We start from the raw sequence: 144179 nt of genomic DNA on the forward strand, positions 1-144179 counted from the left end.
ATTTTTGTGGATTTTGGCCATGTTTTGAGAAGATTTAGGGAATTTTGTGGGATTTTTCCTGGAATTTTATTGGATTCCGGGGAGATTTTGTGGGATGTTTGTGGAACTTTGAGGGACTTTTTAGGAATTTGGTGAGATTCTGTAGAGAACTGACGAATTATCAGGGATTTGTCATGTATTCTGTGGGAATTTGTGGGGATTCTGTGGGATTTTTCTGGAATTTGGTAGAGTTTTGAGAAGATTTAGGGAATTTTGTGGGACTTTTCTGGGATTTTGTTGGATATTGAGGACATTTTGTGGGATGTTTCTGGAATTTGGTGGGGCTTTTCAAGAATTTTGTGGTATTTTGAAAAGATTTAGGGAATTTTGTGGTGTTTTTTCTTGAATTTTGTGGGAAACTGTGCTGATTTTATGGGGCGTTTCTGGAATTTGGTCGAGTTTTCAGAAGATATAGGGATTTTTGTGAGATTTTTGTGGGATGTTCTGGGAATTGGTAGAGATTTTGTGGGACATTCCTGTGAATTGGTAGGGTTTTGAAATGATTTAGGGAGTTTTGTGGGACTTCTCTGGAATTTTGTGGGGTTTTTCTGGAATTGTGTGGGATTCTGAGGAGACTTGAAGAATTTTGAGGAATTTTTCTTAGATTTTGTGGAAACTTGTGGAGGTTTTGTGGGATTTTTGTGTGACTTTGTGGGATATTGAGGCGATTTCGGGATCTTGAGGGATTTCTCATGTATTTTGTGGGAATTTGTGGAGATTTGGTGGGATATTTTTCTAGAATTTGGTTGTGTTTTGAGAAGATTTAGGGAATTTTGTGGTGTTTTTTCTTGAATTTTGTGGGAAACTGTGCTGATTTTATGGGGCGTTTCTGGAATTTGGTCGAGTTTTCAGAAGATTTAGGGATTTTTGTGGGATTTTTGTGGGATGTTCTGGGAATTGGTGGAGATTTTGTGGGACATTCCTGTGAATTGGTAGGGTTTTGAAATGATTTAGGGAGTTTTGTGGGACTTCTCTGGAATTTTGTGTGTTTTTTCTGGAATTGTGTGGGATTCTGAGGAGACTTGAAGAATTTTGAGGAATTTGTTTTAGATTTTGTGGGAATTTGTGGAGAATCTGTGGGATTTTTCTGGAATTTGGTGGGCCTTTTCAAGGACTTTGTGTGGTTTTGAGGAGACTTGAAGAATTTTGAGGAATTTTTCTTAGATTTTGTGGAAACTTGTGGAGGTTTTGTGGGATTTTTGTGGGATTTTGTGGGATATTGAGGCGATTTCGGGATCTTGAGGGATTTTTCATGTATTTTGTGGGATTTTGTGGAGATTTGGTGGGATATTTTTCTAGAATTTAGTCGTGTTTTGAGAAGATTTAGGGAATTTTGTGTGATTTTTCTGGGATTTTGTTGTATATTGAGGAGATTTTGTGGGATGTTTGTGGAACTTTGAGGGACTTTTCTGGAATTTGGTGAGATTCTGTAGAGAACTGACGAATTATCAGGGGTATTTTCATGTATTCTGTGGGAATTTGTGGAGATTCGGTGGGATTTTTGTGGATTTTGGCCATGTTTTGAGAAGATTTAGGGAATTTTGTGGGATTTTTCCTGGAATTTTATTGGATTCCGGGGAGATTTTGTGGGATGTTTGTGGAACTTTGAGGGACTTTTTAGGAATTTGGTGAGATTCTGTAGAGAACTGACGAATTATCAGGGATTTGTCATGTATTCTGTGGGAATTTGTGGAGATTCTGTGGGATTTTTCTGGAATTTGGTAGAGTTTTGAGAAGATTTAGGGAATTTTGTGGGACTTTTCTGGGATTTTGTTGGATATTGAGGACATTTTGTGGGATGTTTCTGGAATTTGGTGGGCCTTTTCAAGGACTTTGTGTGGTTTTGAGGAGACTTGAAGACTTTTGAGGAATTTTTCTTAGATTTTGTGGAAACTTGTGGAGGTTTTGTGGGATTTTTGTGGAATTTTGTGGGATATTGAGGCGATTTCGGGATCTTGAGGGATTTTTCATGTATTTTGTGGGAATTTGTGGAGATTTGGTGGGATATTTTTCTAGAATTTGGTTGTGTTTTGAGAAGATTTAGGGAATTTTGTGTGATTTTTCTTGAATTTTGTGGGATATTGAGGAGATTTTGTGGGATGTTTGTGGAACTTTGAGGGACTTTTTAGGAATTTGGTGAGATTCTGTAGAGAACTGACAAATTATCAGGGATTTTTCATGTATTCTGTGGGAATTTGTGGAGATTTGGTGGGATTTTTGTGGATTTTGGCCGTGTTTTGAGAAGATTTAGTGAATTTTGTGTGAATTTTCTGGGATTTTGTTGGGTATTGAGGAAATTTTGTGGGATGTTTCTGGAATTTGGTGGGGCTTTTCAAGAATTTTGTGGTATTTTGAAAAGATTTAGGGAATTTTGTGGTGTTTTTTCTTGAATTTTGTGGGAAACTGTGCAGATTTTATGGGGCGTTTCTGGAATTTGGTCGAGTTTTCAGAAGATTTAGGGATTTTTGTGGGATTTTTGTGGGATGTTCTGGGAATTGGTGGAGATTTTGTGGGACATTCCTGTGAATTGGTAGGGTTTTGAAATGATTTAGGGAGTTTTGTGGGACTTCTCTGGAATTTTGTGTGTTTTTTCTGGAATTGTGTGGGATTCTGAGGAGACTTGAAGAATTTTGAGGAATTTTTCTTAGATTTTGTGGAAACTTGTGGAGGTTTTGTGGGATTTTTGTGCGATTTTGTGGGATATTGAGGCGATTTCGGGATCTTGAGGGATTTCTCATGTATTTTGTGGGAATTTGTGGAGATTTGGTGGGATATTTTTCTAGAATTTGGTCGTGTTTTGAGAAGATTTAGGGAATTTTGTGGTGTTTTTTCTTGAATTTTGTGGGAAACTGTGCTGATTTTATGGGGCGTTTCTGGAATTTGGTCGAGTTTTCAGAAGATTTAGGGATTTTTGTGGGATTTTTGTGGGATGTTCTGGGAATTGGTGGAGATTTTGTGGGACATTCCTGTGAATTGGTAGGGTTTTGAAATGATTTAGGGAGTTTTGTGGGACTTCTCTGGAATTTTGTGGGGTTTTTCTGGAATTGTGTGGGATTCTGAGGAGACTTGAAGAATTTTGAGGAATTTTTCTTAGATTTTGTGGAAACTTGTGGAGGTTTTGTGGGATTTTTGTGGGATTTTGTGGGATATTGAGGCGATTTAGGGATCTTGAGGGATTTCTCATGTATTTTGTGGGAATTTGTGGAGATTTGGTGGGATATTTTTCTAGAATTTGGTCGTGTTTTGAGAAGATTCAGGGAATTTTGTGGGATTTTTCCTGGAATTTTGTTGGATATTAGGGAGAATGTGTGGGATGTTTGTGGAACTTTGAGGGACTTTTCTGGAATTTGGTGAGATTCTGTAGAGAACTGACGAATTATCAGGGATTTTTCATGTATTCTGTGGGAATTTGTGGAGATTCGGTGGGATTTTTGAGGATTTTGGCCGTGTTTTGAGAAGATTTAGAGAATTTTGTGGGATTTTTCTTGAATTTTGTTGGATATTGAGGAGATTTTGTGGGATGTTTGTGGAACTTTGAGGGACTTTTCTGGAATTTGGTGAGATTCTGTAGAGAACTGACGAATTATCAGGGATTTTTCATGTATTCTGTGGGAATTTGTGGAGATTTGGAGGGATTTTTGTGGATTTTGGCCGTGTTTTGAGAAGATTTAGGGAATTTTGTGTGATTTTTCTGGGATTTTGTTGGGTATTGAGGACATTTTGTGGGATGTTTCGGGAATTTGGTGGGGCTTTTCAAGAATTTTGTGGTATTTTGAAAAGATTTAGGGAATTTTGTGGTGTTTTTTCTTGAATTTTGTGGGAAACTGCTGATTTTATGGGGCGTTTCTGGAATTTGGTCGAGTTTTCAGAAGTGTTAGAGAATTTTGTGAGATTTTTGTGGGATGTTCTGGGAATTGGTGGAGATTTTGTGGGACATTCCTGTGAATTGGTAGGGTTTTGAAATGATTTAGGGAGTTTTGTGGGACTTCTCTGGAATTTTGTGGGGTTTTTCTGGAATTGTGTGGTTTTGAGGAGACTTGAAGTATTTTGAGGAATTTGATTTAGATTTTTGTGGGAATTTGTGGAGATTCTGTGGGATTTTTCTGGAATTTGGTGGGCCTTTTCACAAACTTTGTGTGGTTTAGAGGAGACTTGAAGAATTTTGAGGAATTTTTCTTAGATTTTGTGGAAACTTGTGGAGGTTTTGTGGGATTTTTGTGTGATTTTGTGGGATATTGAGGCGATTTAGGGATCTTGAGGGATTTTTCATGTATTTTGTGGGATTTTGTGGAGATATGGTGGGATATTTTTCTAGAATTTGGTCGTGTTTTGAGAAGATTTAGGAAATTTTGTGGGATTTTTCCTGGAATTTTGTTGGATATTAGGGAGATTTTGTGGGATGTTTGTGGAACTTTGAGGGACTTTTTAGGAATTTGGTGAGATTCTGTAGAGAACTGACGAATTATCAGGGATTTTTCATGTATTCTGTGGGAATTTGTGGAGATTCTGTGGGATTTTTCTGGAATTTGGTAGAGTTTTGAGAAGATTTAGGGAATTTTGTGGGACTTTTCTGGGATTTTGTTGGGTATTGAGGAAATTTTGTGGGATGTTTCGGGAATTTGGTGGGGCTTTTCAAGAATTTTGTGGTATTTTGAAAAGATTTCGGGAATTTTGTGGTGTTTTTTCTTGAATTTTGTGGGAAACTGTGCTGATTTTATGGGGCGTTTCTGGAATTTGGTCGAGTTTTCAGAAGATTTAGGGATTTTTGTGGGATTTCTGTGGGATGTTCTGGGAATTGGTGGAGATTTTGTGGGACATTCCTGTGAATTGGTAGGGTTTTGAAATGATTGAGGGAGTTTTGTGGGACTTCTCTGGAATTTTGTGGGGTTTTTCTGGAATTGTGTGGGATTCTGAGGAGACTTGAAGAATTTTGAGGAATTTTTCTTAGATTTTGTGGAAACTTGTGGAGGTTTTGTGTGATTTTTGTGTGATTTTGTGGGATATTGAGGCGATTTAGGGATCTTGAGGGATTTTTCATGTATTTTGTGGGAATTTGTCGAGATTTGGTGGGATAATTTTCTAGAATTTGGTCGTGTTTTGAGAAGATTTAGGGAATTTTGTGGTGTTTTTTCTTGAATTTTGTGGGAAACTGTGCTGATTTTATTGGGCGTTGCTGGAATTTGGTCAAGTTTTCAGAAGATTTAGGGAATTTTGTGAGATTTTTCCTGGAATTTTGTTGGATATTAGGGAGATTTTGTGGGATGCTTGTGGAACTTTGAGGGACTTTTCTGGAATTTGGAGAGATTCTGTAGAGAACTGACGAATTATCAGGGATTTTTCACGTATTCTGTGGGAATTTGTGGAGATTCGGTGGGATTTTTCTGGAATTTTGGTTATGTTTTGAGAGAATTTAGGGAATTTTGTGGGATTTTTCTGGGATTTTGTTGGGTATTGAGGACATTTTGTGGGATGTTTCTGGAATTTGGTGGGGCTTTTCAAGGATTTTGTGGTATTTTGAAAAGGTTTAGGGAATTTTGTGGTGTTTTTTCTTGAATTTTGTGGGAAACTCTGCTGATTTTATGGGGCGTTTCTGGAATTTGATTGAATTTTCAGAAGTGTTAGGGATTTTTGTGAGATTTTTGTGGGATGTTCTGGGAATTGGTGGAGATTTTGTGGGACATTCCTGTGAATTGGTAGGGTTTTGAAATGATTTAGGGAGTTTTGTGGGACTTCTCTGGAATTTGGTGGGGTTTTTCTGGAATTGTGTGGGATTCTGAGGAGACTTGAAGAATCTCCATCACTCGGTGAAAAAAAGAACATTTATGTTTGCAGCTTTCATATAAGTTTCCTTCTTCAAGTGATTTCTTCAGATCTGGCACAAATCCCCTCAATAGAATAAATAATTCTAATTGGCTTCCTAACAGAGGATTTTGCTGGACCTTTCCTAATAAATCCAAGCAGTTTCAGCACAAGATGTGCATGGTCATTTTTCTTTTCTATCCCTTGCTTCATGACTCAACTCTTCACTTTATTGTACTCAATTTTATAGTTCAGATTTTAAGCTGAAGAAAAATCCTTCTCTCTGAAGAAGATTTTCTCATCAATTGAGCCATATATATTTTTAATAGGGATATCAAACCCAGCCTGATGGAACAAACACCTTGAGACACCTTCTGGACATGAATGTCTCTTTAAAAATATTAAAGCTCTAAGGGTTGAATTCTTTGCAGGTTTAACTGAACTGAAAGAATAAGAGACTTTGCAATGGGATGAAATGATGACTCAGGTCTCTAGGACATAATCAGGTTTATAGGATCTCTCCAGCAGCCCCCGTCCATAGGGCTTTGCACTCCTGTTCTCCCATTTAACAGAGGAAATAGGTACACTTAAAAAGGGTTACCAAAACCCTTTTACCTTTAACCTATTAACAAAAGCTAAACGAGATACTTGGGAAAATCCTAATGCAAAGAAACATTCTGAGTGCGGCATTTTCTTATTGAATAAGCTCTTATTTTCTTAGCCAGATTCCTGTGGTGGAATCTGGCCTTGAACAGAGATTTTTAACACCAATATTGTGGAATGGGACGAGAGGACCTTTGTTTCCAGCTGCCTGTGCTGGTTTCTGTTCACCCTAGACTGACACCAAATAAACACGGTGCTGGGTTTCCATATAAATTATTGTAGTAGAAAGGCACCTGTTATTCCTTCAGAAAGAGCTCCCTACAACAACACAAAATTTCTTCCCAAGCCAAGGGAAGTTTATTTCCCTCTGTAATTTTACTGTGTGTGTGTGTGTGTGCGCTAGGTGGAAATAGAGAACTGTGAAAAGGCTCATTTTAGCAGGGATAACAGCTCACAGAAGTTATTCTGAGGCCTGGGCCGGAATGAATCACATTCCCACGTGTGTGTGCTGCCTGGCAGCAATCAATGCTTCCTCTTAGCAAGGGCACTCCGGGGGATGGAGAAATCAGAGCTGTGAAAAACCCAGCAAATCCTGCCTGACAGCTTCTCCAGGCAAACCGCCCTGACGGGGCACCGGGAGCACGCTGGGATGTCGGGCCCATTCCACAGGGGCTCCTTTGGGATCCCTGCGCATCCCAAAACCCCATAACCCACTGCCCACCCCGGCCCCCAGTGCACTGACCTGGCTGGGAAGCTGTGAAGCAGGGGAGATGCTGATGGCAGAGGGCTGGGAAGCAGGGGAGATGCTGGGATGGCAGAGCTGGGAAGCAGTGAAAATATTGCAGTTCTGTAATTCAGGAAGAAGCACATGTTCCAAAGGAAATCCATCCAAAGCAGATTATACAGCATAGATTTGTTATCCATTTGAAGTTATTAACTGGAAGCCAAAGAAAGATTTCTTTGGTAGCCTCACAGGTTTATCTTCAGCATTTATAATGGAACAGTTACTCTGCTTTAAATATAAGTGGTTTCTTTCCCCCAACAGTCTCATCTACCTCCTCACCAAGCTGATAGAGAATAGAGGAGCACAGATCGTGTGAGGAACAGATTTGGAATTACATAAATGGACTTACCATGTGGCTACAACTGATATTTCCAGCTCTGTGGCCTAAGAGCATCCATCCAATGTCCTGCCAGTCCAGCACTTCCTGATGGTATTTGAAGCCACTGCTTCCACACAAGTTAGAACAATGCACTTCTCCTTTGAGGTCATCTGGCTGCTGCAAGTGCAACAATGGAGCCACCAAGTTCCAGTTGCAAGGTCAGCATTACAAATTTAAAACCTTCCTGTTACAAAAGGTAAAGGCTCTCCAATCCCGCTGGAAACAAGAGCTTTGAAGAAACCTAACTCTTCCAACTTCAGCTTGCTTCCAACTTGACGGTATCAGCTTTTTAAATAATAAAGGATTGTCTGTAGATTACTGTGGATTAAAATTAGAACTGCAGACCTGACTATTAGTCTCAAGTTTGACGGTGTGAGGAAGGTGATGGTCCTTCTTCTCCATCCCTGGAATCACCATCATGCACTGTCTCGACTATCTCCAAGAGGTATTTTTTTTTTCAACGTGGATAAACTATTTTAGGAAGTTTGGAACAGGGAGAATGGCTGCCTTCCATACAAATCAAACAGGTTCCATTTCCAAGTGATTACAATTGTATCAAAGTCTTCAGACCCAAATAGGTGTAGCCGCTGTGAAATACAGAAGCCCTTATGAAAGGCTCACTCAGAAGGTGTGAATAGAATAAAAAAGAAATTCATTATAAAAAAATGAGGAAGGAAAAAGCCTTCATTCCCTAACACTGCAGAATTCCACCTGAGTAAAATCTCACTCACTTTACAATGAAAGGAAAATATTTGAGTGGTGGTGGCAGGGACAAGGCGAGGATATACGGTGCCAGGGAGGATTCTGCACTTAGAGATGCTGAGTATCCAGCCAAGAGACAGAAATTCAATTGCCAAGGCATTTGAATGAAGTCAATTAAGTCACATCACCTTTTCTATTTCAGTGTTTCCATCTGACAAGAAAGCAAAGGCGGGCAGCAGAAAGCAGGTGAGCTGCTGCACTCAGGGGTAGGGATCAAATGAACTATGCTGGTTCCATATGCACTATGGGAAAAGCAGGCAGAAGAGAGGAAGAGCTCTAAAATTAAGATGGAATTTTAACCTCTTCCTTCTCTGTTGACACTGACTGTAGGCATGTCTAACAGCTTTTCAGACAATTGTGTTTGATTTTGTTCCACAAACCTTACCTAGATCCACATTCATTAGCTGACTCTCTGCTGCCATCAAAATTGAGGGAAGGAACACCTTTTAGCACTGCTTAGAAACAGAGGAGATCAAACCAAACTCTGCAGCTCCAATGAGCAAAGGAATTATGTCCTATCCACCTTCATGAAGCCGCAAAGACCAAAATCTCTTGAGAGCGTGCCATTTCCTTTCAGCCTTGTGCACTGAGCCTTCAGCTCATCACGGATCAAAAGATGCTGCACTAAATTACAAGAAAAATGACTGCATTCTGTTTAGTTGCAATCCTGGTAGTCATAACAAATCTTGTGTGCATCAGATGGCCTCCAGAAAAATCACATGCAACAGCAACACCATCCTCAGATGCTCTCCCAGTACCTTACCTAATCATTGCTCCGTCACTGGACAAGACTTGTCCCCACCCTTCACACCTACAGCAACAAACCTACAAATCTTCCAAACATTTCTTCAATTCCACACCCCTCCGGAACATTCCCGCTTAAAACCGCACAGCTGCCCACGGGACAAAGGTCCAGTGTTACAAGCTGTTGCTCTCCCTCCACACAAGCCCCTTGTACATCTTGCACTGCTGCTCTGAAACTGCACAATTTGTCAGCAGCACCATTAGACTCAGAATTGGGAAACAATTCCTTCTGCTGGGTTAAGTTGGAAACAGTTCAGGCTACAGGAGTTCTTTATTATTCACCCTCATGGAATGCCCCTGCCCTTCAGAGCTCAAGCACTCCTGTGCAGAGCATCTCATGGAGCCAAAGAGAAAGGACTGCTGTCCCAAAAGAAGAGTCTGGGAGGAACTCCCAGTGTCCTTCATGCCTTGAGAAACCTAAGGAGCAGTCACTGATGGCCTAAAGGGTACAAATTCAGTTCAGATGACAAATTTTCCAGGGTGCACCCCCTCCTCTTTATCTTCTAACACAACTACAAACAAACCAAATGATAGATTTTACAAGGAATAAGGGATGTTTAAAAGCAAATCTCTAAACTAAGCCTGGCATGCTCACCCAGGAGTTCAACACAGCAAGGCAGGCACTCTGCACTACCTAGTTCATGGCAAGAGATTTCTAAACTCTACCAAATGAAGTGAAGAAATGAAACAGAGAGCAATAGAACCGTATTTTAATTCATTTCAAGGCATGGAATAACACAGAATCTTTTCCATGAAACTAGGGCATTTTTCTCCCTTATCTAGTGCCCAAGTAAGATTAGAAATTGGGAAAAAAACCACTGAAACTGCAAATGCATTTTGCCCCCAGCTAGAAACAAAAGGTAATTATTTGAAAACTAGAAAAAACTCCAAGAGGAAACGTAAAACATTATGGAATATGTATTATTTTTATCACCCAGAATTCCCCATGTTAAAGGCACAGAGAAAACCATCATTCAGAAGTGGGAAAACAGAGGGACTGTACAAGTGAAATGGAGTTCTGACAAATGATGCTGTGTAGAATATGGGTTCCCAAACCAACAGAACAAAGGCACCCCGACAGCAGCAGCCTCAGAGATTGTACATTGCAGCTGAAGCACGGGGGTTTCTGTAGATTCACCTTGTAAACTGGCACACTTACTTGCCAAGGCTGCTGAACTTCTTTCACCTTAAACCACAAAACCTCCCAGTCCTTCCACAGCAATCACTCCATCAAATCAAGGCAGACCAAAACATGTTCTTTGCGCTGTTCACAATAAGATGAAGTTATGTGCCCAAGAGATACCATTTGAAGTCAGAAGGAACAAGCCAGCAGGTGTAGAAAACTGGTATTTGAAGAAGTGACAAAAAGACAGCAAATTGAAGCCCATGCTTAATACAAAAGCCCATGATTAATAGAACACAAATGCAGATGGATATGATAAGCTTGCACTGTCAAAGCTAAAATCATTTCTAACAAAAATCACCACATTTCCAAGAATTCAGTACCACTTGTGGTGGCCACTCCTGATCTCTACATAATATGTCAGCAGTTCAATTGGCAAGAATCTCTTTATCTAGATCCAAGCAGGGAAGAAGTCAAGGTCCCAGTGATATGCAATTCTGTAGCTTCATTAGAAACCTTTCATCCTGCAATAGTTGAAATCCAAGCGAGAAAAGAACCTGTTTGGACACCAACTATCCTTAGTAGCAACGTTTTGCAGCACGCAATTTGAAAAGGTTAACCTGCCAGGCAATAATACAGACAAGAAAAATGAAAAGGAGGGCAAGGAGAATCATCTGCTGCTGAAACTGCTCTTCTACAAAAACAAAGTGATATGAAGATTCAGCCCGTGAAGAACACATTCCTCAACCAGGAGAGAAAAACACAATTCTTAAAAATCTCCTCTGTCGTTCTGATTGGGAACGGTGGGAAAGAACGACACGGACTCTCAAGGGAGTCACAACAGGAGAATCTTCTCTACTTTATTACTCTAGGCTTGTCTAATAGACAGATACGTGGAAAGTACAGAAAGGAAACTCTTATTGCTTAGTAAAGTGCTACATCACCATCATTGGTCAGCGGGGCTCACCACCCCCCTGACTTTCTCCTGCAAGGAAAACAAGAGGACAGACAAACAGCACCTGGCAGTTGTTTTCTGTCTCTGAGGATTGTTTTGAAATCCTCCTATGAATTCCCAGGCTAGCTTCTCGGGCAGGACTGATAGGCCATGGGGCCTGCAGTTTCTGCAGCTCTCTGCAGCCTGCTCCAAAGCTAGCATCCATACTCTCCACTACATAAGAAATAGAAAACTGACTACAAATCACGTGTTCACTACTTGTTGCTTGTTCACTACTCAGACATCAGAATTACTACCACAATACTAGAAGAACAATCCAAGAAACATATTCCAGGGATGCATTTTAATTCATTTGCTGCTGCCAGCCGTGCTGTGCTTTGCTTCTATCCATCCACCCTGCTGCAAAAAGGTTCAATTGTGTTTTCACCATCACTTCAAATCAGCTCTTTGACTCACAGCTCACCGCAGACCTCGAAACAGGAGGCAAAGATCTGCACCACTTGGCCTTTCAGAACTTCTCACCCATCTATGACCTTTCTGGGGCCAGCTTCAGAAAATGGGGGGGAAGCCATTCCAAGGAACACGACCAAGGAAATCACACAGCACTCGGGACTTGTTCCAGGCATCAAATTTTTAATGGATGATGTGAAGTAACACCGAAGCAATTCCTGTCCACAGAAAAAAAGATTTCAAATGGTTTTGTCTCAAGTACAATCACTGGAGGTTGAAAATTTCTGGGGCTGAAAGTTACATGAGGTCCTCAACACTGAGCAGTCAATATCCCCACAGTCTAAACTGTGAAATTACTACCTGGGCAAGGAGAACATTTTCAGGATTTGCAACTCATCTCAAAGCCTCAGTAGAACTCAACCAGCAGAATTCCCCTGAGATGGCACTGTGCTCTGGAAGCCCTCAAATACTCACTAAAACAGACTTGACTTTCACTAGGACAGCTGCTCATGAAAATCTGGGGTAAAACCTATGGGAAGTGGCCATGTGCACGCATATTCCTTCTTCCCACAGCAGGCACAATCAAATCCTCCTTTGAATGGCCTCCAAGTTGAGCAGCACTCATTGGCACAGCCTCTTCTCCCACAGACAGGCCAGCGAGCAACACGGCAGCGCCAGCCAGGTGGGCAAGGACAAGAGAGAGCAGATGCCAACAAGGCTTGGAAGCTGGGCCAAGGGAGGTTTACGCTGGCCATTGGGAAGAACTTGTGCCCAGCGTGGGCCATCAGATACTGCAATGGCCTGACAGGGGCTGCTGGAGTCATCATTGTGGCACGGGTGCAAGGCAAGCCAGGCCGCAGCGCTCGGGCCCCGCTCTGCTGGCCATACTTGCCGCCATGGCTCCCAGCTTGGACTCAACATTCTCTCAGGGCTCTCTGCAGCCAGGGCGTTCTGTGCTTCTGTGACATCACAGCCTCTGGGGACGGCACGCTGGCTGGCAACTGTCCCCAGCTGTTGCTGCGCCCCAGAGCCCAGGCACAGCTGCTCGCAGAGAGACGCCCAGAGCCTCGGTGCTGCTGGCAGAGCACTATGGCTGCTCACGGCTCCTCCGCGCTGCTGCAGCTTTACGTGCTGCTGCTCTTGGCCCATCCCCTCGACCCTGTGAGCAAACCCGAGAGGAGCACGGGTGCCTCTCCTCTGGTTCCGGAGGATTTCGACCTGGAGGAGAAGGACTCTGCGCTCCTCTGGTGGGCGTCCAGGACACTCCTGCTCATTGACGTGCTCCTCATAGGAATGGCCATGGGATGGGCCCTTGGAAGAAGATTTCAGAGACGCTGGGGAGAGGTGAGGCAGGGGGTGGGGGGTCAGGGGCAGGTGGGATGGGGCAGACCTTGAGGGCCTCTTGGGCACCCTTTGGCCAATGCCCTGCGGCAGAAGGGGCCTGAGCACCTGGCTGGGGAATGTGGCCCAGGGGCTGAGCTCCATGGACAGCACCAAGCAGAGGCGGCAGAGCTCTGCCTGCTGCAGCCTCTTCCCCGGGCCAGCCCAGCCCAACTGGGCCCGAGTCTCTGTCTCCCAGGCCAAAGGCAGCCCCACAGGTGCCGGCCCCGCTCTGCCCCTCTGCCTCTTCCATGGGGATCCCTGTGCTTTGCCTTGCAGCGGAATCTCCAGAGCCCTTCGGGCCGTGCGGGGCCCCGCCGCCATCGAAGACTCGGCTGTCCCACCAAGTTGATGCAGCTGCTCAGGCAAAACCGTGACCTGATGCGGCTGCACCTTCGCTACAGCTCTCAGCCGAGGAGGCCAACCACCAAGACGGCGGCAAAAGAGGGCAGTGACAGGAGACTCCGCACCTCCCCACAGCTCTGACCTCCAGCGTCGCGCTCCATCTAAAGAACCTTACGGGGAACGGGTGACCAGTGCCCAGCCCAGGCACTGCGACGTTCCCCACCTTACAAGTTAGCCACACCCCTGTTGTTGTTCGATTCCCCACCACGTTTCCCCCAAGAAGTTGACCTTTCCCTTAGTGTTCAGTTCTAAACAGTTGAAGCATTGAAGTTTCTTAGCCTTAAGATTCTTACCCCATAGTCTTCTAGTAACGTTGGATTGTAGATTTTAGAAGTAGTCAAGTGAATAAAGTTCACGTTTTCTACACGTTGCTGTGTCATTTTCTTGAGGTTGCACCTGAGACCTGGGGACTCCTTGAGAGATGGCTTTGCATGGCAGCTCCAGACTGCCTGCAATGGAGAGCCCCAGTGCCCCAGCAGGCTTTGCAAGAGCACGAAGCAACCTGAAAGCTGCTGTCAGAAGGCTGTGCTTCTTATCCGATCGAAGCAGCAGCACGCGCATTGGAGTTGGGCAAGCACTAAAGAGCTGCAGAAGAGCTTTGCTTAGCAAAATGGGCCAAGAAAAAGCATTTGCTTCATGGGTCTTTGTCGTCGCCTGGAAACAGGTAGCAGCATATGGAAGGGGGTTGTACACGTGGTTTCTTGCCTCGCTTCTCTGCACTTGCAGGGGCTCCCCCCGCCCACCCCGGGCTGAGCTCTGCGGCAGTGCTGCCGCATTGTGGGCACAGAGCGGTACTGCAGCTGTGCTCCGAGCCGGGCGGGGCCTGGCCGAGCGGGGCCGAGCAGGGGCGAGCCGAGCCGAAGCGGGCCAGAAAGAGCCGAGCCGAAGCGGGCCGGAAAGAGTCGAACCGAACTGAGCCGCGTCGGGCCTCCCCCCCGCCCCCCGCCGGAGCCGGCCGGGAGGACCGCGGCAGAGGCGTTAACTCCAATGCCTGCCGCCGCAGGCGCGGCCGCCACCCAGCTACGGAGCCGCTGAGTCTCGCCGCCATCGTCCTCGCCCCGGGAAAGGCGGCGGAAAATCGGGCGGAATGCTCGGAGTCGGTCGGCGTCGGCAGGTTTTTCGTTCAGGCATGTAAGTTAGACAGACGCGCTGAGAGCAGCGGGGGCCTTAATTGTGCCATAACAAAGATGGCCGCTCTGCCGGAAGTGGCTTCAGCCACAGCAAAGATGGCGGCGAGGAAGGGCGGAAGTTACGTCACGCCACGCAGAAGATGGCTGCCAGGTCGTGCCCGGCTTGTCCTTCCAAGGATGGCGGCCAAAAAGGCGGGAAAATGGAAGGACCCCGGGCAGTGGGTGCGTGAATTCGACTGCCTGACAAACACCCCGGCGTCGACGCCGCCCCGTCGCAATTTTCCGGGGCTGCTCCAGCCGTGCGGACACGGGCTGTGCGCTCGGCGGCACCGGGGCCGAGCGCGAGCCGGTCGGGCGCCGACAGGCAGCGGTGACGACGCCGCACTCTGCCGGGGTCCTTGACGCGGCCGCTTTTTCGGGCTTCTGGCACTCGCGACGACCCGTACCATGCTGCCGCTCCTCTCACTCGGTTCCCCTATTTATTTAAAAGCTTGGCATTTAAATGAATAATATAGAAATTAAAATATACAAATCTATAATAAAGAAATGCATATAGGGTGATAGATAGGGAGATATATAGATAGGGAGATAGATAGATAGATAGATAGATAGATAGATAGATAGATAGATAGATAGATAGATAGATAGGGAGATAGATAGATAGATAGATAGATAGATAGATAGATAGATAGATAAATCTTCCCATAAACACGACCAAATTCTAGAAAAATATCTCACCAAATCACCACAAATTCCCACAAAATACATGAAAAATCCTTCAAGATCCCTAAATCGCCTCAATATCCCACAAAATCACACAAAAATCACACAAAACCTCCACAAGTTTCCACAAAATCTAAGAAAAATTCCTCAAAATTCTTCAAGTCTCCTCAAAACCACACAAAGTTGGTGAAAAGGCCCACCAAATTCCAGAAAAATCCCACAGAATCTCCACAAATTCCCACAAAATCTAAAACAAATTCCTCAAAATTCTTCAAGTCTCCTCAGAATCCCACACAATTCCAGAAAAACCCCACCAAATTCCAGAGAAGTCCCACAAAACTCCCTAAATCATTTCAAAACCCTACCAATTCACAGGAATGTCCCACAAAATCTCTACCAATTCCCAGAACATCCCACAGAAATCCCACAAAAATCCCTAAATCGTCTGAAAACTCGACCAAATTCCTGAAACGCCCCATAAAATCAGCACAGTTTCCCACAAAATTCAAGAAAAAACACCACACAATTCCCTAAATTTTTTCAAAATACCACAAAATTCCTGAAAAGCCCCACCAAATTCCGAAGATTTTTCCTGGAATTTTATTGGATACTGGGGAGATGTTGTGGGATGTTTGTGGAACTTTGAGGGACTTTTCTGGAATTTGTTGAGATTCTGTAGAGAACTGATGAATTATCAGGGATTTTTCATGTATTCTGTGGGAATTTGTGGAGATTCGGCGGGATTTTTGTGGATTTTGGCCGTGTTTTGAGAAGATTTAGGGAATTTTGTGGGATTATTTCTGGAATTTTATTGGATATTGGGAGATTTTGTGGGATGTTTGTGGAACTTTGAGGGACTTTTCTGGAATTTGGTGAGATTCTGTAGAGAACTGACGAATTATCAGGGATTTTTCATGTATTCTGTAAGAATTTGTGGAGATTTGGTGGGATATTTTTCTAGAATTTGGTCGTGTTTTGAGAAGATTTAGGGAATTTTGTGGGATTTTTCCTGGAATTTTGTTGGATATTGGGAGATTTTGTGGGATGTTTGTGGAACTTTGAGGGACTCTTCTGGAATTTGGAGAGATTCTGTAGAGAACTGACGAATTATCAGGGATTTGTCATGTATTCAGTGGGAATTTGTGGAGATTCTGTGGGATTTTTGTGGATTTTGGTAGAGTTTTGAGAAGATTTAGGGAATTTTCTGTGATTTTTCCTGGAATTTTGTTGGATATTGAGGACATTTTGTGGGATGTTTCTGGAATTTGGTGGGGGTTTTCAAGAATTTTGTGGCATTTTGAAAAGATTTAGGGAATTGTGTGGTGTTTTTTCTTGAATTTTGTGGGAAACTGTGCTGTTTTTATAGGGCGTTTCTGGAATTTGGTCGAGTTTTCAGAAGATTTAGGGATTTTTGTGAGATTTTTGTGGGATGTTCTGGGAATTGGTGGAGATTTTGTGGGACATTCCTGTGAATTGGTAGGGTTTTGAAATGATTTAGGGAGTTTTGTGGGACTTCTCTGGAATTTTGTGGGGTTTTCTGGAATTGTGTGGGATTCTGAGGAGACTTGAAGAATTTTGAGGAATTTGTTTTAGATTTTGTGGGAATTTGTGGAGAATCTGTGGGATTTTACTGGAATTTGGTGGTTTTTTTCAAGGACGTTGTGTGGTTTTGAGGAGACTTGAAGAATTTTGAGGAATTTTTCTTAGATTTTGTGGAAACTTGTGGAGGTTTTGTGTGATTTTTGTGGGATTTTGTGGGATATTGAGGCGATTTCGGGATCTTGAGGGATTTCTCATGTATTTTGTGGGATTTTGTGGAGATTTGGTGGGACATTTTTCTAGAATTTAGTCGTGTTTTGAGAAGATTTAGGGAATTTTGTGTGATTTTTCTGGGATTTTGTTGGATATTGAGGAGATTTTGTGGGATGTTTGTGGAACTTTGAGGGACTTTTCTGGAATTTGGTGAGATTCTGTAGAGAACTGACGAATTATCAGGGATTTGTCATGTATTCTGTGGGAATTTGTGGAGATTCTGTGGGATTTTTCTGGAATTTGGTAGAGTTTTGAGAAGATTTAGGGAATTTTGTGGGACTTCTCTGGAATTTTGTGTGTTTTTTCTGGAATTGTGTGGGATTCTGAGGAGACTTGAAGAATTTTGAGGAATTTTTCTTAGATTTTGTGGAAACTTGTGGAGGTTTTGTGGGATTTTTGTGTGATTTTGTGGGATATTGAGGAGATTTAGGGATCTTGAGGGATTTCTCATGTATTTTGTGGGAATTTGTGGAGATTTGGTGGGATATTTTTCTAGAATTTGGTCGTGTTTTGAGAAGATTTAGGGAATTTTGTGGGATTTTTCCTGGAATTTTGTTGGATACTGGGGAGATTTTGTGGGTGTTTTGTGGAACTTTGAGGGACTTTTCTGGAATTTGGTGAGATTCTGTAGAGAACTGACAAATTATCAGGGATTTTTCATGTATTCTGTGGGAATTTGTGGAGATTCTGTGGGATTTTTGAGGATTTTGGCCGTGTTTTGAGAAGATTTAGAGAATTTTGTGTGATTTTTCTGGGATTTTGTTGGATATTGAGGACATTTTGTGGGATGCTTGTGGAACTTTGAGGGACTTTTCTGGAATTTGGTGAGATTCTGTAGAGAACTGACGAATTATCAGGGATTTTTCATGTATTCTCTGGGAATTTGTGGAGATTTGGTGGGATTTTTGTGGATTTTGGCCGTGTTTTGAGAAGATTTAGAGAATTTAGTGGGATTTTTCCTGGAATTTTGTTGGATACTGGGGAGATTTTGTGGGATGTTTGTGGAACTTTGAGGGACTTTTTAGGAATTTGGTGAGATTCTGTAGAGAACTGACAAATTATCAGGGATTTTTCATGTATTCAGTGGGAATTTGTGGAGATTTGGTGGGATTTTTGTGGATTTTGGCCGTGTTTTGAGAAGATTTAGGGAATTTTGTGGGACTTTTCTGGGATTTTGTTGGGTATTGAGGAAATTTTGTGGGATGTTTCTGGAATTTGGTGGGGCTTTTCAAGAATTTTGTGGTATTTTGAAAAGATTTAGGGAATTTTGTGGTGTTTTTTCTTGAATTTTGTGGGAAACTGTGCTGATTTTATGGGGCGTTTCTGGAATTTGGTCAAGTTTTCAGAAGATTTAGGGATTTTTCTGGGATTTCTGTGGGATGTTCTGGGAATTGGTGGAGATTTTGTGGGACATTCCTGTGAATTGGTAGGGTTTTGAAATGATTGAGGGAGTTTTGTGGGACTTCTCTGGAATTTTGTGTGTTTTTTCTGGAATTGTGTGGGATTCTGAGGAGACTTGAAGAATTTTGAGGAATTTTTCTTAGATTTTGTGGAAACTTGTGGAGGTTTTGTGTGATTTTTGTGTGATTTTGTGGGATATTGAGGAGATTTAGGGATCTTGAGGGATTTCTCATGTATTTTGTGGGAATTTGTGGAGATTTGGTGGGATATTTTTCTAGAATTTGGTCGTGTTTTGAGAAGATTTAGGGAATTTTGTGGGATTTCTCCTGGAATTTTGTTGGATACTGGGGAGATTTTGTGGGATGTTTGTGGAACTTTGAGGGACTTTTCTGGAATTTGGTGAGATTCTGTAGAGAACTGACAAATTATCAGGGATTTTTCATGTATTCTGTGGGAATTTGTGGAGATTCGGTGGGATTTTTCTGGAATTTTGGTTGTGTTTTGAGAAGATTTAGGGAATTTTGTGGGATTTTTCTGGGATTTTGTTGGGTATTGAGGACATTTTGTGGGATGTTTCTGGAATTTGGTGGGGCATTTCAAGAATTTTGTGGTATTTTCAAAAGGTTTAGGGAATTTTGTGGTGTTTTTTCTTGAATTTTGTGGGAAACTGTGCTGATTTTATGGGGCGTTTCTGGAATTTGGTCGAGTTTTCAGAAGATTTAGGGATTTTTGTGAGATTTTTGTGGGATGTTCTGGGAATTGGTAGAGATTTTGTGGGACATTCCTGTGAATTGGTAGGGTTTTGAAATGATTTAGGGAGTTTTGTGGGACTTCTCTGGAATTTGGTGGGGTTTTTCTGGAATTGTGTGGGATTCTGAGGAGACTTGAAGAATTTTGAGGAATTTGATTTAGATTTTTGTGGGAATTTGTGGAGATTCTGTGGGATTTTTCTGGAATTTGGTGGGCCTTTTCACAAACTTTGTGTGGTTTTGAGGAGACTTGAAGAATTTTGAGGAATTTTTCTTAGATTTTGTGGAAACTTGTGGAGGTTTTGTGGGATTTTTGTGGGATTTTGTGGGATATTGAGGCGATTTAGGGATCTTGAGGGATTTCTCATGTATTTTGTGGGAATTTGTAGAGATTTGGTGGGATATTTTTCTAGAATTTGGTCGTGTTTTGAGAAGATTTAGGAAATTTTGTGGGATTTTTCCTGGAATTTTGTTGGATATTAGGGAGATTTTGTGGGATGTTTGTGGAACTTTGAGGGACTTTTCTGGAATTTGGTGAGATTCTGTAGAGAACTGACGAATTATCAGGGGTATTTTCATGTATTCTGTGGGAATTTGTGGAGATTCGGTGGGATTTTTCTGGAATTTTGGTTGTGTTTTGAGAAGATTTAGGGAATTTTGTGGGATTTTTCTGGGATTTTGTTGGGTATTGAGGACATTTTGTGGGATGTTTCTGGAATTTGGTGGGGCTTTTCAAGAATTTTGTTGTATTTTCAAAAGATTTTGGGAATTTTGTGGTGTTTTTTCTTGAATTTTGTGGGAAACTCTGCTGATTTTATGGGGCGTTTCTGGAATTTGGTCGAGTTTTCAGAAGCGTTAGGGATTTTTGTGAGATTTTTGTGGGATGTTTGTGGAACTTTGAGGGACTTTTCTGGAATTTGGTGAGCTTCTGTGGAGAACTGACGAATTATCAGGGATTTTTCATGTATTCTGTGGGAATTTGTAGAGATTTGGTGGGATTTTTCTGGAATTTGGTAGAGTTTTGAGAAGATTTAGGGAATTTTGTGTTGTTTTTTCTTGAATTTTGTGGGAAACTGTGCTGATTTTATGGGGCATTTCTGGAATTTGGTCAAGTTTTCAGAAGATTTAGGGAATTGTGTGAGATTTTTCCTGGAATTTTTTTGGATATTAGGGAGATTTTGTGGGATGCTTGTGGAACTTTGGGGGAATTTTTCTGGTATTTGGTGAGATTCTGTAGAGAACTGACGAATTATCAGGGATTTTTCATGTATTCTTAGGGAATTTGTGGAGATTCTGTGGGATTTTTGTGGATTTTGGCCGTGTTTTGAGAAGATTTAGGGAATTTTGTGTGATTTTTCTGGGATTTTGTTGGATATTGAGGACATTTTGTGGGATGTTTCTGGAATTTGGTGGGGCTTTTCAAGAATTTTGTGGTATTTTGAAAAGGTTTAGGGAATTTTGTGGTGTTTTTTCTTGAGTTTTGTGGGAAACTGTGCTGATTTTATGGGGCGTTTCTGGAATTTGGTCGAGTTTTCAGAAGATTTAGGGATTTTTGTGAGATTTTTTTGGGATGTTCTGGGAATTGGTGGAGATTTTGTGGGACATTCCTGTGAATTGGTAGGGTTTTGAAATGATTTATGGAGTTTTGTGGGACTTCTCTGGAATTTGGTCGGGTTTTCCTGGAATATTGTGGGATTCTGAGGAGACTTGAAGAATTTTGAGGAATTTGATTTAGATTTTTGTGGGAATTTGTGGAGATTCTGTGGGATTTTTTTGGAATTTGGTGGGCCTTATCACGAACTTTGTGTGGTTTTGAGGAGACTTGAAGAATTTTGAGGAATTTTTCTTAGATTTTGTGGAAACTTGTGGAGGTTTTGTGGGATTTTTGTGTGATTTTGTGGGATATTGAGGCGATTTAGGGATCTTGAGGGATTTTTCATGTATTCTGTGGGAATTTGTGGAGATTTGGTGGGATATTTTTCTAGGATTTGGTCGTGTTTTGAGAAGATTTAGGAAATTTTGTGGGATTTTTCCTGGAATTTTGTTGGATATTAGGGAGATTTTGTGGGATGTTTGTGGAACTTTGAGGGACTTTTTAGGAATTTGGTGAGATTCTGTAGAGAACTGACGAATTATCAGGGATTTTTCATGTATTCTGTGGGAATTTGTGGAGATTCTGTGGGATTTTTCTGGAATTTGGTAGAGTTTTGAGAAGATTTAGGGAATTTTGTGGGACTTTTCTGGGATTTTGTTGGATATTGAGGACATTTTGTGGGATGTTTCGGGAATTTGGTGGGGCTTTTCAGGAATTTTGTGGTATTTTGAAAAGATTTAGGGAATTTTGTGGTGTTTTTTCTTGAATTTTGTGGGAAACTGTGCTGATTTTATGGGGCGTTTCTGGAATTTGGTCGAGTTTTCAGAAGATTTAGGGATTTTTGTGGGATTTCTGTGGGATGTTCTGGGAATTGGTAGAGATTTTGTGGGACATTCCTGTGAATTGGTAGGGTTTTGAAATGATTGAGGGAGTTTTGTGGGACTTCTCTGGAATTTTGTGTGTTTTTTCTGGAATTGTGTGGGATTCTGAGGAGACTTGAAGAATTTTGAGGAATTTTTCTTAGATTTTGTGGAAACTTGTGGAGGTTTTGTGTGATTTTTGTGTGATTTTGTGGGATATTGAGGCGATTTAGGGATCTTGAGGGATTTCTCATGTATTTTGTGGGAATTTGTGGAGATTTGGTGGGATATTTTTCTAGGATTTGGTCGTGTTTTGAGAAGATTTAGGGTATTTTGTGGGATTTTTCCTGGAATTTTGTTGGATATTAGGGATATTTTGTGGGATGTTTGTGGAACTTTGAGGGACTTTTCTGGAATTTGGTGAGATTCTGTAGAGAACTGACGAATTATCAGGGATTTTTCATGTATTCTGTGGGAATTTGTGGAGATTCGGTGGGATTTTTCTGGAATTTTGGTTGTGTTTTGAGAAGATTTAGGGAATTTTGTGGGATTTTTCTGGGATTTTGTTGGGTATTGAGGACATTTTGTGGGATGTTTCTGGAATTTGGTGGGGCTTTTCAAGAATTTTGTGGTATTTTCAAAAGGTTTAGGGAATTTTGTGGTGTTTTTTCTTGAATTTTGTGGGAAACTGTGCTGATTTTATGGGGCGTTTCTGGAATTTGGTCGAGTTTTCAGAAGATTTAGGGATTTTTGTGAGATTTTTGTGGGATGTTCTGGGAATTGGTAGAGATTTTGTGGGACATTCCTGTGAATTGGTAGGGTTTTGAAATGATTTAGGGAGTTTTGTGGGACTTCTCTGGAATTTGGTGGGGTTTTTCTGGAATTGTGTGGGATTCTGAGGAGACTTGAAGAATTTTGAGGAATTTGATTTAGATTTTAGTGGGAATTTGTGGAGATTCTGTGGGATTTTTCTGGAATTTGGTGGGCCTTTTCACAAACTTTGTGTGGTTTTGAGGAGACTTGAAGAATTTTGAGGAATTTTTCTTAGATTTTGTGGAAACTTGTGGAGGTTTTGTGGGATTTTTGTGTGATTTTGTGGGATATTGAGGCGATTTCGGGATCTTGAGGGATTTCTCATGTATTTTGTGGGAATTTGTGGAGATTTGGTGGGATATTTTTCTAGAATTTGGTCGTGTTTTGAGAAGATTTAGGGAATTTTGTGGGATTTTTCCTGGAATTTTGTTGGATATTAGGGAGATTTTGTGGGATGTTTGTGGAACTTTGAGGGACTTTTCTGGAATTTGGTGAGATTCTGTAGAGAACTGACGAATTATCAGGGGTATTTTCATGTATTCTGTGGGAATTTGTGGAGATTCGGTGGGATTTTTCTGGAATTTTGGTTGTGTTTTGAGAAGATTTAGGGAATTTTGTGGGATTTTTCTGGGATTTTGTTGGGTATTGAGGACATTTTGTGGGATGTTTCTGGAATTTGGTGGGGCTTTTCAAGAATTTTGTTGTATTTTCAAAAGATTTTGGGAATTTTGTGGTGTTTTTTCTTGAATTTTGTGGGAAACTGTGCTGATTTTATGGGGCGTTTCTGGAATTTGGTCGAGTTTTCAGAAGCGTTAGGGATTTTTGTGAGATTTTTGTGGGATGTTTGTGGAACTTTGAGGGACTTTTCTGGAATTTGGTGAGATTCTGTAGAGAACTGACGAATTATCAGGGATTTTTCATGTATTCTGTGGGAATTTGTGGAGATTTGGTGGGATTTTTCTGGAATTTGGTAGAGTTTTGAGAAGATTTAGGGAATTTTGTGTTGTTTTTTCTTGAATTTTGTGGGAAACTGTGCTGATTTTATGGGGCGTTTCTGGAATTTGGTCAAGTTTTCAGAAGATTTAGGGAATTGTGTGAGATTTTTCCTGGAATTTTGTTGGATATTAGGGAGATTTTGTGGGATGCTTGTGGAACTTTGGGGGACTTTTCTGGTATTTGGTGAGATTCTGTAGAGAACTGACGAATTATCAGGGATTTTTCATGTATTCTGTGGGAATTTGTGGAGATTTGGTGGGATATTTTTCTAGAATTTGGTCGTGTTTTGAGAAGATTTAGGGAATTTTGTGGGATTTTTCCTGGAATTTTGTTGGATACTGGGGAGATTTTGTGGGATGTTTGTGGAACTTTGAGGGACTTTTCTGGAATTTGGTGAGATTCTGTAGAGAACTGACGAATTATCAGGGATTTGTCATGTATTCTGTGGGAATTTGTGGAGATTCTGTGGGATTTTTTTGGAATTTGGTAGAGTTTTGAGAAGATTTAGGGAATTTTGTGGGATTTTTCTGGGATTTTGTTGGGTATTGAGGACATTTTGTGGGATGTTTCTGGAATTTGGTGGGGCTTTTCAAGAATTTTGTGGTATTTTGAAAAGGTTTAGGGAATTTTGTGGTGTTTTTTCTTGAATTTTGTGGGAAACTGCTGATTTTATGGGGCGTTTCTGGAATTTGGTCGAGTTTTCAGAAGATTTAGGGATTTTTGTGAGATTTTTGTGGGATGTTCTGGGAATTGGTAGAGATTTTGTGGGACATTCCTGTGAATTGGTAGGGTTTTGAAATGATTTAGGGAGTTTTGTGGGACTTCTCTGGAATTTTGTGTGTTTTTTCTGGAATTGTGTGGGATTCTGAGGAGACTTGAAGAATTTTGAGGAATTTGATTTAGATTTTAGTGGGAATTTGTGGAGATTCTGTGGGATTTTTCTGGAATTTGGTGGGCCTTTTCACGAACTTTGTGTGGTTTTGAGGAGACTTGAAGAATTTTGAGGAATTTTTCTTAGATTTTGTGGAAACTTGTGGAGGTTTTGTGTGATTTTTGTGTGATTTTGTGGGATATTGAGGCGATTTAGGGATCTTGAGGGATTTCTCATGTATTTTGTGGGAATTTGTGGAGATTTGGTGGGATATTTTTCTAGAATTTGGTCGTGTTTTGAGAAGATTTAGGGAATTTTTTGGGATTTTTCCTGGAATTTTGTTGGATATTAGGGATATTTTGTGGGATGTTTGTGGAACTTTGAGGGAATTTTCTGGAATTTGGTGAGATTCTGTAGAGAACTGACGAATTATCAGGGGTATTTTCATGTATTCTGTGGGAATTTGTGGAGATTCGGTGGGATTTTTCTGGAATTTTGGTTGTGTTTTGAGAAGATTTAGGGAATTTTGTGGGATTTTTCTGGGATTTTGTTGGGTATTGAGGACATTTTTTGTGGTATGTTTCTGGAATTTGGTGGGGCTTTTCAAGAATTTTGTTGTATTTTCAAAAGATTTTGGGAATTTTGTGGTGTTTTTTCTTGAATTTTGTGGGAAACTGTGCTGATTTTATGGGGCGTTTCTGGAATTTGGTCGAGTTTTCAGAAGCGTTAGGGATTTTTGTGAGATTTTTGTGGGATGTTTGTGGAAATTTGAGGGACTTTTCTGGAATTTGGTGAGATTCTGTAGAGAACTGACGAATTATCAGGGATTTTTCATGTATTCTGTGGGAATTTGTGGAGATTTGGTGGGATTTTTCTGGAATTTGGTAGAGTTTTGAGAAGATTTAGGGAATTTTGTGTTGTTTTTTCTTGAATTTTGTGGGAAACTGTGCTGATTTTATGGGGCGTTTCTGGAATTTGGTCAAGTTTTCAGAAGATTTACGGAATTGTGTGAGATTTTTCCTGGAATTTTGTTGGATATTAGGGAGATTTTGTGGGATGCTTGTGGAACTTTGGGGGACTTTTCTGGTATTTGGTGAGATTCTGTAGAGAACTGACGAATTATCAGGGATTTTTCATGTATTCTGTGGGAATTTGTGGAGATTTGGTGGGATATTTTTCTAGAATTTGGTCGTGTTTTGAGAAGATTTAGGGAATTTTGTGGGATTTTTCCTGGAATTTTGTTGGATACTGGGGAGATTTTGTGGGATGTTTGTGGAACTTTTAGGGACTTTTCTGGAATTTGGTGAGATTCTGTAGAGAACTGACGAATTATCAGGGATTTGTCATGTATTCTGTGGGAATTTGTGGAGATTCTGTGGGATTTTTGTGGATTTTGGCCGTGTTTTGAGAAGATTTAGGGAATTTTGTGGGATTTTTCTGGGATTTTGTTGGATATTGAGGACATTTTGTGGGATGTTTCTGGAATTTGGTGGGGCTTTTCAAGAATTTTGTGGTATTTTGAAAAGGTTTAGGGAATTTTGTGGTGTTTTTTCTTGAATTTTGTGGGAAACTGCTGATTTTATGGGGCGTTTCTGGAATTTGGTCGAGTTTTCAGAAGATTTAGGGATTTTTGTGGGATTTCTGTGGGATGTTCTGGGAATTGGTGGAGATTTTGTGGGACATTCCTGTGAATTGGTAGGGTTTTGAAATGATTTAGGGAGTTTTGTGGGACTTCTCTGGAATTTGGTGTGTTTTTTCAAGAATTGTGTGGGATTCTGAGGAGACTTGAAGAATTTTGAGGAATTTTTCTTAGATTTTGTGGAAACTTGTGGAGGTTTTGTGTGATTTTTGTGTGATTTTGTGGGATATTGAGGCGATTTAGGGATCTTGAGGGATTTCTCATGTATTTTGTGGGAATTTGTGGAGATTTGGTGGGATATTTTTCTAGAATTTGGTCGTGTTTTGAGAAGATTTAGGGAATTTTGTGGGATTTTTCCTGGAATTTTGTTGGATACTGGGGAGATTTTGTGGGATGTTTGTGGAACTTTGAGGGACTTTTCTGGAATTTGGTGAGATTCTGTAGAGAACTGACGAATTATCAGGGATTTTTCATGTATTCTGTGGGAATTTGTGGAGATTCTGTGGGATTTTTTTGGAATTTGGTAGAGTTTTGAGAAGATTTAGGGAATTTTGTGGGACTTTTCTGGGATTTTGTTGGGTATTGAGGACATTTTGTGGGATGTTTCTGGAATTTGGTGGGGCTTTTCAAGAATTTTGTGGTATTTTGAAAAGGTTTAGGGAATTTTGTGGTGTTTTTTCTTGAATTTTGTGGGAAACTGTGCTGATTTTATGGGGCGTTTCTGGAATTTGGTCGAGTTTTCAGAAGATTTAGGGATTTTTGTGAGATTTTTGTGGGATGTTCTGGGAATTGGTAGAGATTTTGTGGGACATTCCTGTGAATTGGTAGGGTTTTGAAATGATTTAGGGAGTTTTGTGGGACTTCTCTGGAATTTTGTGTGTTTTTTCTGGAATCGTGGGATTCTGAGGAGACTTGAAGAATTTTGAGGAATTTGATTTAGATTTTAGTGGGAATTTGTGGAGATTCTGTGGGATTTTTCTGGAATTTGGTGGGCCTTTTCACGAACTTTGTGTGGTTTTGAGGAGACTTGAAGAATTTTGAGGAATTTTTCTTAGATTTTGTGGAAACTTGTGGAGGTTTTGTGGGATTTTTGTGTGATTTTGTGGGATATTGAGGCGATTTAGGGATCTTGAGGGATTTTTCATGTATTCTGTGGGAATTTGTGGAGATTTGGTGGGATTTTTGTGCATTTTGGTCGTGTTTTGAGAAGATTTAGGGAATTTTGTGGGATTTTTCCTGGAATTTTGTTGGATACTGGGGAGATTTTGTGGGATGTTTGTGGAACTTTGAGGGACTTTTTAGGAATTTGGTGAGATTCTGTAGAGAACTGACGAATTATCAGGGATTTTTCATGTATTCTGTGGGAATTTGTGGAGATTCTGTGGGATGTTTCTGGAATTTGGTAGAGTTTTGAGAAGATTTAGGGAATTTTGTGGAACTTTTCTGGGATTTTGTTGGATATTGAGGACATTTTGTGGGATGTTTCTGGAATTTGGTGGGGCTTTTCAAGAATTTTGTGGTATTTTGAAAAGATTTAGAGAATTTTGTGGTGTTTTTTCTTGAATTTTGTGGGAAACTGTGCTGATTTTATGGGGCGTTTCTGGAATTTGGTCGAGTTTTCAGAAGATTTAGGGATTTTTCTGGGATTTCTGTGGGATGTTCTGGGAATTGGTGGAGACTTTGTGGGACATTCCTGTGAATTGGTAGGGTTTTGAAATGATTTAGGGAGTTTTGTGGGACTTCTCTGGAATTTTGTGTGTTTTTTCAAGAATTGTGTGGGATTCTGAGGAGACTTGAAGAATTTTGAGGAATTTTTCTTAGATTTTGTGGAAACTTGTGGAGGTTTTGTGTGATTTTTGTGTGATTTTGTGGGATATTGAGGCGATTTAGGGATCTTGAGGGATTTCTCATGTATTTTGTGGGAATTTGTGGAGATTTGGTGGGATATTTTTCTAGAATTTGGTCGTGTTTTGAGAAGATTTAGGGAATTTTGTGGGATTTTTCCTGGAATTTTGTTGGATATTAGGGATATTTTGTGGGATGTTTGTGGAACTTTGAGGGACTTTTCTGGAATTTGGTGAGATTCTGTAGAGAACTGACGAATTATCAGGGGTATTTTCATGTATTCTGTGGGAATTTGTGGAGATTCGGTGGGATTTTTCTGGAATTTTGGTTGTGTTTTGAGAAGATTTAGGGAATTTTGTGGGATTTTTCTGGGATTTTGTTGGGTATTGAGGACATTTTGTGGGATGTTTCTGGAATTTGGTGGGGCTTTTCAAGAATTTTGTTGTATTTTCAAAAGATTTTGGGAATTTTGTGGTGTTTTTTCTTGAATTTTGTGGGAAACTGTGCTGATTTTATGGGGCGTTTCTGGAATTTGGTCGAGTTTTCAGAAGCGTTAGGGATTTTTGTGAGATTTTTGTGGGATGTTTGTGGAAATTTGAGGGACTTTTCTGGAATTTGGTGAGATTCTGTAGAGAACTGACGAATTATCAGGGATTTTTCATGTATTCTGTGGGAATTTGTGGAGATTTGGTGGGATTTTTCTGGAATTTGGTAGAGTTTTGAGAAGATTTAGGGAATTTTGTTTTGTTTTTTCTTGAATTTTGTGGGAAACTGTGCTGATTTTATGGGGCGTTTCTGGAATTTGGTCAAGTTTTCAGAAGATTTAGGGAATTGTGTGAGATTTTTCCTGGAATTTTGTTGGATATTAGGGAGATTTTGTGGGATGCTTGTGGAACTTTGGGGGACTTTTCTGGTATTTGGTGAGATTCTGTAGAGAACTGACGAATTATCAGGGATTTTTCATGTATTCTGTGGGAATTTGTGGAGATTTGGTGGGATATTTTTCTAGAATTTGGTTGTGTTTTGAGAAGATTTAGGAAATTTTGTGGGATTTTTCCTGGAATTTTGTTGGATATTTGGGATATTTTGAGGGATGTTTGTGGAACTTTGAGGGACTTTTTAGGAATTTGGTGAGTTTCTGTAGAGAACTGACGAATTATCAGGGATTTTTCATGTATTCTGTGGGAATTTGTGGAGATTTGGTGGGATTTTTGTGGATTTTGGCCGTGTTTTGAGAAGATTTAGGGAATTTTGTGGGATTTTTCTGGGATTTTGTTGGATATTGAGGACATTTTGTGGGATGTTTCGGGAATTTGGTGGGGCTTTTCAAGAATTTTGTGGTATTTTGAAAAGGTTTAGGGAATTTTGTGGTGTTTTTTCTTGAATTTTGTGGGAAACTGCTGATTTTATGGGGCGTTTCTGGAATTTGGTCGAGTTTTCAGAAGATTTAGGGATTTTTGTGAGATTTTTGTGGGATGTTCTGGGAATTGGTAGAGATTTTGTGGGACATTCCTGTGAATTGGTAGGGTTTTGAAATGATTGAGGGAGTTTTGTGGGACTTCTCTGGAATTTTGTGTGTTTTTTCTGGAATTGTGTGGGATTCTGAGGAGACTTGAAGAATTTTGAGGAATTTTTCTTAGATTTTGTGGAAACTTGTGGAGGTTTTGTGGGATTTTTGTGTGATTTTGTGGGATATTGAGGCGATTTAGGGATCTTGAGGGATTTTTCATGTATTCTGTGGGAATTTGTGGAGATTTGGTGGGATTTTTGTGCATTTTGGTCGTGTTTTGAGAAGATTTAGGGAATTTTGTGGGATTTTTCCTGGAATTTTGTTGGATACTGGGGAGATTTTGTGGGATGTTTGTGGAACTTTGAGGGACTTTTTAGGAATTTGGTGAGATTCTGTAGAGAACTGACGAATTATCAGGGATTTTTCATGTATTCTGTGGGAATTTGTGGAGATTCTGTGGGATGTTTCTGGAATTTGGTAGAGTTTTGAGAAGATTTAGGGAATTTTGTGGAACTTTTCTGGGATTTTGTTGGATATTGAGGACATTTTGTGGGATGTTTCTGGAATTTGGTGGGGCTTTTCAAGAATTTTGTGGTATTTTGAAAAGATTTAGAGAATTTTGTGGTGTTTTTTCTTGAATTTTGTGGGAAACTGTGCTGATTTTATGGGGCGTTTCTGGAATTTGGTCGAGTTTTCAGAAGATTTAGGGATTTTTGTGGGATTTCTGTGGGATGTTCTGGGAATTGGTGGAGACTTTGTGGGACATTCCTGTGAATTGGTAGGGTTTTGAAATGATTTAGGGAGTTTTGTGGGACTTCTCTGGAATTTTGTGTGTTTTTTCAAGAATTGTGTGGGATTCTGAGGAGACTTGAAGAATTTTGAGGAATTTTTCTTAGATTTTGTGGAAACTTGTGGAGGTTTTGTGTGATTTTTGTGTGATTTTGTGGGATATTGAGGCGATTTAGGGATCTTGAGGGATTTCTCATGTATTTTGTGGGAATTTGTGGAGATTTGGTGGGATATTTTTCTAGAATTTGGTCGTGTTTTGAGAAGATTTAGGGAATTTTGTGGGATTTTTCCTGGAATTTTGTTGGATATTAGGGATATTTTGTGGGATGTTTGTGGAACTTTGAGGGACTTTTCTGGAATTTGGTGAGATTCTGTAGAGAACTGACGAATTATCAGGGGTATTTTCATGTATTCTGTGGGAATTTGTGGAGATTCGGTGGGATTTTTCTGGAATTTTGGTTGTGTTTTGAGAAGATTTAGGGAATTTTGTGGGATTTTTCTGGGATTTTGTTGGGTATTGAGGACATTTTGTGGGATGTTTCTGGAATTTGGTGGGGCTTTTCAAGAATTTTGTTGTATTTTCAAAAGATTTTGGGAATTTTGTGGTGTTTTTTCTTGAATTTTGTGGGAAACTGTGCTGATTTTATGGGGCGTTTCTGGAATTTGGTCGAGTTTTCAGAAGATTTAGGGATTTTTGTGAGATTTTTGTGGGATGTTTGTGGAACTTTGAGGGACTTTTCTGGAATTTGGTGAGATTCTGTAGAGAACTGACGAATTATCAGGGATTTTTCATGTATTCTGTGGGAATTTGTGGAGATTTGGTGGGATTTTTCTGGAATTTGGTAGAGTTTTGAGAAGATTTAGGGAATTTTGTGTTGTTTTTTCTTGAATTTTGTGGGAAACTGTGCTGATTTTATGGGGCGTTTCTGGAATTTGGTCAAGTTTTCAGAAGATTTAGGGAATTGTGTGAGATTTTTCCTGGAATTTTGTTGGATATTAGGGAGATTTTGTGGGATGCTTGTGGAACTTTGGGGGACTTTTCTGGTATTTGGTGAGATTCTGTAGAGAACTGACGAATTATCAGGGATTTTTCATGTATTCTGTGGGAATTTGTGGAGATTTGGTGGGATATTTTTCTAGAATTTGGTCGTGTTTTGAGAAGATTTAGGGAATTTTGTGGGATTTTTCCTGGAATTTTGTTGGATACTGGGGAGATTTTGTGGGATGTTTGTGGAACTTTGAGGGACTTTTCTGGAATTTGGTGAGATTCTGTAGAGAACTGACGAATTATCAGGGATTTTTCATGTATTCTGTGGGAATTTGTGGAGATTCTGTGGGATTTTTTTGGAATTTGGTAGAGTTTTGAGAAGATTTAGGGAATTTTGTGGGATTTTTCTGGGATTTTGTTGGGTATTGAGGACATTTTGTGGGATGTTTCTGGAATTTGGTGGGGCTTTTCAAGAATTTTGTGGTATTTTGAAAAGGTTTAGGGAATTTTGTGGTGTTTTTTCTTGAATTTTGTGGGAAACTGCTGATTTTATGGGGCGTTTCTGGAATTTGGTCGAGTTTTCAGAAGATTTAGGGATTTTTGTGAGATTTTTGTGGGATGTTCTGGGAATTGGTAGAGATTTTGTGGGACATTCCTGTGAATTGGTAGGGTTTTGAAATGATTTAGGGAGTTTTGTGGGACTTCTCTGGAATTTTGTGTGTTTTTTCTGGAATTGTGTGGGATTCTGAGGAGACTTGAAGAATTTTGAGGAATTTGATTTAGATTTTAGTGGGAATTTGTGGAGATTCTGTGGGATTTTTCTGGAATTTGGTGGGCCTTTTCACGAACTTTGTGTGGTTTTGAGGAGACTTGAAGAATTTTGAGGAATTTTTCTTAGATTTTGTGGAAACTTGTGGAGGTTTTGTGTGATTTTTGTGTGATTTTGTGGGATATTGAGGCGATTTAGGGATCTTGAGGGATTTCTCATGTATTTTGTGGGAATTTGTGGAGATTTGGTGGGATATTTTTCTAGAATTTGGTCGTGTTTTGAGAAGATTTAGGGAATTTTGTGGGATTTTTCCTGGAATTTTGTTGGATACTGGGGAGATTTTGTGGGATGTTTGTGGAACTTTGAGGGACTTTTCTGGAATTTGGTGAGATTCTGTAGAGAACTGACGAATTATCAGGGATTTTTCATGTATTCTGTGGGAATTTGTGGAGATTTGGTGGGATTTTTGTGGATTTTGGCCGTGTTTTGAGAAGATTTAGGGAATTTTGTGGGATTTTTCTGGGATTTTGTTGGATATTGAGGACATTTTGTGGGATGTTTCGGGAATTTGGTGGGGCTTTTCAAGAATTTTGTGGTATTTTGAAAAGGTTTAGGGAATTTTGTGGTGTTTTTTCTTGAATTTTGTGGGAAACTGCTGATTTTATGGGGCGTTTCTGGAATTTGGTCGAGTTTTCAGAAGATTTAGGGATTTTTGTGAGATTTTTGTGGGATGTTCTGGGAATTGGTAGAGATTTTGTGGGACATTCCTGTGAATTGGTAGGGTTTTGAAATGATTTAGGGAGTTTTGTGGGACTTCTCTGGAATTTTGTGTGTTTTTTCTGGAATTGTGTGGGATTCTGAGGAGACTTGAAGAATTTTGAGGAATTTGATTTAGATTTTAGTGGGAATTTGTGGAGATTCTGTGGGATTTTTCTGGAATTTGGTGGGCCTTTTCACAAACTTTGTGTGGTTTTGAGGAGACTTGAAGAATTTTGAGGAATTTTTCTTAGATTTTGTGGAAACTTGTGGAGGTTTTGTGGGATTTTTGTGTGATTTTGTGGGATATTGAGGCGATTTAGGGATCTTGAGGGATTTTTCATGTATTCTGTGGGAATTTGTGGAGATTTGGTGGGATTTTTGTGCATTTTGGTCGTGTTTTGAGAAGATTTAGGAAATTTTGTGGGATTTTTCCTGGAATTTTGTTGGATATTGAGGACATTTTGTGGGATGTTTCTGGAATTTGGTGGGGCTTTTCAGGAATTTTGTGGTATTTTGAAAAGGTTTAGGGAATTTTGTGGTGTTTTTTCTTGAATTTTGTGGGAAACTGTGCTGATTTTATGGGGCGTTTCTGTAATTTGGTCGAGTTTTCAGAAGATTTAGGGATTTTTGTGGGATTTCTGTGGGATGTTCTGGGAATTGGTGGAGATTTTCTGGGACATTCCTGTGAATTGGTAGGGTTTTGAAATGATTTAGGGAGTTTTGTGGGACTTCTCTGGAATTTTGTGTGTTTTTTCAAGAATTGTGTGGGATTCTGAGGAGACTTGAAGAATTTTGAGGAATTTTTCTTAGATTTTGTGGAAACTTGTGGAGGTTTTGTGTGATTTTTGTGTGATTTTGTGGGATATTGAGGCGATTTAGGGATCTTGAGGGATTTCTCATGTATTTTGTGGGAATTTGTGGAGATTTGGTGAGATATTTTTCTAGAATTTGGCCGTGTTTTGAGAAGATTTAGGGAATTTTGTGGGATTTTTCCTGGAATTTTGTTGGATATTAGGGATATTTTGTGGGATGTTTGTGGAACTTTGAGGGACTTTTCTGGAATTTGGTGAGATTCTGTAGAGAACTGACGAATTATCAGGGGTATTTTCATGTATTCTGTGGGAATTTGTGGAGATTCGGTGGGATTTTTCTGGAATTTTGGTTGTGTTTTGAGAAGATTTAGGGAATTTTGTGGGATTTTTCTGGGATTTTGTTGGGTATTGAGGACATTTTGTGGGATGTTTCTGGAATTTGGTGGGGCTTTTCAAGAATTTTGTTGTATTTTCAAAAGATTTTGGGAATTTTGTGGTGTTTTTTCTTGAATTTTGTGGGAAACTGTGCTGATTTTATGGGGCGTTTCTGGAATTTGGTCGAGTTTTCAGAAGATTTAGGGATTTTTGTGAGATTTTTGTGGGATGTTTGTGGAACTTTGAGGGACTTTTCTGGAATTTGGTGAGATTCTGTAGAGAACTGACGAATTATCAGGGATTTTTCATGTATTCTGTGGGAATTTGTGGAGATTTGGTGGGATTTTTCTGGAATTTGGTAGAGTTTTGAGAAGATTTAGGGAATTTTGTGTTGTTTTTTCTTGAATTTTGTGGGAAACTGTGCTGATTTTATGGGGCGTTTCTGGAATTTGGTCAAGTTTTCAGAAGATTTAGGGAATTGTGTGAGATTTTTCCTGGAATTTTGTTGGATATTAGGGAGATTTTGTGGGATGCTTGTGGAACTTTGGGGGACTTTTCTGGTATTTGGTGTGATTCTGTAGAGAACTGACGAATTATCAGGGATTTCTCATGTATTTTGTGGGAATTTGTGGAGATTTGGTGGGATATTTTTCTAGAATTTGGTCGTGTTTTGAGAAGATTTAGGGAATTTTGTGGGATTTTTCCTGGAATTTTGTTGGATACTGGGGAGATTTTGTGGGATGTTTGTGGAACTTTGAGGGACTTTTCTGGAATTTGGTGAGATTCTGTAGAGAACTGACGAATTATCAGGGATTTTTCATGTATTCTGTGGGAATTTGTGGAGATTCTGTGGGATTTTTGTTGATTTTGGCCGTGTTTTGAGAAGATTTAGGGAATTTTGTGGGATTTTTCTGGGATTTTGTTGGATATTGAGGACATTTTGTGGGATGTTTCGAGAATTTGGTGGGGCTTTTCAAGAATTTTGTGGTATTTTGAAAAGGTTTAGGGAATTTTGTGGTGTTTTTTCTTGAATTTTGTGGGAAACTGCTGATTTTATGGGGCGTTTCTGGAATTTGGTCGAGTTTTCAGAAGATTTAGGGATTTTTGTGAGATTTTTGTGGGATGTTCTGGGAATTGGTAGAGATTTTGTGGGACATTCCTGTGAATTGGTAGGGTTTTGAAATGATTTAGGGAGTTTTGTGGGACTTCTCTGGAATTTTGTGTGTTTTTTCTGGAATCGTGTGGGATTCTGAGGAGACTTGAAGAATTTTGAGGAATTTGATTTAGATTTTAGTGGGAATTTGTGGAGATTCTGTGGGATTTTTCTGGAATTTGGTGGGCCTTTTCACGAACTTTGTGTGGTTTTGAGGAGACTTGAAGAATTTTGAGGAATTTTTCTTAGATTTTGTGGAAACTTGTGGAGGTTTTGTGGGATTTTTGTGTGATTTTGTGGGATATTGAGGCGATTTAGGGATCTTGAGGGATTTTTCATGTATTCTGTGGGAATTTGTGGAGATTTGGTGGGATTTTTGTGCATTTTGGTCGTGTTTTGAGAAGATTTAGGGAATTTTGTGGGATTTTTCCTGGAATTTTGTTGGATACTGGGGAGATTTTGTGGGATGTTTGTGGAACTTTGAGGGACTTTTTAGGAATTTGGTGAGATTCTGTAGAGAACTGACGAATTATCAGGGATTTTTCATGTATTCTGTGGGAATTTGTGGAGATTCTGTGGGATGTTTCTGGAATTTGGTAGAGTTTTGAGAAGATTTAGGGAATTTTGTGGAACTTTTCTGGGATTTTGTTGGATATTGAGGACATTTTGTGGGATGTTTCTGGAATTTGGTGGGGCTTTTCAAGAATTTTGTGGTATTTTGAAAAGATTTAGAGAATTTTGTGGTGTTTTTTCTTGAATTTTGTGGGAAACTGTGCTGATTTTATGGGGCGTTTCTGGAATTTGGTCGAGTTTTCAGAAGATTTAGGGATTTTTGTGGGATTTCTGTGGGATGTTCTGGGAATTGGTGGAGACTTTGTGGGACATTCCTGTGAATTGGTAGGGTTTTGAAATGATTTAGGGAGTTTTGTGGGACTTCTCTGGAATTTTGTGTGTTTTTTCAAGAATTGTGTGGGATTCTGAGGAGACTTGAAGAATTTTGAGGAATTTTTCTTAGATTTTGTGGAAACTTGTGGAGGTTTTGTGTGATTTTTGTGTGATTTTGTGGGATATTGAGGCGATTTAGGGATCTTGAGGGATTTCTCATGTATTTTGTGGGAATTTGTGGAGATTTGGTGGGATATTTTTCTAGAATTTGGTCGTGTTTTGAGAAGATTTAGGGAATTTTGTGGGATTTTTCCTGGAATTTTGTTGGATACTGGGGAGATTTTGTGGGATGTTTGTGGAACTTTGAGGGACTTTTCTGGAATTTGGTGAGATTCTGTAGAGAACTGACGAATTATCAGGGATTTTTCATGTATTCTGTGGGAATTTGTGGAGATTCGGTGGGATTTTTCTGGAATTTTGGTTGTGTTTTGAGAAGATTTAGGGAATTTTGTGGGATTTTTCTGGGATTTTGTTGGGTATTGAGGACATTTTGTGGGATGTTTCTGGAATTTGGTGGGGCTTTTCAAGAATTTTGTTGTATTTTCAAAAGATTTTGGGAATTTTGTGGTGTTTTTTCTTGAATTTTGTGGGAAACTGTGCTGATTTTATGGGGCGTTTCTGGAATTTGGTCGAGTTTTCAGAAGCGTTAGGGATTTTTGTGAGATTTTTGTGGGATGTTTGTGGAAATTTGAGGGACTTTTCTGGAATTTGGTGAGATTCTGTAGAGAACTGACGAATTATCAGGGATTTTTCATGTATTCTGTGGGAATTTGTGGAGATTTGGTGGGATTTTTCTGGAATTTGGTAGAGTTTTGAGAAGATTTAGGGAATTTTGTGTTGTTTTTTCTTGAATTTTGTGGGAAACTGTGCTGATTTTATGGGGCGTTTCTGGAATTTGGTCAAGTTTTCAGAAGATTTAGGGAATTGTGTGAGATTTTTCCTGGAATTTTGTTGGATATTAGGGAGATTTTGTGGGATGCTTGTGGAACTTTGGGGGACTTTTCTGGTATTTGGTGAGATTCTGTAGAGAACTGACGAATTATCAGGGATTTTTCATGTATTCTGTGGGAATTTGTGGAGATTTGGTGGGATATTTTTCTAGAATTTGGTCGTGTTTTGAGAAGATTTAGGAAATTTTGTGGGATTTTTCCTGGAATTTTGTTGGATATTTGGGATATTTTGAGGGATGTTTGTGGAACTTTGAGGGACTTTTTAGGAATTTGGTGAGTTTCTGTAGAGAACTGACGAATTATCAGGGATTTTTCATGTATTCTGTGGGAATTTGTGGAGATTCTGTGGGATGTTTCTGGAATTTGGTAGAGTTTTGAGAAGATTTAGGGAATTTTGTGGAACTTTTCTGGGATTTTGTTGGATATTGAGGACATTTTGTGGGATGTTTCTGGAATTTGGTGGGGCTTTTCAAGAATTTTGTGGTATTTTGAAAAGATTTAGAGAATTTTGTGGTGTTTTTTCTTGAATTTTGTGGGAAACTGTGCTGATTTTATGGGGCGTTTCTGGAATTTGGTCGAGTTTTCAGAAGATTTAGGGATTTTTGTGGGATTTCTGTGGGATGTTCTGGGAATTGGTGGAGATTTTGTGGGACATTCCTGTGAATTGGTAGGGTTTTGAAATGATTGAGGGAGTTTTGTGGGACTTCTCTGGAATTTTGTGTGTTTTTTCAAGAATTGTGTGGGATTCTGAGGAGACTTGAAGAATTTTGAGGAATTTTTCTTAGATTTTGTGGAAACTTGTGGAGGTTTTGTGTGATTTTTGTGTGATTTTGTGGGATATTGAGGCGATTTAGGGATCTTGAGGGATTTCTCATGTATTTTGTGGGAATTTGTGGAGATTTGGTGGGATATTTTTCTAGAATTTGGTCGTGTTTTGAGAAGATTTAGGGAATTTTGTGGGATTTTTCCTGGAATTTTGTTGGATACTGGGGAGATTTTGTGGGATGTTTGTGGAACTTTGAGGGACTTTTCTGGAATTTGGTGAGATTCTGTAGAGAACTGACGAATTATCAGGGATTTTTCATGTATTCTGTGGGAATTTGTGGAGATTTGGTGGGATTTTTGTGGATTTTGGCCGTGTTTTGAGAAGATTTAGGGAATTTTGTGGGATTTTTCTGGGATTTTGTTGGATATTGAGGACATTTTGTGGGATGTTTCGGGAATTTGGTGGGGCTTTTCAAGAATTTTGTGGTATTTTGAAAAGGTTTAGGGAATTTTGTGGTGTTTTTTCTTGAATTTTGTGGGAAACTGCTGATTTTATGGGGCGTTTCTGGAATTTGGTCGAGTTTTCAGAAGATTTAGGGATTTTTGTGAGATTTTTGTGGGATGTTCTGGGAATTGGTAGAGATTTTGTGGGACATTCCTGTGAATTGGTAGGGTTTTGAAATGATTTAGGGAGTTTTGTGGGACTTCTCTGGAATTTTGTGTGTTTTTTCTGGAATTGTGTGGGATTCTGAGGAGACTTGAAGAATTTTGAGGAATTTGATTTAGATTTTAGTGGGAATTTGTGGAGATTCTGTGGGATTTTTCTGGAATTTGGTGGGCCTTTTCACAAACTTTGTGTGATTTTGTGGGATATTGAGGCGATTTAGGGATCTTGAGGGATTTTTCATGTATTCTGTGGGAATTTGTGGAGATTTGGTGGGATTTTTGTGCATTTTGGTCGTGTTTTGAGAAGATTTAGGGAATTTTGTGGGATTTTTCCTGGAATTTTGTTGGATACTGGGGAGATTTTGTGGGATGTTTGTGGAACTTTGAGGGACTTTTTAGGAATTTGGTGAGATTCTGTAGAGAACTGACGAATTATCAGGGATTTTTCATGTATTCTGTGGGAATTTGTGGAGATTCTGTGGGATGTTTCTGGAATTTGGTAGAGTTTTGAGAAGATTTAGGGAATTTTGTGGAACTTTTCTGGGATTTTGTTGGATATTGAGGACATTTTGTGGGATGTTTCTGGAATTTGGTGGGGCTTTTCAAGAATTTTGTGGTATTTTGAAAAGATTTTGGGAATTTTGTGGTGTTTTTTCTTGAATTTTGTGGGAAACTGTGCTGATTTTATGGGGCGTTTCTGGAATTTGGTCGAGTTTTCAGAAGCGTTAGGGATTTTTGTGAGATTTTTGTGGGATGTTTGTGGAACTTTGAGGGACTTTTCTGGAATTTGGTGAGATTCTGTAGAGAACTGACGAATTATCAGGGATTTTTCATGTATTCTGTGGGAATTTGTGGAGATTTGGTGGGATTTTTCTGGAATTTGGTAGAGTTTTGAGAAGATTTAGGGAATTTTGTGTTGTTTTTTCTTGAATTTTGTGGGAAACTGTGCTGATTTTATGGGGCGTTTCTGGAATTTGGTCAAGTTTTCAGAAGATTTAGGGAATTGTGTGAGATTTTTCCTGGAATTTTGTTGGATATTAGGGAGATTTTGTGGGATGCTTGTGGAACTTTGGGGGACTTTTCTGGTATTTGGTGAGATTCTGTAGAGAACTGACGAATTATCAGGGATTTTTCATGTATTCTGTGGGAATTTGTGGAGATTTGGTGGGATATTTTTCTAGAATTTGGTCGTGTTTTGAGAAGATTTAGGGAATTTTGTGGGATTTTTCCTGGAATTTTGTTGGATACTGGGGAGATTTTGTGGGATGTTTGTGGAACTTTTAGGGACTTTTCTGGAATTTGGTGAGATTCTGTAGAGAACTGACGAATTATCAGGGATTTGTCATGTATTCTGTGGGAATTTGTGGAGATTCTGTGGGATTTTTGTGGATTTTGGCCGTGTTTTGAGAAGATTTAGGGAATTTTGTGGGATTTTTCTGGGATTTTGTTGGATATTGAGGACATTTTGTGGGATGTTTCTGGAATTTGGTGGGGCTTTTCAAGAATTTTGTGGTATTTTGAAAAGGTTTAGGGAATTTTGTGGTGTTTTTTCTTGAATTTTGTAGGAAACTGCTGATTTTATGGGGCGTTTCTGGAATTTGGTCGAGTTTTCAGAAGATTTAGGGATTTTTGTGGGATTTCTGTGGGATGTTCTGGGAATTGGTGGAGATTTTGTGGGACATTCCTGTGAATTGGTAGGGTTTTGAAATGATTTAGGGAGTTTTGTGGGACTTCTCTGGAATTTGGTGTGTTTTTTCAAGAATTGTGTGGGATTCTGAGGAGACTTGAAGAATTTTGAGGAATTTTTCTTAGATTTTGTGGAAACTTGTGGAGGTTTTGTGTGATTTTTGTGTGATTTTGTGGGATATTGAGGCGATTTAGGGATCTTGAGGGATTTCTCATGTATTTTGTGGGAATTTGTGGAGATTTGGTGGGATATTTTTCTAGAATTTGGTCGTGTTTTGAGAAGATTTAGGGAATTTTGTGGGATTTTTCCTGGAATTTTGTTGGATACTGGGGAGATTTTGTGGGATGTTTGTGGAACTTTGAGGGACTTTTCTGGAATTTGGTGAGATTCTGTAGAGAACTGACGAATTATCAGGGATTTTTCATGTATTCTGTGGGAATTTGTGGAGATTCTGTGGGATTTTTTTGGAATTTGGTAGAGTTTTGAGAAGATTTAGGGAATTTTGTGGGATTTTTCTGGGATTTTGTTGGGTATTGAGGACATTTTGTGGGATGTTTCTGGAATTTGGTGGGGCTTTTCAAGAATTTTGTGGTATTTTGAAAAGGTTTAGGGAATTTTGTGGTGTTTTTTCTTGAATTTTGTGGGAAACTGCTGATTTTATGGGGCGTTTCTGGAATTTGGTCGAGTTTTCAGAAGATTTAGGGATTTTTGTGAGATTTTTGTGGGATGTTCTGGGAATTGGTAGAGATTTTGTGGGACATTCCTGTGAATTGGTAGGGTTTTGAAATGATTTAGGGAGTTTTGTGGGACTTCTCTGGAATTTTGTGTGTTTTTTCTGGAATCGTGTGGGATTCTGAGGAGACTTGAAGAATTTTGAGGAATTTGATTTAGATTTTAGTGGGAATTTGTGGAGATTCTGTGGGATTTTTCTGGAATTTGGTGGGCCTTTTCACGAACTTTGTGTGGTTTTGAGGAGACTTGAAGAATTTTGAGGAATTTTTCTTAGATTTTGTGGAAACTTGTGGAGGTTTTGTGGGATTTTTGTGTGATTTTGTGGGATATTGAGGCGATTTAGGGATCTTGAGGGATTTTTCATGTATTCTGTGGGAATTTGTGGAGATTTGGTGGGATTTTTGTGCATTTTGGTCGTGTTTTGAGAAGATTTAGGGAATTTTGTGGGATTTTTCCTGGAATTTTGTTGGATACTGGGGAGATTTTGTGGGATGTTTGTGGAACTTTGAGGGACTTTTTAGGAATTTGGTGAGATTCTGTAGAGAACTGACGAATTATCAGGGATTTTTCATGTATTCTGTGGGAATTTGTGGAGATTCTGTGGGATGTTTCTGGAATTTGGTAGAGTTTTGAGAAGATTTAGGGAATTTTGTGGAACTTTTCTGGGATTTTGTTGGATATTGAGGACATTTTGTGGGATGTTTTGGGAATTTGGTGGGGCTTTTCAAGAATTTTGTGGTATTTTGAAAAGATTTAGAGAATTTTGTGGTGTTTTTTCTTGAATTTTGTGGGAAACTGTGCTGATTTTATGGGGCGTTTCTGGAATTTGGTCGAGTTTTCAGAAGATTTAGGGATTTTTGTGGGATTTCTGTGGGATGTTCTGGGAATTGGTGGAGACTTTGTGGGACATTCCTGTGAATTGGTAGGGTTTTGAAATGATTTAGGGAGTTTTGTGGGACTTCTCTGGAATTTTGTGTGTTTTTTCAAGAATTGTGTGGGATTCTGAGGAGACTTGAAGAATTTTGAGGAATTTTTCTTAGATTTTGTGGAAACTTGTGGAGGTTTTGTGTGATTTTTGTGTGATTTTGTGGGATATTGAGGCGATTTAGGGATCTTGAGGGATTTCTCATGTATTTTGTGGGAATTTGTGGAGATTTGGTGGGATATTTTTCTAGAATTTGGTCGTGTTTTGAGAAGATTTAGGGAATTTTGTGGGATTTTTCCTGGAATTTTGTTGGATATTAGGGATATTTTGTGGGATGTTTGTGGAACTTTGAGGGACTTTTCTGGAATTTGGTGAGATTCTGTAGAGAACTGACGAATTATCAGGGGTATTTTCATGTATTCTGTGGGAATTTGTGGAGATTCGGTGGGATTTTTCTGGAATTTTGGTTGTGTTTTGAGAAGATTTAGGGAATTTTGTGGGATTTTTCTGGGATTTTGTTGGGTATTGAGGACATTTTGTGGGATGTTTCTGGAATTTGGTGGGGCTTTTCAAGAATTTTGTTGTATTTTCAAAAGATTTTGGGAATTTTGTGGTGTTTTTTCTTGAATTTTGTGGGAAACTGTGCTGATTTTATGGGGCGTTTCTGGAATTTGGTCGAGTTTTCAGAAGATTTAGGGATTTTTGTGAGATTTTTGTGGGATGTTTGTGGAACTTTGAGGGACTTTTCTGGAATTTGGTGAGATTCTGTAGAGAACTGACGAATTATCAGGGATTTTTCATGTATTCTGTGGGAATTTGTGGAGATTTGGTGGGATTTTTCTGGAATTTGGTAGAGTTTTGAGAAGATTTAGGGAATTTTGTTTTGTTTTTTCTTGAATTTTGTGGGAAACTGTGCTGATTTTATGGGGCGTTTCTGGAATTTGGTCAAGTTTTCAGAAGATTTAGGGAATTGTGTGAGATTTTTCCTGGAATTTTGTTGGATATTAGGGAGATTTTGTGGGATGCTTGTGGAACTTTGGGGGACTTTTCTGGTATTTGGTGAGATTCTGTAGAGAACTGACGAATTATCAGGGATTTTTCATGTATTCTGTGGGAATTTGTGGAGATTTGGTGGGATATTTTTCTAGAATTTGGTCGTGTTTTGAGAAGATTTAGGAAATTTTGTGGGATTTTTCCTGGAATTTTGTTGGATATTTGGGATATTTTGAGGGATGTTTGTGGAACTTTGAGGGACTTTTTAGGAATTTGGTGAGTTTCTGTAGAGAACTGACGAATTATCAGGGATTTTTCATGTATTCTGTGGGAATTTGTGGAGATTTGGTGGGATTTTTGTGGATTTTGGCCGTGTTTTGAGAAGATTTAGGGAATTTTGTGGGATTTTTCTGGGATTTTGTTGGATATTGAGGACATTTTGTGGGATGTTTCGGGAATTTGGTGGGGCTTTTCAAGAATTTTGTGGTATTTTGAAAAGGTTTAGGGAATTTTGTGGTGTTTTTTCTTGAATTTTGTGGGAAACTGCTGATTTTATGGGGCGTTTCTGGAATTTGGTCGAGTTTTCAGAAGATTTAGGGATTTTTGTGAGATTTTTGTGGGATGTTCTGGGAATTGGTAGAGATTTTGTGGGACATTCCTGTGAATTGGTAGGGTTTTGAAATGATTTAGGGAGTTTTGTGGGACTTCTCTGGAATTTTGTGTGTTTTTTCTGGAATCGTGTGGGATTCTGAGGAGACTTGAAGAATTTTGAGGAATTTGATTTAGATTTTAGTGGGAATTTGTGGAGATTCTGTGGGATTTTTCTGGAATTTGGTGGGCCTTTTCACGAACTTTGTGTGGTTTTGAGGAGACTTGAAGAATTTTGAGGAATTTTTCTTAGATTTTGTGGAAACTTGTGGAGGTTTTGTGGGATTTTTGTGTGATTTTGTGGGATATTGAGGCGATTTAGGGATCTTGAGGGATTTTTCATGTATTCTGTGGGAATTTGTGGAGATTTGGTGGGATTTTTGTGCATTTTGGTCGTGTTTTGAGAAGATTTAGGGAATTTTGTGGGATTTTTCCTGGAATTTTGTTGGATACTGGGGAGATTTTGTGGGATGTTTGTGGAACTTTGAGGGACTTTTCTGGAATTTGGTGAGATTCTGTAGAGAACTGACGAATTATCAGGGATTTTTCATGTATTCTGTGGGAATTTGTGGAGATTTGGTGGGATTTTTGTGGATTTTGGCCGTGTTTTGAGAAGATTTAGGGAATTTTGTGGGATTTTTCTGGGATTTTGTTGGATATTGAGGACATTTTGTGGGATGTTTCGGGAATTTGGTGGGGCTTTTCAAGAATTTTGTGGTATTTTGAAAAGGTTTAGGGAATTTTGTGGTGTTTTTTCTTGAATTTTGTGGGAAACTGCTGATTTTATGGGGCGTTTCTGGAATTTGGTCGAGTTTTCAGAAGATTTAGGGATTTTTGTGAGATTTTTGTGGGATGTTCTGGGAATTGGTAGAGATTTTGTGGGACATTCCTGTGAATTGGTAGGGTTTTGAAATGATTTAGGGAGTTTTGTGGGACTTCTCTGGAATTTTGTGTGTTTTTTCTGGAATCGTGTGGGATTCTGAGGAGACTTGAAGAATTTTGAGGAATTTGATTTAGATTTTAGTGGGAATTTGTGGAGATTCTGTGGGATTTTTCTGGAATTTGGTGGGCCTTTTCACGAACTTTGTGTGGTTTTGAGGAGACTTGAAGAATTTTGAGGAATTTTTCTTAGATTTTGTGGAAACTTGTGGAGGTTTTGTGGGATTTTTGTGTGATTTTGTGGGATATTGAGGCGATTTAGGGATCTTGAGGGATTTTTCATGTATTCTGTGGGAATTTGTGGAGATTTGGTGGGATTTTTGTGCATTTTGGTCGTGTTTTGAGAAGATTTAGGGAATTTTGTGGGATTTTTCCTGGAATTTTGTTGGATACTGGGGAGATTTTGTGGGATGTTTGTGGAACTTTGAGGGACTTTTTAGGAATTTGGTGAGATTCTGTAGAGAACTGACGAATTATCAGGGATTTTTCATGTATTCTGTGGGAATTTGTGGAGATTCTGTGGGATGTTTCTGGAATTTGGTAGAGTTTTGAGAAGATTTAGGGAATTTTGTGGAACTTTTCTGGGATTTTGTTGGATATTGAGGACATTTTGTGGGATGTTTCTGGAATTTGGTGGGGCTTTTCAAGAATTTTGTGGTATTTTGAAAAGATTTTGGGAATTTTGTGGTGTTTTTTCTTGAATTTTGTGGGAAACTGTGCTGATTTTATGGGGCGTTTCTGGAATTTGGTCGAGTTTTCAGAAGCGTTAGGGATTTTTGTGAGATTTTTGTGGGATGTTTGTGGAACTTTGAGGGACTTTTCTGGAATTTGGTGAGATTCTGTAGAGAACTGACGAATTATCAGGGATTTTTCATGTATTCTGTGGGAATTTGTGGAGATTTGGTGGGATTTTTCTGGAATTTGGTAGAGTTTTGAGAAGATTTAGGGAATTTTGTGTTGTTTTTTCTTGAATTTTGTGGGAAACTGTGCTGATTTTATGGGGCGTTTCTGGAATTTGGTCAAGTTTTCAGAAGATTTACGGAATTGTGTGAGATTTTTCCTGGAATTTTGTTGGATATTAGGGAGATTTTGTGGGATGCTTGTGGAACTTTGGGGGACTTTTCTGGTATTTGGTGAGATTCTGTAGAGAACTGACGAATTATCAGGGATTTTTCATGTATTCTGTGGGAATTTGTGGAGATTTGGTGGGATATTTTTCTAGAATTTGGTCGTGTTTTGAGAAGATTTAGGGAATTTTGTGGGATTTTTCCTGGAATTTTGTTGGATACTGGGGAGATTTTGTGGGATGTTTGTGGAACTTTTAGGGACTTTTCTGGAATTTGGTGAGATTCTGTAGAGAACTGACGAATTATCAGGGATTTGTCATGTATTCTGTGGGAATTTGTGGAGATTCTGTGGGATTTTTGTGGATTTTGGCCGTGTTTTGAGAAGATTTAGGGAATTTTGTGGGATTTTTCTGGGATTTTGTTGGATATTGAGGACATTTTGTGGGATGTTTCTGGAATTTGGTGGGGCTTTTCAAGAATTTTGTGGTATTTTGAAAAGGTTTAGGGAATTTTGTGGTGTTTTTTCTTGAATTTTGTAGGAAACTGCTGATTTTATGGGGCGTTTCTGGAATTTGGTTGAGTTTTCAGAAGATTTAGGGATTTTTGTGGGATTTCTGTGGGATGTTCTGGGAATTGGTGGAGATTTTGTGGGACATTCCTGTGAATTGGTAGGGTTTTGAAATGATTTAGGGAGTTTTGTGGGACTTCTCTGGAATTTGGTGTGTTTTTTCAAGAATTGTGTGGGATTCTGAGGAGACTTGAAGAATTTTGAGGAATTTTTCTTAGATTTTGTGGAAACTTGTGGAGGTTTTGTGTGATTTTTGTGTGATTTTGTGGGATATTGAGGCGATTTAGGGATCTTGAGGGATTTCTCATGTATTTTGTGGGAATTTGTGGAGATTTGGTGGGATATTTTTCTAGAATTTGGTCGTGTTTTGAGAAGATTTAGGGAATTTTGTGGGATTTTTCCTGGAATTTTGTTGGATACTGGGGAGATTTTGTGGGATGTTTGTGGAACTTTGAGGGACTTTTCTGGAATTTGGTGAGATTCTGTAGAGAACTGACGAATTATCAGGGATTTTTCATGTATTCTGTGGGAATTTGTGGAGATTCTGTGGGATTTTTTTGGAATTTGGTAGAGTTTTGAGAAGATTTAGGGAATTTTGTGGGATTTTTCTGGGATTTTGTTGGGTATTGAGGACATTTTGTGGGATGTTTCTGGAATTTGGTGGGGCTTTTCAAGAATTTTGTGGTATTTTGAAAAGGTTTAGGGAATTTTGTGGTGTTTTTTCTTGAATTTTGTGGGAAACTGCTGATTTTATGGGGCGTTTCTGGAATTTGGTCGAGTTTTCAGAAGATTTAGGGATTTTTGTGAGATTTTTGTGGGATGTTCTGGGAATTGGTAGAGATTTTGTGGGACATTCCTGTGAATTGGTAGGGTTTTGAAATGATTTAGGGAGTTTTGTGGGACTTCTCTGGAATTTTGTGTGTTTTTTCTGGAATCGTGTGGGATTCTGAGGAGACTTGAAGAATTTTGAGGAATTTGATTTAGATTTTAGTGGGAATTTGTGGAGATTCTGTGGGATTTTTCTGGAATTTGGTGGGCCTTTTCACGAACTTTGTGTGGTTTTGAGGAGACTTGAAGAATTTTGAGGAATTTTTCTTAGATTTTGTGGAAACTTGTGGAGGTTTTGTGGGATTTTTGTGTGATTTTGTGGGATATTGAGGCGATTTAGGGATCTTGAGGGATTTTTCATGTATTCTGTGGGAATTTGTGGAGATTTGGTGGGATTTTTGTGCATTTTGGTCGTGTTTTGAGAAGATTTAGGGAATTTTGTGGGATTTTTCCTGGAATTTTGTTGGATACTGGGGAGATTTTGTGGGATGTTTGTGGAACTTTGAGGGACTTTTTAGGAATTTGGTGAGATTCTGTAGAGAACTGACGAATTATCAGGGATTTTTCATGTATTCTGTGGGAATTTGTGGAGATTCTGTGGGATGTTTCTGGAATTTGGTAGAGTTTTGAGAAGATTTAGGGAATTTTGTGGAACTTTTCTGGGATTTTGTTGGATATTGAGGACATTTTGTGGGATGTTTTGGGAATTTGGTGGGGCTTTTCAAGAATTTTGTGGTATTTTGAAAAGATTTAGAGAATTTTGTGGTGTTTTTTCTTGAATTTTGTGGGAAACTGTGCTGATTTTATGGGGCGTTTCTGGAATTTGGTCGAGTTTTCAGAAGATTTAGGGATTTTTGTGGGATTTCTGTGGGATGTTCTGGGAATTGGTGGAGACTTTGTGGGACATTCCTGTGAATTGGTAGGGTTTTGAAATGATTTAGGGAGTTTTGTGGGACTTCTCTGGAATTTTGTGTGTTTTTTCAAGAATTGTGTGGGATTCTGAGGAGACTTGAAGAATTTTGAGGAATTTCTCTTAGATTTTGTGGAAACTTGTGGAGGTTTTGTGTGATTTTTGTGTGATTTTGTGGGATATTGAGGCGATTTAGGGATCTTGAGGGATTTCTCATGTATTTTGTGGGAATTTGTGGAGATTTGGTGGGATATTTTTCTAGAATTTGGTCGTGTTTTGAGAAGATTTAGGGAATTTTGTGGGATTTTTCCTGGAATTTTGTTGGATATTAGGGATATTTTGTGGGATGTTTGTGGAACTTTGAGGGACTTTTCTGGAATTTGGTGAGATTCTGTAGAGAACTGACGAATTATCAGGGGTATTTTCATGTATTCTGTGGGAATTTGTGGAGATTCGGTGGGATTTTTCTGGAATTTTGGTTGTGTTTTGAGAAGATTTAGGGAATTTTGTGGGATTTTTCTGGGATTTTGTTGGGTATTGAGGACATTTTGTGGGATGTTTCTGGAATTTGGTGGGGCTTTTCAAGAATTTTGTTGTATTTTCAAAAGATTTTGGGAATTTTGTGGTGTTTTTTCTTGAATTTTGTGGGAAACTGTGCTGATTTTATGGGGCGTTTCTGGAATTTGGTCGAGTTTTCAGAAGATTTAGGGATTTTTGTGGGATTTCTGTGGGATGTTCTGGGAATTGGTGGAGACTTTGTGGGACATTCCTGTGAATTGGTAGGGTTTTGAAATGATTTAGGGAGTTTTGTGGGACTTCTCTGGAATTTTGTGTGTTTTTTCAAGAATTGTGTGGGATTCTGAGGAGACTTGAAGAATTTTGAGGAATTTTTCTTAGATTTTGTGGAAACTTGTGGAGGTTTTGTGTGATTTTTGTGTGATTTTGTGGGATATTGAGGCGATTTAGGGATCTTGAGGGATTTCTCATGTATTTTGTGGGAATTTGTGGAGATTTGGTGGGATATTTTTCTAGAATTTGGTCGTGTTTTGAGAAGATTTAGGGAATTTTGTGGGATTTTTCCTGGAATTTTGTTGGATATTAGGGATATTTTGTGGGATGTTTGTGGAACTTTGAGGGACTTTTCTGGAATTTGGTGAGATTCTGTAGAGAACTGACGAATTATCAGGGGTATTTTCATGTATTCTGTGGGAATTTGTGGAGATTCGGTGGGATTTTTCTGGAATTTTGGTTGTGTTTTGAGAAGATTTAGGGAATTTTGTGGGATTTTTCTGGGATTTTGTTGGGTATTGAGGACATTTTGTGGGATGTTTCTGGAATTTGGTGGGGCTTTTCAAGAATTTTGTTGTATTTTCAAAAGATTTTGGGAATTTTGTGGTGTTTTTTCTTGAATTTTGTGGGAAACTGTGCTGATTTTATGGGGCGTTTCTGGAATTTGGTCGAGTTTTCAGAAGCGTTAGGGATTTTTGTGAGATTTTTGTGGGATGTTTGTGGAAATTTGAGGGACTTTTCTGGAATTTGGTGAGATTCTGTAGAGAACTGACGAATTATCAGGGATTTTTCATGTATTCTGTGGGAATTTGTGGAGATTTGGTGGGATTTTTCTGGAATTTGGTAGAGTTTTGAGAAGATTTAGGGAATTTTGTTTTGTTTTTTCTTGAATTTTGTGGGAAACTGTGCTGATTTTATGGGGCGTTTCTGGAATTTGGTCAAGTTTTCAGAAGATTTAGGGAATTGTGTGAGATTTTTCCTGGAATTTTGTTGGATATTAGGGAGATTTTGTGGGATGCTTGTGGAACTTTGGGGGACTTTTCTGGTATTTGGTGAGATTCTGTAGAGAACTGACGAATTATCAGGGATTTTTCATGTATTCTGTGGGAATTTGTGGAGATTTGGTGGGATATTTTTCTAGAATTTGGTTGTGTTTTGAGAAGATTTAGGAAATTTTGTGGGATTTTTCCTGGAATTTTGTTGGATATTTGGGATATTTTGAGGGATGTTTGTGGAACTTTGAGGGACTTTTTAGGAATTTGGTGAGTTTCTGTAGAGAACTGACGAATTATCAGGGATTTTTCATGTATTCTGTGGGAATTTGTGGAGATTTGGTGGGATTTTTGTGGATTTTGGCCGTGTTTTGAGAAGATTTAGGGAATTTTGTGGGATTTTTCTGGGATTTTGTTGGATATTGAGGACATTTTGTGGGATGTTTCGGGAATTTGGTGGGGCTTTTCAAGAATTTTGTGGTATTTTGAAAAGGTTTAGGGAATTTTGTGGTGTTTTTTCTTGAATTTTGTGGGAAACTGCTGATTTTATGGGGCGTTTCTGGAATTTGTTCGAGTTTTCAGAAGATTTAGGGATTTTTGTGAGATTTTTGTGGGATGTTCTGGGAATTGGTAGAGATTTTGTGGGACATTCCTGTGAATTGGTAGGGTTTTGAAATGATTTAGGGAGTTTTGTGGGACTTCTCTGGAATTTTGTGTGTTTTTTCTGGAATCGTGTGGGATTCTGAGGAGACTTGAAGAATTTTGAGGAATTTGATTTAGATTTTAGTGGGAATTTGTGGAGATTCTGTGGGATTTTTCTGGAATTTGGTGGGCCTTTTCACGAACTTTGTGTGGTTTTGAGGAGACTTGAAGAATTTTGAGGAATTTTTCTTAGATTTTGTGGAAACTTGTGGAGGTTTTGTGGGATTTTTGTGTGATTTTGTGGGATATTGAGGCGATTTAGGGATCTTGAGGGATTTTTCATGTATTCTGTGGGAATTTGTGGAGATTTGGTGGGATTTTTGTGCATTTTGGTCGTGTTTTGAGAAGATTTAGGGAATTTTGTGGGATTTTTCCTGGAATTTTGTTGGATACTGGGGAGATTTTGTGGGATGTTTGTGGAACTTTGAGGGACTTTTTAGGAATTTGGTGAGATTCTGTAGAGAACTGACGAATTATCAGGGATTTTTCATGTATTCTGTGGGAATTTGTGGAGATTCTGTGGGATGTTTCTGGAATTTGGTAGAGTTTTGAGAAGATTTAGGGAATTTTGTGGAACTTTTCTGGGATTTTGTTGGATATTGAGGACATTTTGTGGGATGTTTCTGGAATTTGGTGGGGCTTTTCAAGAATTTTGTGGTATTTTGAAAAGATTTAGAGAATTTTGTGGTGTTTTTTCTTGAATTTTGTGGGAAACTGTGCTGATTTTATGGGGCGTTTCTGGAATTTGGTCGAGTTTTCAGAAGATTTAGGGATTTTTGTGGGATTTCTGTGGGATGTTCTGGGAATTGGTGGAGACTTTGTGGGACATTCCTGTGAATTGGTAGGGTTTTGAAATGATTTAGGGAGTTTTGTGGGACTTCTCTGGAATTTTGTGTGTTTTTTCAAAAATTGTGTGGGATTCTGAGGAGACTTGAAGAATTTTGAGGAATTTTTCTTAGATTTTGTGGAAACTTGTGGAGGTTTTGTGTGATTTTTGTGTGATTTTGTGGGATATTGAGGCGATTTAGGGATCTTGAGGGATTTCTCATGTATTTTGTGGGAATTTGTGGAGATTTGGTGGGATATTTTTCTAGAATTTGGTCGTGTTTTGAGAAGATTTAGGGAATTTTGTGGGATTTTTCCTGGAATTTTGTTGGATATTAGGGATATTTTGTGGGATGTTTGTGGAACTTTGAGGGACTTTTCTGGAATTTGGTGAGATTCTGTAGAGAACTGACGAATTATCAGGGATTTTTCATGTATTCTGTGGGAATTTGTGGAGATTCGGTGGGATTTTTCTGGAATTTTGGTTGTGTTTTGAGAAGATTTAGGGAATTTTGTGGGATTTTTCTGGGATTTTGTTGGGTATTGAGGACATTTTGTGGGATGTTTCTGGAATTTGGTGGGGCTTTTCAAGAATTTTGTTGTATTTTCAAAAGATTTTGGGAATTTTGTGGTGTTTTTTCTTGAATTTTGTGGGAAACTGTGCTGATTTTATGGGGCGTTTCTGGAATTTGGTCGAGTTTTCAGAAGATTTAGGGATTTTTGTGAGATTTTTGTGGGATGTTTGTGGAACTTTGAGGGACTTTTCTGGAATTTGGTGAGATTCTGTAGAGAACTGACGAATTATCAGGGATTTTTCATGTATTCTGTGGGAATTTGTGGAGATTTGGTGGGATTTTTCTGGAATTTGGTAGAGTTTTGAGAAGATTTAGGGAATTTTGTGTTGTTTTTTCTTGAATTTTGTGGGAAACTGTGCTGATTTTATGGGGCGTTTCTGGAATTTGGTCAAGTTTTCAGAAGATTTAGGGAATTGTGTGAGATTTTTCCTGGAATTTTGTTGGATATTAGGGAGATTTTGTGGGATGCTTGTGGAACTTTGGGGGACTTTTCTGGTATTTGGTGAGATTCTGTAGAGAACTGACGAATTATCAGGGATTTTTCATGTATTCTGTGGGAATTTGTGGAGATTTGGTGGGATATTTTTCTAGAATTTGGTCGTGTTTTGAGAAGATTTAGGGAATTTTGTGGGATTTTTCCTGGAATTTTGTTGGATACTGGGGAGATTTTGTGGGATGTTTGTGGAACTTTGAGGGACTTTTCTGGAATTTGGTGAGATTCTGTAGAGAACTGACGAATTATCAGGGATTTTTCATGTATTCTGTGGGAATTTGTGGAGATTCTGTGGGATTTTTTTGGAATTTGGTAGAGTTTTGAGAAGATTTAGGGAATTTTGTGGGATTTTTCTGGGATTTTGTTGGGTATTGAGGACATTTTGTGGGATGTTTCTGGAATTTGGTGGGGCTTTTCAAGAATTTTGTGGTATTTTGAAAAGGTTTAGGGAATTTTGTGGTGTTTTTTCTTGAATTTTGTGGGAAACTGCTGATTTTATGGGGCGTTTCTGGAATTTGGTCGAGTTTTCAGAAGATTTAGGGATTTTTGTGAGATTTTTGTGGGATGTTCTGGGAATTGGTAGAGATTTTGTGGGACATTCCTGTGAATTGGTAGGGTTTTGAAATGATTTAGGGAGTTTTGTGGGACTTCTCTGGAATTTTGTGTGTTTTTTCTGGAATTGTGTGGGATTCTGAGGAGACTTGAAGAATTTTGAGGAATTTGATTTAGATTTTAGTGGGAATTTGTGGAGATTCTGTGGGATTTTTCTGGAATTTGGTGGGCCTTTTCACGAACTTTGTGTGGTTTTGAGGAGACTTGAAGAATTTTGAGGAATTTTTCTTAGATTTTGTGGAAACTTGTGGAGGTTTTGTGTGATTTTTGTGTGATTTTGTGGGATATTGAGGCGATTTAGGGATCTTGAGGGATTTCTCATGTATTTTGTGGGAATTTGTGGAGATTTGGTGGGATATTTTTCTAGAATTTGGTCGTGTTTTGAGAAGATTTAGGGAATTTTGTGGGATTTTTCCTGGAATTTTGTTGGATACTGGGGAGATTTTGTGGGATGTTTGTGGAACTTTGAGGGACTTTTCTGGAATTTGGTGAGATTCTGTAGAGAACTGACGAATTATCAGGGATTTTTCATGTATTCTGTGGGAATTTGTGGAGATTTGGTGGGATTTTTGTGGATTTTGGCCGTGTTTTGAGAAGATTTAGGGAATTTTGTGGGATTTTTCTGGGATTTTGTTGGATATTGAGGACATTTTGTGGGATGTTTCGGGAATTTGGTGGGGCTTTTCAAGAATTTTGTGGTATTTTGAAAAGGTTTAGGGAATTTTGTGGTGTTTTTTCTTGAATTTTGTGGGAAACTGCTGATTTTATGGGGCGTTTCTGGAATTTGGTCGAGTTTTCAGAAGATTTAGGGATTTTTGTGAGATTTTTGTGGGATGTTCTGGGAATTGGTAGAGATTTTGTGGGACATTCCTGTGAATTGGTAGGGTTTTGAAATGATTTAGGGAGTTTTGTGGGACTTCTCTGGAATTTTGTGTGTTTTTTCTGGAATTGTGTGGGATTCTGAGGAGACTTGAAGAATTTTGAGGAATTTGATTTAGATTTTAGTGGGAATTTGTGGAGATTCTGTGGGATTTTTCTGGAATTTGGTGGGCCTTTTCACAAACTTTGTGTGGTTTTGAGGAGACTTGAAGAATTTTGAGGAATTTTTCTTAGATTTTGTGGAAACTTGTGGAGGTTTTGTGGGATTTTTGTGTGATTTTGTGGGATATTGAGGCGATTTAGGGATCTTGAGGGATTTTTCATGTATTCTGTGGGAATTTGTGGAGATTTGGTGGGATTTTTGTGCATTTTGGTCGTGTTTTGAGAAGATTTAGGAAATTTTGTGGGATTTTTCCTGGAATTTTGTTGGATATTGAGGACATTTTGTGGGATGTTTCTGGAATTTGGTGGGGCTTTTCAGGAATTTTGTGGTATTTTGAAAAGGTTTAGGGAATTTTGTGGTGTTTTTTCTTGAATTTTGTGGGAAACTGTGCTGATTTTATGGGGCGTTTCTGTAATTTGGTCGAGTTTTCAGAAGATTTAGGGATTTTTGTGGGATTTCTGTGGGATGTTCTGGGAATTGGTGGAGATTTTCTGGGACATTCCTGTGAATTGGTAGGGTTTTGAAATGATTTAGGGAGTTTTGTGGGACTTCTCTGGAATTTTGTGTGTTTTTTCAAGAATTGTGTGGGATTCTGAGGAGACTTGAAGAATTTTGAGGAATTTTTCTTAGATTTTGTGGAAACTTGTGGAGGTTTTGTGTGATTTTTGTGTGATTTTGTGGGATATTGAGGCGATTTAGGGATCTTGAGGGATTTCTCATGTATTTTGTGGGAATTTGTGGAGATTTGGTGGGATATTTTTCTAGAATTTGGCCGTGTTTTGAGAAGATTTAGGGAATTTTGTGGGATTTTTCCTGGAATTTTGTTGGATATTAGGGATATTTTGTGGGATGTTTGTGGAACTTTGAGGGACTTTTCTGGAATTTGGTGAGATTCTGTAGAGAACTGACGAATTATCAGGGATTTTTCATGTATTCTGTGGGAATTTGTGGAGATTTGGTGGGATTTTTGTGGATTTTGGCCGTGTTTTGAGAAGATTTAGGGAATTTTGTGGGATTTTTCTGGGATTTTGTTGGGTATTGAGGACATTTTGTGGGATGTTTCTGGAATTTGGTGGGGCTTTTCAAGAATTTTGTTGTATTTTCAAAAGATTTTGGGAATTTTGTGGTGTTTTTTCTTGAATTTTGTGGGAAACTGTGCTGATTTTATGGGGCGTTTCTGGAATTTGGTCGAGTTTTCAGAAGCGTTAGGGATTTTTGTGAGATTTTTGTGGGATGTTTGTGGAACTTTGAGGGACTTTTCTGGAATTTGGTGAGATTCTGTAGAGAACTGACGAATTATCAGGGATTTTTCATGTATTCTGTGGGAATTTGTGGAGATTTGGTGGGATTTTTCTGGAATTTGGTAGAGTTTTGAGAAGATTTAGGGAATTTTGTGTTGTTTTTTCTTGAATTTTGTGGGAAACTGTGCTGATTTTATGGGGCGTTTCTGGAATTTGGTCAAGTTTTCAGAAGATTTAGGGAATTGTGTGAGATTTTTCCTGGAATTTTGTTGGATATTAGGGAGATTTTGTGGGATGCTTGTGGAACTTTGGGGGACTTTTCTGGTATTTGGTGTGATTCTGTAGAGAACTGACGAATTATCAGGGATTTCTCATGTATTTTGTGGGAATTTGTGGAGATTTGGTGGGATATTTTTCTAGAATTTGGTCGTGTTTTGAGAAGATTTAGGGAATTTTGTGGGATTTTTCCTGGAATTTTGTTGGATACTGGGGAGATTTTGTGGGATGTTTGTGGAACTTTGAGGGACTTTTCTGGAATTTGGTGAGATTCTGTAGAGAACTGACGAATTATCAGGGATTTTTCATGTATTCTGTGGGAATTTGTGGAGATTCTGTGGGATTTTTGTTGATTTTGGCCGTGTTTTGAGAAGATTTAGGGAATTTTGTGGGATTTTTCTGGGATTTTGTTGGATATTGAGGACATTTTGTGGGATGTTTCGGGAATTTGGTGGGGCTTTTCAAGAATTTTGTGGTATTTTGAAAAGGTTTAGGGAATTTTGTGGTGTTTTTTCTTGAATTTTGTGGGAAACTGCTGATTTTATGGGGCGTTTCTGGAATTTGGTCGAGTTTTCAGAAGATTTAGGGATTTTTGTGAGATTTTTGTGGGATGTTCTGGGAATTGGTAGAGATTTTGTGGGACATTCCTGTGAATTGGTAGGGTTTTGAAATGATTTAGGGAGTTTTGTGGGACTTCTCTGGAATTTTGTGTGTTTTTTCTGGAATCGTGTGGGATTCTGAGGAGACTTGAAGAATTTTGAGGAATTTGATTTAGATTTTAGTGGGAATTTGTGGAGATTCTGTGGGATTTTTCTGGAATTTGGTGGGCCTTTTCACGAACTTTGTGTGGTTTTGAGGAGACTTGAAGAATTTTGAGGAATTTTTCTTAGATTTTGTGGAAACTTGTGGAGGTTTTGTGGGATTTTTGTGTGATTTTGTGGGATATTGAGGCGATTTAGGGATCTTGAGGGATTTTTCATGTATTCTGTGGGAATTTGTGGAGATTTGGTGGGATTTTTGTGCATTTTGGTCGTGTTTTGAGAAGATTTAGGGAATTTTGTGGGATTTTTCCTGGAATTTTGTTGGATACTGGGGAGATTTTGTGGGATGTTTGTGGAACTTTGAGGGACTTTTTAGGAATTTGGTGAGATTCTGTAGAGAACTGACGAATTATCAGGGATTTTTCATGTATTCTGTGGGAATTTGTGGAGATTCTGTGGGATGTTTCTGGAATTTGGTAGAGTTTTGAGAAGATTTAGGGAATTTTGTGGAACTTTTCTGGGATTTTGTTGGATATTGAGGACATTTTGTGGGATGTTTCTGGAATTTGGTGGGGCTTTTCAAGAATTTTGTGGTATTTTGAAAAGATTTAGAGAATTTTGTGGTGTTTTTTCTTGAATTTTGTGGGAAACTGTGCTGATTTTATGGGGCGTTTCTGGAATTTGGTCGAGTTTTCAGAAGATTTAGGGATTTTTGTGGGATTTCTGTGGGATGTTCTGGGAATTGGTGGAGACTTTGTGGGACATTCCTGTGAATTGGTAGGGTTTTGAAATGATTTAGGGAGTTTTGTGGGACTTCTCTGGAATTTTGTGTGTTTTTTCAAGAATTGTGTGGGATTCTGAGGAGACTTGAAGAATTTTGAGGAATTTTTCTTAGATTTTGTGGAAACTTGTGGAGGTTTTGTGTGATTTTTGTGTGATTTTGTGGGATATTGAGGCGATTTAGGGATCTTGAGGGATTTCTCATGTATTTTGTGGGAATTTGTGGAGATTTGGTGGGATATTTTTCTAGAATTTGGTCGTGTTTTGAGAAGATTTAGGGAATTTTGTGGGATTTTTCCTGGAATTTTGTTGGATACTGGGGAGATTTTGTGGGATGTTTGTGGAACTTTGAGGGACTTTTCTGGAATTTGGTGAGATTCTGTAGAGAACTGACGAATTATCAGGGATTTTTCATGTATTCTGTGGGAATTTGTGGAGATTCGGTGGGATTTTTCTGGAATTTTGGTTGTGTTTTGAGAAGATTTAGGGAATTTTGTGGGATTTTTCTGGGATTTTGTTGGGTATTGAGGACATTTTGTGGGATGTTTCTGGAATTTGGTGGGGCTTTTCAAGAATTTTGTTGTATTTTCAAAAGATTTTGGGAATTTTGTGGTGTTTTTTCTTGAATTTTGTGGGAAACTGTGCTGATTTTATGGGGCGTTTCTGGAATTTGGTCGAGTTTTCAGAAGCGTTAGGGATTTTTGTGAGATTTTTGTGGGATGTTTGTGGAAATTTGAGGGACTTTTCTGGAATTTGGTGAGATTCTGTAGAGAACTGACGAATTATCAGGGATTTTTCATGTATTCTGTGGGAATTTGTGGAGATTTGGTGGGATTTTTCTGGAATTTGGTAGAGTTTTGAGAAGATTTAGGGAATTTTGTGTTGTTTTTTCTTGAATTTTGTGGGAAACTGTGCTGATTTTATGGGGCGTTTCTGGAATTTGGTCAAGTTTTCAGAAGATTTAGGGAATTGTGTGAGATTTTTCCTGGAATTTTGTTGGATATTAGGGAGATTTTGTGGGATGCTTGTGGAACTTTGGGGGACTTTTCTGGTATTTGGTGAGATTCTGTAGAGAACTGACGAATTATCAGGGATTTTTCATGTATTCTGTGGGAATTTGTGGAGATTTGGTGGGATATTTTTCTAGAATTTGGTCGTGTTTTGAGAAGATTTAGGAAATTTTGTGGGATTTTTCCTGGAATTTTGTTGGATATTTGGGATATTTTGAGGGATGTTTGTGGAACTTTGAGGGACTTTTTAGGAATTTGGTGAGTTTCTGTAGAGAACTGACGAATTATCAGGGATTTTTCATGTATTCTGTGGGAATTTGTGGAGATTCTGTGGGATGTTTCTGGAATTTGGTAGAGTTTTGAGAAGATTTAGGGAATTTTGTGGAACTTTTCTGGGATTTTGTTGGATATTGAGGACATTTTGTGGGATGTTTCTGGAATTTGGTGGGGCTTTTCAAGAATTTTGTGGTATTTTGAAAAGATTTAGAGAATTTTGTGGTGTTTTTTCTTGAATTTTGTGGGAAACTGTGCTGATTTTATGGGGCGTTTCTGGAATTTGGTCGAGTTTTCAGAAGATTTAGGGATTTTTGTGGGATTTCTGTGGGATGTTCTGGGAATTGGTGGAGATTTTGTGGGACATTCCTGTGAATTGGTAGGGTTTTGAAATGATTGAGGGAGTTTTGTGGGACTTCTCTGGAATTTTGTGTGTTTTTTCAAGAATTGTGTGGGATTCTGAGGAGACTTGAAGAATTTTGAGGAATTTTTCTTAGATTTTGTGGAAACTTGTGGAGGTTTTGTGTGATTTTTGTGTGATTTTGTGGGATATTGAGGCGATTTAGGGATCTTGAGGGATTTCTCATGTATTTTGTGGGAATTTGTGGAGATTTGGTGGGATATTTTTCTAGAATTTGGTCGTGTTTTGAGAAGATTTAGGGAATTTTGTGGGATTTTTCCTGGAATTTTGTTGGATACTGGGGAGATTTTGTGGGATGTTTGTGGAACTTTGAGGGACTTTTCTGGAATTTGGTGAGATTCTGTAGAGAACTGACGAATTATCAGGGATTTTTCATGTATTCTGTGGGAATTTGTGGAGATTTGGTGGGATTTTTGTGGATTTTGGCCGTGTTTTGAGAAGATTTAGGGAATTTTGTGGGATTTTTCTGGGATTTTGTTGGATATTGAGGACATTTTGTGGGATGTTTCGGGAATTTGGTGGGGCTTTTCAAGAATTTTGTGGTATTTTGAAAAGGTTTAGGGAATTTTGTGGTGTTTTTTCTTGAATTTTGTGGGAAACTGCTGATTTTATGGGGCGTTTCTGGAATTTGGTCGAGTTTTCAGAAGATTTAGGGATTTTTGTGAGATTTTTGTGGGATGTTCTGGGAATTGGTAGAGATTTTGTGGGACATTCCTGTGAATTGGTAGGGTTTTGAAATGATTTAGGGAGTTTTGTGGGACTTCTCTGGAATTTTGTGTGTTTTTTCTGGAATTGTGTGGGATTCTGAGGAGACTTGAAGAATTTTGAGGAATTTGATTTAGATTTTAGTGGGAATTTGTGGAGATTCTGTGGGATTTTTCTGGAATTTGGTGGGCCTTTTCACAAACTTTGTGTGATTTTGTGGGATATTGAGGCGATTTAGGGATCTTGAGGGATTTTTCATGTATTCTGTGGGAATTTGTGGAGATTTGGTGGGATTTTTGTGCATTTTGGTCGTGTTTTGAGAAGATTTAGGGAATTTTGTGGGATTTTTCCTGGAATTTTGTTGGATACTGGGGAGATTTTGTGGGATGTTTGTGGAACTTTGAGGGACTTTTTAGGAATTTGGTGAGATTCTGTAGAGAACTGACGAATTATCAGGGATTTTTCATGTATTCTGTGGGAATTTGTGGAGATTCTGTGGGATGTTTCTGGAATTTGGTAGAGTTTTGAGAAGATTTAGGGAATTTTGTGGAACTTTTCTGGGATTTTGTTGGATATTGAGGACATTTTGTGGGATGTTTCTGGAATTTGGTGGGGCTTTTCAAGAATTTTGTGGTATTTTGAAAAGATTTAGAGAATTTTGTGGTGTTTTTTCTTGAATTTTGTGGGAAACTGTGCTGATTTTATGGGGCGTTTCTGGAATTTGGTCGAGATTTCAGAAGATTTAGGGATTTTTGTGGGATTTCTGTGGGATGTTCTGGGAATTGGTGGAGACTTTGTGGGACATTCCTGTGAATTGGTAGGGTTTTGAAATGATTTAGGGAGTTTTGTGGGACTTCTCTGGAATTTTGTGTGTTTTTTCAAGAATTGTGTGGGATTCTGAGGAGACTTGAAGAATTTTGAGGAATTTTTCTTAGATTTTGTGGAAACTTGTGGAGGTTTTGTGTGATTTTTGTGTGATTTTGTGGGATATTGAGGCGATTTAGGGATCTTGAGGGATTTCTCATGTATTTTGTGGGAATTTGTGGAGATTTGGTGGGATATTTTTCTAGAATTTGGTTGTGTTTTGAGAAGATTTAGGGAATTTTGTGGGATTTTTCCTGGAATTTTGTTGGATACTGGGGAGATTTTGTGGGATGTTTGTGGAACTTTGAGGGACTTTTCTGGAATTTGGTGAGATTCTGTAGAGAACTGACGAATTATCAGGGATTTTTCATGTATTCTGTGGGAATTTGTGGAGATTCGGTGGGATTTTTCTGGAATTTTGGTTGTGTTTTGAGAAGATTTAGGGAATTTTGTGGGATTTTTCTGGGATTTTGTTGGGTATTGAGGACATTTTGTGGGATGTTTCTGGAATTTGGTGGGGCTTTTCAAGAATTTTGTTGTATTTTCAAAAGATTTTGGGAATTTTGTGGTGTTTTTTCTTGAATTTTGTGGGAAACTGTGCTGATTTTATGGGGCGTTTCTGGAATTTGGTCGAGTTTTCAGAAGCGTTAGGGATTTTTGTGAGATTTTTGTGGGATGTTTGTGGAAATTTGAGGGACTTTTCTGGAATTTGGTGAGATTCTGTAGAGAACTGACGAATTATCAGGGATTTTTCATGTATTCTGTGGGAATTTGTGGAGATTTGGTGGGATTTTTCTGGAATTTGGTAGAGTTTTGAGAAGATTTAGGGAATTTTGTGTTGTTTTTTCTTGAATTTTGTGGGAAACTGTGCTGATTTTATGGGGCGTTTCTGGAATTTGGTCAAGTTTTCAGAAGATTTAGGGAATTGTGTGAGATTTTTCCCGGAATTTTGTTGGATATTAGGGAGATTTTGTGGGATGCTTGTGGAACTTTGGGGGACTTTTCTGGTATTTGGTGAGATTCTGTAGAGAACTGACGAATTATCAGGGATTTTTCATGTATTCTGTGGGAATTTGTGGAGATTTGGTGGGATATTTTTCTAGAATTTGGTCGTGTTTTGAGAAGATTTAGGAAATTTTGTGGGATTTTTCCTGGAATTTTGTTGGATATTTGGGATATTTTGAGGGATGTTTGTGGAACTTTGAGGGACTTTTTAGGAATTTGGTGAGTTTCTGTAGAGAACTGACGAATTATCAGGGATTTTTCATGTATTCTGTGGGAATTTGTGGAGATTCTGTGGGATGTTTCTGGAATTTGGTAGAGTTTTGAGAAGATTTAGGGAATTTTGTGGAACTTTTCTGGGATTTTGTTGGATATTGAGGACATTTTGTGGGATGTTACTGGAATTTGGTGGGGCTTTTCAAGAATTTTGTGGTATTTTGAAAAGATTTAGAGAATTTTGTGGTGTTTTTTCTTGAATTTTGTGGGAAACTGTGCTGATTTTATGGGGCGTTTCTGGAATTTGGTCGAGTTTTCAGAAGATTTAGGGATTTTTGTGGGATTTCTGTGGGATGTTCTGGGAATTGGTGGAGATTTTGTGGGACATTCCTGTGAATTGGTAGGGTTTTGAAATGATTGAGGGAGTTTTGTGGGACTTCTCTGGAATTTTGTGTGTTTTTTCAAGAATTGTGTGGGATTCTGAGGAGACTTGAAGAATTTTGAGGAATTTTTCTTAGATTTTGTGGAAACTTGTGGAGGTTTTGTGTGATTTTTGTGTGATTTTGTGGGATATTGAGGCGATTTAGGGATCTTGAGGGATTTCTCATGTATTTTGTGGGAATTTGTGGAGATTTGGTGGGATATTTTTCTAGAATTTGGTTGTGTTTTGAGAAGATTTAGGGAATTTTGTGGGATTTTTCCTGGAATTTTGTTGGATACTGGGGAGATTTTGTGGGATGTTTGTGGAACTTTGAGGGACTTTTCTGGAATTTGGTGAGATTCTGTAGAGAACTGACGAATTATCAGGGATTTTTCATGTATTCTGTGGGAATTTGTGGAGATTCGGTGGGATTTTTCTGGAATTTTGGTTGTGTTTTGAGAAGATTTAGGGAATTTTGTGGGATTTTTCTGGGATTTTGTTGGGTATTGAGGACATTTTGTGGGATGTTTCTGGAATTTGGTGGGGCTTTTCAAGAATTTTGTTGTATTTTCAAAAGATTTTGGGAATTTTGTGGTGTTTTTTCTTGAATTTTGTGGGAAACTGTGCTGATTTTATGGGGCGTTTCTGGAATTTGGTCGAGTTTTCAGAAGCGTTAGGGATTTTTGTGAGATTTTTGTGGGATGTTTGTGGAAATTTGAGGGACTTTTCTGGAATTTGGTGAGATTCTGTAGAGAACTGACGAATTATCAGGGATTTTTCATGTATTCTGTGGGAATTTGTGGAGATTTGGTGGGATTTTTCTGGAATTTGGTAGAGTTTTGAGAAGATTTAGGGAATTTTGTGTTGTTTTTTCTTGAATTTTGTGGGAAACTGTGCTGATTTTATGGGGCGTTTCTGGAATTTGGTCAAGTTTTCAGAAGATTTAGGGAATTGTGTGAGATTTTTCCTGGAATTTTGTTGGATATTAGGGAGATTTTGTGGGATGCTTGTGGAACTTTGGGGGACTTTTCTGGTATTTGGTGAGATTCTGTAGAGAACTGACGAATTATCAGGGATTTTTCATGTATTCTGTGGGAATTTGTGGAGATTTGGTGGGATATTTTTCTAGAATTTGGTCGTGTTTTGAGAAGATTTAGGAAATTTTGTGGGATTTTTCCTGGAATTTTGTTGGATATTTGGGATATTTTGAGGGATGTTTGTGGAACTTTGAGGGACTTTTTAGGAATTTGGTGAGTTTCTGTAGAGAACTGACGAATTATCAGGGATTTTTCATGTATTCTGTGGGAATTTGTGGAGATTCTGTGGGATGTTTCTGGAATTTGGTAGAGTTTTGAGAAGATTTAGGGAATTTTGTGGAACTTTTCTGGGATTTTGTTGGATATTGAGGACATTTTGTGGGATGTTACTGGAATTTGGTGGGGCTTTTCAAGAATTTTGTGGTATTTTGAAAAGATTTAGAGAATTTTGTGGTGTTTTTTCTTGAATTTTGTGGGAAACTGTGCTGATTTTATGGGGCGTTTCTGGAATTTGGTCGAGTTTTCAGAAGATTTAGGGATTTTTGTGGGATTTCTGTGGGATGTTCTGGGAATTGGTGGAGATTTTGTGGGACATTCCTGTGAATTGGTAGGGTTTTGAAATGATTGAGGGAGTTTTGTGGGACTTCTCTGGAATTTTGTGTGTTTTTTCAAGAATTGTGTGGGATTCTGAGGAGACTTGAAGAATTTTGAGGAATTTTTCTTAGATTTTGTGGAAACTTGTGGAGGTTTTGTGTGATTTTTGTGTGATTTTGTGGGATATTGAGGCGATTTAGGGATCTTGAGGGATTTCTCATGTATTTTGTGGGAATTTGTGGAGATTTGGTGGGATATTTTTCTAGAATTTGGTTGTGTTTTGAGAAGATTTAGGGAATTTTGTGGGATTTTTCCTGGAATTTTGTTGGATACTGGGGAGATTTTGTGGGATGTTTGTGGAACTTTGAGGGACTTTTCTGGAATTTGGTGAGATTCTGTAGAGAACTGACGAATTATCAGGGATTTTTCATGTATTCTGTGGGAATTTGTGGAGATTTGGTGGGATTTTTGTGGATTTTGGCCGTGTTTTGAGAAGATTTAGGGAATTTTGTGGGATTTTTCTGGGATTTTGTTGGATATTGAGGACATTTTGTGGGATGTTTCGGGAATTTGGTGGGGCTTTTCAAGAATTTTGTGGTATTTTGAAAAGGTTTAGGGAATTTTGTGGTGTTTTTTCTTGAATTTTGTGGGAAACTGCTGATTTTATGGGGCGTTTCTGGAATTTGGTCGAGTTTTCAGAAGATTTAGGGATTTTTGTGAGATTTTTGTGGGATGTTCTGGGAATTGGTAGAGATTTTGTGGGACATTCCTGTGAATTGGTAGGGTTTTGAAATGATTTAGGGAGTTTTGTGGGACTTCTCTGGAATTTTGTGTGTTTTTTCTGGAATTGTGTGGGATTCTGAGGAGACTTGAAGAATTTTGAGGAATTTGATTTAGATTTTAGTGGGAATTTGTGGAGATTCTGTGGGATTTTTCTGGAATTTGGTGGGCCTTTTCACAAACTTTGTGTGGTTTTGAGGAGACTTGAAGAATTTTGAGGAATTTTTCTTAGATTTTGTGGAAACTTGTGGAGGTTTTGTGGGATTTTTGTGTGATTTTGTGGGATATTGAGGCGATTTAGGGATCTTGAGGGATTTTTCATGTATTCTGTGGGAATTTGTGGAGATTTGGTGGGATTTTTGTGCATTTTGGTCGTGTTTTGAGAAGATTTAGGAAATTTTGTGGGATTTTTCCTGGAATTTTGTTGGATATTGAGGACATTTTGTGGGATGTTTCTGGAATTTGGTGGGGCTTTTCAGGAATTTTGTGGTATTTTGAAAAGGTTTAGGGAATTTTGTGGTGTTTTTTCTTGAATTTTGTGGGAAACTGTGCTGATTTTATGGGGCGTTTCTGTAATTTGGTCGAGTTTTCAGAAGATTTAGGGATTTTTGTGGGATTTCTGTGGGATGTTCTGGGAATTGGTGGAGATTTTCTGGGACATTCCTGTGAATTGGTAGGGTTTTGAAATGATTTAGGGAGTTTTGTGGGACTTCTCTGGAATTTTGTGTGTTTTTTCAAGAATTGTGTGGGATTCTGAGGAGACTTGAAGAATTTTGAGGAATTTTTCTTAGATTTTGTGGAAACTTGTGGAGGTTTTGTGTGATTTTTGTGTGATTTTGTGGGATATTGAGGCGATTTAGGGATCTTGAGGGATTTCTCATGTATTTTGTGGGAATTTGTGGAGATTTGGTGGGATATTTTTCTAGAATTTGGCCGTGTTTTGAGAAGATTTAGGGAATTTTGTGGGATTTTTCCTGGAATTTTGTTGGATATTAGGGATATTTTGTGGGATGTTTGTGGAACTTTGAGGGACTTTTCTGGAATTTGGTGAGATTCTGTAGAGAACTGACGAATTATCAGGGGTATTTTCATGTATTCTGTGGGAATTTGTGGAGATTCGGTGGGATTTTTCTGGAATTTTGGTTGTGTTTTGAGAAGATTTAGGGAATTTTGTGGGATTTTTCTGGGATTTTGTTGGGTATTGAGGACATTTTGTGGGATGTTTCTGGAATTTGGTGGGGCTTTTCAAGAATTTTGTTGTATTTTCAAAAGATTTTGGGAATTTTGTGGTGTTTTTTCTTGAATTTTGTGGGAAACTGTGCTGATTTTATGGGGCGTTTCTGGAATTTGGTCGAGTTTTCAGAAGCGTTAGGGATTTTTGTGAGATTTTTGTGGGATGTTTGTGGAACTTTGAGGGACTTTTCTGGAATTTGGTGAGATTCTGTAGAGAACTGACGAATTATCAGGGATTTTTCATGTATTCTGTGGGAATTTGTGGAGATTTGGTGGGATTTTTCTGGAATTTGGTAGAGTTTTGAGAAGATTTAGGGAATTTTGTGTTGTTTTTTCTTGAATTTTGTGGGAAACTGTGCTGATTTTATGGGGCGTTTCTGGAATTTGGTCAAGTTTTCAGAAGATTTAGGGAATTGTGTGAGATTTTTCCTGGAATTTTGTTGGATATTAGGGAGATTTTGTGGGATGCTTGTGGAACTTTGGGGGACTTTTCTGGTATTTGGTGTGATTCTGTAGAGAACTGACGAATTATCAGGGATTTTTCATGTATTCTGTGGGAATTTGTGGAGATTTGGTGGGATATTTTTCTAGAATTTGGTCGTGTTTTGAGAAGATTTAGGGAATTTTGTGGGATTTTTCCTGGAATTTTGTTGGATACTGGGGAGATTTTGTGGGATGTTTGTGGAACTTTGAGGGACTTTTCTGGAATTTGGTGAGATTCTGTAGAGAACTGACGAATTATCAGGGATTTTTCATGTATTCTGTGGGAATTTGTGGAGATTCTGTGGGATTTTTGTGGATTTTGGCCGTGTTTTGAGAAGATTTAGGGAATTTTGTGGGATTTTTCTGGGATTTTGTTGGATATTGAGGACATTTTGTGGGATGTTTCGGGAATTTGGTGGGGCTTTTCAAGAATTTTGTGGTATTTTGAAAAGGTTTAGGGAATTTTGTGGTGTTTTTTCTTGAATTTTGTGGGAAACTGCTGATTTTATGGGGCGTTTCTGGAATTTGGTCGAGTTTTCAGAAGATTTAGGGATTTTTGTGAGATTTTTGTGGGATGTTCTGGGAATTGGTAGAGATTTTGTGGGACATTCCTGTGAATTGGTAGGGTTTTGAAATGATTTAGGGAGTTTTGTGGGACTTCTCTGGAATTTGGTGGGGTTTTTCTGGAATTGTGTGGGATTCTGAGGAGACTTGAAGAATTTTGAGGAATTTGATTTAGATTTTTGTGGGAATTTGTGGAGATTCTGTGGGATTTTTCTGGAATTTGGTGGGCCTTTTCACGAACTTTGTGTGGTTTTGAGGAGACTTGAAGAATTTTGAGGAATTTTTCTTAGATTTTGTGGAAACTTGTGGAGGTTTTGTGGGATTTTTGTGTGATTTTGTGGGATATTGAGGCGATTTAGGGATCTTGAGGGATTTTTCATGTATTCTGTGGGAATTTGTGGAGATTTGGTGGGATTTTTGTGAATTTTGGTCGTGTTTTGAGAAGATTTAGGAAATTTTGTGGGATTTTTCCTGGAATTTTGTTGGATATTTGGGATATTTTGTGGGATGTTTGTGGAACTTTGAGGGACTTTTTAGGAATTTGGTGAGATTCTGTAGAGAACTGACGAATTATCAGGGATTTTTCATGTATTCTGTGGGAATTTGTGGAGATTCTGTGGGATGTTTCTGGAATTTGGTAGAGTTTTGAGAAGATTTAGGGAATTTTGTGGAACTTTTCTGGGATTTTGTTGGATATTGAGGACATTTTGTGGGATGTTTCGGGAATTTGGTGGGGCTTTTCAAGAATTTTGTGGTATTTTGAAAAGATTTAGAGAATTTTGTGGTGTTTTTTCTTGAATTTTGTGGGAAACTGTGCTGATTTTATGGGGCGTTTCTGGAATTTGGTCGACTTTTCAGAAGATTTAGGGATTTTTGTGGGATTTCTGTGGGATGTTCTGGGAATTGGTGGAGATTTTGTGGGACATTCCTGTGAATTGGTAGGGTTTTGAAATGATTTAGGGAGTTTTGTGGGACTTCTCTGGAATTTTGTGTGTTTTTTCAAGAATTGTGTGGGATTCTGAGGAGACTTGAAGAATTTTGAGGAATTTTTCTTAGATTTTGTGGAAACTTGTGGAGGTTTTGTGTGATTTTTGTGTGATTTTGTGGGATATTGAGGCGATTTAGGGATCTTGAGGGATTTCTCATGTATTTTGTGGGAATTTGTGGAGATTTGGTGGGATATTTTTCTAGAATTTGGTCGTGTTTTGAGAAGATTTAGGGAATTTTGTGGGATTTTTCCTGGAATTTTGTTGGATATTAGGGATATTTTGTGGGATGTTTGTGGAACTTTGAGGGACTTTTCTGGAATTTGGTGAGATTCTGTAGAGAACTGACGAATTATCAGGGGTATTTTCATGTATTCTGTGGGAATTTGTGGAGATTCGGTGGGATTTTTCTGGAATTTTGGTTGTGTTTTGAGAAGATTTAGGGAATTTTGTGGGATTTTTCTGGGATTTTGTTGGATATTGGGGACATTTTGTGGGATGTTTCTGGAATTTGGTGGGGCTTTTCAAGAATTTTGTGGTATTTTGAAAAGGTTTAGGGAATTTTGTGGTGTTTTTTCTTGAATTTTGTGGGAAACTGTGCTGATTTTATGGGGCGTTTCTGGAATTTGGTCGAGTTTTCAGAAGCGTTAGGGATTTTTGTGAGATTTTTGTGGGATGTTTGTGGAACTTTGAGGGACTTTTCTGGAATTTGGTGAGATTCTGTAGAGAACTGACGAATTATCAGGGATTTTTCATGTATTCTGTGGGAATTTGTGGAGATTTGGTGGGATTTTTCTGGAATTTGGTAGAATTTTGAGAAGATTTAGGGAATTTTGTGTTGTTTTATCTTGAATTTTGTGGGAAACTGTGCTGATTTTATGGGGCGTTTCTGGAATTTGGTCAAGTTTTCAGAAGATTTAGGGAATTGTGTGAGATTTTTCCTGGAATTTTGTTGGATATTAGGGAGATTTTGTGGGATGCTTGTGGAACTTTGGGGGACTTTTCTGGTATTTGGTGAGATTCTGTAGAGAACTGACGAATTATCAGGGATTTTTCATGTATTCTGTGGGAATTTGTGGAGATTTGGTGGGATATTTTTCTAGAATTTGGTCGTGTTTTGAGAAGATTTAGGAAATTTTGTGGGATTTTTCCTGGAATTTTGTTGGATATTTGGGATATTTTGAGGGATGTTTGTGGAACTTTGAGGGACTTTTTAGGAATTTGGTGAGTTTCTGTAGAGAACTGACGAATTATCAGGGATTTTTCATGTATTCTGTGGGAATTTGTGGAGATTCGGTGGGATTTTTCTGGAATTTGGTAGAGTTTTGAGAAGATTTAGGGAATTTTGTGGGACTTTTCTGGGATTTTGTTGGATATTGAGGACATTTTGTGGGATGTTTCGGGAATTTGGTGGGGCTTTTCAGGAATTTTGTGGTATTTTGAAAAGATTTAGGGAATTTTGTGGTGTTTTTTCTTGAATTTTGTGGGAAACTGTGCTGATTTTATGGGGCGTTTCTGTAATTTGGTCGAGTTTTCAGAAGATTTAGGGATTTTTGTGGGATTTCTGTGGGATGTTCTGGGAATTGGTGGAGATTTTGTGGGACATTCCTGTGAATTGGTAGGGTTTTGAAATGATTGAGGGAGTTTTGTGGGACTTCTCTGGAATTTTGTGTGTTTTTTCTGGAATTGTGTGGGATTCTGAGGAGACTTGAAGAATTTTGAGGAATTTTTCATAGATTTTGTGGAAACTTGTGGAGGTTTTGTGGGATTTTTGTGTGATTTGGTGGGATATTGAGGCGATTTAGGGATCTTGAGGGATTTCTCATGTATTTTGTGGGAATTTGTGGAGATTTGGTGGGATATTTTTCTAGAATTTGGTCGTGTTTTGAGAAGATTTAGGGAATTTTGTGGGATTTTTCCTGGAATTTTGTTGGATACTGGGGAGATTTTGTGGGTGGTTTGTGGAACTTTGAGGGACTTTTCTGGAATTTGGTGAGATTCTGTAGAGAACTGACGAATTATCAGGGATTTTTCATGTATTCTGTGGGAATTTGTGGAGATTCGGTGGGATTTTTCTGGAATTTGGTAGAGTTTTGAGAAGATTTAGGGAATTTTGTGGGACTTTTCTGGGATTTTGTTGGATATTGAGGACATTTTGTGGGATGTTTCGGGAATTTGGTGGGGCTTTTCAGGAATTTTGTGGTATTTTGAAAAGGTTTAGGGAATTTTGTGGTGTTTTTTCTTGAATTTTGTGGGAAACTGTGCTGATTTTATGGGGCGTTTCTGGAATTTGGTCGAGTTTTCAGAAGATTTAGGGATTTTTGTTGGATTTCTGTGGGATGTTCTGGGAATTGGTAGAGATTTTGTGGGACACTCCTGTGAATTGGTAGGGTTTTGAAATGATTTAGGGAGTTTTGTGGGACTTCTCTGGAATTTGGTGTGTTTTTTCTGGAATTGTGTGGGATTCTGAGGAGACTTGAAGAATTTTGAGGAATTTGATTTAGATTTTTGTGGGAATTTGTGGAGATTCTGTGGGATTTTTCTGGAATTTGGTGGGCCTTTTCACAAACTTTGTGTGGTTTTGAGGAGACTTGAAGAATTTTGAGGAATTTTTCTTAGATTTTGTGGAAACTTGTGGAGGTTTTGTGTGATTTTTGTGTGATTTTGTGGGATATTGAGGCGATTTAGGGATCTTGAGGGATTTTTCATGTATTTTGTGGGAATTTGTGGAGATTTGGTGGGATATTTTTCTAGAATTTGGTCGTGTTTTGAGAAGATTTAGGGAATTTTGTGGTGTTTTTTCTTGAAGTTTGTGGGAAACTGTGCTGATTTTATTGGGCGTTTCAGGAATTTGGTCAAGTTTTCAGAAGATTTAGGGAATTTTGTGAGATTTTTCCTGGAATTTTGTTTTTGTAGGGAGATTTTGTGGGATGCTTGTGGAACTTTGAGGGACTTTTCTGGAATTTGGTGAGATTCTGTAGAGAACTGACGAATTATCAGGGATTTTTCATGTATTCTGTGGGAATTTGTGGAGATTCGGTGGGATTTTTCTGGAATTTTGGTTGTGTTTTGAGAAAATTTAGGGAATTTTGTGGAATTTTTCTGGGATTTTGTTGGGTATTGGGGACATTTTGTGGGATGTTTCTGGAATTTGGTGGGGCTTTTAAAGAATTTTGTGGTATTTTGAAAAGGTTTAGGGAATTTTGTGGTGTTTTTTCTTGAATTTTGTGGGAAACTGTGCTGATTTTATGGGGCGTTTCTGGAATTTGGTCGAGTTTTCAGAAGATTTAGGGATTTTTGTGGGATTTTTGTGGGATGTTCTGGGAATTGGTGGAGATTTTGTGGGACATTCCTGTGAATTGGTAGGGTTTTGAAATGATTGAGGGAGTTTTGTGGGACTTCTCTGGAATTTTGTGTGTTTTTTCTGGAATTGTGTGGGATTCTGAGGAGACTTGAAGAATTTTGAGGAATTTTTCATAGATTTTGTGGAAACTTGTGGAGGTTTTGTGGGATTTTTGTGTGATTTTGTGGGATATTGAGGCGATTTAGGGATCTTGAGGGATTTTTCATGTATTTTGTGGGAATTTGTGGAGATTTGGTGGGATATTTTTCTAGAATTTGGTCGTGTTTTGAGAAGATTTAGGGAATTTTGTGGGATTTTTCCTGGAATTTTGTTGGATACTGGGGAGATTTTGTGGGTGGTTTGTGGAACTTTGAGGGACTTTTTAGGAATTTGGTGAGATTCTGTAGAGAACTGACGAATTATCAGGGATTTTTCATGTATTCTGTGGGAATTTGTGGAGATTCGGTGGGATTTTTCTGGAATTTGGTAGAGTTTTGAGAAGATTTAGGGAATTTTGTGGGACTTTTCTGGGATTTTGTTGGATATTGAGGACATTTTGTGGGATGTTTCTGGAATTTGGTGGGGCTTTTCAGGAATTTTGTGGTATTTTGAAAAGGTTTAGGGAATTTTGTGGTGTTTTTTCTTGAATTTTGTGGGAAACTGTGCTGATTTTATGGGGCGTTTCTGTAATTCGTCGAGTTTTCAGAAGATTTAGGGATTTTTGTGGGATTTCTGTGGGATGTTCTGGGAATTGGTGGAGATTTTGTGGGACACTCCTGTGAATTGGTAGGGTTTTGAAATGATTTAGGGAGTTTTGTGGGACTTCTCTGGAATTTGGTGTGTTTTTTCTGGAATTGTGTGGGATTCTGAGGAGACTTGAAGAATTTTGAGGAATTTGATTTAGATTTTTGTGGGAATTTGTGGAGATTCTGTGGGATTTTTCTGGAATTTGGTGGGCCTTTTCACAAACTTTGTGTGGTTTTGAGGAGACTTGAAGAATTTTGAGGAATTTTTCTTAGATTTTGTGGAAACTTGTGGAGGTTTTGTGTGATTTTTGTGTGATTTTGTGGGATATTGAGGCGATTTCGGGATCTTGAGGGATTTTTCATGTATTTTGTGGGAATTTGTGGAGATTTGGTGGGATATTTTTCTAGAATTTGGTCGTGTTTTGAGAAGATTTAGGGAATTTTGTGGTGTTTTTTCTTGAATTTTGTGGGAAACTGTGCTGATTTTATGGGGCGTTTCAGAAATTTGGTCGAGTTTTCAGAAGATTTAGGGATTTTTGTGGGATTTCTGTGGGATGTTCTGGGAATTGGTGGAGATTTGGTGGGACATTCCTGTGAATTGGTAGGGTTTTGAAATGATTGAGGGAGTTTTGTGGGACTTCTCTGGAATTTTGTGTGTTTTTTCTGGAATTGTGTGGTATTCTGAGGAGACTTGAAGAATTTTGAGGAATTTTTCTTAGATTTTGTGGAAACTGATGGAGGTTTTGTGGGATTTTTGTGTGATTTTGTGGGATATTGAGGCGATTTAGGGATCTTGAGGGATTTCTCATGTATTTTGTGGGAATTTGTGGAGATTTGGTGGGTTATTTTTCTAGAATTTGGTCGTGTTTTGAGAAGATTTAGGGAATTTTGTGGGATTTTTCCTGGAATTTTGTTGGATATTGAGGAGATTTTGTGAGATGCTTGTGGAACTTTGAGGGACTTTTCTGGAATTTGGTGAGATTCTGTAGAGAACTGACGAATTATCAGGGATTTTTCATGTATTCTGTGGGAATTTGTGGAGATTCGGTGGGATTTTTCTGGAATTTTGGTTGTGTTTTGAGAAAATTTAGGGAATTTTGTGGAATTTTTCTGGGATTTTGTTGGGTATTGGGGACATTTTGTGGGATGTTTCTGGAATTTGGTGGGGCTTTTCAAGAATTTTGTGGTATTTTGAAAAGGTTTAGGGAATTTTGTGGTGTTTTTTCTTGAATTTTGTGGGAAACTGTGCTGATTTTATGGGGCGTTTCTGGAATTTGGTCGAGTTTTCAGAAGATTTAGGGATTTTTGTGGGATTTTTGTGGGATGTTCTGGGAATTGGTGGAGATTTTGTGGGACATTCCTGTGAATTGGTAGGGTTTTGAAATGATTGAGGGAGTTTTGTGGGACTTCTCTGGAATTTTGTGTGTTTTTTCTGGAATTGTGTGGGATTCTGAGGAGACTTGAAGAATTTTGAGGAATTTTTCTTAGATTTTGTGGAAACTTGTGGAGGTTTTGTGGGATTTTTGTGTGATTTTGTGGGATATTGAGGCGATTTCGGGATCTTGAGGGATTTTTCATGTATTTTGTGGGAATTTGTGGAGATTTGGTGGGATATTTTTCTAGAATTTGGTCGTGTTTTGAGAAGATTTAGGGAATTTTGTGGTGTTTTTTCTTGAATTTTGTGGGAAACTGTGCTGATTTTATGGGGCGTTTCTGGAATTTGGTCAAGTTTTCAGAAGATTTAGGGAATATTGTGAGATTTTTCCTGGAATTTTGTTGGATATTAGGGAGATTTTGTGGGATGCTTGTGGAACTTTGAGTTACTTTTCTGGAATTTGGTGAGATTCTGTAGAGAACTGACGAATTATCAGGGATTTGTCATGTATTCTGTGGGAATTTGTGGAGATTCGGTGGGATTTTTCTGGAATTTTGGCTGTGTTTTGAGACGATTTAGGGAATTTTGTGGGATTTTTCCTGGAATGTTTTTGGATATTGGGGAGATTTTGTGGGATGTTTCTGGAATTTGGTGGGGCTTTTCAAGAATTTTGTTGTATTTTGAAAAGATTTAGGGAATTTTGTGGTGTTTTTTCTTGAATTTTGTGGGAAATTGTGCTGATTTTATGGGGCGTTTCTGGAATTTGGTCGAGTTTTCAGAATATTTAGGGATTTTTATGGGATGTTCTGGGAATTGGTGGAGATTTTGTGGGACATTCCTGTGAATTGGTAGGGTTTTGAAATGATTTAGGGAGTTTTGTGGGACTTCTCTGGAATTTTGTGTGTTTTTTATGGAATTGTGTGGGATTCTGAGGAGACTTGAAGAATTTTGAGGAATTTGTTTTAGATTTTTGTGGGAATTTGTGGAGATTCTGTGGGATTTTATTGGAATTTGGTGGGCCTTTTCAAGGACTTTGTGTGGTTTTGAGGAGACTTGAAGAATTTTGAGGAATTTTTCTTAGATTTTGTGGAAACTTGTGGAGGTTTTGTGTGATTTTTGTGTGATTTTGTGGGATATTGAGGTGATTTAGGGATCTTGATGGATTTCTCATATATTTTGTGGGAATTTGTGGAGATTTGGTGGGATATTTTTCTAGAATTTGGTCGTGTTTTGAGAAGATTTAGGGAATTTTGTGGTGTTTTTTCTTGAATTTTGTGGGAAACTGTGCTGATTTTATGGGGCGTTTCAGAAATTTGGTCGAGTTTTCAGAAGATTTAGGGATTTTTGTGGGATTTCTGTGGGATGTTCTGGGAATTGGTGGAGATTTGGTGGGACATTCCTGTGAATTGGTAGGGTTTTGAAATGATTGAGGGAGTTTTGTGGGACTTCTCTGGAATTTTGTGTGTTTTTTCTGGAATTGTGTGGTATTCTGAGGAGACTTGAAGAATTTTGAGGAATTTTTCTTAGATTTTGTGGAAACTGATGGAGGTTTTGTGGGATTTTTGTGTGATTTTGTGGGATATTGAGGCGATTTAGGGATCTTGAGGGATTTCTCATGTATTTTGTGGGAATTTGTGGAGATTTGGTGGGTTATTTTTCTAGAATTTGGTCGTGTTTTGAGAAGATTTAGGGAATTTTGTGGGATTTTTCCTGGAATTTTGTTGGATATTGAGGAGATTTTGTGAGATGCTTGTGGAACTTTGAGGGACTTTTCTGGAATTTGTTGAGATTCTGTAGAGAACTGACGAATTATCAGGGATTTTTCATGTATTCTGTGGGAATTTGTGGAGATTTGGTGGGATATTTTTCTAGAATTTGGTCTTGTTTTGAGAAGATTTAGAGAATTTTGTGGGATTTTTCCTAGAATTTTGTTGGATATTGAGGAGATTTTGTGGGATGTTTGTGGAACTTTGAGGGACTTTTCTGGAATTTGGTGAGATTCTGTAGAGAACTGATGAATTATCAGGGGTATTTTCATGTATTCTGTGGGAATTTGTGGAGATTCGGTGGGATTTTTCTGGAATTTTGGTTGTGTTTTGAGAAGATTTAGGGAATTTTGTGGGATTTTTCTGGGATTTTGTTGGGTATTGAGGAAATTTTGTGGGATGTTTCTGGAATTTGGTGGGGCTTTTCAAGAATTTTGTTGTATTTTGAAAAGATTTTGGGAATTTTGTGGTGTTTTTTCTTGAATTTTGTGGGAAACTGTGCTGATTTTATGGGGCGTTTCTGGAATTTGGTCGAGTTTTCAGAAGTGTTAGGGATTTTTGTGAGATTTTTGTGGGATGTTTGTGGAACTTTGAGGGACTTTTCTGGAATTTGGTGAGATTCTGTAGAGAACTGACGAATTATCAGGGATTTTTCATGTATTCTGTGGGAATTTGTGGAGATTTGGTGGGATTTTTCTGGAATTTGGTAGAGTTTTGAGAAGATTTAGGGAATTTTGTGTTGTTTTTTCTTGAATTTTGTGGGAAACTGTGCTGATTTTATGGGGCGTTTCTGGAATTTGGTCAAGTTTTCAGAAGATTTAGGGAATTGTGTGAGATTTTTCCTGGAATTTTGTTGGATATTAGGGAGATTTTGTGGGATGCTTGTGGAACTTTGGGGGACTTTTCTGGTATTTGGTGAGATTCTGTAGAGAACTGACGAATTATCAGGGATTTTTCATGTATTCTGTGGGAATTTGTGGAGATTTGGTGGGAAATTTTTCTAGAATTTGGTCGTGTTATGAGAAGATTTAGGGAATTTTGTGGGACTTTTCTGGGATTTTGTTGGATATTGGGGACATTTTGTGGGATGTTTCTGGAATTTGGTGGGGCTTTTCAGGAATTTTGTGGTATTTTGAAAAGGTTTAGGGAATTTTGTGGTGTTTTTTCTTGAATTTTGTGGGAAACTGTGCTGATTTTATGGGGCGTTTCTGGAATTTGGTCGAGTTTTCAGAAGATTTAGGGATTTTTGTGGGATTTCTGTGGGATGTTCTGGGAATTGGTGGAGATTTTGTGGGACATTCCTGTGAATTGGTAGGGTTTTGAAATGATTTAGGGAGTTTTGTGGGACTTCTCTGGAATTTGGTGGGGTTTTTCTGGAATTGTGTGGGATTCTGAGGAGACTTGAAGAATTTTGAGGAATTTGATTTAGATTTTTGTGGGAATTTGTGGAGATTCTGTGGGATTTTTCTGGAATTTGGTGGGCCTTTTCACGAACTTTGTGTGGTTTTGAGGGGAGTTGAAGAATTTTGAGGAATTTTTCATAGATTTTGTGGAAACTTGTGGAGGTTTTGTGGGATTTTTGTGTGATTTTGTGGGATATTGAGGCGATTTAGGGATCTTGAGGGATTTTTCATGTATTTTGTGGGAATTTGTGGAGATTTGGTGGGATATTTTTCTAGAATTTGGTCGTGTTTTGAGAAGATTTAGGGAATTTTGTGGGATTTTTCCTGGAATTTTGTTGTATACTGGGGAGATTTTGTGGGTGGTTTGTGGAACTTTGAGGGACTTTTCTGGAATTTGGTGAGATTCTGTAGAGAACTGACGAATTATCAGGGATTTTTCATGTATTCTGTGGGAATTTGTGGAGATTCGGTGGGATTTTTCTGGAATTTGGTAGAGTTTTGAGAAGATTTAGGGAATTTTGTGGGACTTTTCTGGGATTTTGTTGGATATTGAGGACATTTTGTGGGATGTTTCGGGAACTTGGTGGGGCTTTTCAGGAATTTTGTGGTATTTTGAAAAGGTTTAGGGAATTTTGTGGTGTTTTTTCTTGAATTTTGTGGGAAACTGTGCTGATTTTATGGGGCGTTTCTGGAATTGGTCGAGTTTTCAGAAGATTTAGGGATTTCTGTTGGATTTCTGTGGGATGTTCTGGTAATTGGTAGAGATTTTGTGGGACACTACTGTGAATTGGTAGGGTTTTGAAATGATTTAGGGAGTTTTGTTGGACTTCTCTGGAATTTGGTGTGTTTTTTCTGGAATTGTGTGGGATTCTGAGGAGACTTGAAGAATTTTGAGGAATTTGATTTAGATTTTTGTGGGAATTTGTGGAGATTCTGTGGGATTTTTCTGGAATTTGGTGGGACTTTTCACAAACTTTGTGTGGTTTTGAGGAGACTTGAATAATTTTGAGGAATTTTTCTTAGATTTTGTGGAAACTTGTGGAGGTTTTGTGTGATTTTTGTGTGATTTTGTGGGATATTGAGGCGATTTAGGGATCTTGAGGGATTTTTCATGTATTTTGTGGGAATTTGTGGAGATTTGGTGGGATATTTTTCTAGAATTTGGTCGTGTTTTGAGAAGATTTAGGGAATTTTGTGGTGTTTTTTCTTGAAGTTTGTGGGAAACTGTGCTGATTTTATTGGGCGTTTCAGGAATTTGGTCAAGTTTTCAGAAGATTTAGGGAATTTTGTTAGATTTTTCCTGGAATTTTGTTGGATATTAGGGAGATTTTGTGGGATGCTTGTGGAACTTTGAGGGACTTTTCTGGAATTTGGTGAGATTCTGTAGAGAACTGACGAATTATCAGGGATTTTTCATGTATTCTGTGGGAATTTGTGGAGATTTGGTGGGATATTTTTCTAGAATTTGGTCGTGTTTTGGGAAGATTTAGAGAATTTTGTGGGATTTTTCTTGGAATTTTGTTGGATATTGAGGAGATTTTGTGGGATGTTTGTGGAACTTTGAGGGACTTTTCTGGAATTTGGTGAGATTCTGTGGAGAACTGACGAATTATCAGTGATTTTTCATGTATTCTGTGGGAATTTGTGGAGATTTGGTGGGATTTTTCTGGAATTTGGCCGTGTTTTGAGAAGATTTAGAGAATTTTGTGGGATTTTTCTTGAATTTTGTTGGATATTGAGGACATTTTGTGGGATGTTTCTGGAATTTGGTGGGGCTTTTCAAGAATTTTGTGGTATTTTGAAAAGGTTTAGGGAATTTCGTGGTGTTTTTTCTTGAATTTTGTGGGAAACTGTGCTGATTTTATGGGGCGTTTCTGGAATTTGGTCGAATTTTCAGAAGATTTAGGGATTTTTGTGAGATTTTTGTGGGATGTTTGTGGAACTTTGAGGGACTTTTTAGGAATTTGGTGAGATTCTGTAGAGAACTGACGAATTATCAGGGATTTTTCATGTATTCTGTGGGAATTTGTGGAGATTTGGTGGGATTTCTCTGGAATTTGGTAGAGTTTTGAGAAGATTTAGGGAATTTTGTGTTGTTTTTTCTTGAATTTTGTGGGAAACTGTGCTGATTTTATGGGGCGTTTCTGGAATTTGGTGGGGCTTTTCAAGAATTTTGTGGTATTTTCAAAAGATTTAGGGAATTTTGTGGTGTTTTTTCTTGAATTTTGTGAGAAACTGTGCTGATTTTATGGGGCGTTTCTGGAATTTGGTCGAGTTTTCAGAAGATTTAGGGATTTTTGTGAGATTTTTGTGGGATGTTCTGGGAATTGGTGGAGATTTTGTGGGACATTCCTGTGAATTGGTAGGGTTTTGAAATGATTTAGGGAGTTTTGTGGGACTTCTCTGGAATTTGGTGGGGTTTTTCTGGAATTGTGTGGGATTCTGAGGAGACTTGAAGAATTTTGAGGAATTTGATTTAGATTTTTGTGGGAATTTGTGGAGATTCTGTGGGACTTTTCTGGAATTTGTTGGGCCTTTTCACAAACTTTGTGTGGTTTTGAGGAGACTTGAAGAATTTTGAGGAATTTTTCTTAGATTTTGTGGAAACTTGTGGAGGTTTTGTGGGATTTTTGTGTGATTTTGTGGGATATTGAGGCGATTTAGGGATCTTGAGGGATTTTTCATGTATTCTGTGGGAATTTGTGGAGATTTGGTGGGATTTTTGTGCATTTTGGCCGTGTTTTGAGAAGATTTAGAGAATTTTGTGTGATTTTTCTTGAATTTTGTTGGATATTGAGGAGATTTTGTGGGATGTTTGTGGAACTTTGAGGGACTTTTCTGGAATTTGGTGAGATTCTGTAGAGAACTCGAATTATCAGTTATTATTATTAGACGAATTATCAGGGATTTTTCACGTATTCTGTGGGAATTTGTGGAGATCCGGTGGGATTTTTCTGGAATTTTGGTTGTGTTTTGAGAAAATTTAGGGAATTTTGTGGGATTTTTCTGGGATTTTGTTGGATATTGAGGACATTTTGTGGGATGTTTCTGGAATTTGGTGGGGCTTTTCAAGAATTTTGTGGTATTTTGAAAAGGTTTAGGGAATTTTGTGGTATTTTTTCTTGAATTTTGTGGGAAACTGTGCTGATTTTATGGGGCGTTTCTGGAATTGGTCGAGTTTTCAGAAGATTTAGGGATTTTTGTTGGATTTCTGTGGGATGTTCTGGTAATTGGTAGAGATTTTGTGGGACACTACTGTGAATTGGTAGGGTTTTGAAATGATTTAGGGAGTTTTGTTGGACTTCTCTGGAATTTGGTGTGTTTTTTCTGGAATTGTGTGGGATTCTGAGGAGACTTGAAGAATTTTGAGGAATTTGATTTAGATTTTTGTGGGAATTTGTGGAGATTCTGTGGGATTTTTCTGGAATTTGGTGGGACTTTTCACAAACTTTGTGTGGTTTTGAGGAGACTTGAATAATTTTGAGGAATTTTTCTTAGATTTTGTGGAAACTTGTGGAGGTTTTGTGTGATTTTTGTGTGATTTTGTGGGATATTGAGGCGATTTAGGGATCTTGAGGGATTTTTCATGTATTTTGTGGGAATTTGTGGAGATTTGGTGGGATATTTTTCTAGAATTTGGTCGTGTTTTGAGAAGATTTAGGGAATTTTGTGGTGTTTTTTCTTGAAGTTTGTGGGAAACTGTGCTGATTTTATTGGGCGTTTCAGGAATTTGGTCAAGTTTTCAGAAGATTTAGGGAATTTTGTTAGATTTTTCCTGGAATTTTGTTGGATATTAGGGAGATTTTGTGGGATGCTTGTGGAACTTTGAGGGACTTTTCTGGAATTTGGTGAGATTCTGTAGAGAACTGACGAATTATCAGGGATTTTTCATGTATTCTGTGGGAATTTGTGGAGATTTGGTGGGATATTTTTCTAGAATTTGGTCGTGTTTTGGGAAGATTTAGAGAATTTTGTGGGATTTTTCTTGGAATTTTGTTGGATATTGAGGAGATTTTGTGGGATGTTTGTGGAACTTTGAGGGACTTTTCTGGAATTTGGTGAGATTCTGTGGAGAACTGACGAATTATCAGTGATTTTTCATGTATTCTGTGGGAATTTGTGGAGATTTGGTGGGATTTTTCTGGAATTTGGCCGTGTTTTGAGAAGATTTAGAGAATTTTGTGGGATTTTTCTTGAATTTTGTTGGATATTGAGGACATTTTGTGGGATGTTTCTGGAATTTGGTGGGGCTTTTCAAGAATTTTGTGGTATTTTGAAAAGGTTTAGGGAATTTCGTGGTGTTTTTTCTTGAATTTTGTGGGAAACTGTGCTGATTTTATGGGGCGTTTCTGGAATTTGGTCGAATTTTCAGAAGATTTAGGGATTTTTGTGAGATTTTTGTGGGATGTTTGTGGAACTTTGAGGGACTTTTTAGGAATTTGGTGAGATTCTGTAGAGAACTGACGAATTATCAGGGATTTTTCATGTATTCTGTGGGAATTTGTGGAGATTTGGTGGGATTTCTCTGGAATTTGGTAGAGTTTTGAGAAGATTTAGGGAATTTTGTGTTGTTTTTTCTTGAATTTTGTGGGAAACTGTGCTGATTTTATGGGGCGTTTCTGGAATTTGGTGGGGCTTTTCAAGAATTTTGTGGTATTTTCAAAAGATTTAGGGAATTTTGTGGTGTTTTTTCTTGAATTTTGTGAGAAACTGTGCTGATTTTATGGGGCGTTTCTGGAATTTGGTCGAGTTTTCAGAAGATTTAGGGATTTTTGTGAGATTTTTGTGGGATGTTCTGGGAATTGGTGGAGATTTTGTGGGACATTCCTGTGAATTGGTAGGGTTTTGAAATGATTTAGGGAGTTTTGTGGGACTTCTCTGGAATTTGGTGGGGTTTTTCTGGAATTGTGTGGGATTCTGAGGAGACTTGAAGAATTTTGAGGAATTTGATTTAGATTTTTGTGGGAATTTGTGGAGATTCTGTGGGACTTTTCTGGAATTTGTTGGGCCTTTTCACAAACTTTGTGTGGTTTTGAGGAGACTTGAAGAATTTTGAGGAATTTTTCTTAGATTTTGTGGAAACTTGTGGAGGTTTTGTGGGATTTTTGTGTGATTTTGTGGGATATTGAGGCGATTTAGGGATCTTGAGGGATTTTTCATGTATTCTGTGGGAATTTGTGGAGATTTGGTGGGATTTTTGTGCATTTTGGCCGTGTTTTGAGAAGATTTAGAGAATTTTGTGTGATTTTTCTTGAATTTTGTTGGATATTGAGGAGATTTTGTGGGATGTTTGTGGAACTTTGAGGGACTTTTCTGGAATTTGGTGAGATTCTGTAGAGAACTCGAATTATCAGTTATTATTATTAGACGAATTATCAGGGATTTTTCACGTATTCTGTGGGAATTTGTGGAGATCCGGTGGGATTTTTCTGGAATTTTGGTTGTGTTTTGAGAAAATTTAGGGAATTTTGTGGGATTTTTCTGGGATTTTGTTGGATATTGAGGACATTTTGTGGGATGTTTCTGGAATTTGGTGGGGCTTTTCAAGAATTTTGTGGTATTTTGAAAAGGTTTAGGGAATTTTGTGGTATTTTTTCTTGAATTTTGTGGGAAACTGTGCTGATTTTATGGGGCGTTTCTGGAATTTGGTCGAATTTTCAGAAGATTTAGGGATTTTTGTGAGATTTTTGTGGGATGTTTGTGGAACTTTTAGGGACTTTTCTGGAATTTGGTGAGATTCTGTAGAGAACTGACGAATTATCAGGGATTTTTCATGTATTCTGTGGGAATTTGTGGAGATTTGGTGGGATTTCTCTGGAATTTGGTAGAGTTTTGAGAAGATTTATGGAATTTTGTGTTGTTTTTTCTTGAATTTTGTGGGAAACTGTGCTGATTTTATGGGGCGTTTCTGGAATTTGGTGGGGCTTTTCAAGATTTTTGTGGTATTTTGAAAAGGTTTAGGGAATTTTGTGGTGTTTTTTCTTGAATTTTGTGGGAAACTGTGCTGATTTTATGGGGCGTTTCTGGAATTTGGTCGAGTTTTCAGAAGTGTTAGGGATTTTTGTGAGATTTTTGTGGGATGTTTGTGGAACTTTGAGGGACTTTTCTGGAATTTGGTGAGATTCTGTAGAGAACTGACGAATTATCAGGGATTTTTCATGTATTCTGTGGGAATTTCTGGAGATTTGGTGGGATTTTTCTGGAATTTGGTCGTGTTTTGAGAAAATTTAGGGAATTTTATGTTGTTTTTTCTTGAATTTTGTGGGAAACTGTGCTGATTTTATGGGGCGTTTCTGGAATTTTGTCAAGTTTTCAGAAGATTTAGGGAATTGTGTGAGATTTTTCCTGGAATTTTGTTGGATATTAGGGAGATTTCGTGGGAGGCTTGTGGAACTTTGGGGGACTTTTCTGGTATTTGGTGAGATTCTGTAGAGAACTGACGAATTATCAGGGATTTTTCATGTATTCTGTGGGAATTTGTGGAGATTTGGTGGGATATTTTTCTAGAATTTGGTCGTGTTTTGAGAAGATTTAGAGAATTTTGTGGGATTTTTCCTGGAATTTTGTTGGATATTGAGGAGATTTTGTGGGATGTTTGTGGAACTTTGAGGGACTTTTCTGGAATTTGGTGAGATTCTGTAGAGAACTGACGAATTATCAGGGATTTTTCATGTATTCTGTGGGAATTTGTGGAGATTTTGTGGGATTTTTGTGGATTTTGGCCGTGTTTTGAGAAGATTTAGAGAATTTTGTGGGATTTTTCTTGAATTTTGTTGGATATTGAGGAGATTTTGAGGGATGTTTGTGGAACTTTGAGGGAGTTTTTTGGAATTTGGTGAGATTCTGTAGAGAACTGACGAATTATCAGGGATTTTTCATGTATTCTGTGGGAATTTGTGGAGATTCGGTGGGATTTTTCTGGAATTTTGGTTATGTTTTGAGAGAATTTAGGGAATTTTGTGGGATTTTTCTGGGATTTTGTTGGGTATTGAGGACATTTTGTGGGATGTTTCTGGAATTTGGTGGGGCTTTTCAAGAATTTTGTGGTATTTTGAAAAGGTTTAGGGAATTTTGTGGTGTTTTTTCTTGAATTTTGTGGGAAACTCTGCTGATTTTATGGGGCGTTTCTGTAATTTGGTCGAGTTTTCAGAAGTGTTAGGTATTTTTGTGAGATTTTTGTGGGATGTTCTGGGAATTGGTGGAGATTTTGTGGGACATTCCTGTGAATTGCTAGGGTTTTGAAATGATTTAGGGAGTTTTGTGGGACTTCTCTGGAATTTTGTGTGTTTTTTCTGGAATTGTGTGGGATTCTGAGGAGACTTGAACAATTTTGAGGAATTTTTCTTAGATTTTTGTGGGAATTTGTGGAGATTCTGTGGGATTTTTCTGGAATTTGGTGGGCCTTTTCAAGGACTTTGTGTGGTTTTGAGGAGACTTGAAGAATTTTGAGGAATTTTTCTTAGATTTTGTGGAAACTTGTGGAGGTTTTGTGGGATTTTTGTGTGATTTTGTGGGATATTGAGGCGATTTCGGGATCTTGAGGGATTTTTCATGTATTTTGTGGGATTTTGTGGAGATTTGGTGGGATATTTTTCTAGAATTTGGTCGTGTTTTGAGAAGATTTAGGGAATTTTGTGGGATTTTTCCTGGAATTTTGTTGGATATTAGGGAGATTTTGTGGGATATTTGTGGAACTTTGAGGGACTTTTTAGGAATTTGGTGAGATTCTGTAGAGAACTGCCGAATTATCAGAGATTTTTCATGTATTCTGTGGGAATTTGTGGAGATTCTGTGGGATTTTTCTGGAATTTGGTCGAGTTTTCAGAAGATTTAGGGAATTTTGTGGGACTTTTCTGGGATTTTGTTGGATATTGAGGACATTTTGTGGGATGTTTCGGGAATTTGGTGGGGCTTTTCAAGAATTTTGTGGTATTTTGAAAAGGTTTAGGGAATTTTGTGGTGTTTTTTCTTGAATTTTGTGGGAAACTGTGCTGATTTTATGGGGCGTTTCTGGAATTTGGTCGAGTTTTCAGAAGATTTAGGGATTTTTGTGGGATTTCTGTGGGATGTTCTGGGAATTGGTGGAGATTTTGTGGGACATTCCTGTGAATTGGTAGGGTTTTGAAATGATTTAGGGAGTTTTGTGGGACTTCTCTGGAATTTTGTGGGGTTTTTCTGGAATTGTGTGGGATTCTGAGGAGACTTGAAGAATCTCCATCACTCGGTCAAAAAAAGAACATTTATGTTTGCAGCTTTCAAATAAGTTTCCTTCTTCAAGTGATTTCTTCAGATCTGGCACAAACCCCCTCAATAGAATAAATAATTCTAATTGGCTTCCTAACAGAGGATTTTGCTGGACCTTTCCTAATAAATCCAAGCAGTTTCAGCACAAGATGTGCATGGTCATTTTTCTTTTCTATCCCTTGCTTCATGACTCAACTCTTCACTTTATTGTACTCAATTTTATAGTTCAGATTTTAAGCTGAAGAAAAATCCTTCTCTCTGAAGAAGATTTTCTCATCAATTGAGCCATATATATTTTTAATAGGGATATCAAACCCAGCCTGATGGAACAAACACCTTGAGACACCTTCTGGACATGAATGTCTCTTTAAAAATATTAAAGCTCTAAGGGTTGAATTCTTTGCAGGTTTAACTGAACTGAAAGAATAAGAGACTTTGCAATGGGATGAAATGATGACTCAGGTCTCTAGGACATAATCAGGTTTATAGGATCTCTCCAGCAGCCCCCGTCCATAGGGCTTTGCACTCCTGTTCTCCCATTTAACAGAGGAAATAGGTACACTTAAAAAGGGTTACCAAAACCCTTTTACCTTTAACCTATTAACAAAAGCTAAACGAGATACTTGGGAAAATCCTAATGCAAAGAAACATTCTGAGTGCGGCATTTTCTTATTGAATAAGCTCTTATTTTCTTAGCCAGATTCCTGTGGTGGAATCTGGCCTTGAACAGAGATTTTTAACACCAATATTGTGGAATGGGACGAGAGGACCTTTGTTTCCAGCTGCCTGTGCTGGTTTCTGTTCACCCTAGACTGACACCAAATAAACACGGTGCTGGGTTTCCATATAAATTATTGTAGTAGAAAGGCACCTGTTATTCCTTCAGAAAGAGCTCCCTACAACAACACAAAATTTCTTCCCAAGCCAAGGGAAGTTTATTTCCCTCTGTAATTTTACTGTGTGTGTGTGTGTGTGCGCTAGGTGGAAATAGAGAACTGTGAAAAGGCTCATTTTAGCAGGGATAACAGCTCACAGAAGTTATTCTGAGGCCTGGGCCGGAATGAATCACATTCCCACGTGTGTGTGCTGCCTGGCAGCAATCAATGCTTCCTCTTAGCAAGGGCACTCCGGGGGATGGAGAAATCAGAGCTGTGAAAAACCCAGCAAATCCTGCCTGACAGCTTCTCCAGGCAAACCGCCCTGCCGGGGCACCGGGAGCACGCTGGGATGTCGGGCCCATTCCACAGGGGCTCCTTTGGGATCCCTGCGCATCCCAAAACCCCATAACCCACTGCCCACCCCGGCCCCCAGTGCACTGACCTGGCTGGGAAGCTGTGAAGCAGGGGAGATGCTGATGGCAGAGGGCTGGGAAGCAGGGGAGATGCTGGGATGGCAGAGCTGGGAAGCAGTGAAAATATTGCAGTTCTGTAATTCAGGAAGAAGCACATGTTCCAAAGGAAATCCATCCAAAGCAGATTATACAGCATAGATTTGTTATCCATTTGAAGTTATTAACTGGAAGACAAAGAAAGATTTCTTTGGTAGCCTCACAGGTTTATCTTCAGCATTTATAATAGGACAGTTACTCTGCTTTAAATATAAGTGGTTTCTTTCCCCCAACAGTCTCATCTACCTCCTCACCAAGCTGATACGGAATAGAGGAGCACAGATCGTGTGAGGAACAGATTTGGAATTACATAAATGGACTTACCATGTGGCTACAACTGATATTTCCAGCTCTGTGGCCTAAGAGCATCCATCCAATGTCCTGCCAGTCCAGCACTTCCTGATGGTATTTGCAGCCTACTGCTTCCACAGAAGTCAGAACAACGCACTTCTCCTTTGAGGTCATCTGGCTGCTGCAAGTGCAACAATGGAGCCACCAAGTTCCAGTTGCAAGGTCAGCATTACAAATTTAAAACCTTCCTGTTACAAAAGGTAAAGGCTCTCCAATCCTGCTGGAAACAAGAGCTTTGAAGAAACCTAACTCTTCCAACTTCAGCTTGCTTCCAACTTGACGGTATCAGCTTTTTAAATAATAAAGGATTGTCTGTAGATTACTGTGGATTAAAATTAGAACTGCAGACCTGACTATTAGTCTCAAGTTTGACGGTGTGAGGAAGGTGATGGTCCTTCTTCTCCATCCCTGGAATCACCATCATGCACTGTCTCGACTATCTCCAAGAGGTATTTTTTTTTTCAACGTGGATAAACAATTTTAGGAAGTTTGGAACAGGGAGAATGGCTGCCTTCCATACAAATCAAACAGGTTCCATTTCCAAGTGATTACAATTGTATCAAAGTCTTCAGGCCCAAATAGGTGTAGCCTCTGTGAAATACAGAAGCCCTTATGAAAGGCTCACTCAGAAGGTGTGAATAGAATAAAAAAGAAATTCATTATAAAAAAATGAGGAAGGAAAAAGCCTTCATTCCCAGCACTGCAGAATTCCAGCCAAGTAAAATCTCACTCACTTTACAATGAAAGGAAAATATTTGAGTGGTGGTGGTCCCTCAAAAAATATTTGAGGGACAAGGCGAGGATATACGGTGCCAGGGAGGATTCTGCACTTAGAGATGCTGAGTATCCAGCCAAGAGACAGAAATTCAATTGCCAAGGCATTTGAATGAAGTCAATTAAGTCACATCACCTTTTCTATTTCAGTGTTTCCATCTGACAAGAAAGCAAAGGCGGGCAGCAGAAAGCAGGTGAGCTGCTGCACTCAGGGGTAGGGATCAAATGAACTATGCTGGTTCCATATGCACTATGGGAAAAGCAGGCAGAAGAGAGGAAGAGCTCTAAAATTAAGATGGAATTTTAACCTCTTCCTTCTCTGTTGACACTGACTGTAGGCATGTCTAACAGCTTTTCAGACAATTGTGTTTGATTTTGTTCCACAAACCTTACCTAGATCCACATTCATTAGCTGACTCTCTGCTGCCATCAAAATTGAGGGAAGGAACACCTTTTAGCACTGCTTAGAAACAGAGGAGATCAAACTAAACTCTGCAGCTCCAATGAGCGAAGGAATTATGTCCTATCCACCTTCATGAAGCCGCAAAGACCAAAATCTCTTGAGAGCGTGCCATTTCCTTTCAGCCTTGTGCACTGAGCCTTCAGCTCATCACGGATCAAAAGATGCTGCACTAAATTACAAGAAAAATGACTGCATTCTGTTTAGTTGCAATCCTGGTAGTCATAACAAATCTTGTGTGCATCAGATGGCCTCCAGAAAAATCACATGCAACAGCAACACCATCCTCAGATGCTCTCCCAGTACCTTACCTAATCATTGCTCCGTCACTGGACAAGACTTGTCCCCACCCTTCACACCTACAGCAACAAACCTACAAATCTTCCAAACATTTCTTCAATTCCACACCCCTCCGGAACATTCCCGCTTAAAACCGCACAGCTGCCCACGGGACAAAGGTCCAGTGTTACAAGCAGCTGCTCTCCCTCCACACAAGCCCCTTGCACATCTTGCACTGCTGCTCTGAAACTGCACAATTTGTCAGCAGCACCATTAGACTCAGAATTGGGAAACAATTCCTTCTGCTGGGTTAAGTTGGAAACAGTTCAGGCTACAGGAGTTCTTTATTATTCACCCTCATGGAATGCCCCTGCCCTTCAGAGCTCAAGCACTCCTGTGCAGAGCATCTCATGGAGCCAAAGAGAAAGGACTGCTGTTCCAAAAGAAGAGTCTGGGAGGAACTCCCAGTGTCCTTCATGCCTTGAGAAAGCTAAGGAGCAGTCACTGATGGCCTAAAGGGTACAAATTCAGTTCAGATGACAAATTTTCCAGGGTGATCCCGCTCCTCTTTATCTTCTAACACAACTACAAACAAACCAAATGATAGATTTCACAAGGAATAAGGGATGTTTAAAAGCAAATCTCTAAACTAAGCCTGGCATGCTCACCCAGGAGTTCAACACAGCAAAGCAGGCACTCTGCACTACCTAGTTCATGGCAAGAGATTTCTAAACTCTACCAAATGAAGTGAAGAAATGAAACAGAGAGCAATAGAACCGTATTTTAATTCATTTCAAGGCATGGAATAACACAGAATCTTTTCCATGAAACTAGGGCATTTTTCTCCCTTATCTAGTGCCCAAGTAAGATTAGAAATTGGGAAAAAAACCACTGAAACTGCAAATGCATTTTGCCCCCAGCTAGAAACAAAAGGTAATTATTTGAAAACTAGAAAAAACTCCAAGAGGAAACGTAAAACATTATGGAATATGTATTATTTTTATCACCCAGAATTCCCCATGTTAAAGGCACAGAGAAAACCATCATTCAGAAGTGGGAAAACAGAGGGACTGTACAAGTGAAATGGAGTTCTGACAAATGATGCTGTGTAGAATATGGGTTCCCAAACCAACAGAACAAAGGCACCCCGACAGCAGCAGCCTCAGAGATTGTACATTGCAGCTGAAGCACGGGGGTTTCTGTAGATTCACCTTGTAAACTGGCACACTTACTTGCCAAGGCTGCTGAACTTCTTTCACCTTAAACCACAAAACCTCCCAGTCCTTCCACAGCAATCACTCCATCAAATCAAGGCAGACCAAAACATGTTCTTTGCGCTGTTCACAATAAGATGAAATTATGTGCCCAAGAGATACCATTTGAAGTCAGAAGGAACAAGCCAGCAGGTGTAGAAAACTGGTATTTGAAGAAGTGACAAAAAGACAGCAAACTGAAGCCCATGCTTAATACAAAAGCCCATGATTAATAGAACACAAATGCAGATGGATATGATAAGCTTGCACTGTCAAAGCTAAAATCATTTCTAACAAAAATCACCACATTTCCAAGAATTCAGTACCACTTGTGGTGGCCACTCCTGATCTCTACATAATATGTCAGCAGTTCAATTGGCAAGAATCTCTTTATCTAGATCCAAGCAGGGAAGAAGTCAAGGTCCCAGTGATATGCAATTCTGTAGCTTCATTAGAAACCTTTCATCCTGCAATAGTTGAAATCCAAGCGAGAAAAGAACCTGTTTGGACACCAACTATCCTTAGTAGCAACGTTTTGCAGCACGCAATTTGAAAAGGTTAACCTGCCAGGCAATAATACAGACAAGAAAAATGAAAAGGAGGGCAAGGAGAATCATCTGCTGCTGAAACTGCTCTTCTACAAAAACAAAGTGATATGAAGATTCAGCCCGTGAAGAACACATTCCTCAACCAGGAGAGAAAAACACAATTCTTAAAAATCTCCTCTGTCGTTCTGATTGGGAACGGTGGGAAAGAACGACACGGACTCTCAAGGGAGTCACAACAGGAGAATCTTCTCTACTTTATTACTCTAGGCTTGTCTAATAGACAGATACGTGGAAAGTACAGAAAGGAAACTCTTATTGCTTAGTAAAGTGCTACATCACCATCATTGGTCAGCGGGGCTCACCACCCCCCTGACTTTCTCCTGCAAGGAAAACAAGAGGACAGACAAACAGCACCTGGCAGTTGTTTTCTGTCTCTGAGGATTGTTTTGAAATCCTCCTATGAATTCCCAGGCTAGCTTCTCGGGCAGGACTGATAGGCCATGGGGCCTGCAGTTTCTGCAGCTCTCTGCAGCCTGCTCCAAAGCTAGCATCCATACTCTCCACTACATAAGAAATAGAAAACTGACTACAAATCACGTGTTCACTACTTGTTGCTTGTTCACTACTCAGACATCAGAATTACTACCACAATACTTGAAGAACAATCGAAGAAACATATTCCAGGGATGCATTTTAATTCATTTGCTGCTGCCAGCCGTGCTGTGCTTTGCTCCTATCCATCCACCCTGCTGCAAAAAGGTTCAATTGTGTTTTCACCATCACGTCAGATCAGCTCTTGGACTCACAGCTCACCGCAGACCTCGAAACAGGAGGCAAAGATCTGCACCACTTGGCCTTTCAGAACTTCTCACCCATCTATGACCTTTCTGGGGCCAGCTTCACAAAATGAGGGGGAAGCCATTCCAAAGAACACGACCAAGGAAATCACACAGCACTCGGGATTTGTTCCAGGCATCAAATTTTTAATGGATGATGTGAAGTAACACCGAAGCAATTCCTGTCCACAGAAAAAAAGATTTCAAATGGTTTTGTCTCAAGGACAATCACTGGAGGTTGAAAGTTTCTGGGGCTGAAAGTTACATGAGGTCCTCAACACTGAGCAAATATCCCCACAGTCTAAACTGTGAAATTACTACCTGGGCAAGGAGAACATTTTCAGGATTTGCAACTCATCTCAAAGCCTCAGTAGAACTCAACCAGCAGAATTCCCCTGAGATGGCACTGTGCTCTGGAAGCCCTCAAATACTCACTAAAACAGACTTGACTTTCACTAGGACAGCTGCTCATGAAAATCTGGGGTAAAACCTATGGGAAGTGGCCATGTGCACGCATATTCCTTCTTCCCACAGCAGGCACAATCAAATCCTCCTTTGAATGGCCTCCAAGTTGAGCAGCACTCATTGGCACAGCCTCTTCTCCCACAGACAGGCCAGCGAGCAACACGGCAGCGCCAGCCAGGTGGGCAAGGACAAGAGAGAGCAGATGCCAACAAGGCTTGGAAGCTGGGCCAAGGGAGGTTTACGCTGGCCATTGGGAAGAACTTGTGCCCAGCGTGGGCCATCAGATACTGCAATGGCCTGACAGGGGCTGCTGGAGTCATCATTGTGGCACGGGTGCAAGGCAAGCCAGGCCGCAGCGCTCGGGCCCCGCTCTGCTGGCCATGCTTGCCGCCATGGCTCCCAGCTTGGACTCAACATTCTCTCAGGGCTCTCTGCAGCCAGGGCGTTCTGTGCTTCTGTGACATCACAGCCTCTGGGGACGGCACGCTGGCTGGCAACTGTCCCCAGCTGTTGCTGCGCCCCAGTGCCCAGGCACAGCTGCTCGCAGAGAGACGCCCAGAGCCTCGGTGCTGCTGGCAGAGCACTATGGCTGCTCACGGCTCCTCCGCGCTGCTGCAGCTTTACGTGCTGCTGCTCTTGGCTCATCCCCTCGACCCTGTGAGCAAACCTGAGCGCAGCACGGATGCCTCTCCTCTGCTTCTGGAGGATTGTCATCTGGACGAGTCGGACCCTGAGCGCATCCGGTGGGCGGCCAGGACATTCCTGCTCATCGACCTGCTCATCATAGGAATGGCCATGGGATGGTCGCTCGGAAAAAGAATTCAGAGACGCTGGCGAGAGGTGAGGAGGGGGGTGGGGGGTCAGGCAGGCGGTATGGGGCAGACCTTGAGGGCCTCTTGGGCACCCTTTGGCCAATGCCCTGCGGCACAAGGGGCCTGAGCTCCTGGCTGGGGAATGCGGCCCAGGGGCTGAGCTCCATGGACAGCACCAAGCAGAGGCGGCAGAGCTCTGCCTGCTGCAGCCTCTTCCCCGGGCCAGCCCAGCCCAACTGGGCCCGAGTCTCTGTCTCCCAGGCCAAAGGCAGCCCCACAGGTGCCGGCCCCGCTCTGCCCCTCTGCCTCTTCCATGGGGATCCCTGTGCTTTGCCTTGCAGCGGAATCTCCAGAGCCCTTCGGGCCGTGCGGGGCCCCGCCGCCATCGAAGACAGGGCTGTCCCACGGAGCTGATGCAGCTGCTGATGGACAACCGCGACCTGATGCGGCTGCTCCTTCGCGACAGCCCTCAACCAACCACCAAGATGGCGGCAAAAGAGGGCAGTGACAGGAGACTCCGCACCTCCCCACAGCTCTGACCTCCAGCGTCGCGCTCCAGCTACAGAACCTTACGGGGAACGGGTGACCAGTGCCCAGCCCAGGCACTGCGACGTTCCCCACCTTACAAGTTAGCCACACCCCTGTTGTTGTTCGATTCCCCACCACGTTTCCCCCAAGAAGTTGACCTTTCCCTTAGTGTTCAGTTCTAAACAGTTGAAGCATTGAAGTTTCTTAGCCTTAAGATTCTTACCCCATAGTCTTCTAGTAACGTTGGATTGTAGATTTTAGAAGTAGTCAAGTGAATAAAGTTCACGTTTTCTACACGTTGCTGTGTCATTTTCTTGAGGTTGCACCTGAGACCTGGGGACTCCTTGAGAGATGGCTTTGCATGGCAGCTCCAGACTGCCTGCAATGGAGAGCCCCAGTGCCCCAGCAGGCTTTGCAAGAGCACGGAGGGCAGCGGGAAAGAAGAAGGTGGCCAATATTCACCTGCCTCCACCTTCCAAGGAAGCTTGCAGTCAAACCCTGTCTGCCCTTTAGGGGGGACCCTAAAGGCCCCGGCAGGCATCCCCATGGCTCCAGGACGGGGGGCTTGCAGCACTCTGGGGCACCAGGAAAGGAGCAGGATCATCCCTGGAAAGCTGTCTGGAGACAAATCCAGAGACGTCTCCCCTGGCATCCAGGCAAGGGCTGAATACAGGCAGGCAATTAGATCCACAGGCTGCCTGGGCTATGGCACCAATCAGTCCTGCTTCATAGATTTCGGGGGGCGGGGTTATACATATATATATATATATATATACGCATATATGTATATATGTATCTACATCTGTATTTAGTTCTTTGTATTTATCCTGTTGACCCTCAAATAGGATTAGATTTCATTTTCCTACAAAACAAAACATCCGTTTTTTGATTTTTAGGAATCAACCATCTGTGCTCCCACTTTAAATCACTTCTCTCAAACTCATTCTGCATCTTGCTCCTTTCCAGCACCATCAAATACCTCTGTTAAAATACAGAGCATCAGTGGAAGGACGACAATCTTGTTACTTGCTGAAGAAAGTTAACTTGGATGACATACCTGCTTTTAAAAATCCAAGAGGAACAAAACCTACACATCAGCTTTAGAATTTCAAAAGCTGCTTCCTCAACTCTTCCACACCACTTTACTCTTTGGGGACATTCAGCAGCAATACCAAACAAGCACAGAAAAGAAATGGAAGAAGAAATGCAGATAGTCAACAGCTGACCACCTACCAAAATACATTTTAAATGCAGCTCCAAGTTCTCCAAGAGCAAGTTTGAAGTGTAAATGGAGACACTCACACAAAATTACTACCACTTGGTACTTTTGGCATTTCCTTGGGCTTTCCTCTTCATTTTTTTTTTATCTCTCACCTAAGGCAAGAGAAAAAACCCCAAACAAACACAACCTTTCAGGCAGAGAAAAGATGTGGTTGCTCTTGAAGAAAGCATTTCATTCTGCCTGGAGAAGAAGCTGCTGGGAAAAATATTAGCTTTTAGCAAAATGGCACTGTGCTGTTGCACTTGTTCTAGCACTGGGAGAAAGAACAGGCCCGTCTGTAAGGCTCCTGCAGCTCACCCTGGCTGAGGGTCATTGACCACTGAGCACTGCAGGCATCACTGGCAACAACGATGGTGGAAAATGGGGAGGGAGCAGGATAAATAAATGTTTGCCATTGCCTTAGCCAAAAAAACCCCAGACATCAAAAGCAACCCACCCTCAAAACAAAGCTATGAAAATAGTTTGCCTCTGAATTTAAAGAACTTCAATTAACTCTATGATGTCTGCTTTTGGTTCAGCATTCATCAATCTGAATTTGAATATGCACAGGGTAATGAAAGGTAACTGAAGCTTAAAAATCATGTCTATTGACTTGTGCATAGCCTATACTGAAGCACATTAAAAAGCAGCGTTTTGCTTGAAATCTGCACGGTATTAACTTCATTCAGTCTTACACTCACTAGGTAATTAAATACATGAAGAAATAGATTTTTTTTTTTTTTTATTAAGAATGCATTATTAATTAGGAAGGCATGGCTTTAGTAGAGTCTGCTGATACCAACATTACTCAGCTAAGTTCAAAGTATGAACACAAGAACTTGATGACAGAAGCAATGTTCATCAGAGCCTCAACAAGAAAGTTGCAGTTCCAAGTTTTTCAGATGTCCTACACTTGCTAAGGCACCTCCAGAAAGAGGAGTCAACTGAAAATAGCACAGGAAATTTGAAACCCATTTCTATATTTTTCTTTTTTTTCCTGAACTTTCTTGTGGGCAACAGAAAACTCCCAATATGTGGAATGCAATGTAGTTTTTATGCCAGAGTCATGAGTCATCCCCTCAGTTCCAACCTGATCCAATGCTCACTTGAATCTTGGAAAGGCTCAAATCAGCAAGATGAAATTAAAATTGTATTCATGAAAAGAGCTCTTTACTCTCCATTCCCCTCCCTCCCCCAAATACATCAGCACCAAGTGAGAAAGGCTCGATTTGAAAGATAATTATTACACAATTAAACTTGGACATAGCTAGTTTGCTACAAGTTCCAGCAGACAGACAAACAAGAGCAGAATCAGAGGTTATCAACCTCAATAGAAATTCCGGCTCATGCTTTCCCCAAAAGCCTCATTTAATTTATCCAGGATTAAAAAATAAAAGAGAAATGAAAAAAAATCACATAAAAGCATTTCACATAGTATATAGTGAAATACTATCATTTCCACCTGAAATATTCATCATCATTATTATGTTTTTCCATAGTAAATTACAAAGTCTCCTGCACCCATCTTCCCAATATCTCATTCTAAGTGCTTGCTACTTTAATCCCTTAGGAAGCAAAAGGAGCCCCAGGTGTCTCTGGATCAACAGAAACTAAACAACACAGCTTGACAAAGTATATTAAATTGTCAATCAACTCAATAAAGAACTCCCACTCCAGAGATAGCTATCACCAGCTGATGAATTTGGCTAGGGCAGGTTTAGTGAAGAAAAACTAGGTCTTTATTACCAAATCAGTTAGGAGTTGTTCTACCGTACTGCCCGTAGGATGGGAGTATAAACACCATATTCTTCACAGCCTCATCCACAAAGAATTCCACCTTCAAATTAAGGCTGCTTTGGAGTTGGACCAAACCAATGAAAACTCACTCATCAAACACAGTGATGGCAGCATGCTCAGTCTTTGCAATACAAAACTGGCAACTAACAGCACATTCCTGATCACATCTCCAAGGCTGAGTGTACAGAACTGCAGTGGTGGCCAGGCCCTCGCTGACTGCCAAACCTCCAGCCATCATCCCTTCCTCTCACAGCGACAGGGCAGAAAATAACAACAGCAGAAACTAGAAAGCTTAAGCTAAAACCACAAAGGTCATTGATGAAACAGACTGGAGTGCTTTAGAAACTAGCACGCAGATTTAGCTGAAAACAAATCTTATTGATCACCAATTACAATGAATACTTAATTCTATCATTCTGCATTATTATTAGACAGTCAGAGACAGCCAAGCTGACCTCAAGCATGCTGAAGCATCGGGGCCAGGCAGTGCACATCTTCCCAGGAGCTGATTTACCCATCGTTCTCAAGTGAATTCACCTGCACACAGCCCCACCGTACAACTGCTAGGCTGCAAAATAAAAAAATAGCTCTGCTTAAGAGTCAAACCCCAGGACATAGACCATATGAAAGGAAGAATGAAACCTGCAGCATTTGGTTGACCTTCAATGCCCTGAGAAGATGACAAATTTCCCAAGATGAACAAGTGCCCAAAATACAAAGCAAAGGACTGACTTTTAGGGATCAAATGTTAAATAGGCCTGTGAAATTGGAGTTGTTAGGTTGCACATGAAAGAAGGGAAAAAAGAAAAAACCACCCCAACCCTCAACTGCAATTTTACATCCCTCTTGGAAAATTTGCTTTAATAAGAGAGAGGAATGGATACAATCTTCCCCTCACCTGGAGATTTTAATCAATTCAAGCCATTTCAAATCTGGCAAGAAAGCCCTACCACAGTCCCCATCAAACAACATTGCCTTTCATTTTTGCTTCTCATGACTACTTCAGAGCAGTCTAAATAACAGCAAAGAAGGAAATTCAAGTGCAATTCAAACACTAAGCTCTGGAATCCCACATTGCCTTCAAACACCTGCATGAAACACTAACTTCATGCTCTATGCTCCCTGCTTTCTTCTAGTTTACTGCACAGTGCATTATTTACATAAAACAGAATTTCTTCTGTGGGAAAGGCTTGCATGGTACTTCAAAGCCTGAATAAATCAGGGACTGCAGCTTGAACTAACAAAAAAATCATCCAAAAAATTCCTTTCAATATCTGCATTGTATTACCTTATCATGCTACCTGTCTAGCTGAGTTATTCAGGTATCCACACCAGAAATGACAGACAATGTCTCTCTATGATGATGTGATGTTACTTCAAATGAAAAAAAACAATAAATAAAAATCACAGATTAATTTCCCATACAAATGATGACTCACTACTCCCAAATCCTTCCTTATAGCAGGATGCTCACTTCAGTCTGGAAGTCTTCATGTTGCAGCCTGCAGGAATCAGCTTATTTCCTGTCAAGGGCTGGAAAGCCTTACAGGAACTGGTTTTGGTTGAAGAACTTCTCCAAGGTGCTTACCTGTGGGACTTATCCAGGTAAGGGATGTTAGCTGCCTCTTCTTTGAGGTTCAGTGTCCAACCACTCCTACTGCTGGTAAGAAGAACAGAAGAAACATCTGCCCATAGCAAGGACTGCACTGGTGGGCAAAGTCCAAATTCCATCCTTCAGGGAAAAAGAAACAAAGACTGAGGAATTCATGTCTGTTCAAAATTTCATCCTTGACTACTGAAAGCATTGGAAGCACATGTGTATGTTTAAAAATGGAATTGTCCTCATTTAAGAATAAAAATAATTTCATCCCATCACCATTTTTCTTGGTCCAATCCTGAACTGCAGATCCAAACAGCTGAGAAAGCATGGAATAGTCTGCTGGACAGCATTAAAATGAGCAACTCCTGTATCTTCCTAAGATAAGAACACAAATCACAAAGAAAGGCACTCTGAGAAAAAATTTCTTAGAGGAAGACCTCAATTATTTTCCAGCAAGGCAGGTAATATGCATTTGGCTATTTGTTAGAAAAAAAACCAAAAAACAAACCTGTTTTTATACAAGATTTTACTCATATATTAACTATCACATATTTTGCAAAACAAAAAGAGACCACAGCAAAGTAAAATCCCAATTTTTTCCTATATTTAAGCTGTGATAGTATGTCTGAAATGGGAATCCAGAGCCTCACCAGATTAATATCACCACTTGGACCAGAGAATTTGCCATATCCACTTCTTCTGGTTTCGTTCAGTTGGAGCTTCTGTTTGTACAGTGATGATGGCTCTTGAACATTCTGGGATTTAAAGTAGTCCCTGAAGAGATGGCTGACAAAAATATGATGTTACTTTCAAGATGCTTTTTAATTATTTCTACCCTCATCCAGAACCTTCTGAGGAGACTTGAAGAATTTTGAGGAATTTTTCTTAGATTTTGTGGAAACTTGTGGAGGTTTTGTGGGATTTTTGTGTGATTTTGTGGGATATTGAGGCGATTTAGGGATCTTGAGGGATTTTTCATGTATTTTGTGGGAATTTGTGGAGATTTGGTGGGATATTTTTCTAGAATTTTGTGGTATTTTGAAAAGATTTAGGGAATTTTGTGGTGTTTTTTCTTGAATTTTGTGGGAAACTGTGCTGATTTTATGGGGCGTTTCTGGAATTTGGTCGAGTTTTCAGAAGATTTAGGGATTTTTGTGGGAATTTTGTGGGATGTTCTGGGAATTGGTGGAGATTTTGTGGGACATTCCTGTGAATTGGTAGGGTTTTGAAATGAGTTAGGGAGTTTTGTGGGACTTCTCTGGAATTTTGTGTGTTTTTTCTGGAATTGTGTGGTTTTGAGGAGACTTGAAGAATTTTGAGGAATTTGTTTTAGATTTTGTGGGAATTTGTGGAGAATCTGTGGGATTTTACTGGAATTTGGTGGGCCTTTTCAAGGACTTTGTGTGGTTTTGAGGAGACTTGAAGAATTTTGAGGAATTTTTCTTAGATTTTGTGGAAACTTGTAGAGGTTTTGTGTGATTTTTGTGGGATTTTGTGGAACTTTGAGGGACTTTTCTGGAATTTGGTGAGATTCTGTAGAGAACTGAGAAATTATCCGGGATTTTTCATGTATTCTGTGGGAATTTGTGGAGATTTGGTGGGATTTTTGTGGATTTTGGCCGTGTTTTGAGAAGATTTAGGGAATTTTGTGTGATTTTTCTGGGATTTTGTTGGGTATTGAGGACATTTTGTGGGATGTTTCTGGAATTTGGTGGGGCTTTTCAAGAATTTTGTGGTATTTTGAAAAGATTTAGGGAATTTTGTGGTGTTTTTTCTTGAATTTTGTGGGAAACTGCTGATTTTATGGGGCGTTTCTGGAATTTGGTCGAGTTTTCAGAAGATTTAGGGATTTTTGTGGGATTTTTGTGGGATGTTTGTGGGAATTGGTGGAGATTTTGTGGGACATTCCTGTGAATTGGTAGGGTTTTGAAATGATTGAGGGAGTTTTGTGGGACTTCTCTGGAAATTTGTGTGTTTTTTATGGAATTGTGTGGGATTCTGAGGAGACTTGAAGAATTTTGAGGAATTTTTCTTAGATTTTGTGGAAACTTGTGGAGGTTTTGTGGGATTTTTGTGGAATTTTTTGGGATATTGAGGCAATTTAGGGATCTTGAGGGATTTTTCATGTATTTTGTGGGAATTTATGGAGATTTGGTGGGATATTTTTCTAGAATTTGGTCGTGTTTTGAGAAGATTTAGGGAATTTTGTGTGATTTTTCTTGAATTTTGTGGGATATTGAGGAGATTTTGTGGGATGTTTGTGGAACTTTGAGGGACTTTTCTGGAATTTGGTGAGATTCTGTAGAGAACTGACGAATTATCAGGGATTTTTCATGTATTCTGTGGGAATTTGTGGAGATTTGGAGGGATTTTTGTGGATTTTGGCCGTGTTTTGAGAAGATTTAGGGAATTTTGTGTGATTTTTTTGGGATTTTGTTGGGTATTGAGGACATTTTGTGGGATGTTTCTGGAATTTGGTGTGGCTTTTCAAGAATTTTGTGGTATTTTGAAAAGATTTAGGGAATTTTGTGGTGTTTTTTCTTGAATTTTGTGGGAAACTGTGCTGATTTTATGGGGCGTTTCTGGAATTTGGTCGAGTTTTCAGAAGTGTTAGGGATTTTTGTGAGATTTTTGTGGGATGTTCTGGGAATTGGTGGAGATTTTGTGGGACATTCCTGTGAATTGGTAGGGTTTTGAAATGATTTAGGGAGTTTTGTGGGACTTCTCTGGAATTTTGTGGGGTTTTTCTGGAATTGTGTGGTTTTGAGGAGACTTGAAGAATTTTGAGGAATTTGTTTTAGATTTTGTGGGAATTTGTGGAGAATCTGTGGGATTTTACTGGAATTTGGTGGGCCTTTTCAAGGACTTTGTGTGGTTTTGAGGAGACTTGAAGAATTTTGAGGAATTTTTCTTAGATTTTGTGGAAACTTGTAGAGGTTTTGTGTGATTTTTGTGGGATTTTGTGGGATATTGAGGCGATTTCGGGATCTTGAGGGATTTTTCATGTATTTTGTGGGATTTTGTGGAGATTTGGTGGGATATTTTTCTAGAATTTAGTCGTGTTTTGAGAAGATTTAGGGAATTTTGTGTGATTTTTCTGGGATTTTGTTGTATATTGAGGAGATTTTGTGGGATGTTTGTGGAACTTTGAGGGACTTTTCTGGAATTTGGTGAGATTCTGTAGAGAACTGACGAATTATCAGGGGTATTTTCATGTATTCTGTGGGAATTTGTGGAGATTCGGTGGGATTTTTGTGGATTTTGGCCATGTTTTGAGAAGATTTAGGGAATTTTGTGGGATTTTTCCTGGAATTTTATTGGATTCCGGGGAGATTTTGTGGGATGTTTGTGGAACTTTGAGGGACTTTTTAGGAATTTGGTGAGATTCTGTAGAGAACTGACGAATTATCAGGGATTTGTCATGTATTCTGTGGGAATTTGTGGAGATTCTGTGGGATTTTTCTGGAATTTGGTAGAGTTTTGAGAAGATTTAGGGAATTTTGTGGGACTTTTCTGGGATTTTGTTGGATATTGAGGACATTTTGTGGGATGTTTCTGGAATTTGGTGGGGCTTTTCAAGAATTTTGTGGTATTTTGAAAAGGTTTAGGGAATTTTGTGGTGTTTTTTCTTGAATTTTGTGGGAAACTGTGCTGATTTTATGGGGCGTTTCTGGAATTTGGTCGAGTTTTCAGAAGATTTAGGGATTTTTGTGAGATTTTTGTGGGATTTTCTGGGAATTGGTGGAGATTTTGTGGGACATTCCTGTGAATTGGTAGGGTTTTGAAATAATTTAGGGAGTTTTGTGGGACTTCTCTGGAATTTTGTGTGTTTTTTCTGGAATTGTGTGGTTTTGAGGAGACTTGAAGACTTTTGAGGAATTTTTCTTAGATTTTGTGGAAACTTGTGGAGGTTTTGTGGGATTTTTGTGGAATTTTTTGGGATATTGAGGCGATTTAGGGATCTTGAGGGATTTCTCATGTATTTTGTGGGAATTTGTGGAGATTTGGTGGGATATTTTTCTAGAATTTGGTTGTGTTTTGAGAAGATTTAGGGAATTTTGTGGTGTTTTTTCTTGAATTTTGTGGGAAACTGTGCTGATTTTATGGGGCGTTTCTGGAATTTGGTCGAGTTTTCAGAAGATTTAGGGATTTTTGTGAGATTTTTGTGGGATTTTCTGGGAATTGGTGGAGATTTTGTGGGACATTCCTGTGAATTGGTAGGGTTTTGAAATAATTTAGGGAGTTTTGTGGGACTTCTCTGGAATTTTGTGTGTTTTTTCTGGAATTGTGTGGTTTTGAGGAGACTTGAAGACTTTTGAGGAATTTTTCTTAGATTTTGTGGAAACTTGTGGAGGTTTTGTGGGATTTTTGTGGAATTTTTTGGGATATTGAGGCGATTTAGGGATCTTGAGGGATTTCTCATGTATTTTGTGGGAATTTGTGGAGATTTGGTGGGATATTTTTCTAGAATTTGGTTGTGTTTTGAGAAGATTTAGGGAATTTTGTGGTGTTTTTTCTTGAATTTTGTGGGAAACTGTGCTGATTTTATGGGGCGTTTCTGGAATTTGGTCGAGTTTTCAGAAGATTTAGGGATTTTTGTGGGATTTTTGTAGGATGTTCTGGGAATTGGTGGAGATTTTGTGGGACATTCCTGTGAATTGGTAGGGTTTTGAAATAATTTAGGGAGTTTTGTGGGACTTCTCTGGAATTTTGTGGGGTTTTTCTGGAATTGTGTGGTTTTGAGGAGACTTGAAGAATTTTGAGGAATTTTTCTTAGATTTTGTGGAAACTTGTGGAGGTTTTGTGGGATTTTTGTGGAATTTTTTGGGATATTGAGGCGATTTAGGGATCTTGAGGGATTTTTCATGTATTTTGTGGGAATTTGTGGAGATTTGGTGGGATATTTTTCTAGAATTTGGTCGTGTTTTGAGAAGATTTAGGGAATTTTGTGTGATTTTTGTTGAATTTTGTGGGATATTGAGGAGATTTTGTGGGATGTTTGTGGAACTTTGAGGGACTTTTCTGGAATTTGGTGAGATTCTGTAGAGAACTGAGAAATTATCCGGGATTTTTCATGTATTCTGTGGGAATTTGTGGAGATTTGGTGGGATTTTTGTGGATTTTGGCCGTGTTTTGAGAAGATTTAGGGAATTTTGTGTGATTTTTCTGGGATTTTGTTGGGTATTGAGGACATTTTGTGGGATGTTTCTGGAATTTGGTGGGGCTTTTCAAGAATTTTGTGGTATTTTGAAAAGATTTAGGGAATTTTGTGGTGTTTTTTCTTGAATTTTGTGGGAAACTGCTGATTTTATGGGGCGTTTCTGGAATTTGGTCGAGTTTTCAGAAGTGTTAGGGATTTTTGTGAGATTTTTGTGGGATGTTCTGGGAATTGGTGGAGATTTTGTGGGACATTCCTGTGAATTGGTAGGGTTTTGAAATGATTTAGGGAGTTTTGTGGGACTTCTCTGGAATTTTGTGTGTTTTTTATGGAATTGTGTAGGATTCTGAGGAGACTTGAAGAATTTTGAGGAATTTGTTTTAGATTTTGTGGGAATTTGTGGAGAATCTGTGGGATTTTACTGGAATTTGGTGGGCCTTTTCAAGGACTTTGTGTGGTTTTGAGGAGACTTGAAGAATTTTGAGGAATTTTTCTTAGATTTTGTGGAAACTTGTAGAGGTTTTGTGTGATTTTTGTGGGATTTTGTGGGATATTGAGGCGATTTCAGGATCTTGAGGGATTTTTCATGTATTTTGTGGGATTTTGTGGAGATTTGGTGGGATATTTTTCTAGAATTTAGTCGTGTTTTGAGAAGATTTAGGGAATTTTGTGTGATTTTTCTGGGATTTTGTTGTATATTGAGGAGATTTTGTGGGATGTTTGTGGAACTTTGAGGGACTTTTCTGGAATTTGGTGAGATTCTGTAGAGAACTGACGAATTATCAGGGGTATTTTCATGTATTCTGTGGGAATTTGTGGAGATTCGGTGGGATTTTTGTGGATTTTGGCCATGTTTTGAGAAGATTTAGGGAATTTTGTGGGATTTTTCCTGGAATTTTATTGGATTCCGGGGAGATTTTGTGGGATGTTTGTGGAACTTTGAGGGACTTTTTAGGAATTTGGTGAGATTCTGTAGAGAACTGACGAATTATCAGGGATTTGTCATGTATTCTGTGGGAATTTGTGGAGATTCTGTGGGATTTTTCTGGAATTTGGTAGAGTTTTGAGAAGATTTAGGGAATTTTGTTTGACTTTTCTGGGATTTTGTTGGATATTGAGGACATTTTGTGGGATGTTTCTGGAATTTGGTGTGGCTTTTCAAGAATTTTGTGGTATTTTGAAAAGGTTTAGGGAATTTTGTGGTGTTTTTTCTTGAATTTTGTGGGAAACTGTGCTGATTTTATGGGGCGTTTCTGGAATTTGGTCGAGTTTTCAGAAGATTTAGGGATTTTTGTGAGATTTTTGTGGGATTTTCTGGGAATTGGTGGAGATTTTGTGGGACATTCCTGTGAATTGGTAGGGTTTTGAAATAATTTAGGGAGTTTTGTGGGACTTCTCTGGAATTTTGTGTGTTTTTTCTGGAATTGTGTGGTTTTGAGGAGACTTGAAGACTTTTGAGGAATTTTTCTTAGATTTTGTGGAAACTTGTGGAGGTTTTGTGGGATTTTTGTGGAATTTTTTGGGATATTGAGGCGATTTAGGGATCTTGAGGGATTTCTCATGTATTTTGTGGGAATTTGTGGAGATTTGGTGGGATATTTTTCTAGAATTTGGTTGTGTTCTGAGAAGATTTAGGGAATTTTGTGGTGTTTTTTCTTGAATTTTGTGGGAAACTGTGCTGATTTTATGGGGCGTTTCTGGAATTTGGTCGAGTTTTCAGAAGATTTAGGGATTTTTGTGGGATTTTTGTAGGATGTTCTGGGAATTGGTGGAGATTTTGTGGGACATTCCTGTGAATTGGTAGGGTTTTGAAATAATTTAGGGAGTTTTGTGGGACTTCTCTGGAATTTTGTGGGGTTTTTCTGGAATTGTGTGGTTTTGAGGAGACTTGAAGAATTTTGAGGAATTTTTCTTAGATTTTGTGGAAACTTGTGGAGGTTTTGTGGGATTTTTGTGGAATTTTTTGGGATATTGCGGCGATTTAGGGATCTTGAGGGATTTTTCATGTATTTTGTGGGAATTTGTGGAGATTTGGTGGGATATTTTTCTAGAATTTGGTCGTGTTTTGAGAAGATTTAGGGAATTTTGTGTGATTTTTGTTGAATTTTGTGGGATATTGAGGAGATTTTGTGGGATGTTTGTGGAACTTTGAGGGACTTTTCTGGAATTTGGTGAGATTCTGTAGAGAACTGAGAAATTATCCGGGATTTTTCATGTATTCTGTGGGAATTTGTGGAGATTTGGTGGGATTTTTGTGGATTTTGGCCGTGTTTTGAGAAGATTTAGGGAATTTTGTGTGATTTTTCTGGGATTTTGTTGGGTATTGAGGACATTTTGTGGGATGTTTCTGGAATTTGGTGGGGCTTTTCAAGAATTTTGTGGTATTTTGAAAAGATTTAGGGAATTTTGTGGTGTTTTTTCTTGAATTTTGTGGGAAACTGCTGATTTTATGGGGCGTTTCTGGAATTTGGTCGAGTTTTCAGAAGTGTTAGGGATTTTTGTGAGATTTTTGTGGGATGTTCTGGGAATTGGTGGAGATTTTGTGGGACATTCCTGTGAATTGGTAGGGTTTTGAAATGATTTAGGGAGTTTTGTGGGACTTCTCTGGAATTTTGTGTGTTTTTTATGGAATTGTGTAGGATTCTGAGGAGACTTGAAGAATTTTGAGGAATTTGTTTTAGATTTTGTGGGAATTTGTGGAGAATCTGTGGGATTTTACTGGAATTTGGTGGGCCTTTTCAAGGACTTTGTGTGGTTTTGAGGAGACTTGAAGAATTTTGAGGAATTTTTCTTAGATTTTGTGGAAACTTGTAGAGGTTTTGTGTGATTTTTGTGGGATTTTGTGGGATATTGAGGCGATTTCGGGATCTTGAGGGATTTTTCATGTATTTTGTGGGATTTTGTGGAGATTTGGTGGGATATTTTTCTAGAATTTAGTCGTGTTTTGAGAAGATTTAGGGAATTTTGTGTGATTTTTCTGGGATTTTGTTGTATATTGAGGAGATTTTGTGGGATGTTTGTGGAACTTTGAGGGACTTTTTAGGAATTTGGTGAGATTCTGTAGAGAACTGACGAATTATCAGGGGTATTTTCATGTATTCTGTGGGAATTTGTGGAGATTCTGTGGGATTTTTCTGGAATTTGGCCATGTTTTGAGAAGATTTAGGGAATTTTGTGGGATTTTTCCTGGAATTTTATTGGATTCCGGGGAGATTTTGTGGGATGTTTGTGGAACTTTGAGGGACTTTTTAGGAATTTGGTGAGATTCTGTAGAGAACTGACGAATTATCAGGGATTTGTCATGTATTCTGTGGGAATTTGTGGAGATTCTGTGGGATTTTTCTGGAATTTGGTAGAGTTTTGAGAAGATTTAGGGAATTTTGTGGGACTTTTCTGGGATTTTGTTGGATATTGAGGACATTTTGTGGGATGTTTCTGGAATTTGGTGTGGCTTTTCAAGAATTTTGTGGTATTTTGAAAAGGTTTAGGGAATTTTGTGGTGTTTTTTCTTGAATTTTGTGGGAAACTGTGCTGATTTTATGGGGCGTTTCTGGAATTTGGTCGAGTTTTCAGAAGATTTAGGGATTTTTGTGAGATTTTTGTGGGATGTTCTGGGAATTGGTGGAGATTTTGTGGGACATTCCTGTGAATTGGTAGGGTTTTGAAATAATTTAGGGAGTTTTGTGGGACTTCTCTGGAATTTTGTGTGGGTTTTTCTGGAATTGTGTGGTTTTGAGGAGACTTGAAGAATTTTGAGGAATTTTTCTTAGATTTTGTGGAAACTTGTGGAGGTTTTGTGGGATTTTTGTGGAATTTTTTGGGATATTGAGGCGATTTAGGGATCTTGAGGGATTTTTCATGTATTTTGTGGGAATTTGTGGAGATTTGGTGGGATATTTTTCTAGAATTTGGTCGTGTTTTGAGAAGATTTAGGGAATATTGTGTGATTTTTCTTGAATTTTGTGGGATATTGATGAGATTTTGTGGGATGTTTGTGGAACTTTGAGGGACTTTTCTGGAATTTGGTGAGATTCTGTAGAGAACTGACGAATTATCCGGGATTTTTCATGTATTCTGTGGGAATTTGTGGAGATTTGGTGGGATTTTTGTGGATTTTGGCCGTGTTTTGAGAAGATTTAGGGAATTTTGTGTGATTTTTCTGGGATTTTGTTGGGTATTGAGGACATTTTGTGGGATGTTTCTGGAATTTGGTGGGGCTTTTCAAGAATTTTGTGGTATTTTGAAAAGATTTAGGGAATTTTGTGGTGTTTTTTCTTGAATTTTGTGGGAAACTGTGCTGATTTTATGGGGCGTTTCTGGAATTTGGTCGAGTTTTCAGAAGATTTAGGGATTTTTGTGAGATTTTTGTGGGATGTTCTGGGAATTGGTGGAGATTTTGTGGGACATTCCTGTGAATTGGTAGGGTTTTGAAATGATTGAGGGAGTTTTGTGGGACTTCTCTGGAATTTTGTGTGTTTTTTATGGAATTGTGTGGGATTCTGAGGAGACTTGAAGAATTTTGAGGAATTTGTTTTAGATTTTGTGGGAATTTGTGGAGAATCTGTGGGATTTTACTGGAATTTGGTGGGCCTTTTCAAGGACTTTGTGTGGTTTTGAGGAGACTTGAAGAATTTTGAGGAATTTTTCTTAGATTTTGTGGAAACTTGTGGAGGTTTTGTGGGATTTTTGTGGGATTTTGTGGGATATTGAGGCGATTTCGGGATCTTGAGGGATTTTTCATGTATTTTGTGGGATTTTGTGGAGATTTGGTGGGACATTTTTCTAGAATTTAGTCGTGTTTTGAGAAGATTTAGGGAATTTTGTGTGATTTTTCTTGAATTTTGTGGGATATTGAGGAGATTTTGTGGGATGTTTGTGGAACTTTGAGGGACTTTTTAGGAATTTGGTGAGATTCTGTAGAGAACTGACGAATTATCAGGGGTATTTTCATGTATTCTGTGGTAATTTGTGGAGATTCGGTGGGATTTTTGTGGATTTTGGCCATGTTTTGAGAAGATTTAGGGAATTTTGTGGGATTTTTCCTGGAATTTTATTGGATTCCGGGGAGATTTTGTGGGATGTTTGTGGAACTTTGAGGGACTTTTTAGGAATTTGGTGAGATTCTGTAGAGAACTGACGAATTATCAGGGATTTGTCATGTATTCTGTGGGAATTTGTGGAGATTCTGTGGGATTTTTCTGGAATTTGGTAGAGTTTTGAGAAGATTTAGGGAATTTTGTGGGACTTTTCTGGGATTTTGTTGGATATTGAGGACATTTTGTGGGATGTTTCTGGAATTTGGTGGGGCTTTTCAAGAATTTTGTGGTATTTTGAAAAGATTTAGGCAATTTTGTGGTGTTTTTTCTTGAATTTTGTGGGAAACTGTGCTGATTTTATGGGGCGTTTCTGGAATTTGGTCGAGTTTTCAGAAGATTTAGGGATTTTTGTGAGATTTTTGTGGGATTTTCTGGGAATTGGTGGAGATTTTGTGGGACATTCCTGTGAATTGGTAGGGTTTTGAAATGATTTAGGGAGTTTTGTGGGACTTCTCTGGAATTTTGTGGGGTTTTTCTGGAATTGTGTGGTTTTGAGGAGACTTGAAGAATTTTGAGGAATTTTTCTTAGATTTTGTGGAAACTTGTGGAGGTTTTGTGGGATTTTTGTGTGATTTTGTGGGATATTGAGGCGATTTAGGGATCTTGAGGGATTTTTCATGTATTTTGTGGGAATTTGTGGAGATTTGGTGGGATATTTTTCTAGAATTTGGTCGTGTTTTGAGAAGATTTAGGGAATTTTGTGTGATTTTTGTTGAATTTTGTGGGATATTGAGGAGATTTTGTGGGATGTTTGTGGAACTTTGAGGGACTTTTCTGGAATTTGGTGAGATTCTGTAGAGAACTGACAAATTATCAGGGATTTTTCATGTATTCTGTGGTAATTTGTGGAGATTCGGTGGGATTTTTGTGGATTTTGGCCATGTTTTGAGAAGATTTAGGGAATTTTGTGGGATTTTTCCTGGAATTTTATTGGATTCCGGGGAGATTTTGTGGGATGTTTGTGGAACTTTGAGGGACTTTTTAGGAATTTGGTGAGATTCTGTAGAGAACTGACGAATTATCAGGGATTTGTCATGTATTCTGTGGGAATTTGTGGAGATTCTGTGGGATTTTTCTGGAATTTGGTAGAGTTTTGAGAAGATTTAGGGAATTTTGTGGGACTTTTCTGGGATTTTGTTGGATATTGAGGACATTTTGTGGGATGTTTCTGGAATTTGGTGGGGCTTTTCAAGAATTTTGTGGTATTTTGAAAAGGTTTAGGGAATTTTGTGGTGTTTTTTCTTGAATTTTGTGGGAAACTGTGCTGATTTTATGGGGCGTTTCTGGAATTTGGTCGAGTTTTCAGAAGATTTAGGGATTTTTGTGAGATTTTTGTGGGATTTTCTGGGAATTGGTGGAGATTTTGTGGGACATTCCTGTGAATTGGTAGGGTTTTGAAATAATTTAGGGAGTTTTGTGGGACTTCTCTGGAATTTTGTGTGTTTTTTCTGGAATTGTGTGGTTTTGAGGAGACTTGAAGACTTTTGAGGAATTTTTCTTAGATTTTGTGGAAACTTGTGGAGGTTTTGTGGGATTTTTGTGGAATTTTTTGGGATATTGAGGCGATTTAGGGATCTTGAGGGATTTCTCATGTATTTTGTGGGAATTTGTGGAGATTTGGTGGGATATTTTTCTAGAATTTGGTTGTGTTTTGAGAAGATTTAGGGAATTTTGTGGTGTTTTTTCTTGAATTTTGTGGGAAACTGTGCTGATTTTATGGGGCGTTTCTGGAATTTGGTCGAGTTTTCAGAAGATTTAGGGATTTTTGTGGGATTTTTGTAGGATGTTCTGGGAATTGGTGGAGATTTTGTGGGACATTCCTGTGAATTGGTAGGGTTTTGAAATAATTTAGGGAGTTTTGTGGGACTTCTCTGGAATTTTGTGGGGTTTTTCTGGAATTGTGTGGTTTTGAGGAGACTTGAAGAATTTTGAGGAATTTTTCTTAGATTTTGTGGAAACTTGTGGAGGTTTTGTGGGATTTTTGTGGAATTTTTTGGGATATTGAGGCGATTTAGGGATCTTGAGGGATTTTTCATGTATTTTGTGGGAATTTGTGGAGATTTGGTGGGATATTTTTCTAGAATTTGGTCGTGTTTTGAGAAGATTTAGGGAATTTTGTGTGATTTTTGTTGAATTTTGTGGGATATTGAGGAGATTTTGTGGGATGTTTGTGGAACTTTGAGGGACTTTTCTGGAATTTGGTGAGATTCTGTAGAGAACTGAGAAATTATCCGGGATTTTTCATGTATTCTGTGGGAATTTGTGGAGATTTGGTGGGATTTTTGTGGATTTTGGCCGTGTTTTGAGAAGATTTAGGGAATTTTGTGTGATTTTTCTGGGATTTTGTTGGGTATTGAGGACATTTTGTGGGATGTTTCTGGAATTTGGTGGGGCTTTTCAAGAATTTTGTGGTATTTTGAAAAGATTTAGGGAATTTTGTGGTGTTTTTTCTTGAATTTTGTGGGAAACTGCTGATTTTATGGGGCGTTTCTGGAATTTGGTCGAGTTTTCAGAAGTGTTAGGGATTTTTGTGAGATTTTTGTGGGATGTTCTGGGAATTGGTGGAGATTTTGTGGGACATTCCTGTGAATTGGTAGGGTTTTGAAATGATTTAGGGAGTTTTGTGGGACTTCTCTGGAATTTTGTGTGTTTTTTATGGAATTGTGTAGGATTCTGAGGAGACTTGAAGAATTTTGAGGAATTTGTTTTAGATTTTGTGGGAATTTGTGGAGAATCTGTGGGATTTTACTGGAATTTGGTGGGCCTTTTCAAGGACTTTGTGTGGTTTTGAGGAGACTTGAAGAATTTTGAGGAATTTTTCTTAGATTTTGTGGAAACTTGTAGAGGTTTTGTGTGATTTTTGTGGGATTTTGTGGGATATTGAGGCGATTTCAGGATCTTGAGGGATTTTTCATGTATTTTGTGGGATTTTGTGGAGATTTGGTGGGATATTTTTCTAGAATTTAGTCGTGTTTTGAGAAGATTTAGGGAATTTTGTGTGATTTTTCTGGGATTTTGTTGTATATTGAGGAGATTTTGTGGGATGTTTGTGGAACTTTGAGGGACTTTTCTGGAATTTGGTGAGATTCTGTAGAGAACTGACGAATTATCAGGGGTATTTTCATGTATTCTGTGGGAATTTGTGGAGATTCGGTGGGATTTTTGTGGATTTTGGCCATGTTTTGAGAAGATTTAGGGAATTTTGTGGGATTTTTCCTGGAATTTTATTGGATTCCGGGGAGATTTTGTGGGATGTTTGTGGAACTTTGAGGGACTTTTTAGGAATTTGGTGAGATTCTGTAGAGAACTGACGAATTATCAGGGATTTGTCATGTATTCTGTGGGAATTTGTGGAGATTCTGTGGGATTTTTCTGGAATTTGGTAGAGTTTTGAGAAGATTTAGGGAATTTTGTTTGACTTTTCTGGGATTTTGTTGGATATTGAGGACATTTTGTGGGATGTTTCTGGAATTTGGTGTGGCTTTTCAAGAATTTTGTGGTATTTTGAAAAGGTTTAGGGAATTTTGTGGTGTTTTTTCTTGAATTTTGTGGGAAACTGTGCTGATTTTATGGGGCGTTTCTGGAATTTGGTCGAGTTTTCAGAAGATTTAGGGATTTTTGTGAGATTTTTGTGGGATTTTCTGGGAATTGGTGGAGATTTTGTGGGACATTCCTGTGAATTGGTAGGGTTTTGAAATAATTTAGGGAGTTTTGTGGGACTTCTCTGGAATTTTGTGTGTTTTTTCTGGAATTGTGTGGTTTTGAGGAGACTTGAAGACTTTTGAGGAATTTTTCTTAGATTTTGTGGAAACTTGTGGAGGTTTTGTGGGATTTTTGTGGAATTTTTTGGGATATTGAGGCGATTTAGGGATCTTGAGGGATTTCTCATGTATTTTGTGGGAATTTGTGGAGATTTGGTGGGATATTTTTCTAGAATTTGGTTGTGTTCTGAGAAGATTTAGGGAATTTTGTGGTGTTTTTTCTTGAATTTTGTGGGAAACTGTGCTGATTTTATGGGGCGTTTCTGGAATTTGGTCGAGTTTTCAGAAGATTTAGGGATTTTTGTGGGATTTTTGTAGGATGTTCTGGGAATTGGTGGAGATTTTGTGGGACATTCCTGTGAATTGGTAGGGTTTTGAAATAATTTAGGGAGTTTTGTGGGACTTCTCTGGAATTTTGTGGGGTTTTTCTGGAATTGTGTGGTTTTGAGGAGACTTGAAGAATTTTGAGGAATTTTTCTTAGATTTTGTGGAAACTTGTGGAGGTTTTGTGGGATTTTTGTGGAATTTTTTGGGATATTGCGGCGATTTAGGGATCTTGAGGGATTTTTCATGTATTTTGTGGGAATTTGTGGAGATTTGGTGGGATATTTTTCTAGAATTTGGTCGTGTTTTGAGAAGATTTAGGGAATTTTGTGTGATTTTTGTTGAATTTTGTGGGATATTGAGGAGATTTTGTGGGATGTTTGTGGAACTTTGAGGGACTTTTCTGGAATTTGGTGAGATTCTGTAGAGAACTGAGAAATTATCCGGGATTTTTCATGTATTCTGTGGGAATTTGTGGAGATTTGGTGGGATTTTTGTGGATTTTGGCCGTGTTTTGAGAAGATTTAGGGAATTTTGTGTGATTTTTCTGGGATTTTGTTGGGTATTGAGGACATTTTGTGGGATGTTTCTGGAATTTGGTGGGGCTTTTCAAGAATTTTGTGGTATTTTGAAAAGATTTAGGGAATTTTGTGGTGTTTTTTCTTGAATTTTGTGGGAAACTGCTGATTTTATGGGGCGTTTCTGGAATTTGGTCGAGTTTTCAGAAGTGTTAGGGATTTTTGTGAGATTTTTGTGGGATGTTCTGGGAATTGGTGGAGATTTTGTGGGACATTCCTGTGAATTGGTAGGGTTTTGAAATGATTTAGGGAGTTTTGTGGGACTTCTCTGGAATTTTGTGTGTTTTTTATGGAATTGTGTAGGATTCTGAGGAGACTTGAAGAATTTTGAGGAATTTGTTTTAGATTTTGTGGGAATTTGTGGAGAATCTGTGGGATTTTACTGGAATTTGGTGGGCCTTTTCAAGGACTTTGTGTGGTTTTGAGGAGACTTGAAGAATTTTGAGGAATTTTTCTTAGATTTTGTGGAAACTTGTAGAGGTTTTGTGTGATTTTTGTGGGATTTTGTGGGATATTGAGGCGATTTCGGGATCTTGAGGGATTTTTCATGTATTTTGTGGGATTTTGTGGAGATTTGGTGGGATATTTTTCTAGAATTTAGTCGTGTTTTGAGAAGATTTAGGGAATTTTGTGTGATTTTTCTGGGATTTTGTTGTATATTGAGGAGATTTTGTGGGATGTTTGTGGAACTTTGAGGGACTTTTTAGGAATTTGGTGAGATTCTGTAGAGAACTGACGAATTATCAGGGGTATTTTCATGTATTCTGTGGGAATTTGTGGAGATTCTGTGGGATTTTTCTGGAATTTGGCCATGTTTTGAGAAGATTTAGGGAATTTTGTGGGATTTTTCCTGGAATTTTATTGGATTCCGGGGAGATTTTGTGGGATGTTTGTGGAACTTTGAGGGACTTTTTAGGAATTTGGTGAGATTCTGTAGAGAACTGACGAATTATCAGGGATTTGTCATGTATTCTGTGGGAATTTGTGGAGATTCTGTGGGATTTTTCTGGAATTTGGTAGAGTTTTGAGAAGATTTAGGGAATTTTGTGGGACTTTTCTGGGATTTTGTTGGATATTGAGGACATTTTGTGGGATGTTTCTGGAATTTGGTGTGGCTTTTCAAGAATTTTGTGGTATTTTGAAAAGGTTTAGGGAATTTTGTGGTGTTTTTTCTTGAATTTTGTGGGAAACTGTGCTGATTTTATGGGGCGTTTCTGGAATTTGGTCGAGTTTTCAGAAGATTTAGGGATTTTTGTGAGATTTTTGTGGGATGTTCTGGGAATTGGTGGAGATTTTGTGGGACATTCCTGTGAATTGGTAGGGTTTTGAAATAATTTAGGGAGTTTTGTGGGACTTCTCTGGAATTTTGTGTGGGTTTTTCTGGAATTGTGTGGTTTTGAGGAGACTTGAAGAATTTTGAGGAATTTTTCTTAGATTTTGTGGAAACTTGTGGAGGTTTTGTGGGATTTTTGTGGAATTTTTTGGGATATTGAGGCGATTTAGGGATCTTGAGGGATTTTTCATGTATTTTGTGGGAATTTGTGGAGATTTGGTGGGATATTTTTCTAGAATTTGGTCGTGTTTTGAGAAGATTTAGGGAATATTGTGTGATTTTTCTTGAATTTTGTGGGATATTGATGAGATTTTGTGGGATGTTTGTGGAACTTTGAGGGACTTTTCTGGAATTTGGTGAGATTCTGTAGAGAACTGACGAATTATCCGGGATTTTTCATGTATTCTGTGGGAATTTGTGGAGATTTGGTGGGATTTTTGTGGATTTTGGCCGTGTTTTGAGAAGATTTAGGGAATTTTGTGTGATTTTTCTGGGATTTTGTTGGGTATTGAGGACATTTTGTGGGATGTTTCTGGAATTTGGTGGGGCTTTTCAAGAATTTTGTGGTATTTTGAAAAGATTTAGGGAATTTTGTGGTGTTTTTTCTTGAATTTTGTGGGAAACTGTGCTGATTTTATGGGGCGTTTCTGGAATTTGGTCGAGTTTTCAGAAGATTTAGGGATTTTTGTGAGATTTTTGTGGGATGTTCTGGGAATTGGTGGAGATTTTGTGGGACATTCCTGTGAATTGGTAGGGTTTTGAAATGATTGAGGGAGTTTTGTGGGACTTCTCTGGAATTTTGTGTGTTTTTTATGGAATTGTGTGGGATTCTGAGGAGACTTGAAGAATTTTGAGGAATTTGTTTTAGATTTTGTGGGAATTTGTGGAGAATCTGTGGGATTTTACTGGAATTTGGTGGGCCTTTTCAAGGACTTTGTGTGGTTTTGAGGAGACTTGAAGAATTTTGAGGAATTTTTCTTAGATTTTGTGGAAACTTGTGGAGGTTTTGTGGGATTTTTGTGGGATTTTGTGGGATATTGAGGCGATTTCGGGATCTTGAGGGATTTTTCATGTATTTTGTGGGATTTTGTGGAGATTTGGTGGGACATTTTTCTAGAATTTAGTCGTGTTTTGAGAAGATTTAGGGAATTTTGTGTGATTTTTCTTGAATTTTGTGGGATATTGAGGAGATTTTGTGGGATGTTTGTGGAACTTTGAGGGACTTTTTAGGAATTTGGTGAGATTCTGTAGAGAACTGACGAATTATCAGGGGTATTTTCATGTATTCTGTGGTAATTTGTGGAGATTCGGTGGGATTTTTGTGGATTTTGGCCATGTTTTGAGAAGATTTAGGGAATTTTGTGGGATTTTTCCTGGAATTTTATTGGATTCCGGGGAGATTTTGTGGGATGTTTGTGGAACTTTGAGGGACTTTTTAGGAATTTGGTGAGATTCTGTAGAGAACTGACGAATTATCAGGGATTTGTCATGTATTCTGTGGGAATTTGTGGAGATTCTGTGGGATTTTTCTGGAATTTGGTAGAGTTTTGAGAAGATTTAGGGAATTTTGTGGGACTTTTCTGGGATTTTGTTGGATATTGAGGACATTTTGTGGGATGTTTCTGGAATTTGGTGGGGCTTTTCAAGAATTTTGTGGTATTTTGAAAAGATTTAGGCAATTTTGTGGTGTTTTTTCTTGAATTTTGTGGGAAACTGTGCTGATTTTATGGGGCGTTTCTGGAATTTGGTCGAGTTTTCAGAAGATTTAGGGATTTTTGTGAGATTTTTGTGGGATTTTCTGGGAATTGGTGGAGATTTTGTGGGACATTCCTGTGAATTGGTAGGGTTTTGAAATGATTTAGGGAGTTTTGTGGGACTTCTCTGGAATTTTGTGGGGTTTTTCTGGAATTGTGTGGTTTTGAGGAGACTTGAAGAATTTTGAGGAATTTTTCTTAGATTTTGTGGAAACTTGTGGAGGTTTTGTGGGATTTTTGTGTGATTTTGTGGGATATTGAGGCGATTTAGGGATCTTGAGGGATTTTTCATGTATTTTGTGGGAATTTGTGGAGATTTGGTGGGATATTTTTCTAGAATTTGGTCGTGTTTTGAGAAGATTTAGGGAATTTTGTGTGATTTTTGTTGAATTTTGTGGGATATTGAGGAGATTTTGTGGGATGTTTGTGGAACTTTGAGGGACTTTTCTGGAATTTGGTGAGATTCTGTAGAGAACTGACAAATTATCAGGGATTTTTCATGTATTCTGTGGTAATTTGTGGAGATTCGGTGGGATTTTTGTGGATTTTGGCCATGTTTTGAGAAGATTTAGGGAATTTTGTGGGATTTTTCCTGGAATTTTATTGGATTCCGGGGAGATTTTGTGGGATGTTTGTGGAACTTTGAGGGACTTTTTAGGAATTTGGTGAGATTCTGTAGAGAACTGACGAATTATCAGGGATTTGTCATGTATTCTGTGGGAATTTGTGGAGATTCTGTGGGATTTTTCTGGAATTTGGTAGAGTTTTGAGAAGATTTAGGGAATTTTGTGGGACTTTTCTGGGATTTTGTTGGATATTGAGGACATTTTGTGGGATGTTTCTGGAATTTGGTGGGGCTTTTCAAGAATTTTGTGGTATTTTGAAAAGATTTAGGGAATTTTGTGGTGTTTTTTCTTGAATTTTGTGGGAAACTGTGCTGATTTTATGGGGCGTTTCTGGAATTTGGTCGAGTTTTCAGAAGATTTAGGGATTTTTGTGAGATTTTTGTGGGATGTTCTGGGAATTGGTGGAGATTTTGTGGGACATTCCTGTGAATTGGTAGGGTTTGAAATGATTTAGGGAGTTTTGTGGGACTTCTCTGGAATTTTGTGTGTTTTTTCTGGAATTGTGTGGGATTCTGAGGAGACTTGAAGAATTTTGAGGAATTTTTCTTAGATTTTGTGGAAACTTGTGGAGGTTTTGTGGGATTTTTGTGTGATTTTGTGGGATATTGAGGCGATTTAGGGATCTTGAGGGATTTCTCATGTATTTTGTGGGAATTTGTGGAGATTTGGTGGGATATTTTTCTAGAATTTAGTCGTGTTTTGAGAAGATTTAGGGAATTTTGTGGTGTTTTTTCTTGAATTTTGTGGGAAACTGTGCTGATTTTATGGGGCGTTTCTGGAATTTGGTCGAGTTTTCAGAAGATTTAGGGATTTTTGTGGGATTTTTGTGGGATGTTCTGGGAATTGGTGGAGATTTTGTGGGACATTCCTGTGAATTGGTAGGGTTTTGAAATGATTTAGGGAGTTTTGTGGGACTTCTCTGGAATTTTGTGTGTTTTTTATGGAATTGTGTAGGATTCTGAGGAGACTTGAAGAATTTTGAGGAATTTGTTTTAGATTTTGTGGGAATTTGTGGAGAATCTGTGGGATTTTACTGGAATTTGGTGGGCCTTTTCAAGGACTTTGTGTGGTTTTGAGGAGACTTGAAGAATTTTGAGGAATTTTTCTTAGATTTTGTGGAAACTTGTAGAGGTTTTGTGTGATTTTTGTGGGATTTTGTGGGATATTGAGGCGATTTCGGGATCTTGAGGGATTTTTCATGTATTTTGTGGGATTTTGTGGAGATTTGGTGGGATATTTTTCTAGAATTTAGTCGTGTTTTGAGAAGATTTAGGGAATTTTGTGTGATTTTTCTGGGATTTTGTTGTATATTGAGGAGATTTTGTGGGATGTTTGTGGAACTTTGAGGGACTTTTCTGGAATTTGGTGAGATTCTGTAGAGAACTGACGAATTATCAGGGGTATTTTCATGTATTCTGTGGGAATTTGTGGAGATTCGGTGGGATTTTTGTGGATTTTGGCCATGTTTTGAGAAGATTTAGGGAATTTTGTGGGATTTTTCCTGGAATTTTATTGGATTCCGGGGAGATTTTGTGGGATGTTTGTGGAACTTTGAGGGACTTTTTAGGAATTTGGTGAGATTCTGTAGAGAACTGACGAATTATCAGGGATTTGTCATGTATTCCGTAGGAATTTGTGGAGATTCTGTGGGATTTTTCTGGAATTTTGGTTGTGTTTTCAGAAGATTTAGGGAATTTTGTGTGATTTTTCTGGGATTTTGTTGGATATTGAGGACATTTTGTGGGATGTTTCTGGAATTTGGTGGGGCTTTTCAAGAATTTTGTGGTGTTTTGAAAAGATTTAGGGAATTTTGTGGTGTTTTTTCTTGAATTTTGTGGGAAACTGCTGATTTTATGGGGCGTTTCTGGAATTTGGTCGAGTTTTCAGAAGATTTAGGGATTTTTGTGAGATTTTTGTGGGATGTTCTGGGAATTGGTGGAGATTTTGTGGGACATTCCTGTGAATTGGTAGGGTTTGAAATGATTTAGGGAGTTTTGTGGGACTTCTCTGGAATTTTGTGTGTTTTTTCTGGAATTGTGTGGGATTCTGAGGAGACTTGAAGAATTTTGAGGAATTTTTCTTAGATTTTGTGGAAACTTGTGGAGGTTTTGTGTGATTTTTGTGTGATTTTGTGGGATATTGAGGCGATTTAGGGATCTTGAGGGATTTCTCATGTATTTTGTGGGAATTTGTGGAGATTTGGTGGGATATTTTTCTAGAATTTAGTCGTGTTTTGAGAAGATTTAGGGAATTTTGTGGTGTTTTTTCTTGAATTTTGTGGGAAACTGTGCTGATTTTATGGGGCGTTTCTGGAATTTGGTCGAGTTTTCAGAAGTTTTAGGGATTTTTGTGGGATTTTTGTGGGATTTTCTGGGAATTGGTGGAGATTTTGTGGGACATTCCTGTGAATTGGTAGGGTTTTGAAATAATTTAGGGAGTTTTGTGGGACTTCTCTGGAATTTTGTGTGGGTTTTTCTGGAATTGTGTGGTTTTGAGGAGACTTGAAGAATTTTGAGGAATTTTTCTTAGATTTTGTGGAAACTTGTGGAGGTTTTGTGGGATTTTTGTGGAATTTTTTGGGATATTGAGGCGATTTAGGGATCTTGAGGGATTTTTCATGTATTTTGTGGGAATTTGTGGAGATTTGGTGGGATATTTTTCTAGAATTTGGTCGTGTTTTGAGAAGATTTAGGGAATATTGTGTGATTTTTCTTGAATTTTGTGGGATATTGAGGAGATTTTGTGGGATGTTTGTGGAACTTTGAGGGACTTTTCTGGAATTTGGTGAGATTCTGTAGAGAACTGACGAATTATCAGGGATTTGTCATGTATTCTGTGGGAATTTGTGGAGATTCTGTGGGATTTTTGTGGATTTTGGCCGTGTTTTGAGAAGATTTAGGGAATTTTGTGTGATTTTTCTGGGATTTTGTTGGGTATTGAGGAAATTTTGTGGGATGTTTCTGGAATTTGGTGGGGCTTTTCAAGAATTTTGTGGTATTTTGAAAAGATTTAGGCAATTTTGTGGTGTTTTTTCTTGAATTTTGTGGGAAACTGTGCTGATTTTATGGGGCGTTTCTGGAATTTGGTCGAGTTTTCAGAAGTGTTAGGGATTTTTGTGAGATTTTTGTGGGATGTTCTGGGAATTGGTGGAGATTTTGTGGGACATTCCTGTGAATTGGTAGGGTTTTGAAATGATTTAGGGAGTTTTGTGGGACTTCTCTGGAATTTTGTGTGTTTTTTATGGAATTGTGTAGGATTCTGAGGAGACTTGAAGAATTTTGAGGAATTTGTTTTAGATTTTGTGGGAATTTGTGGAGAATCTGTGGGATTTTACTGGAATTTGGTGGGCCTTTTCAAGGACTTTGTGTGGTTTTGAGGAGACTTGAAGAATTTTGAGGAATTTTTCTTAGATTTTGTGGAAACTTGTAGAGGTTTTGTGTGATTTTTGTGGGATTTTGTGGGATATTGAGGCGATTTCGGGATCTTGAGGGATTTTTCATGTATTTTGTGGGATTTTGTGGAGATTTGGTGGGATATTTTTCTAGAATTTAGTCGTGTTTTGAGAAGATTTAGGGAATTTTGTGTGATTTTTCTGGGATTTTGTTGGATATTGAGGAGATTTTGTGGGATGTTTGTGGAACTTTGAGGGACTTTTCTGGAATTTGGTGAGATTCTGTAGAGAACTGACGAATTTTCAGGGGTATTTTCATGTATTCTGTGGGAATTTGTGGATATTCGGTGGGATTTTTGTGGATTTTGGCCATGTTTTGAGAAGATTTAGGGAATTTTGTGGGATTTTTCCTGGAATTTTATTGGATTCCGGGGAGATTTTGTGGGATGTTTGTGGAACTTTGAGGGACTTTTTAGGAATTTGGTGAGATTCTGTAGAGAACTGACGAATTATCAGGGATTTGTCATGTATTCTGTGGGAATTTGTGGAGATTCTGTGGGATTTTTCTGGAATTTGGTAGAGTTTTGAGAAGATTTAGGGAATTTTGTGGGACTTTTCTGGGATTTTGTTGGATATTGAGGACATTTTGTGGGATGTTTCTGGAATTTGGTGTGGCTTTTCAAGAATTTTGTGGTATTTTGAAAAGGTTTAGGGAATTTTGTGGTGTTTTTTCTTGAATTTTGTGGGAAACTGTGCTGATTTTATGGGGCGTTTCTGGAATTTGGTCGAGTTTTCAGAAGATTTAGGGATTTTTGTGAGATTTTTGTGGGATGTTCTGGGAATCGGTGGAGATTTTGTGGGACATTCCTGTGAATTGGTAGGGTTTTGAAATAATTTAGGGAGTTTTGTGGGACTTCTCTGGAATTTTGTGTGTTTTTTCTGGAATTGTGTGGGATTCTGAGGAGACTTGAAGAATTTTGAGGAATTTTTCTTAGATTTTGTGGAAACTTGTGGAGGTTTTGTGGGATTTTTGTGGAATTTTTTGGGATATTGAGGCGATTTAGGGATCTTGAGGGATTTTTCATGTATTTTGTGGGAATTTGTGGAGATTTGGTGGGATATTTTTCTAGAATTTGGTCGTGTTTTGAGAAGATTTAGGGAATTTTGTGTGATTTTTCTTGAATTTTGTGGGATATTGAGGAGATTTTGTGGGATGTTTGTGGAACTTTGAGGGACTTTTCTGGAATTTGGTGAGATTCTGTAGAGAACTGAGAAATTATCCGGGATTTTTCATGTATTCTGTGGGAATTTGTGGAGATTTGGTGGGATTTTTGTGGATTTTGGCCGTGTTTTGAGAAGATTTAGGGAATTTTGTGTGATTTTTCTGGGATTTTGTTGGGTATTGAGGACATTTTGTGGGATGTTTCTGGAATTTGGTGGGGCTTTTCAAGAATTTTGTGGTATTTTGAAAAGATTTAGGGAATTTTGTGGTGTTTTTTCTTGAATTTTGTGGGAAACTGCTGATTTTATGGGGCGTTTCTGGAATTTGGTCGAGTTTTCAGAAGTGTTAGAGATTTTTGTGAGATTTTTGTGGGATGTTCTGGGAATTGGTGGAGATTTTGTGGGACATTCCTGTGAATTGGTAGGGTTTTGAAATGATTGAGGGAGTTTTGTGGGACTTCTCTGGAATTTTGTGTGTTTTTTATGGAATTGTGTGGGATTCTGAGGAGACTTGAAGAATTTTGAGGAATTTGTTTTAGATTTTGTGGGAATTTGTGGAGAATCTGTGGGATTTTACTGGAATTTGGTGGGCCTTTTCAAGGACTTTGTGTGGTTTTGAGGAGACTTGAAGAATTTTGAGGAATTTTTCTTAGATTTTGTGGAAACTTGTGGAGGTTTTGTGGGATTTTTGTGGGATTTTGCGGGATATTGAGGCGATTTCGGGATCTTGAGGGATTTTTCATGTATTTTGTGGGATTTTGTGGAGATTTGGTGGGACATTTTTCTAGAATTTAGTCGTGTTTTGAGAAGATTTAGGGAATTTTGTGTGATTTTTCTTGAATTTTGTGGGATATTGAGGAGATTTTGTGGGATGTTTGTGGAACTTTGAGGGACTTTTTAGGAATTTGGTGAGATTCTGTAGAGAACTGACGAATTATCAGGGGTATTTTCATGTATTCTGTGGGAATTTGTGGAGATTCGGTGGGATTTTTGTGGATTTTGGCCATGTTTTGAGAAGATTTAGGGAATTTTGTGGGATTTTTCCTGGAATTTTATTGGATTCCGGGGAGATTTTGTGGGATGTTTGTGGAACTTTGAGGGACTTTTTAGGAATTTGGTGAGATTCTGTAGAGAACTGACGAATTATCAGGGATTTGTCATGTATTCAGTGGGAATTTGTGGAGATTCTGTGGGATTTTTCTGGAATTTGGTAGAGTTTTGAGAAGATTTAGGGAATTTTGTGGGACTTTTCTGGGATTTTTTTGGATATTGAGGACATTTTGTGGGATGTTTCTGGAATTTGGTGGGGCTTTTCAAGAATTTTGTGGTATTTTGAAAAGATTTAGGGAATTTTGTGGTGTTTTTTCTTGAATTTTGTGGGAAACTGTGCTGATTTTATGGGGCGTTTCTGGAATTTGGTCGAGTTTTCAGAAGATTTAGGGATTTTTGTGAGATTTTTGTGGGATTTTCTGGGAATTGGTGGAGATTTTGTGGGACATTCCTGTGAATTGGTAGGGTTTTGAAATGATTTAGGGAGTTTTGTGGGACTTCTCTGGAATTTTGTGGGGTTTTTCTGGAATTGTGTGGTTTTGAGGAGACTTGAAGAATTTTGAGGAATTTTTCTTAGATTTTGTGGAAACTTGTGGAGGTTTTGTGGGATTTTTGTGTGATTTTGTGGGATATTGAGGCGATTTAGGGATCTTGAGGGATTTCTCATGTATTTTGTGGGAATTTGTGGAGATTTGGTGGGATATTTTTCTAGAATTTGGTCGTGTTTTGAGAAGATTTAGGGAATTTTGTGTGATTTTTGTTGAATTTTGTGGGATATTGAGGAGATTTTGTGGGATGTTTGTGGAACTTTGAGGGACTTTTCTGGAATTTGGTGAGATTCTGTAGAGAACTGACAAATTATCAGGGATTTTTCATGTATTCTGTGGGAATTTGTGGAGATTTGGTGGGATTTTTGTGGATTTTGGCCGTGTTTTGAGAAGATTTAGGGAATTTTGTGTGATTTTTCTGGGATTTTGTTGGGTATTGAGGACATTTTGTGGGATGTTTCTGGAATTTGGTGGGGCTTTTCAAGAATTTTGTGGTATTTTGAAAAGATTTAGGCAATTTTGTGGTGTTTTTTCTTGAATTTTGTGGGAAACTGCTGATTTTATGGGGCGTTTCTGGAATTTGGTCGAGTTTTCAGAAGTGTTAGAGATTTTTGTGAGATTTTTGTGGGATGTTCTGGGAATTGGTGGAGATTTTGTGGGACATTCCTGTGAATTGGTAGGGTTTGAAATGATTTAGGGAGTTTTGTGGGACTTCTCTGGAATTTTGTGTGTTTTTTCTGGAATTGTGTGGGATTCTGAGGAGACTTGAAGAATTTTGAGGAATTTTTCTTAGATTTTGTGGAAACTTGTGGAGGTTTTGTGGGATTTTTGTGTGATTTTGTGGGATATTGAGGCGATTTAGGGATCTTGAGGGATTTCTCATGTATTTTGTGGGAATTTGTGGAGATTTGGTGGGATATTTTTCTAGAATTTAGTCGTGTTTTGAGAAGATTTAGGGAATTTTGTGGTGTTTTTTCTTGAATTTTGTGGGAAACTGTGCTGATTTTATGGGGCGTTTCTGGAATTTGGTCGAGTTTTCAGAAGATTTAGGGATTTTTGTGGGATTTTTGTGGGATGTTCTGGGAATTGGTGGAGATTTTGTGGGACATTCCTGTGAATTGGTAGGGTTTTGAAATGATTTAGGGAGTTTTGTGGGACTTCTCTGGAATTTTGTGTGTTTTTTATGGAATTGTGTGGGATTCTGAGGAGACTTGAAGAATTTTGAGGAATTTGTTTTAGATTTTGTGGGAATTTGTGGAGAATCTGTGGGATTTTACTGGAATTTGGTGGGCCTTTTCAAGGACTTTGTGTGGTTTTGAGGAGACTTGAAGAATTTTGAGGAATTTTTCTTAGATTTTGTGGAAACTTGTAGAGGTTTTGTGTGATTTTTGTGGGATTTTGTGGGATATTGAGGCGATTTCGGGATCTTGAGGGATTTTTCATGTATTTTGTGGGATTTTGTGGAGATTTGGTGGGATATTTTTCTACAATTTAGTCGTGTTTTGAGAAGATTTAGGGAATTTTGTGTGATTTTTCTGGGATTTTGTTGTATATTGAGGAGATTTTGTGGGATGTTTGTGGAACTTTGAGGGACTTTTCTGGAATTTGGTGAGATTCTGTAGAGAACTGACGAATTATCAGGGGTATTTTCATGTATTCTGTGGGAATTTGTGGAGATTCGGTGGGATTTTTGTGGATTTTGGCCATGTTTTGAGAAGATTTAGGGAATTTTGTGGGATTTTTCCTGGAATTTTATTGGATTCCGGGGAGATTTTGTGGGATGTTTGTGGAACTTTGAGGGACTTTTTAGGAATTTGGTGAGATTCTGTAGAGAACTGACGAATTATCAGGGATTTGTCATGTATTCTGTGGGAATTTGTGGAGATTCTGTGGGATTTTTCTGGAATTTGGTAGAGTTTTGAGAAGATTTAGGGAATTTTGTGGGACTTTTCTGGGATTTTGTTGGATATTGAGGACATTTTGTGGGATGTTTCTGGAATTTGGTGTGGCTTTTCAAGAATTTTGTGGTATTTTGAAAAGGTTTAGGGAATTTTGTGGTGTTTTTTCTTGAATTTTGTGGGAAACTGTGCTGATTTTATGGGGCGTTTCTGGAATTTGGTCGAGTTTTCAGAAGATTTAGGGATTTTTGTGAGATTTTTGTGGGATTTTCTGGGAATTGGTGGAGATTTTGTGGGACATTCCTGTGAATTGGTAGGGTTTTGAAATAATTTAGGGAGTTTTGTGGGACTTCTCTGGAATTTTGTGTGGGTTTTTCTGGAATTGTGTGGTTTTGAGGAGACTTGAAGAATTTTGAGGAATTTTTCTTAGATTTTGTGGAAACTTGTGGAGGTTTTGTGGGATTTTTGTGGAATTTTTTGGGATATTGAGGCGATTTAGGGATCTTGAGGGATTTTTCATGTATTTTGTGGGAATTTGTGGAGATTTGGTGGGATATTTTTCTAGAATTTGGTCGTGTTTTGAGAAGATTTAGGGAATTTTGTGTGATTTTTCTTGAATTTTGTGGGATATTGAGGAGATTTTGTGGGATGTTTGTGGAACTTTGAGGGACTTTTCTGGAATTTGGTGAGATTCTGTAGAGAACTGAGAAATTATCCGGGATTTTTCATGTATTCTGTGGGAATTTGTGGAGATTTGGTGGGATTTTTGTGGATTTTGGCCGTGTTTTGAGAAGATTTAGGGAATTTTGTGTGATTTTTCTGGGATTTTGTTGGGTATTGAGGACATTTTGTGGGATGTTTCTGGAATTTGGTGGGGCTTTTCAAGAATTTTGTGGTATTTTGAAAAGATTTAGGGAATTTTGTGGTGTTTTTTCTTGAATTTTGTGGGAAACTGCTGATTTTATGGGGCGTTTCTGGAATTTGGTCGAGTTTTCAGAAGTGTTAGAGATTTTTGTGAGATTTTTGTGGGATGTTCTGGGAATTGGTGGAGATTTTGTGGGACATTCCTGTGAATTGGTAGGGTTTTGAAATGATTGAGGGAGTTTTGTGGGACTTCTCTGGAATTTTGTGTGTTTTTTATGGAATTGTGTGGGATTCTGAGGAGACTTGAAGAATTTTGAGGAATTTGTTTTAGATTTTGTGGGAATTTGTGGAGAATCTGTGGGATTTTACTGGAATTTGGTGGGCCTTTTCAAGGACTTTGTGTGGTTTTGAGGAGACTTGAAGAATTTTGAGGAATTTTTCTTAGATTTTGTGGAAACTTGTGGAGGTTTTGTGGGATTTTTGTGGGATTTTGTGGGATATTGAGGCGATTTCCGGATCTTGAGGGATTTTTCATGTATTTTGTGGGATTTTGTGGAGATTTGGTGGGATATTTTTCTAGAATTTAGTCGTGTTTTGAGAAGATTTAGGGAATTTTGTGTGATTTTTCTGGGATTTTGTTGGATATTGAGGAGATTTTGTGGGATGTTTGTGGAACTTTGAGGGACTTTTCTGGAATTTGGTGAGATTCTGTAGAGAACTGACGAATTATCAGGGGTATTTTCATGTATTCTGTGGTAATTTGTGGAGATTCGGTGGGATTTTTGTGGATTTTGGCCATGTTTTGAGAAGATTTAGGGAATTTTGTGGGATTTTTCCTGGAATTTTATTGGATTCCGGGGAGATTTTGTGGGATGTTTGTGGAACTTTGAGGGACTTTTTAGGAATTTGGTGAGATTCTGTAGAGAACTGACGAATTATCAGGGATTTGTCATGTATTCTGTGGGAATTTGTGGAGATTTGGTGGGATTTTTGTGGATTTTGGCCGTCTTTTGAGAAGATTTAGGGAATTTTGTGTGATTTTTCTGGGATTTTGTTGGGTATTGAGGAAATTTTGTGGGATGTTTCTGGAATTTGGTGGGGCTTTTCAAGAATTTTGTGGTATTTTGAAAAGATTTAGGGAATTTTGTGGTGTTTTTTCTTGAATTTTGTGGGAAACTGTGCTGATTTTATGGGGCGTTTCTGGAATTTGGTCGAGTTTTCAGAAGATTTAGGGATTTTTGTGGGATTTTTGTGGGATGTTCTGGGAATTGGTGGAGATTTTGTGGGACATTCCTGTGAATTGGTAGGGTTTTGAAATGATTTAGGGAGTTTTGTGGGACTTCTCTGGAATTTTGTGTGTTTTTTCTGGAATTGTGTAGGATTCTGAGGAGACTTGAAGAATTTTGAGGATTTTTTCTTAGATTTTGTGGAAACTTGTGGAGGTTTTGTGTGGGATTTTTGTGTGATTTTGTGGGATATTGAGGCGATTTTGTGGGATGTTTGTGGAACTTTGAGGGACTTTTTAGGAATTTGGTGAGATTCTGTAGAGAACTGACGAATTATCAGGGGTATTTTCATGTATTCTGTGGGAATTTGTGGAGATTCGGTGGGATTTTTGTGGATTTTGGCCATGTTTTGAGAAGATTTAGGGAATTTTGTGGGATTTTTCCTGGAATTTTATTGGATTCCGGGGAGATTTTGTGGGATGTTTGTGGAACTTTGAGGGACTTTTTAGGAATTTGGTGAGATTCTGTAGAGAACTGACGAATTATCAGGGATTTGTCATGTATTCAGTGGGAATTTGTGGAGATTCTGTGGGATTTTTCTGGAATTTGGTAGAGTTTTGAGAAGATTTAGGGAATTTTGTGGGACTTTTCTGGGATTTTTTTGGATATTGAGGACATTTTGTGGGATGTTTCTGGAATTTGGTGGGGCTTTTCAAGAATTTTGTGGTATTTTGAAAAGATTTAGGGAATTTTGTGGTGTTTTTTCTTGAATTTTGTGGGAAACTGTGCTGATTTTATGGGGCGTTTCTGGAATTTGGTCGAGTTTTCAGAAGATTTAGGGATTTTTGTGAGATTTTTGTGGGATTTTCTGGGAATTGGTGGAGATTTTGTGGGACATTCCTGTGAATTGGTAGGGTTTTGAAATGATTTAGGGAGTTTTGTGGGACTTCTCTGGAATTTTGTGGGGTTTTTCTGGAATTGTGTGGTTTTGAGGAGACTTGAAGAATTTTGAGGAATTTTTCTTAGATTTTGTGGAAACTTGTGGAGGTTTTGTGGGATTTTTGTGTGATTTTGTGGGATATTGAGGCGATTTAGGGATCTTGAGGGATTTCTCATGTATTTTGTGGGAATTTGTGGAGATTTGGTGGGATATTTTTCTAGAATTTGGTCGTGTTTTGAGAAGATTTAGGGAATTTTGTGTGATTTTTGTTGAATTTTGTGGGATATTGAGGAGATTTTGTGGGATGTTTGTGGAACTTTGAGGGACTTTTCTGGAATTTGGTGAGATTCTGTAGAGAACTGACAAATTATCAGGGATTTTTCATGTATTCTGTGGGAATTTGTGGAGATTTGGTGGGATTTTTGTGGATTTTGGCCGTGTTTTGAGAAGATTTAGGGAATTTTGTGTGATTTTTCTGGGATTTTGTTGGGTATTGAGGACATTTTGTGGGATGTTTCTGGAATTTGGTGGGGCTTTTCAAGAATTTTGTGGTATTTTGAAAAGATTTAGGCAATTTTGTGGTGTTTTTTCTTGAATTTTGTGGGAAACTGCTGATTTTATGGGGCGTTTCTGGAATTTGGTCGAGTTTTCAGAAGTGTTAGAGATTTTTGTGAGATTTTTGTGGGATGTTCTGGGAATTGGTGGAGATTTTGTGGGACATTCCTGTGAATTGGTAGGGTTTGAAATGATTTAGGGAGTTTTGTGGGACTTCTCTGGAATTTTGTGTGTTTTTTCTGGAATTGTGTGGGATTCTGAGGAGACTTGAAGAATTTTGAGGAATTTGTTTTAGATTTTGTGGAAACTTGTGGAGGTTTTGTGGGATTTTTGTGTGATTTTGTGGGATATTGAGGCGATTTAGGGATCTTGAGGGATTTCTCATGTATTTTGTGGGAATTTGTGGAGATTTGGTGGGATATTTTTCTAGAATTTAGTCGTGTTTTGAGAAGATTTAGGGAATTTTGTGGTGTTTTTTCTTGAATTTTGTGGGAAACTGTGCTGATTTTATGGGGCGTTTCTGGAATTTGGTCGAGTTTTCAGAAGATTTAGGGATTTTTGTGGGATTTTTGTGGGATGTTCTGGGAATTGGTGGAGATTTTGTGGGACATTCCTGTGAATTGGTAGGGTTTTGAAATGATTTAGGGAGTTTTGTGGGACTTCTCTGGAATTTTGTGTGTTTTTTATGGAATTGTGTGGGATTCTGAGGAGACTTGAAGAATTTTGAGGAATTTGTTTTAGATTTTGTGGGAATTTGTGGAGAATCTGTGGGATTTTACTGGAATTTGGTGGGCCTTTTCAAGGACTTTGTGTGGTTTTGAGGAGACTTGAAGAATTTTGAGGAATTTTTCTTAGATTTTGTGGAAACTTGTAGAGGTTTTGTGTGATTTTTGTGGGATTTTGTGGGATATTGAGGCGATTTCGGGATCTTGAGGGATTTTTCATGTATTTTGTGGGATTTTGTGGAGATTTGGTGGGATATTTTTCTACAATTTAGTCGTGTTTTGAGAAGATTTAGGGAATTTTGTGTGATTTTTCTGGGATTTTGTTGGATATTGAGGAGATTTTGTGGGATGTTTGTGGAACTTTGAGGGACTTTTCTGGAATTTGGTGAGATTCTGTAGAGAACTGACGAATTATCAGGGGTATTTTCATGTATTCTGTGGTAATTTGTGGAGATTCGGTGGGATTTTTGTGGATTTTGGCCATGTTTTGAGAAGATTTAGGGAATTTTGTGGGATTTTTCCTGGAATTTTATTGGATTCCGGGGAGATTTTGTGGGATGTTTGTGGAACTTTGAGGGACTTTTTAGGAATTTGGTGAGATTCTGTAGAGAACTGACGAATTATCAGGGATTTGTCATGTATTCTGTGGGAATTTGTGGAGATTCTGTGGGATTTTTCTGGAATTTGGTAGAGTTTTGAGAAGATTTAGGGAATTTTGTGGGACTTTTCTGGGATTTTGTTGGATATTGAGGACATTTTGTGGGATGTTTCTGGAATTTGGTGGGGCTTTTCAAGAATTTTGTGGTATTTTGAAAAGGTTTAGGGAATTTTGTGGTGTTTTTTCTTGAATTTTGTGGGAAACTGTGCTGATTTTATGGGGCGTTTCTGGAATTTGGTCGAGTTTTCAGAAGATTTAGGGATTTTTGTGAGATTTTTGTGGGATTTTCTGGGAATTGGTGCAGATTTTGTGGGACATTCCTGTGAATTGGTAGGGTTTTGAAATAATTTAGGGAGTTTTGTGGGACTTCTCTGGAATTTTGTGTGGGTTTTTCTGGAATTGTGTGGTTTTGAGGAGACTTGAAGAATTTTGAGGAATTTTTCTTAGATTTTGTGGAAACTTGTGGAGGTTTTGTGGGATTTTTGTGGAATTTTTTGGGATATTGAGGCGATTTAGGGATCTTGAGGGATTTTTCATGTATTTTGTGGGAATTTGTGGAGATTTGGTGGGACATTTTTCTAGAATTTAGTCGTGTTTTGAGAAGATTTAGGGTATTTTGTGTGATTTGTCATGTATTCTGTGGGAATTTGTGGAGATTTTGTGGGATGTTTGTGGAACTTTGAGGGACTTTTTAGGAATTTGGTGAGATTCTGTAGAGAACTGACGAATTATCAGGGGTATTTTCATGTATTCTGTGGTAATTTGTGGAGATTCGGTGGGATTTTTGTGGATTTTGGCCATGTTTTGAGAAGATTTAGGGAATTTTGTGGGATTTTTCCTGGAATTTTATTGGATTCCGGGGAGATTTTGTGGGATGTTTGTGGAACTTTGAGGGACTTTTTAGGAATTTGGTGAGATTCTGTAGAGAACTGACGAATTATCAGGGATTTGTCATGTATTCTGTGGGAATTTGTGGAGATTCTGTGGGATTTTTCTGGAATTTGGTAGAGTTTTGAGAAGATTTAGGGAATTTTGTGGGACTTTTCTGGGATTTTGTTGGATATTGAGGACATTTTGTGGGATGTTTCTGGAATTTGGTGGGGCTTTTCAAGAATTTTGTGGTATTTTGAAAAGATTTAGGGAATTTTGTGGTGTTTTTTCTTGAATTTTGTGGGAAACTGTGCTGATTTTATGGGGCGTTTCTGGAATTTGGTCGAGTTTTCAGAAGATTTAGGGATTTTTGTGAGATTTTTGTGGGATTTTCTGGGAATTGGTGGAGATTTTGTGGGACATTCCTGTGAATTGGTAGGGTTTTGAAATGATTTAGGGAGTTTTGTGGGACTTCTCTGGAATTTTGTGGGGTTTTTCTGGAATTGTGTGGTTTTGAGGAGACTTGAAGAATTTTGAGGAATTTTTCTTAGATTTTGTGGAAACTTGTGGAGGTTTTGTGGGATTTTTGTGTGATTTTGTGGGATATTGAGGCGATTTAGGGATCTTGAGGGATTTCTCATGTATTTTGTGGGAATTTGTGGAGATTTGGTGGGATATTTTTCTAGAATTTGGTCGTGTTTTGAGAAGATTTAGGGAATTTTGTGTGATTTTTGTTGAATTTTGTGGGATATTGAGGAGATTTTGTGGGATGTTTGTGGAACTTTGAGGGACTTTTCTGGAATTTGGTGAGATTCTGTAGAGAACTGACAAATTATCAGGGATTTTTCATGTATTCTGTGGGAATTTGTGGAGATTTGGTGGGATTTTTGTGGATTTTGGCCGTGTTTTGAGAAGATTTAGGGAATTTTGTGGGATTTTTCTGGGATTTTGTTGGGTATTGAGGACATTTTGTGGGATGTTTCTGGAATTTGGTGGGGCTTTTCAAGAATTTTGTGGTATTTTGAAAAGATTTAGGGAATTTTGTGGTGTTTTTTCTTGAATTTTGTGGGAAACTGCTGATTTTATGGGGCGTTTCTGGAATTTGGTCGAGTTTTCAGAAGATTTAGGGATTTTTGTGAGATTTTTGTGGGATGTTCTGGGAATTGGTGGAGATTTTGTGGGACATTCCTGTGAATTGGTAGGGTTTGAAATGATTTAGGGAGTTTTGTGGGACTTCTCTGGAATTTTGTGTGTTTTTTCTGGAATTGTGTGGGATTCTGAGGAGACTTGAAGAATTTTGAGGAATTTTTCTTAGATTTTGTGGAAACTTGTGGAGAATCTGTGGGATTTTTGTGTGATTTTGTGGGATATTGAGGCGATTTAGGGATCTTGAGGGATTTCTCATGTATTTTGTGGGAATTTGTGGAGATTTGGTGGGATATTTTTCTAGAATTTAGTCGTGTTTTGAGAAGATTTAGGGAATTTTGTGGTGTTTTTTCTTGAATTTTGTGGGAAACTGTGCTGATTTTATGGGGCGTTTCTGGAATTTGGTCGAGTTTTCAGAAGATTTAGGGATTTTTGTGGGATTTTTGTGGGATGTTCTGGGAATTGGTGGAGATTTTGTGGGACATTCCTGTGAATTGGTAGGGTTTTGAAATGATTTAGGGAGTTTTGTGGGACTTCTCTGGAATTTTGTGTGTTTTTTATGGAATTGTGTGGGATTCTGAGGAGACTTGAAGAATTTTGAGGAATTTGTTTTAGATTTTGTGGGAATTTGTGGAGAATCTGTGGGATTTTACTGGAATTTGGTGGGCCTTTTCAAGGACTTTGTGTGGTTTTGAGGAGACTTGAAGAATTTTGAGGAATTTTTCTTAGATTTTGTGGAAACTTGTAGAGGTTTTGTGTGATTTTTGTGGGATTTTGTGGGATATTGAGGCGATTTCGGGATCTTGAGGGATTTTTCATGTATTTTGTGGGATTTTGTGGAGATTTGGTGGGATATTTTTCTACAATTTAGTCGTGTTTTGAGAAGATTTAGGGAATTTTGTGTGATTTTTCTGGGATTTTGTTGTATATTGAGGAGATTTTGTGGGATGTTTGTGGAACTTTGAGGGACTTTTCTGGAATTTGGTGAGATTCTGTAGAGAACTGACGAATTATCAGGGGTATTTTCATGTATTCTGTGGGAATTTGTGGAGATTCGGTGGGATTTTTGTGGATTTTGGCCATGTTTTGAGAAGATTTAGGGAATTTTGTGGGATTTTTCCTGGAATTTTATTGGATTCCGGGGAGATTTTGTGGGATGTTTGTGGAACTTTGAGGGACTTTTTAGGAATTTGGTGAGATTCTGTAGAGAACTGACGAATTATCAGGGATTTGTCATGTATTCTGTGGGAATTTGTGGAGATTCTGTGGGATTTTTCTGGAATTTGGTAGAGTTTTGAGAAGATTTAGGGAATTTTGTGGGACTTTTCTGGGATTTTGTTGGATATTGAGGACATTTTGTGGGATGTTTCTGGAATTTGGTGTGGCTTTTCAAGAATTTTGTGGTATTTTGAAAAGGTTTAGGGAATTTTGTGGTGTTTTTTCTTGAATTTTGTGGGAAACTGTGCTGATTTTATGGGGCGTTTCTGGAATTTGGTCGAGTTTTCAGAAGATTTAGGGATTTTTGTGAGATTTTTGTGGGATTTTCTGGGAATTGGTGGAGATTTTGTGGGACATTCCTGTGAATTGGTAGGGTTTTGAAATAATTTAGGGAGTTTTGTGGGACTTCTCTGGAATTTTGTGTGGGTTTTTCTGGAATTGTGTGGTTTTGAGGAGACTTGAAGAATTTTGAGGAATTTTTCTTAGATTTTGTGGAAACTTGTGGAGGTTTTGTGGGATTTTTGTGGAATTTTTTGGGATATTGAGGCGATTTAGGGATCTTGAGGGATTTTTCATGTATTTTGTGGGAATTTGTGGAGATTTGGTGGGATATTTTTCTAGAATTTGGTCGTGTTTTGAGAAGATTTAGGGAATTTTGTGTGATTTTTCTTGAATTTTGTGGGATATTGAGGAGATTTTGTGGGATGTTTGTGGAACTTTGAGGGACTTTTCTGGAATTTGGTGAGATTCTGTAGAGAACTGAGAAATTATCCGGGATTTTTCATGTATTCTGTGGGAATTTGTGGAGATTTGGTGGGATTTTTGTGGATTTTGGCCGTGTTTTGAGAAGATTTAGGGAATTTTGTGTGATTTTTCTGGGATTTTGTTGGGTATTGAGGACATTTTGTGGGATGTTTCTGGAATTTGGTGGGGCTTTTCAAGAATTTTGTGGTATTTTGAAAAGATTTAGGGAATTTTGTGGTGTTTTTTCTTGAATTTTGTGGGAAACTGCTGATTTTATGGGGCGTTTCTGGAATTTGGTCGAGTTTTCAGAAGTGTTAGAGATTTTTGTGAGATTTTTGTGGGATGTTCTGGGAATTGGTGGAGATTTTGTGGGACATTCCTGTGAATTGGTAGGGTTTTGAAATGATTGAGGGAGTTTTGTGGGACTTCTCTGGAATTTTGTGTGTTTTTTATGGAATTGTGTGGGATTCTGAGGAGACTTGAAGAATTTTGAGGAATTTGTTTTAGATTTTGTGGGAATTTGTGGAGAATCTGTGGGATTTTACTGGAATTTGGTGGGCCTTTTCAAGGACTTTGTGTGGTTTTGAGGAGACTTGAAGAATTTTGAGGAATTTTTCTTAGATTTTGTGGAAACTTGTGGAGGTTTTGTGGGATTTTTGTGGGATTTTGTGGGATATTGAGGCGATTTCCGGATCTTGAGGGATTTTTCATGTATTTTGTGGGATTTTGTGGAGATTTGGTGGGATATTTTTCTAGAATTTAGTCGTGTTTTGAGAAGATTTAGGGAATTTTGTGTGATTTTTCTGGGATTTTGTTGGATATTGAGGAGATTTTGTGGGATGTTTGTGGAACTTTGAGGGACTTTTCTGGAATTTGGTGAGATTCTGTAGAGAACTGACGAATTATCAGGGGTATTTTCATGTATTCTGTGGTAATTTGTGGAGATTCGGTGGGATTTTTGTGGATTTTGGCCATGTTTTGAGAAGATTTAGGGAATTTTGTGGGATTTTTCCTGGAATTTTATTGGATTCCGGGGAGATTTTGTGGGATGTTTGTGGAACTTTGAGGGACTTTTTAGGAATTTGGTGAGATTCTGTAGAGAACTGACGAATTATCAGGGATTTGTCATGTATTCTGTGGGAATTTGTGGAGATTTGGTGGGATTTTTGTGGATTTTGGCCGTCTTTTGAGAAGATTTAGGGAATTTTGTGTGATTTTTCTGGGATTTTGTTGGGTATTGAGGAAATTTTGTGGGATGTTTCTGGAATTTGGTGGGGCTTTTCAAGAATTTTGTGGTATTTTGAAAAGATTTAGGGAATTTTGTGGTGTTTTTTCTTGAATTTTGTGGGAAACTGTGCTGATTTTATGGGGCGTTTCTGGAATTTGGTCGAGTTTTCAGAAGATTTAGGGATTTTTGTGGGATTTTTGTGGGATGTTCTGGGAATTGGTGGAGATTTTGTGGGACATTCCTGTGAATTGGTAGGGTTTTGAAATGATTTAGGGAGTTTTGTGGGACTTCTCTGGAATTTTGTGTGTTTTTTCTGGAATTGTGTAGGATTCTGAGGAGACTTGAAGAATTTTGAGGATTTTTTCTTAGTATTTGTGGAAACTTGTGGAGGTTTTGTGTGGGATTTTTGTGTGATTTTGTGGGATATTGAGGCGATTTCGGGATCTTGAGGGATTTCTCATGTATTTTGTGGGAATTTGTGGCGATTTGGTGGGATATTTTTCTAGAATTTGGTTGTGTTTTGAGAAGATTTAGGGAATTTTGTGGTGTTTTTTCTTGAATTTTGTGGGAAACTGTGCTGATTTTATGGGGCGTTTCTGGAATTTGGTCGAGTTTTCAGAAGATTTAGGGATTTTTGTGAGATTTTTGTGGGATGTTCTGGGAATTGGTGGAGATTTTGTGGGACATTCCTGTGAATTGGTAGGGTTTTGAAATGATTTAGGGAGTTTTGTGGGACTTCTCTGGAATTTTGTGTGTTTTTTATGGAATTGTGTGGGATTCTGAGGAGACTTGAAGAATTTTGAGGAATTTGTTTTAGATTTTGTGGGAATTTGTGGAGAATCTGTGGGATTTTACTGGAATTTGGTGGGCCATTTCAAGGACTTTGTGTGGTTTTGAGGAGACTTGAAGAATTTTGAGGAATTTTTCTTAGATTTTGTGGAAACTTGTGGAGGTTTTGTGGGATTTTTGTGGGATTTTGTGGGATATTGAGGCGATTTCGGGATCTTGAGGGATTTTTCATGTATTTTGTGGGATTTTGTGGAGATTTGGTGGGACATTTTTCTAGAATTTAGTCGTGTTTTGAGAAGATTTAGGGAATTTTGTGTGATTATTCTGGGATTTTGTTGTATATTGAGGAGATTTTGTGGGATGTTTGTGGAACTTTGAGGGACTTTTCTGGAATTTGGTGAGATTCTGTAGAGAACTGACGAATTATCAGGGGTATTTTCATGTATTCTGTGGGAATTTGTGGAGATTCGGTGGGATTTTTGTGGATTTTGGCCATGTTTTGAGAAGATTTAGGGAATTTTGTGGGATTTTTCCTGGAATTTTATTGGATTCCGGGGAGATTTTGTGGGATGTTTGTGGAACTTTGAGGGACTTTTTAGGAATTTGGTGAGATTCTGTAGAGAACTGACGAATTATCAGGGATTTGTCATGTATTCTGTGGGAATTTGTGGAGATTCTGTGGGATTTTTCTGGAATTTGGTAGAGTTTTGAGAAGATTCAGGGAATTTTGTGGGACTTTTCTGGGATTTTGTTGGATATTGAGGACATTTTGTGGGATGTTTCTGGAATTTGGTGGGGCTTTTCAAGAATTTTGTGGTATTTTGAAAAGATTTAGGGAATTTTGTGGTGTTTTTTCTTGAATTTTGTGGGAAACTGTGCTGATTTTATAAGGCGTTTCTGGAATTTGGTCGAGTTTTCAGAAGATTTAGGGATTTTTGTGGGATTTTGTGGGATGTTCTGGGAATTGGTGGAGATTTTGTGGGACATTCCTGTGAATTGGTAGGGTTTTGAAATGATTTAGGGAGTTTTGTGGGACTTCTCTGGAATTTTGTGTGTTTTTTATGGAATTGTGTGGGATTCTGAGGAGACTTGAAGAATTTTGAGGAATTTGTTTTAGATTTTGTGGGAATTTGTGGAGAATCTGTGGGATTTTACTGGAATTTGGTGGGCCTTTTCAAGGACTTTGTGTGGTTTTGAGGAGACTTGAAGAATTTTGAGGAATTTTTCTTAGATTTTGTGGAAACTTGTAAAGGTTTTGTGGGATTTTTGTGGGATTTTGTGGGATATTGAGGCGATTTCGGGATCTTGAGGGATTTTTCATGTATTTTGTGGGATTTTGTGGAGATTTGGTGGGACATTTTTCTAGAATTTAGTCGTGTTTTGAGAAGATTTAGGGAATTTTGTGTGATTATTCTGGGATTTTGTTGTATATTGGGGAGATTTTGTGGGATGTTTGTGGAACTTTGAGGGACTTTTCTGGAATTTGGTGAGATTCTGTAGAGAACTGACGAATTATCAGGGGTATTTTCATGTATTCTGTGGGAATTTGTGGAGATTCGGTGGGATTTTTGTGGATTTTGGCCATGTTTTGAGAAGATTTAGGGAATTTTGTGGGATTTTTCCTGGAATTTTATTGGATTCCGGGGAGATTTTGTGGGATGTTTGTGGAACTTTGAGGGACTTTTCTGGAATTTGGTGAGATTCTGTAGAGAACTGACGAATTATCAGGGGTATTTTCATGTATTCTGTGGGAATTTGTGGAGATTCGGTGGGATTTTTGTGGATTTTGGCCATGTTTTGAGAAGATTTAGGGAATTTTGTGGGATTTTTCCTGGAATTTTATTGGATTCCGGGGAGATTTTGTGGGATGTTTGTGGAACTTTGAGGGACTTTTTAGGAATTTGGTGAGATTCTGTAGAGAACTGACGAATTATCAGGGATTTGTCATGTATTCTGTGGGAATTTGTGGGGATTCTGTGGGATTTTTCTGGAATTTGGTAGAGTTTTGAGAAGATTTAGGGAATTTTGTGGGACTTTTCTGGGATTTTGTTGGATATTGAGGACATTTTGTGGGATGTTTCTGGAATTTGGTGGGGCTTTTCAAGAATTTTGTGGTATTTTGAAAAGATTTAGGGAATTTTGTGGTGTTTTTTCTTGAATTTTGTGGGAAACTGTGCTGATTTTATGGGGCGTTTCTGGAATTTGGTCGAGTTTTCAGAAGATATAGGGATTTTTGTGAGATTTTTGTGGGATGTTCTGGGAATTGGTAGAGATTTTGTGGGACATTCCTGTGAATTGGTAGGGTTTTGAAATGATTTAGGGAGTTTTGTGGGACTTCTCTGGAATTTTGTGGGGTTTTTCTGGAATTGTGTGGGATTCTGAGGAGACTTGAAGAATTTTGAGGAATTTTTCTTAGATTTTGTGGAAACTTGTGGAGGTTTTGTGGGATTTTTGTGTGACTTTGTGGGATATTGAGGCGATTTCGGGATCTTGAGGGATTTCTCATGTATTTTGTGGGAATTTGTGGAGATTTGGTGGGATATTTTTCTAGAATTTGGTTGTGTTTTGAGAAGATTTAGGGAATTTTGTGGTGTTTTTTCTTGAATTTTGTGGGAAACTGTGCTGATTTTATGGGGCGTTTCTGGAATTTGGTCGAGTTTTCAGAAGATTTAGGGATTTTTGTGGGATTTTTGTGGGATGTTCTGGGAATTGGTGGAGATTTTGTGGGACATTCCTGTGAATTGGTAGGGTTTTGAAATGATTTAGGGAGTTTTGTGGGACTTCTCTGGAATTTTGTGTGTTTTTTATGGAATTGTGTGGGATTCTGAGGAGACTTGAAGAATTTTGAGGAATTTGTTTTAGATTTTGTGGGAATTTGTGGAGAATCTGTGGGATTTTACTGGAATTTGGTGGGCCATTTCAAGGACTTTGTGTGGTTTTGAGGAGACTTGAAGAATTTTGAGGAATTTTTCTTAGATTTTGTGGAAACTTGTGGAGGTTTTGTGGGATTTTTGTGGGATTTTGTGGGATATTGAGGCGATTTCGGGATCTTGAGGGATTTTTCATGTATTTTGTGGGATTTTGTGGAGATTTGGTGGGACATTTTTCTAGAATTTAGTCGTGTTTTGAGAAGATTTAGGGAATTTTGTGTGATTATTCTGGGATTTTGTTGTATATTGAGGAGATTTTGTGGGATGTTTGTGGAACTTTGAGGGACTTTTCTGGAATTTGGTGAGATTCTGTAGAGAACTGACGAATTATCAGGGGTATTTTCATGTATTCTGTGGGAATTTGTGGAGATTCGGTGGGATTTTTGTGGATTTTGGCCATGTTTTGAGAAGATTTAGGGAATTTTGTGGGATTTTTCCTGGAATTTTATTGGATTCCGGGGAGATTTTGTGGGATGTTTGTGGAACTTTGAGGGACTTTTTAGGAATTTGGTGAGATTCCGTAGAGAACTGACGAATTATCAGGGATTTGTCATGTATTCTGTGGGAATTTGTGGAGATTCTGTGGGATTTTTCTGGAATTTGGTAGAGTTTTGAGAAGATTCAGGGAATTTTGTGGGACTTTTCTGGGATTTTGTTGGATATTGAGGACATTTTGTGGGATGTTTCTGGAATTTGGTGTGGCTTTTCAAGAATTTTGTGGTATTTTGAAAAGATTTAGGGAATTTTGTGGTGTTTTTTCTTGAATTTTGTGGGAAACTGTGCTGATTTTATGGGGCGTTTCTGGAATTTGGTCGAGTTTTCAGAAGATTTAGGGATTTTTGTGGGATTTTTGTGGGATGTTCTGGGAATTGGTGGAGATTTTGTGGGACATTCCTGTGAATTGGTAGGGTTTTGAAATGATTTAGGGAGTTTTGTGGGACTTCTCTGGAATTTTGTGTGTTTTTTATGGAATTGTGTGGGATTCTGAGGAGACTTGAAGAATTTTGAGGAATTTGTTTTAGATTTTGTGGGAATTTGTGGAGAATCTGTGGGATTTTACTGGAATTTGGTGGGCCTTTTCAAGGACTTTGTGTGGTTTTGAGGAGACTTGAAGAATTTTGAGGAATTTTTCTTAGATTTTGTGGAAACTTGTGGAGGTTTTGTGGGATTTTTGTGGGATTTTGTGGGATATTGAGGCGATTTCGGGATCTTGAGGGATTTTTCATGTATTTTGTGGGATTTTGTGGAGATTTGGTGGGACATTTTTCTAGAATTTAGTCGTGTTTTGAGAAGATTTAGGGAATTTTGTGTGATTATTCTGGGATTTTGTTGTATATTGAGGAGATTTTGTGGGATGTTTGTGGAACTTTGAGGGACTTTTCTGGAATTTGGTGAGATTCTGTAGAGAACTGACGAATTATCAGGGGTATTTTCATGTATTCTGTGGGAATTTGTGGAGATTCGGTGGGATTTTTGTGGATTTTGGCCATGTTTTGAGAAGATTTAGGGAATTTTGTGGGATTTTTCCTGGAATTTTATTGGATTCCGGGGAGATTTTGTGGGATGTTTGTGGAACTTTGAGGGACTTTTCTGGAATTTGGTGAGATTCTGTAGAGAACTGACGAATTATCAGGGGTATTTTCATGTATTCTGTGGGAATTTGTGGAGATTCGGTGGGATTTTTGTGGATTTTGGCCATGTTTTGAGAAGATTTAGGGAATTTTGTGGGATTTTTCCTGGAATTTTATTGGATTCCGGGGAGATTTTGTGGGATGTTTGTGGAACTTTGAGGGACTTTTTAGGAATTTGGTGAGATTCTGTAGAGAACTGACGAATTATCAGGGATTTGTCATGTATTCTGTGGGAATTTGTGGGGATTCTGTGGGATTTTTCTGGAATTTGGTAGAGTTTTGAGAAGATTTAGGGAATTTTGTGGGACTTTTCTGGGATTTTGTTGGATATTGAGGACATTTTGTGGGATGTTTCTGGAATTTGGTGGGGCTTTTCAAGAATTTTGTGGTATTTTGAAAAGATTTAGGGAATTTTGTGGTGTTTTTTCTTGAATTTTGTGGGAAACTGTGCTGATTTTATGGGGCGTTTCTGGAATTTGGTCGAGTTTTCAGAAGATATAGGGATTTTTGTGAGATTTTTGTGGGATGTTCTGGGAATTGGTAGAGATTTTGTGGGACATTCCTGTGAATTGGTAGGGTTTTGAAATGATTTAGGGAGTTTTGTGGGACTTCTCTGGAATTTTGTGGGGTTTTTCTGGAATTGTGTGGGATTCTGAGGAGACTTGAAGAATTTTGAGGAATTTTTCTTAGATTTTGTGGAAACTTGTGGAGGTTTTGTGGGATTTTTGTGTGACTTTGTGGGATATTGAGGCGATTTCGGGATCTTGAGGGATTTCTCATGTATTTTGTGGGAATTTGTGGAGATTTGGTGGGATATTTTTCTAGAATTTGGTTGTGTTTTGAGAAGATTTAGGGAATTTTGTGGTGTTTTTTCTTGAATTTTGTGGGAAACTGTGCTGATTTTATGGGGCGTTTCTGGAATTTGGTCGAGTTTTCAGAAGATTTAGGGATTTTTGTGGGATTTTTGTGGGATGTTCTGGGAATTGGTGGAGATTTTGTGGGACATTCCTGTGAATTGGTAGGGTTTTGAAATGATTTAGGGAGTTTTGTGGGACTTCTCTGGAATTTTGTGTGTTTTTTCTGGAATTGTGTGGGATTCTGAGGAGACTTGAAGAATTTTGAGGAATTTGTTTTAGATTTTGTGGGAATTTGTGGAGAATCTGTGGGATTTTTCTGGAATTTGGTGGGCCTTTTCAAGGACTTTGTGTGGTTTTGAGGAGACTTGAAGAATTTTGAGGAATTTTTCTTAGATTTTGTGGAAACTTGTGGAGGTTTTGTGGGATTTTTGTGGGATTTTGTGGGATATTGAGGCGATTTCGGGATCTTGAGGGATTTTTCATGTATTTTGTGGGATTTTGTGGAGATTTGGTGGGATATTTTTCTAGAATTTAGTCGTGTTTTGAGAAGATTTAGGGAATTTTGTGTGATTTTTCTGGGATTTTGTTGTATATTGAGGAGATTTTGTGGGATGTTTGTGGAACTTTGAGGGACTTTTCTGGAATTTGGTGAGATTCTGTAGAGAACTGACGAATTATCAGGGGTATTTTCATGTATTCTGTGGGAATTTGTGGAGATTCGGTGGGATTTTTGTGGATTTTGGCCATGTTTTGAGAAGATTTAGGGAATTTTGTGGGATTTTTCCTGGAATTTTATTGGATTCCGGGGAGATTTTGTGGGATGTTTGTGGAACTTTGAGGGACTTTTTAGGAATTTGGTGAGATTCTGTAGAGAACTGACGAATTATCAGGGATTTGTCATGTATTCTGTGGGAATTTGTGGAGATTCTGTGGGATTTTTCTGGAATTTGGTAGAGTTTTGAGAAGATTTAGGGAATTTTGTGGGACTTTTCTTGGATTTTGTTGGATATTGAGGACATTTTGTGGGATGTTTCTGGAATTTGGTGGGCCTTTTCAAGGACTTTGTGTGGTTTTGAGGAGACTTGAAGACTTTTGAGGAATTTTTCTTAGATTTTGTGGAAACTTGTGGAGGTTTTGTGGGATTTTTGTGGAATTTTGTGGGATATTGAGGCGATTTCGGGATCTTGAGGGATTTTTCATGTATTTTGTGGGAATTTGTGGAGATTTGGTGGGATATTTTTCTAGAATTTGGTTGTGTTTTGAGAAGATTTAGGGAATTTTGTGTGATTTTTCTTGAATTTTGTGGGATATTGAGGAGATTTTGTGGGATGTTTGTGGAACTTTGAGGGACTTTTTAGGAATTTGGTGAGATTCTGTAGAGAACTGACAAATTATCAGGGATTTTTCATGTATTCTGTGGGAATTTGTGGAGATTTGGTGGGATTTTTGTGGATTTTGGCCGTGTTTTGAGAAGATTTAGTGAATTTTGTGTGAATTTTCTGGGATTTTGTTGGGTATTGAGGAAATTTTGTGGGATGTTTCTGGAATTTGGTGGGGCTTTTCAAGAATTTTGTGGTATTTTGAAAAGATTTAGGGAATTTTGTGGTGTTTTTTCTTGAATTTTGTGGGAAACTGTGCAGATTTTATGGGGCGTTTCTGGAATTTGGTCGAGTTTTCAGAAGATTTAGGGATTTTTGTGGGATTTTTGTGGGATGTTCTGGGAATTGGTGGAGATTTTGTGGGACATTCCTGTGAATTGGTAGGGTTTTGAAATGATTTAGGGAGTTTTGTGGGACTTCTCTGGAATTTTGTGTGTTTTTTCTGGAATTGTGTGGGATTCTGAGGAGACTTGAAGAATTTTGAGGAATTTTTCTTAGATTTTGTGGAAACTTGTGGAGGTTTTGTGGGATTTTTGTGCGATTTTGTGGGATATTGAGGCGATTTCGGGATCTTGAGGGATTTCTCATGTATTTTGTGGGAATTTGTGGAGATTTGGTGGGATATTTTTCTAGAATTTGGTCGTGTTTTGAGAAGATTTAGGGAATTTTGTGGTGTTTTTTCTTGAATTTTGTGGGAAACTGTGCTGATTTTATGGGGCGTTTCTGGAATTTGGTCGAGTTTTCAGAAGATTTAGGGATTTTTGTGGGATTTTTGTGGGATGTTCTGGGAATTGGTGGAGATTTTGTGGGACATTCCTGTGAATTGGTAGGGTTTTGAAATGATTTAGGGAGTTTTGTGGGACTTCTCTGGAATTTTGTGGGGTTTTTCTGGAATTGTGTGGGATTCTGAGGAGACTTGAAGAATTTTGAGGAATTTTTCTTAGATTTTGTGGAAACTTGTGGAGGTTTTGTGGGATTTTTGTGGGATTTTGTGGGATATTGAGGCGATTTAGGGATCTTGAGGGATTTCTCATGTATTTTGTGGGAATTTGTGGAGATTTGGTGGGATATTTTTCTAGAATTTGGTCGTGTTTTGAGAAGATTCAGGGAATTTTGTGGGATTTTTCCTGGAATTTTGTTGGATATTAGGGAGAATGTGTGGGATGTTTGTGGAACTTTGAGGGACTTTTCTGGAATTTGGTGAGATTCTGTAGAGAACTGACGAATTATCAGGGATTTTTCATGTATTCTGTGGGAATTTGTGGAGATTCGGTGGGATTTTTGAGGATTTTGGCCGTGTTTTGAGAAGATTTAGAGAATTTTGTGGGATTTTTCTTGAATTTTGTTGGATATTGAGGAGATTTTGTGGGATGTTTGTGGAACTTTGAGGGACTTTTCTGGAATTTGGTGAGATTCTGTAGAGAACTGACGAATTATCAGGGATTTTTCATGTATTCTGTGGGAATTTGTGGAGATTTGGAGGGATTTTTGTGGATTTTGGCCGTGTTTTGAGAAGATTTAGGGAATTTTGTGTGATTTTTCTGGGATTTTGTTGGGTATTGAGGACATTTTGTGGGATGTTTCGGGAATTTGGTGGGGCTTTTCAAGAATTTTGTGGTATTTTGAAAAGATTTAGGGAATTTTGTGGTGTTTTTTCTTGAATTTTGTGGGAAACTGCTGATTTTATGGGGCGTTTCTGGAATTTGGTCGAGTTTTCAGAAGTGTTAGAGAATTTTGTGAGATTTTTGTGGGATGTTCTGGGAATTGGTGGAGATTTTGTGGGACATTCCTGTGAATTGGTAGGGTTTTGAAATGATTTAGGGAGTTTTGTGGGACTTCTCTGGAATTTTGTGGGGTTTTTCTGGAATTGTGTGGTTTTGAGGAGACTTGAAGTATTTTGAGGAATTTGATTTAGATTTTTGTGGGAATTTGTGGAGATTCTGTGGGATTTTTCTGGAATTTGGTGGGCCTTTTCACAAACTTTGTGTGGTTTAGAGGAGACTTGAAGAATTTTGAGGAATTTTTCTTAGATTTTGTGGAAACTTGTGGAGGTTTTGTGGGATTTTTGTGTGATTTTGTGGGATATTGAGGCGATTTAGGGATCTTGAGGGATTTTTCATGTATTTTGTGGGATTTTGTGGAGATATGGTGGGATATTTTTCTAGAATTTGGTCGTGTTTTGAGAAGATTTAGGAAATTTTGTGGGATTTTTCCTGGAATTTTGTTGGATATTAGGGAGATTTTGTGGGATGTTTGTGGAACTTTGAGGGACTTTTTAGGAATTTGGTGAGATTCTGTAGAGAACTGACGAATTATCAGGGATTTTTCATGTATTCTGTGGGAATTTGTGGAGATTCTGTGGGATTTTTCTGGAATTTGGTAGAGTTTTGAGAAGATTTAGGGAATTTTGTGGGACTTTTCTGGGATTTTGTTGGGTATTGAGGAAATTTTGTGGGATGTTTCGGGAATTTGGTGGGGCTTTTCAAGAATTTTGTGGTATTTTGAAAAGATTTCGGGAATTTTGTGGTGTTTTTTCTTGAATTTTGTGGGAAACTGTGCTGATTTTATGGGGCGTTTCTGGAATTTGGTCGAGTTTTCAGAAGATTTAGGGATTTTTGTGGGATTTCTGTGGGATGTTCTGGGAATTGGTGGAGATTTTGTGGGACATTCCTGTGAATTGGTAGGGTTTTGAAATGATTGAGGGAGTTTTGTGGGACTTCTCTGGAATTTTGTGGGGTTTTTCTGGAATTGTGTGGGATTCTGAGGAGACTTGAAGAATTTTGAGGAATTTTTCTTAGATTTTGTGGAAACTTGTGGAGGTTTTGTGTGATTTTTGTGTGATTTTGTGGGATATTGAGGCGATTTAGGGATCTTGAGGGATTTTTCATGTATTTTGTGGGAATTTGTCGAGATTTGGTGGGATAATTTTCTAGAATTTGGTCGTGTTTTGAGAAGATTTAGGGAATTTTGTGGTGTTTTTTCTTGAATTTTGTGGGAAACTGTGCTGATTTTATTGGGCGTTGCTGGAATTTGGTCAAGTTTTCAGAAGATTTAGGGAATTTTGTGAGATTTTTCCTGGAAT

The sequence above is a fragment of the Cyanistes caeruleus genome, chromosome 6 (assembly GCF_971803275.1).
Source record: "Cyanistes caeruleus chromosome 6, bCyaCae1.hap1.1, whole genome shotgun sequence".
NCBI lineage: Eukaryota > Metazoa > Chordata > Aves > Passeriformes > Paridae > Cyanistes > Cyanistes caeruleus.